The 144,179-nt window shown below is 37.5% G+C and overlaps 1 long non-coding RNA gene across 3 annotated transcripts; it reads left to right on the forward strand.

Annotated features, from left to right (window-relative positions):
- The first annotated feature begins 50,353 nt into the window (after positions 1-50,353).
- Positions 50,354-100,048, forward strand: LOC124103598 (uncharacterized). Of its 3 annotated transcripts, none has more exons than XR_009228284.1 (4): positions 50,354-50,430; positions 88,541-88,584; positions 93,990-94,144; positions 97,335-100,048. It is a non-coding gene; the product is annotated as an uncharacterized LOC124103598 (long non-coding RNA). The 3 variants fall into 3 exon arrangements; XR_006855235.2 differs by lacking the exon at positions 50,354-50,430 and adding an exon at positions 58,584-58,898; XR_006855234.2 differs by lacking the exon at positions 50,354-50,430 and adding an exon at positions 84,516-84,662.
- Positions 100,049-144,179: the final 44,131 nt, after the last annotated feature.

Here is a 144,179-nt window from a genome sequence, read left to right on the forward strand (position 1 = left end):
GATTGGGTCAGGCACAGATTAAGGAATGAGGAAGTGGTAATTCTAAAAATAAAGATAATGGATATACCTACAAAGAATATTAAAAAAAGAATTATTTTCTCTCATTCATTCAACTACAGAGTCTCATGGTGCTGTAATTTATTTATTTCGGACATTTGGATAACACAGTACATTGTTCATTGGAACTAGAAGATTTTGCTGCCTTAAAGGATTATAAGTCTTTTTATTTTATTGTTGAGTCCACAAAGGCAGTGCATTGTCATAAGAGTAGAAAAATGTTTTAACAACTGTTAGACAATTCCCATTTGACTCTCCTTAATTCAACTCAATTCAGCTCACTGCAATAAATCAATGGAATTCAATTTAATTAAACACTGATCAACTCTTCAGAGGTGGTACAAAAAGAAGTCATTTGTATTTGGGGACCACATCTGTATGCACCCAAGGGACACATATAAGAGACTATGTCTAAATGTCAAGGCTTTTTCCACATGACGTCATTATATCTGCATCAAAGGGTTTGCTTTACTCATAATTGGATTTGTGGGGAGGAGTTCCCGAAACACCCTCAGGATGGAGCCTCCCAGCTGGTATGGATACATCTATTCCTTCCAGAAGGTGAAAATCCAAAGATAATTTCTTAGAGAATTAAGTCAGTATGACATCAAAATTTTACGTATACATGTAGAATATTGTGTATAAATTAATGTTAATGGTGTTTGTCACTGGGTAGGGGCTTTCCATGCTTTTATTTCGTGTCATGCTTTTCTATACTATTGGAATTATTCACAATGACTATATGTTATCTACCGTAAAACTATAAGTGCAATGGATGACATTTTTATCATCATTAAAAAAATCTGGTTTTCAATTAATGACATCTTTTTAAAAATTTTTAATTAATTAATTAATTAATTTTAATTAGGTATACATGACAGAAGAATGCATTTTGATTCACTGTACACAATTATAGCACAACTTTCCATTTCTTTTTCTTTTTTTATACTTTGTTTTATTTATTTATTTTTATATGGAGCTGAGGATCGAACCCAGTGCCTCACATGTGCTAGGCAAGTGCTGTACCACTGAGCCATAACCCCATCCCCAACTTTTCATTTCTCTGTTTGTATACAATGTAGCCATACGTGCAGTCATACAGGCACCTAGGGTAATGCTGTCCATCTCATTCCACCATCTTTTCTGTCCCCATGTCCCCTCCCCATACCTCTCTCCCCTTTGCCCAATCAAAGTTCCTCCATTTTCCTCATGACCCCTCTCCCCATTATGGATCAGCATCCACTTATCAGAAAGAACATTCGGCCTTCGATTTTTTGGAATTGGCTTACTTCACTTAGCATGGTATTCTCCAACTCCATTTATTTACCTACAAATGTCATAATTTTATTCTTTTTTAATGCTGAGTAATATTCCATTGCATATATATACCACAGTTTCTTTATTCATTCAGCTATTGAAGGGCATCTAGGTTGCTTCTACAGATAGCTGGGTCAAACAAATGGTTGTTCCAAATTAATGACATTTTAGAAGTTGCTCATGACCACCACTTCTTGTTTTGCCTTTTTTTTTTTTTAACTTGCCTTGTTCGTTCTTTTTTCTACTCAGTGTCCTTAAAAATTGAAAGAAGAGGGGCTGGGGATGCAGCACAGTGATCGAGCACTTGGTAGCACATGTGAAGCACTGGGTTTGATCCTCAGCATCACAGTAAAAAAATAAATAAACTAAAGTTATTGTGTCAATCTATAACTAAAACAATTCTTAAAAATTAAAAAAAAATTGAAAGAGGAAGGCATGTTAAGCTAAGTAGAAAGCAATAAAATTTGGATTTCACTTTTTTTTAAAATAACTTTTCAGTTGTAGGTGGACACAATACCTTTTTTAAAATTTTTATTTATGTGGTGCTGAGGATGGAACCCAGTGCCTCACACATGCTAGACGAGTGCTCTATAGGTGAACCCCAGCCCCAGCCCATGGATTTCACTCTTTCACTTTATTTTTAAATTCCTCCTGCTGAATATCTTGTAATCTTTGCACATAGTAAGTATAAGTACATGTGGTGAATTGACTGAGATGTAAGAGAAGATGTTAGGTTGTTTATAACCTCTTGATAAGAGTGTCAACAGTATCTAAGTTTTTAGTGCTAAATGCCAAAAAGAAGCACCATTAACATGGTTAGTTTAGGATTGATACTAGTTACACTGTGGCCTATACTCTTATCCCACTGGTGAAGTTGCATGATTCATGACTTTGGTTACATTATTCCCTGAATCTCTTTATGCATGTTTTAATTGCTATTATTATTAAAAATTTTAATTAAATTTATAAAACCAATATAATATAAATTTTTTAAAACCTTGGTATTTTAATGAAAACTAAGTTAAAAATGTTAGAAACATGAGATACATGGAGTTTCTCAAAAGCCTGAGGTATGGTGGAAACAACTATGAGTACAGGTGAAGGGGACTCTAGAAATCTAGAAATACTTTGCTTTCAGATAGCTTCATGAATGTATTTAAGTTTATTCTGCAGAAAAGAAAATTGATGACATATTTTGGGTGTGACTTATGTAAGAAAGTCAGTGTTTTGGGCTGAGTGCATAGCACAGTAGTAGATTGCTTGCCTAGCTTGTGTAAGGTCCCAAGTTCAATCCCTTGCAACACACACACACACAACACTAATATATATACACACACATGCACATACAACACTGTATATATATATAGTTGTATGTGCGTATGTGTGTGTGTATAGGGGGGTGCTGGTAGAGGGAAAGTCAGTGTGGTGCTCTTTTATCTCAGTTTGTTATTTTTTTTAAGGCAAATGAGTATTAAAAGATTTGAGATAAATATATATATATTTAAATTTTAATTTGTTATATATAATAGCAGAATGCATTACAATTCATATTACACACATAGAACACAAATTTTCATATCTCTGGTTGTATAAAAAATATATTCACACCATTCATATCTTCATACATATACTTAGGATAATGATGTCCATCTCATTCCACCATCTTTTTCACCCCCATTCCCCTCTCTTCCCCTTCCATCCCTCTGCCCTATCTAGAGTTCATCTATTCCTCCCATGCTCCCCATCCCAACCCCACTATGAATGAGCCTTCTTATATCAGAGAAAACATTTGGCATTTGTTTTTTGGGATTGGCTAACTTTACTTAGCATTATATTCTCCAACTCCATCCATGTACCTGCAAATGCCATGATTTTATTCTCTTTTATTGCTGGGTAATATCCCACTGTGTGTATATACCACATTTTCTTTAAGATAAGTTAAAGTATTTTTTTTTTTGTATAATTTCTGTTCTAATTTTTAAAGTTGTAGCTCACTCATGACCTGACCCTGATACACCTAATTAGAGGACTCCTCTTTTACCTGAGGTTCCTCTGGGACTTCTTGCTCTTGTGTCTGCAGGGCTTTGCTCCTTGGCTCCCTCCTCCTGAGGGTCCCCCTTCAATTTCCACCTTTGTGATGCTCACTCCTACTTCAAGTCTCAGGAAAAATTACTGATTCTTTTAGAATGGATTCTGCTTCCATATCAGGGGATATTTATGTAGAGGAATCAGTGATACTTCCTGGATTTTACTATCCATAGCACAGCACACCAAGATCTGTCTGTCTCAGGACTTCTCAACGGCTTGCTGTTCCCTCTGCTTGACTTTTCCTTAGAGTGTTAGTCCAGTTTGCTCCAGATTTTTATGACTTTGTACATGAACAAGGGAAAATAGACCACAAGTAAACATGCCACAATGATAGGAAATAATAAATCTTACAGAGAAGAGTGAAGCAGAGTAAGGTCATGAGGGTGTTGTGGCGTTGCTCATTTATAAAGATTGGTGGAAAGAGTGCACCTGGTAAGCTGACATTTCAGTAGAGACTGCATTGAGAGAGGAGGACACTGTATAGATATCTGGGCAGGAGCTTCTAGGAAAAAGGACCACACGTTGGTGGTTCCTTAGAGGTTGGCCTTGGTCTATTGAGGAACAGGAGGCTCGCATGGGAATCACAATGGTAGGTGAGGAAGGCAGAGATATTGAGGGCACCCAATCTTCTAGGGATTTAGGGCCAGAAAAAGACATTTGCTCTTTCCTTAGAAGGTTTGGAGCGCAGGAGGGAAATTCCTGCCTTATGTTTTAGTAAACTTCCTCTGGGTGCTATATGGAGATAAGCTAGTAGGGGGATAGAATAAGAATAAGGAAGTTTACTTTTTTTTTTTTAACTTGTAAGTATATTTTTGAGTGGTGCATGGTTGATGTCTCTTACTCTTCCTCTACAAGTAAATATTAACAACATGAGGGTAAGGATCATGTTTGCTTTGTTAAGCAGACTATTCCCAGCACCTAGCTAGTACCTGGTACTTAGGAAGTATTTAATAAATATTTGTGAATGACAGGAAACAGAGTCAGACTATTGTCATGTGGGGGTTGAGTCTGCGTGTGAAGAGAATGAGTGTCAGCAAACCACTGGGTTGAGAAAGAGGAAGTTGAGAATTCTGGAGAGCCTCACTGTCCACACTAGCTCACCCCCTGCTGAGGACCCCAACTGCAGTGACTGGCTCCTTGTGAACATTATCCTTACATAAAGCCCTCGATTCAAGTGACAGAAATAAATCCAAAGACATTTTGGTATTTTTCCAGAGATCTGTAAAAACGCCAGTACTTGATGGAAATTCTCAGTGTCTGGCACCATTTAGACATGGTCTGTTCCAGTATTCTGGCATGTAACACTGGGGGTTTCCCTAATTTCAACACTGCAAGCTCTTGGGGAAGAGAAAAAAAATGTTAAAGGAAGAGTTATTTGGCTTAGGAAATGGATGGAGTATACCTTGAACTATATTGGTTGTATGGGCCACTTTGCTATTAACACAGATACTGTGAAAACTTTCATTTCTGATAAGAACAAAATAAAAAGTTGCTTACAGTGCCACTTCCCCCTCATTGCCTCAAAATGTCCCAAGTTTCTCTTATAAATTTTTTATGTGTGTTAGCTATAAAATTTGAGAAATGAAACTGAGAACCCCTGCAACTGCTTCTTGATTGGTCTCATACCGTGTGTATTGCAGGGTCTCTAGACGTAGCTACCACTGGGGCTGTTCCCTCAGTTGTGTTTTCCTGAGGGTAGCTCAAGTCACAGTATTGGTGATGTCATTCCTGCCACCTCTGCTGAGATCCACGGGGTACCATAAGGAATGAAATTTGTAGCAAATGCATATGGTAGCAATTTGTAGCATGTTGTGCCCTCCAAAACTTCTGTAATATGCACTTTTTGTAGCAGTTTGATTCTAAAGTCCAGCAACCTCCCCCAGTCCCCCCCCACCCCGCCAGGCCTGTCTCACTCACAGGAAAGAAGAATGCACTCATGGTTCAAAATTCCCTGATTATTTTGGCTCCAGCTCTTTATTTGGAAAGGGGTTTGGTATATTTGCTAATAAAGAGCTCCAACCTAACAGAAAAGTCCTCATGACTGTTCACATCCACTATACCCACAAAAGTCCAATTGTCCGACACACTGAATATTTATCAGAACTGTAAACTTTAGAGTTCAACTTTCTTTATGTCACTCTTATTCCTGAGAAATCACCAGTGACTTTTACAAAATGGTGGCTTTAATGAATTTTAATACCCAGGAAGAACAACTTAGAAGGAGAAAAGCTTATTTTCACTCACAGTTTCAGAGGTTCAGTCCCTGGTTGGCCAACTCTCTGGTTCCAAGGTGAGGCAGAATATCATGGCAGAAAGGCATGGTGAAGAGAAAGTGGCTCTGCTTATGGAGGCTGAGAATTAGAAAGAGTGAAAGGCATCAAGGAAGACTAACCCTTCCAATAACCCAACTTCTTCCAGCCATATCCCACCTGCCTACAATTACTACCCAGTTAGTTCATTCAAACTAGGGCTGGACTTGTTGGGTCATAGCTCTCATAGTATGTTCATTTCACCTCTCCAAATTCCTACATTAACACAGGAGCTTTTGGGGGGATACCTTTTATGCAAACAGTATCAATGTGTTTATGTAGTTTTCCCCTTTGAAACATATCCAGACTTCCCTATTCACAGACTGAAAGGCTGAACAAAGTGCTGGTTAGCAAATATTTTAGTAATGGTAGCTTTTCCATGGTTTGACAAAAACTTGTTGAAACTATGCTTTTGAAGTTACATGTGAAATCAGCGATATTGCTTTATCTAACATAAGGCCATGCTCTGTAGGAGTGTGGGAAACATTCAGTGATAATCACGATGACAATGACTATTTTAAGGGGACACTAGTCAAGATTCAAATCATTAACTGAAATTTGATAAAATATCAGAAATTTGAAGGCAAAAATAATAATACTGAATGGAGTAAGAAACTCACTGGAGATGTTTTTAAGTAATAGAATTTGCTATATCCAAGTTAATGATTTGAATCCTCCCAGGATCCCCAAGTTCATCAGGTTCATCCTCATAATTGTGATAATCATTGAATTTCTCTCTGAGCATGGTAGGGTAGAAGGTGCTCTGGTGCTTCCTATTGCTCTAAATCCTGGCTTTTAGTTAGAGCTTGTTAACAGTGGGTTTTAATTCGTTAGCTGTCAAAAACTTGGAAAATACTGACTCATCTCCTTGAGCACAATCAGTACTTTTTGGCTTCCAACTTCAGTGTACAGTTGGAAATGAGACAGAGGTGTGTCCGATTGGGAGGGAGTGGGGCTGAGACAAGTCAAAGGCCTCCTCAATTTGCTCACAGTTCCTCATCTCATCACAGTTCCTCGTCTCATCAGGAGGATTCTCTTGTCACTGTCCATATTGTGCCTGAGGCAAAGGGTTAGGGCTGCTGGGGGTGACATACTCCACAGCTGTGGCTGCAGCAATTACCTGGGAGTCACATTATACTTGCAGTTTATTTGGATGGGTACGTGGAAGAGACTGCAGAACAACATTAAATTTTTTTTTGTTTAGACTTGGCAAATACAGGGATAAAAGTAAGATCACAACAGTCATTTACTTCTGAGCAATTGTACTTTTCTGTCTAGGCACCTGTGAGCATCTCCTTCTGTTTCTGAAGTTCTCGCTGTAGAATGACTTGTGATTTTTCAATCCACAACAGCCTTACCTCTAGGCAAAGCACGCTTTGCTTAAGCCTTACAGAGACAGGGAGAAGGAAGGAGGGTATTGTAAAGGAAACACAAGAAAAGCCACAAGGGACAGTGATTTAAGGATGAATATTTAAAATTGAACTCAAATAATAGGATAAAAGCAAATGTGACAAGATAAAAGTGGAAAGGTGAGCTGAAAGCCTCAATGTAAAGAGAAAATACAAAGAAAAATGGGGATAGCAGCAAAGCATGCAGAAACTGTTAATATAGGTCAGAGAAGAAAAGGGAACAAAGGCAGGATGGCTCTGTCCTTTGCCTTCTACCTTAGGATCCAGTAATTCCACTCCTAGTGTGCACCCAAGAGAGCTTCAAACGTGTCCTCACAAAAACCTGTACACACGGGTTTATAGCAGATTTATTCATAACATCCCCCAAGCAGAAATGACCCCAAAAGTCTGACAACTGAGGAAGCTAATGATTAACAAAATGTGGTGTGTCCTTATAATGGAACACCATTCAATGATAAGAGGGAGTGCAATGGCCATGCAGGGAAAGGTATGAATGGACAGGAAAATGCACCGAGTGATGAAGTGGCTTCATATTGTATTTATAGTATTATATACACTTTATATCCAGAGACACACGTACCTGCCCCATACATATGAAAAGTCCAGAATAGACAACTCCAGAGAGACAGAAAATAGATGAGTGGGCTTCCTGGGAGAAAGGCCAGGAAGGAATGAGGAATGACTGTGAGTGGGTACCAGCTTTCTTTTTGGGAAACTGAAAATGTTCCAAAATCTGGGAGTCATGATGACTGTAGACTCCACGAATAAATCACTGAACCATGTACTTTCAATTGCTGAGTGTTACTGTATGTGAATTATGTCTCAATAAAACTACTATTTTTAAAAATAACAATACTGTATTATTTTTCAATTTTGGAGGGGGGTCTTCTTTAGAGATGAGCCCTAACAGTGAACCTAGACATAGGCTCAGGGGGAAGGAAAAGGAAAATAGAAGAGAAACTCAGAAAGACAAGAAACATCAGAAGAAGATAGATACAGGAAAAATGAACAGAGAAGACAGCTTCAATCAGGTAAGACAAACTTTGGGAAACAGAGATCCACTCTAGTTAACCCAACCAAAGGGCCCGCAGGTAAATAAACACACGAAGAGAACTGGAAATGGCCTCAGCAGCAAGGGCAGCTCTTGAAAGCGGCTCTGTACCTCCCAGGTCCTAGGATCTCATGTGATGGACACGCTCCTCAGACTATATCTGACCCATTTTTTCTCTTTACCTTTAAAACTTCAGCTTGCATGTGACTTTGGTTTATGTGACTCCTCCCAACTTGACTCCACCTCATGGCAGTCTTAGTGCAATTTCTGCCCCTTCTTCGTGAGCACATTATTTATTCCATTTCCTGATTCTCATTTTCTGAGATAGGAGCTCAATTAGTTCTGCTCATGTTTGCAGTTCAAAACCTTCAGGCCACATGCGACTAGCCAGTCAGCAGACCCTCCTCGGATTAGTTGCCTATCTCTACAAAAATCAGCATTAGCTGAGAACAGAATAGTAGGATTATCTGGTTCATAATGGGTACAGTGGATTGGAAGGAGGAAAGAAGAGAGAAAGGGAAGTGGATGGCAGTGAAAGACCTTCCCAGAGCAGGGAGAAAAGAGACATACAGGGTCTGGAGGGGCAACACTTATCACTTCTCCCTCCTAATGATAATTCTTAAGAAATGTAGAACTGGGGATGCAGCCCAGTGGGAGGGTTGTAGTGTGAGACGCTGGTTCAATTCTCAGTACTATATATATGTAATAGTCCTGCTTTATCCATTACTCAGGGGAAGATAGTCATTGCCCATGTTAGTACTTTAGTATGGATCTAAATTATATATTTGCTATGAGAAAATTCTAAGGAGAATAGATTTAGTTTCTTTTCCCATTTCCTAGTTTCAAAATCTTCTTATAAACATTCAAATAATTCAATGACAAAGAACAGCAAAAAAAATGAGGGAATGGAACGCAAGCACACTAATATCCAATGTTTGCTAAGTCAAACTTTATCTATCTATCTATCTATCTATCTATCTATCTATCTAGTACTAGGGATTAAACCCAGGGATGCTTAACCAATGAGCTGTATCTCTAGCCCTTAAAAAAAAAAAATGTTTTTTGAGACAAGGTCTTATTAAATTTGTGAGATTATTGCTAAATTACTGAGACTGACCCTCAAACTGTGATCCTCCTGTTTCAGCCTCCTGAATCACTGGGATTATAGGCATGCAGCACTATGCCTGACCATTTTTTTTCTATGTTTTGCCTTACATTTGATAACACTTTAGCTAACATAGTTATTGTACATAAAAACTATATATATTTTATAATTCTATTTCTAGGTATATACCCCAAATAATTGAACATAGGACTCAGAAACTTGCAAAACCAGTGGTCACAGCAGCATTATTCATAGGAATCAAAATGTGGAAAAAACTCAAATATTCACCAGTGGATAAACAGGTAAACAAAATGTGGTACACACAATACAATAAAATATATTCAGCTTTAAAAAAAGAATGTGATTCTGATGCCTGCTATAACATGACTGAATCTTGAGAACATTATGCTAACTGAAATGGGCCAGACACAAAAGGATACAGTATGATTTCATTTATCTGAGGCACCTAGAGCAGTAACTCTATAGAGATACAAAGTAGAATAGAGATTACCAGAGCCAGGGAAAGGGCTCACAGAGTTACTGGGATGCTGAAAATACTCTGCAGATGGATAATTGGGGGTAGTTATGCAATCATATGAATTAAAGCCACTAAACCATACACTTAAATGGTAAAGTGGTAAGTTTTTGTTATGTAGATTTTTTTTTTTTTTTTTGTACCAGGTATTTGGCTTTACCACTGAGCCACATCTCCAGTCCTTTTATTTTTTTTTTTTTATTCTGAAACAAGGTCTTATTAAATTGCTTAGGGACTCCCTTAGTTGCTGAGGCTGGCCTTGAACTTGCAATTCTGCTTCAGCCTCCTGAGTTGCTGGGATTACAGGTGTGCACCAGCATACATGGCTTGTTATGTAGATTCTAATACATACCCACACATATACACACACATCACTCCAAGAAGAACAACAAAACTATACACTTAGCAATAGTGTTTTTTGGTGAAAATTATTTCATTTTTCATAAAATCATCAGAAAGTTGTAGACTCCTCTGGGTCTTCATATAGAGGCGTTGCTATAGAAATAAGAGAAGCTCTGTCCCATCCCTAGTGGTAGTTACTCTGCATTTTAGAGAAAATAGGGTAAAGCTACACAGGGCCTCTTCTGTACACCATAGTAACACAGGTCATTTTTGTTGAAGATTGGGTTCTGTGCCGTGTCTTGGTAATTACATTACTCTTAAAACATTTGAGCTTTTGTTGTGGGAACACATTTCATTAAGACAAAATATATATATATATATATATATATATATATATATATATATATATATATATATCTCATTCCAGGTTTTTTTCTTTGTTTTCACGTGTAATAAAGGTTGGTTGGCTTATATGAAATTGTACAAGTTATTAAAACCAGGAGCCATGAATATCAGGCAGAAGCAACATTTCCTGCACCCATCCTGGCACCGCGGTAATTTTCTGCTATTACTTTCCTTTGAAAGACGAGGTTTTCTTGTAATAAAAATGAAATGTAACTCTCTTAGGCTTGCCTTTTAAGATATGATGTCTGGCTTATGACTAAAGAGGCTGTTTATGACCACAAAGAGTAGCAGCTCAGAAATTTTAAAGGAGAAGAAGGGCATATATTGAACCTTTCCATACAAAGTTTGAGTCCCCATCCTGAGTGCCAGCCGGCAGGGGCTCCAGTCACTGAGCATACATACAAACGTGTAACTTCTCTAGAAAATGATAGATCAGCAAAGATCTAAATGCTTCCAAGTCCAGAGCTTAAATACTTTAAATTTGCTTTTAATTTTTTATGATGTTTTTATTATCTTTACCCTTAGATTTTTGTTTTATCATTTTATTCTTCTGATGGGAACCACTGAAAAGTTTCAGTGATCCAACATTCTTATCTTTTTCTTTCTCTCTTGCTTCCCTTTTTTCTTTCCATCACGACCAAAGCCAGATAATACTTTCCTGCTGAAAAAAAATTTAAAGTCACCACACAACCTTAGCAAATAAGGGCGGTCATAGTTTTGGGATGAGAAAAATCTACTGCAGCTCATGCAGATCTAGAGTTGATAATGGTTAATTGACAGCCCGAAGGACTTCCTCTCCTGGCAGAGTTAGGGGGGGGGGGTGAGCCCTGTGGGCTTCATTTGGGCAGAGATAAAACAGGTTTTCATTCCATACTCATGGAGAGAGCATAATTAACCTTTTAGAAGTTTAAGGATGATCAAATTGTTATTCATTTTGCAAATGAGAAGAGAGAGCTTCCCTTCCTGCCAACAAAATGCCAGTGCAGATTTCAAGGTCACTCGTTGATCTCTTTGAGGGAAAAGAAAGCAGTATAACACACACACACACACACACACACACAGAGATTGAGAAATGTCACCATGAAAACATTCAGGAATGAAAAGGAACAAATGTTCTTTTCTGCCATGCTCCACAATAAAAATTGGCGCTAATGTTTGCTGCACATTCAGTTGGGCCTATTGGATTATAATGGTGTTGCCCTTGTCAGAGAAAACACAATATATGACTCCAGCTGGAAACTCCTGTGCTCTGCTATGTTCTGATGTTTTCTAGAGGAGAGAGGAAAGAGCTTCTTGAGGTCTAAGCATGTTTTAAAGATGGCGTGCATAACATTGCTACCACATGAGAACTCTGTGGTGTGAATAATAAACTTTAGTACTTAAAAAAAATGTTTGTAAAGGATTTAGCCAAGTCTACACATGAAAGGAAGTGGTTTTCACTAGGCATCATACTTTAAAGATGACTATTCTTGTTATGTGAATGACTTTATTTTGCAGCTATGCGCTTTGCCACATCACAAACAAAACTTCATCTACTCTAGCTTAGGGAAGGGATACTCTGTGGCTATTTCCATTAATTTTTTTTTTGTGTGTGTGATAATTTCAAGCATACAAAAATTTGCAGTAATAGTACAAAAACTACTGTGTACTCCTCACCAGATTAAACAATTTTTAACCTTTTTGCATCATTTTAAAAAACATTTTGCTTTAAAATTCTGCTCTCTCCCTCTCTCCATCCATTTATCCATCCACACATCCTATCAGTGTTTACTCTGCTGCATACTGAACATGGGATAAACATATATTTGTATCCCTATCTATCTGTATATGATTATATGATTGTATTTTCTTTTTAAATATTTTTTTTAGTTGTAGATGAATTCAATACCTTTATTTTATTTACTTATTTATTTCATGTGTTGCTGAGAATCGGACCCAGTGCCTCACACGTGCTAGGCAAGCACTCTACCAGGGAGCCCCAGCCCCTATTATTGTATTTTCCTGAACCATTTAAGAGTAAAATGTAAGCAAGTTCCTTTCTACTTCCTAAATAGTTCTGTGTGTGTGTCCATAGAACTTGAACAGTCACTTACAACATGGTACAATGATCAGAAGGAGGAGGTTGAAATTAATACAATCCATTATGAAACTTTATTCAAATTGTGCCAATGGTCCCAATAATGTCCTTTATAGTAATTTTTCCCTGGTTCCAAGTCTAATCTTGGATTTTACATTATATTTAGACTGTTTAGTCTCCTTAGAGAGAATAAAGGTTAAGAATCTTAGCCTTAAACTTTGTCTTTTATTACATTGTTTTGAAGGGGATAGGCCATTTGTTCTGTAGAATATTCCCAACTTTGGTTTATCTAATGTTTCATTATCATTACATTCAGGATGTACTTTCATTTTTAGAACACAAGATAAGTGGTATCTATTTCCTTTTCTCCATGTCATATTAGGAGGCACATGGTACCTGTTCTTCCTACCATTAATGACACTAAACTGGGCAAGGTGGTGGCCACCAGAGATCTTCACTGTAAAGCTGCTGTTTTCTCCTTTATACTTAGTAAGTAAATTGCAAGGGAAGTCTTCTCTTTCTTTATTGGTTTGTGATCAGCATGATGAACAGCAAGCTGTTGGAAGTATGTTCTAGGAGGTGATCTGTCTGTCTTCTTTCCTCCCTCCTTTTTTTCCCTTCCTTTTCTGTGCAGGGAATAGAACCCAGAGCCTTGCACGTGCTAGACAACTGTTCTACCACTGAGCTACAATTTTAGGCCCAAGATTTCTTGAGTAGTTTAGCCAGACATTTTGACTAAATGTATTTGAGGTCTAATTTTTCCACACTCTGGGGTGTACAGCTTTGTGCAGAATCTATCATGTCTTTTTTCCTTCCACACTTTATCCAGGACCAGCTAATCATTCATTGACAAAATAATCAAGGAATAACTCTCACACAGGCCTTTTTGTGGGGGAAGGTGACAGGTATGGAAAGGAGAATAGAAATGATATGAGAATGAGGAGAAAATGGAAATTCTAAGAGCATAATAATGATAGTTTACAAAGTATTTCCTAATAAATTTAGATGAGCACCAATTGTGTTTTGCTCTTTCAACGGGTACAGACCTTAGGTCATTAGTTTCTCCTCTCATATTTATTCCTACTTCCTTGTATTGTTTTTCCATTTTAGTGTGAACAGTAGTATCTTCCTGGAGGAAACATGCTTAAGTAGATTGACTCAAAGTTTATCATCAGTTTCCTTAAATTGTCTTGGTCATATCCAAACATTATTATGGAAATGTTGGAAGATGAAAAAGTAATGCGCAGGCAGGTTCTGAGAATCTCCAAAAGGAGGACATGCCTGTGTGTGTGATTTACACTGTCCATCAGATCACACCCAGTGTTCAGGAGAAACACAACTCTCCCAGCACTGTGACCCGAGACAAATTTCTCCAGCACAAAGAAGATACTTTGTAATGAAGTAAATAATGTCCCTGACAACATCCTTACCGGAAAACAGCAAGTGAGATACAAGGGTTGTTTCTTACCAGGTCTCTCAATGTGGCTCATGGCCTCATGCCAAGACACAGAGGAATGAAAGAAATCTGTCAGGGAGTGACAATGCTCTCTGATAATTTGTCTTATTCCAAGGTTTACTTGTGGAGTATTTACAGCAGCATTTCCAAATGTGCATGATCTCTCCCAGCCACGTCCTCAGATGTGTCAGATTGGGATGAGAAAGCTTCTGTGGGCACTGTGGCGAGGTTTGTCTGAGGCAAACCCATGGAATGAGTCCAGAGCCAGCAATGTTGTAGGAAGAAATGTACAAATGGAAGTTATTACAATTTTTGTTTTTCAGGGAAAAAAATAGAAATAAATGTTCAATCAAAGCCCAAATATAGCAGGTCTAAAATAATTCAGGTGGGAAAAATTTTAAGCAGTTTCACCAATCTGTGATCTATGTCATTAGAAATGATTTTTGTATTTCACCTAGTGAATGTGTAGTTTTGTGTATTTTTTTTTTTTTTTTTTTGGTATGTAAGTATGTCTTTCTAGTAAATCAGGGAAAGCAGGATATGAAATATGCCCCTGGGTGACTTAGCGAATTTGCCATTTAGGGTTGTTAGCTATAACCCAGTTAATTGTTGGCTCTGGTGCTGGAAAAACACACTTTTTCAGTGGTTGCCAAAGTATAGAAAAAGCAGCATGGGTACCATCTGGGAACTTGTTAGAAATGCAAATTCTCGGATCTATCCTAGATCTACTCAATCAGAAACTCTGGGGATGAGACCTTGCAATTGCAATCTGTGTATTCCCAAGTCCTGCAGGTGATTCTAATGCTTGCTAAAGCTTGAGAACTGCTGCTCTTGTGTCACAGTGAAACACAGGGCTTATGATTTGTTAAGACCCCCTCAGGATATAACAAACAAACATATTCACATAGAAAGATGATTATTTTTTCCTTTTCTTCAGAGAAGTGTCCAGTTTACTGGGCCAAAGTGATATCACATTACTAAAATATAAATGAAGATGAAAGGATCAGACTGCTTACATCCCTAAGTTATTCCAATGGAAAATATTGCATTTGGCCAACACTATACCTCTCACTCTGCTTCTTGGGTCAGTTTAGCCTAAAACATTTTTCTACCTACAGAGTTAAAGACTAAGGGAGGATCAATAAAAGTTACAAATGATTCTCTGAAATTAGCCTTCCTCTGTACAAAGCCAGAAGTACTGGACCAACTTTCTCTTGTCCGTTGCACACAATGAAGGCGCTGTGAGGTAGTATGTGCTTACAGGAGCAAAAGTGAATTGGGGTACTGGGGTGTCCTTCCCAGCATTTGAGTTGTAACAGTTCCTTTCTCTTTCAATTAGCAAAACACTGAAACAGTATTGCATTTGGTGAGTGTGAATATTATAGGGAAATTGTTGAAATGCCTGCCATCTCATTTATCCTGACCCCCACCCCCACCCCCCACTGTACTGGGGAATATCCCAGGGTCTTATGCCCTAAACTACATTCTTAGTCCTTTTTATTTTTTACCTTGAGATAGGGTCTCACTAAATTGCCCAGGCTGGCCTTGATGGTGAGTCAGCCTCCCAAGTAAGCTAGAAATATGGGTGTGGGCCACTACACCTGGCTTCATTTACATTTTTATTAATTTATTCCTTGCAACCTTTGGAACTTCATAAAGAATAACAAATTTCTAGTATCATCCCTATAACTGACATCATCCTTTGGAGTTATACTAGTGCATTCAACAGTACTTACGCAAAAATGGTGTTTGAATATTAACCTTAAAACCCTATTATGCATATAATCCAGCTATACTACTCTTGGATATAGAAGGAAATTAAGTCAGCATACTAGAGAGTCCAGTATACCCATATTGATTGCAGCAAAATTCACAATTGCCAACATACGGAATCAGCCCAGGTGCCTGTCAAGTGATGAGTCGATAAAGAAAATATGGTATATCTCTGTCTTTATCTACCTATCTATCCATCCATCTACACACACACACACACACACACACACACACAGGAGTATTATTCAGCCATAAAAAAGAATAAAATTAAGTTGCAGGAAAATGGATGGAACTGGAGTTCATAATGTTAAAGGAAAAAAAAATAGACACAGAAAGATAAGTGTGTTTTCTCATTTGAGGAAACCAAAACAAAAACCTGAAAGTAGATGAAGCACTAAAAAGGAAGAGGAAGGGGAGGAGGAAGGGAAAGAGGGGAGAGAGGGCACTAGGGATGAATGATTCAAAGGAAACACGATATATGGCTATATGGAAATGTAATAGAGAAACCCATTAATCTATACAATTAATATAACTTAATAATTAGAGCTTAAAAGTTTTATCCATAAAAATTAAAATGAAATGAAATCACTATTAATGAAGAGACTGTTCTGAATGAAGCATGATTATGTATTTATTTATTTTTGTTTGTACAGTGCTCATTCTTGACGTCTGTGCTCAATCTGACAAAGAATTCAGATTTCCAAGTAGAGGTAACAGAAGAAACTCAGTGTGGACCCCTTACCTAGTAAAATATTTAAAAAGAAGAGAAAGCCAACCAAAGAGAAGAACAAAACAGAAGAAAGCAAAAGGGGGGAAAGTAGTTTTGATTTTCACTGTGGCCACTATTTTGATTCTTTTCACACTGGAAAGCACTAAATTGGCCCTACCAACCACACTCGGAGCCTGAACTCTGCCTCAGTCAGACTGTTTAGAGTCAAGAATGAAAACTGATGACAGTGACTCTGCATCTTCCTTACAGACAAATCTTTAATCACAGTCTCATGCAATGTGGGGAGAAGTGGGGGACTCTGTAGCTATAACTGATTTTCAATTTAGGCTAAACATTTAATAGTAAATTTTAGAAAAAAAAACAGATGACCTCTAATTCTAAATTTGGCCCATTTAGTTAAATGTCATATCTATTTCAAAAAGAAAGAATGAATGCATTGGTATCTTCAAACTTGCAGTAGGCTTTTAGGTTTTCCATTTTTAAAAAACTTACTTAGTTTTTACAATACAAAAATTATAGACAGAGTGACATTTAAACCTTTGCTTTTCATAGCATTTCACACTTACACCATTTTAAAAGACAGCTATTAACATTTACAAAAATCTTTCAGAAACCAAATGTTCTAACATGCAGAATTCCAATTATACTGTGTAAGAGGGTTATCAACCATTCTTCTACAAGAATACTTTGAAGTGTCTGGTATTAAACCAAGAGCTAAAATGTCAGTTGCACATAGACAATAAATTAGGGTTTATAAAATCTTGTAAGATTTATTTAATATTACAATTTTGACCTTTAGGCTGTCTTCACCATAGCTTACTTAAAGTTTTTCTCTCTTTCTCTCCCTCTCTCTGTAATCTTATTGAATATTAAACAAAGGCTGTGTTGCAAGTTACACAAAGTTATGTGACCCATTCATGCTCTGAGTTAATGCTGCCCAAGCCTCGCTGGCTCCCGGGTTCCTGCTGCTGAGGGTAATGGTACCCTACCAGGCATTGCCTATTTCCCCGCAGAGTCACCAGCAGAATGGCTGACCCTTGGCGGCCTGCTTCAGGAGCAGGAAGTCTGCAGACTTCCTTTAGGACTGACCCCTGAAGAAGAAGCAGAGGCTGGCTATAAAGACCTTTTTCAGACCCCCCACCTATTGAGTAAGAGAGATAAAAGAAGACGCTTCCGCATTTATTGTGTTTGCAATTTAGGATGAAAAAATTACTACAACTAGCAGAGAAAAATTATCTAAAGAAATTTTGACTGTTCCTACTGAGAAAAAAAAAATCAGGGAATTTCCCTTAAAGAATGGGCTCCAGACCAGGTACCTTCCCTTTCACATCTCATGGGAGGCTACTGCAAACAAATTGTTCTCATTATTGGGCACTATTCCCAGAAATGTGGGAAACGTGGAGGGGAGAGAGGAAATACTAGAATGGAAAAGCGAATAGCCAGTCATCTTGGTCTCCTCCAGCTGCTGGCAAGGTTGAGGGCTGCTCTCTCTCTTGGAAAGTCTCCAGAACCAGTGTAGTTTGTAGGAATGCTTTTTTTTTTCAACCGATAAATATATCTTAATAATATCAGCAAATGCTTATATAGACCAGACTTCATTCTAAGTGCTTTACAATCTCATTCTTCATAAGGACTCTGGGATTTACTGGTGAATAACCAAGACCAGGAGAGGTTTAAGTAATTTGCTCAGGATCACTTAGGAGATGATGGAGCCATAATTTGTGCACAGGCAGTCTGGCTCTGGAGCCCTTGTATTATGGATGTTCTCCTTTTGAGAACCACCCTATTCAGATGGGTTAAAAAAACTATTGCAAGCCTATTAAGGCTCTTTTTGAAGCATATATATTTTTTTAAAACTAACAATCTGTGAAGTTACAAATGACCTGAAATAAGGTCATATACTTGAGCCTTTATAGAAGTCACTTTGTCACCTGCTTTTGAAAGCAGCTTTGCGCTGAAGCCAAGAGCAACAAGCAAAATCTCATAGTGAGGAATTGCTTAAGTAAGTGGTTCTCTTTAGCCAACTGCCAAGTCAGAAGCCTGTGAATAACTTGCAGCTGATACATTAATGACACTTCTCATTTGTGGCAGATATGACTTTTTTCTATATTTTTGTTAAACAACATATTGTGACATATTGTATGAGCACATTTCTGAATGTTGGTTTCTAAGATAAATCTGTATTTAAAAAATCAGTATTCATGAACTCATAGAAGGGTATCTTGCACTGCTAGACTACATTTTATGATTGTGGTACAAATCAAACCCCATTTCAATGAAATAGCTACAGGACTCAAAGATTTCTTATTTTCAGCTGGTGGCCCACTTATTTTAAACAAAATTTCATATAATGAAATTCTAGTATAACTACAGAATTGGGTCACTTCCTTGGAGTCCACTGAAAGGCGTTTGATATGCAGCCTTATGGTGATAAGCACTATAAACATAATCACCCATCCATCCATTCACATTGATTGAGATCTATTTAGAATACTATTGGATAAAAAGTGATTTTAATCCCTCATTCAGGTCAACCAGAATCTCCTATGCATTTCAGACACTGGGTAACAAATACTTCATGTATAAACCAGTCACCTCTTTGAAAACCACCCAGTCTATAGTGCTTTGGTCATGGCAGCTGAGGGGGATCAGATCTGCCACCTCAACATATGTATTTTTGGCATAAGGATTTTTTTGAACTGAAGGCAATTGAGAAATAGCAGCTAACACAGGAGAATTTCTCTGCTCTCCCCGGCTCTGCCTAAAAGCAGGGCATAACTTTTCCTTTGGTAAAGGCAATCTACATATGTACAGTAAATTTTCATTTTTGTAAAGATGTTCTCTCCCACACTAGGAAGAGAAGGACTCTGGAGATCACACTTAATCACCTAAAAAGACTTGAGTCTCTGTAACAAACCTGACTAAATAACCTTTGTTTAACCATGTTTCCTGACCTCCTCCCCACAACTTAGCCTCCTCAGAAGTCCCAATCTCCCTCTCCTTCTTCTAGTTTTGTCTCCTCATTTTATTACCATTTGTTAAAATGGTACATAAGCTCTAACCGACTTTTTGGTGTTTTCACTTTTTTCCTTAACCCAGAGCCTGAATGCATATAGAATGATCCTTTTCTCTTGTTAATCTGTCATTTGTCAGTTTAGTTGATAGTTTTCAGTCACTGAATTTAGCAGAAGGAAAGCTTCTTTCTCTACAGCCTCTTTAAGGATAAATTCTATCATGTACTAGACATTTACCTCTACTGCCTAATACCAACTTAGGATAGTAAGCGTAGAAATCATTCATTGTATTTTGAAACTTTTGTTTCAAGAAGCCATTATAAAGAAAGAAATGATGACTTACAATTTTTTTAAAAGGTAAATTCATTAGCCTTACAGATATAAATATGGACACAAGTCTTATTTAATTCATTAGTGAGGAAACTGGTATATTTTTCAACCAGTTCGAGGGAGATTTTTCTTTTTTTTACAGGCTACATTTATATTGAAATGAATGTGCAAATGAAGGCAAAACTGGCCTCTTCCACAATGGGGAAGAAACTCGACTGAACCTCACTAGGCAGAATTTACATGCTTATATGCAAGAATTATTTGCATTGCTTTCTCGTTGTCTATATTTTGTAGAACTATTAAATAGCTCAAAGACAATGAAACATTAGAAGCAGGTAACCTTGGAAGGTGTGATCTACACAATGTGTTTTTTTTCGAAGCACAATTTCCCCCTAACTAGACCAAGTTCCTATAGAAAAATCAGAAAAGGAATTAGAAATAGATCTCTTCCTGTTTGCATACAACCTGAGTAGTTATCAATTTCCTAGCTCAGTCCTCCATTACTGCATTACTTCTCACCTGTATAGCTGCAAAAGCTTCCTACCTGATCTCTTTTCTTCCAGAGTCATCTTCTACAAGTTTGTGCTACAAACCATTGTCATTGATCTTCCTAGAACACTTCAGTGATTTATTATAATAACCCTAAAAATCATAAATGTTTCCTGCTGTCTACAGATAACTGTTTGGAAGTTCTAATCTGATCTGCGAGGATTTAGGACTCCAATTGCACATTACAAAAAACAACTGTTGTTGATTGAAGCAAAAACGTTTTAAAAATGATACTGGACAAATCACAAACATACTAGGAGGTCAGGATAACAGACTTAGACGTTTATGCTGCTAGGATGAATTCTCAAAATCATGCCATGAAACTGGCTGGATGAGAGTATCACTGCCACTGCTGCTGAGTGGTAGCCAAGACAGTTGTCATCATTGAGGTGCTCACTGGGGCAGTGCTTTCTGGAACAACAACCTTGCTAATGCCCCAAGTACTTGATTCTGTCACCAATATCACAGTTAACTTCTTTTTTTTTTTTTCTGTATTTGTGTCTTGCATCACTGTTTTTTTATTCAAAACCTGGGGTGGGGGTGGGGGTGGGGTCAGTGTATCTGATCATTGGAACTAAGGTCACATGCCCATACCCAGATGCAAGAGGGGTTGGGAAAGATCATTTGGCGGATAGGCCATCTTTACTGGTAGGTGAGATTTGCCTCCTTCCAGGACTTCAGTGAAAGCAACCTGGGAATTCCTCAAAGAAAAAGGGAGGTGATTTAGATGCTGGGCAAAGGATAGTCACTAGGATTCACTCTATCTTACTGATTTAATGTCCTGTTACCCCAACTCCTTTATCCTATATACCAACAAAACTCAACAAGCCGTCCAATCACTATCTCATTTAGCAAACATTTAATGATACCTATATACTAAATACTGTCTAGGTAATCAAAGTAGATAAATAATTGATACTTAAATGAAATTATAGTCTAGGCAGGGGACATATGCAAGGAAGCAGCAATTGCAAGCCTGTGCTATAAGAGCAACCTAATTGGTTTGCTTAGAGGTTTCCCACAAAGTGCATTTACCTGGTGGTGGTGATTTCCTCCCTCAATCTAGAGCTGTAGGAACAAATTAAGATTTCTGGTGCCTTTCCTCTTTTCCTGATGACACACAAAGCCATGCTGACTATACTTCTATACCACATAGCATTACTTAGGTCCTGCTACTAGTATAGTTACTGGCTCCTCAGTTTGTATGTCTTGGGTAAAGACTTTGCCAATAGCATCTCTCTGTAAGCTGAAATGTCTTGTGACTGTAGAAATGGTCATTCTTGTACTTACAATTCTCTTCACTATCTGAGCCTCTGCTGATTTACTGCCCTGTTGAAGCTCAGCTTGTTCACAGAGGAGCTGCCTGTACTCATCAATCTGATCACCAATGCTTGGCTCTGGTTACCTATGGACTGGCATAACCTTGACCCTGATTTTTTTTTTAAGAGAGAGAGAGAATTTTTTTAATATTTATTTTTTAGTTTTTGGTGGACACAACATCTTTATTTTTATGTGGTGCTGAGGATCGAACCCAGCGCCCCGCGCATGCCAGGCGAGCACGCTACCGCTTGAGCCACAACCCAGCCCTTGACCCTGAATTTTAACTGCACTGTGATTTCCCATCTTGGCACTCTGGCATTTTTGATCAGATGCCTCTGGATCAGTGGATGACTTTCATTGTTTCCAGTTACATGTTAGCTAATATTTCTGAATATGATTTTTTGAAAAGTATGTGTGTGCCATATATGTATGAGAATGTGCCATTTCATATTCTTAAAGCATGGTTTGGGGACACCTAAACTATAGGTGTCCTGTTGTGAGCCCGCTCAGCAACTGATTGCTAGCCAGGAAATGTTGGCATTTTTTTTCTTTATTGCTTCTGAACTTTGCTGCCAGTGGGAGATCAAGAAAGAGACGGGCTGTTTCAGCTGTGTTATTGTGAAATTTGTATTGTGTGGTAAAGAACATTCCAGCCCCGTGTTAGCCCTTGTGTCTATCTTCCCAGAGACCGTAGTTCCCTGGTGAACAGTGTCTCTGATTCATTTTGGTAAAATTCAAAATCTCTATGAAACTGCCTCGAACTCAAGAAACCCATGTCAATTACGTGAATAATTGAATAAACAGTCTTACTAATAAAGAAATTGGCAGCCTGCATTTCACAGGAGGACTTGACCTACTTAATATTTTCAAACAACCTGCCGTGTCTCTACAACCTGTAATTGGTCTGAATCCCTTCCAAGGACTGGGGTGGATGGCAGTCCCTGGGCCCAGAGGTTGGTTGCTTACTGGCTTTCTGAGCAGGTGAGGAATGAAATATGCTGGTTATGAGCAAAGTGACTGGAAAGAGCACATTGTATTCCATTCCTTCTTTTTTTTGGCTTTCATGACACTGCATACCTCCTGAGGTGGGGAGGAAATGACTTTATAATTGCCCGTTCTTGAAACTATACTATTTTTGTATAGGTCTTTATAAAAATATTATTTCTCTATTTGCCAGCTGTCTAAATATTAAATATTTAGTACCTTTCACATCAGTGCATACAGCAAGCAAATTAGTTCAAATAGAAAAATCTTAAGTTGTCCTCCCTCAGTACCCACAGGGGATTGGCTCCAGAAATCTCAGATACCAAAATTCAAGGTTGCTCAAATGCCTTATGTAAAATGTGGTTGCATTTGCATATAACCTATGCATATCCTCCTGTCTACTTTAAATCATCTGCAGATTACTTAAAATAGCTAATATAATGCAAGTGCTATTTACATAGTTGTTTTATTGTTTAAGGACTAATGACAAGAGAAAAATCTACACACATTTGGTACAGATAACTCTTTCCCCAGTGTTTTCAAGGTGATGGTGGGGAACCCGCAGAGGGCAGTACTGAAAGGGGACAAAAGGAATTGCAGAGGCAGAAGCACAGAGGGTGACTGTATTTACCAACAGCCAAAATAGCGGCTGGCATGTTATCGTGCTATGTATGCATGTTTTGACAGCTCACACTTTACCTCAGCAAAGCTTCCCCTGAATTTTTTGGCCTTTGCTTAGTATGACAGTTTTCTGCTTCCTTCTGAGGTAAAATCTTGTACCTTAAGACTATCATCGTTTTCTTGTTTAATTTTTTTCTTATTAGTCCTTAGTGAATCCTCAATACCAACATAACCTAAAACATAGAAAGTATTCAATAAATATTTATTCAATTAATCAACCAAGTAATTGGTGCCATCATAAATTCAGAAGTTGGATGGTCCCTCAGTTCTGCTCTGTAGTCCTTTCTTCTATCTAGCCCCAGACGCTTCCTTTCTACTTAACTATGCACAAGTTATTTTTAAACTTCTCTTTTTTGTACCTATTCCTATCCCAGCAGCTCATGCACAAGACAAACCCACTTCTTCGATAAGGAAGCTTTAAAAATTTTTTCTGTTTGTTGTTGTTGTTTACCCTCCGTTTCTCTTGCTCTCATACATAAAAGCCAGTCTCCCACATGAGATCTGGAGTCCATATTTTCTTGTCTCCCAATAACATTGCTTCTGTTATTATCTATTCTGCAGATACTGCAGTTTCTAGCAAACCCATGTGTTGCTTCAGTATAGGACCTTCTGTCTCCTTCCTTTCACTGTCACATTCTTTGATGAATTGCTACAGTCTCTTTCCTTATGTTCACTTGTAAACTTCTGTACTATGCTTGAATCTGCTTTTACCAATGTGGCCAGACAGCCCATTGTATGAAACCAGTAGACATCTTCTCATCCTTATCTTGTTTCCCTTCTCTGACAAATTTGACACTGTCTGTAACTAACTCCTGTCTATAAATCCTTGGTTCTCACCACCAGTTTCTCCCTTAGTCTCTCTGTCACCACTTTTTCCAACTCTTCAAATTTCTCACTCTCTGTTCCAACTTTCTCTTTCTGCACCTGTCTACTGGTTAGTGTCCCTCATCTGTCCATGTCTTCTCTTTCCATATGACGTATTCTCCCAGGGCAGTCATATCTACCATGGCAAGTAAGTTCACCTGCACTGAAACTCCTTCAGATAATTCTTGTGGCAATTTATCCAGCTCACGTCTCTCTTCTGAGATTCAGCACTGTTCCACCAGACCAACATGTGCTTTGCAAATATACCATCTCCCAAACCATACTCATTGTTTCTCTCCCCAGACTATTTCCCTGCCTGTATTATCAGCTTCCCTGAGTAGGACAACTCTCATTCAACAAAGCCAGAGTGATCTCAGACTCCTTCCTCTCCTTCATGCCTCACATCCAATCAATGACATAATTCTATCAATTCTACTTCAAAAGTATCTCTTAAATGTGTTCCTTTCCCTCCAGGCATTAGCAACCTTTGAATAGAAATTAATTTATTTGTGTTTTCAGCTAGATTACTCTTCTAGTATGGTTCTTCCAGTTTCCCCCTCTAACTTAGCTTCCACACAGCTGCCCAATAGTTCTTAAACATGAGACTTGTGCTATGAACATCTTGTTCAATACATGTGGAATAAAACACAGCGTCTGGAGGTCAGAACGTGGCACACTTCAACTTTCAGACTCATCTTTTATTGTATCCACTAAGACTCATGCTGGTCTGCTAAAGGCTGTTTCTTTAAGCTCTGGATTTCTTGAATTTGAGCAAATTCTCTCTTCCTGAAACGTTCTTGTGGATCATCTTCTCAATCTTATCTTTCCTTACTCAGTTAAAGAGCCCTCTCTTCTTGGCATAGCCACCGACTAAAGTGATGACTCATTTTTAAGTTCCTGGTCTGGGGAAGATGCCCTTTTCTGTTCCCCAGGAATGTACTTATTGCATGGACTTGTAACCTATTTACTTCTTTTTTCCCCAAAGAGAAAAAGAAGTCATGCCCTTTGTCAGTTCTTACCCCTAATCCTTATCAAAGTGTCCAACATATAGCACATTTGCTGAAAAATTGAAGATCTCATCAAACTTCTGCTGGTAGACACCAAGTTCTGTTGATTCAGCCTTTGTGCTATTAATTTGAGCATCTGGTTGTTCTCCTCCATCCCACTGCTTCCATTCTAGCTGAGGCATGTAGACCTATGGTTTCTTTCCAGCTGTTCATCCTGATGTTTACTCTACCATTCATCACTATATATATGTTTATTTTTCACTAATTACATCATAGTGAGGCATAAAGTTTTTTCTTTTAATATATTCTACTGCTCAGAAATTTTTCTGTGATGAATACAATATGAATAACCCCCTTAGAGATGTGCATGGTCTCATTTGCTAAACCAAAATGGTAGTTGTAGTAGTTAGACCCTAAGATGGACCCTAAGAGTCCCACCTCCTGGCATTCATGCCCTATGTTCCCCCATATATTGCAAGAGGGTTGATCTGTGTGACCAATATGATGTGGCAGAACTGATGACATATCATTTCCAAGACCATGTTACAAGGAAAATTGCAGCTTCTCTTCTCTCCCTCTCTCTGTCTTCTGTCTCCTGGCTCTCAGGGAAGCGAGCTGCCTTGCAAAGGCCCACCTGGAAGTGATCTGAGGTCTTTGGTTAACAGCTGCAGTCCAACTAAGTTACTCCAGGATTCCTGACCCTCAGAAACTATAAAGTAAGAATTTTTGCCCTAAGCTGTTAGGTTATGGGTAAATGGTTTTGCTGCAACAAACAGAAAATACAGAAGTCCTGATGTTTGCTTCCCACATATCTTTCCCCATTCCCTCGTATCATTCATGATACGTGTTTAATCTACAGCCAAACCACAGTAGTGCTCTTTTCTCAATCAGGGCCAAAAAACCCAGACTCTGGCTTTCATACCTTTTCCTCAGGATACTCTCCCATCCAAACTACCCTTTCCTCCTATGTTCACCTGCCAACATCCTCACCTTGGTCAAGGTCCGGCTCATGCCAAGCCTCCCCCTGAAAGCCTTTCTGATCACACCTGCTAAGTGGAGAGTGCTCTTTCCTTCTAATTCTTTTAAAATTACTTTTGTGCCTTCGGTGTCATTTAGCTATTTCTATTATGTATCCATCTGAATGTTTTTCTTGCTTCATGAGCTTTTTTTTTTTTTCAGAGTAGGGAATGTATAAATGTCTGTTGAATGAGAAAATTTTCAGAAACTGAAATGCAAACTCTTTTGGCAGGTTGGCTTCAGTAGATTTTATTTGAATAGTGTCTTCTAGCTCATGCTGAACATGTGAGACATCTGGGCTCCACCATGCCTGGATTGGTCTTTTCATCTACTTCAGAGACATGTCTTGGGCGATGAGGCTTTCAAAGACAACATTGTTTCCTGGACAATAATGGTTTCCACAGCTCTTTGATTTCCTTGAACACCCTAAACAAGCAGGAGATCTTGTAATTCCATATGTCTAATCATTTCTGCAGGCACACCTGGAAAACAGAGCTTTGACACTGAGCATTCGACTTAGCTTTAATTTTTCAAACTATTTGAAAAGCTAAATAAATATCTCCATGCAAACGCCTTCTCCACCAACTTTCTTGAATCCTTTGTTAATAAATAAGGTGTTAATACTTGAAAATGATTATATGAATGAGCAAATGAATTTTCTTTGCTGCTGGCTATAGCACTGTATTCCATGTGAAAGCAACTGTATCTAATTCCCTCTCCCCCCTTGGTTGTGAAATTAAGGTACACATTTTACTTTATAGCTCTGCAGGGAATAGGGTAACTGCTAGAGCAAGTGGGAAACTGTTTGAAGAAAAGGAAATTAAAAAAAAGAATATAAGGTGGATAAAAGTGAAGATATTTCCTCAGAGTTTATATCAGAAATTCAAGGTTCAAAGGGCAACGTATAATTGGCTTGTTCTTATATGAAAAATCTAGTTACCCAGACTCTAAGTAAAATTACTCTAGGCAGTTTAAGGACCTAAGCTTGGGAGACTGGATGGAGACTGGGACTAGCAAGACTTGAATGAATACCTAAGGGGGGAAATGAGATTTTATGGTAAAAATTTTAAATTTTCTAATTCCAATAACACTTCAGTGAACCAATTGTCTTAAACTCAGATGACCAAAAGGCACAAAGAAAATGAGAAAACAAAGCACAGACTAAGAGAATATATTTACAAGACATATCTTAAAAGGACCATTATCCTAAATGTATTTAGACCTCTTATAACTCAACAATAAGAAAAACAGGTCTAAAAAAACAGGCAACAGATCCAAACAGATATATCACCAAGCAATACATACAATTGGCAATAAGCATATGAATATATGTTCAATGTCATGTGTCAGTAGGGAATTATAAATTAAAATAATAATGAGATATCACCACATTTCTGTGAGAATGGCCAAAATCCAAAATACTGACAACACCAAATATTGATGAGGATGTGTAGCAATAAGAACTGTCATTCGTTGCTGGTGGGAATGATATATCACTTTGGAAAAGAGCTTGCCTATTTTGTACAAAATTAAACCTACTTTTACTATAGAATCCAGTAATCATGTTCTTTGATATTTACCCAAATGCATTGAAAACTTAAGTCCATGCAAAAACCTGCACATAGATATTTAGCAGATTTATCATTATTGTCAAAACTTGAAAACAACCAAGATACCCTTGGGAAGGTGAATGATAAGTTGTGGTATTTTCATATAATGAAGTATTACTTAGCACTTAAAAGAAATGGGTTGTAAAGCTATGAAAAGATACAGAGAAACATTAATTATGTATTATCATGTGAAAGAAGCCAATCTGAAAAGGCTACACATTATGTTTCCACCTATATTACATTCTGGAAAAGGCAAAACTATTGAAACAATTAAAAAGATCAATAAGGTTGGGCTGGGGATGTAGCTCAGGGGAAGAGCATTTGCTTAGCATGCTCAAGGCACTGAGGTTGGTCTCTAGTATTATAAAGAAAAAAAGGGAAAAAAAAGGTGTTATGGTTTAGATCTGAGGTGTCTCCCCCAAAATTAATGTTTGAGACAATGCAAAAATGTTCAGAGGTGAAATGATTAGATGGTAATTGTAACCTAATTTGTGGATTAATTCACTTGAATAGATTGGGTGGTAACTGAAGGCATATAGGGTGTGGTTGGAGAAGTAGATCATTGGGGGCATGCTTTGGGGTTTATATTTTGTCCTTGAAGAGCAGAACTCTCTCTCTGCTTCATGGTTGCCGTGTCTTGAGCAGCTTTCCTTCACTATGCCATTCTGCCATGATGTTCTGCCTCACTCTGGGTCCAGAGCCATGGAGTTGGCCGACTGAAGGTCTGCAACTGTGAGCCAAACTAAACTTTTCCTCCTCTAAGTTGTTCTTCTCAGGTTGTTTTTGGTCACATTGAAGAAAAGTTGACTACAACAAAAGGTGAAGAGACCTATAATTCACCAGCCATCTGTAACGGTGTAAAGAACTGAATTTATCATTAGGTTGGAAACTATCAGAGCAGACTTTGGCCATATGAATAAAATCTGACATGTTTTATATTCTTTGCTTGGCCTAATTCTATTCAATGATTATTTTCCTGTAAGTTGTGAGACAAATGAGTTTTTATAAATATTCATCTTCTTAGTACATTGGAAAATTCTGTAACATTCTTGCATTTTTGTGTTATTAAATATCCTTTAATACATAACACTTGAATATATGTTTATTAAAAGATGAGTAAGTATAATACATAAACTTGTTAAAAGTGGTTATTCTTTTTAGGGGAAGAGAAAGACTAATATTTTGCCTTATATGTTTTTACATTGCATAAACTTTAAAAAACATATATTACTTTTATAATTTGTAAAGCATGAATTTTAAAAAGTGCTCTAAAATGACATTATTTTCAGGAATTTTGTAGTGATTGAGTTTTCTCTAAGTTTGGTGTAACTGTATTGATTTTATTTGATTATGCCATAATTTTTTTTTTTTTTTTTTTTTTTTTTGCTGCAATTTGTTATTTTAATGTTATCTTTTCTCCAGTCTTTTATCCTAATCCTAACTATGGGAAGTATCTAAGTAAATGTTGACTCCATATTTTGAGTGGTTTAGGTTGAAAACCTCTGGAGTCTTCTGACTCACCTTTATTTCTGTCTAGATTATTGAAGTAGCTTCTTAATTAGTCTCATTGCTTCCTCTCTTGCCCACCTATAACTTGTTCTTAACATAGCCAAAGGTATGATCTTTTTAAATAGAAATTATAGCTGGTCAGTTCTTTGCACTTGCCCCTCTAAAGGCTCATCCCAAATAAAACAAAGTGCATATGATGGTCTGTTTACATCTAGGATCAGACCATTCAGCTCATAGAAAGGCCTTCCCTGTGCCCTGTGTCATATGACATCTCCCAGGGCCTTCTCTTGTCAGATTCCAATCTTATATTTGTGTTTATGGCACTTGTCCTCACCTGACATACTATTACCCAACTAGAAGGTAAACACCACGAAAATGGAAACTTTGCTTGTATAGCTCACTATTAAAAACAAAAATCTCTATTGTGATGCTGATGTAGCTCATACATTATACAACTTTCTCATTTAAAATGTGTTATTCAATAAATTTTAGTTATCCATAGAGTTGTGAAACTCTTATCACAATATAATTTTGGGACATTGTCATTGCCTCTCACTCCCAAAACACCTCTTCTCCTCTTGGCCATCATCTCCCATTCTCACTGTTCTCTGGTGTCTTAGGAAATGCTAACTACTTTCTATTTTTATAGGTTTACCTATCCTGAGCACTTCATATAAATGGAATCACATAGCATGTAATCCTTCGTGACTTTATTTTTTTCACTTAGCATAGTGGTTTCAAGGTTCATCAGTGACATAACGTATGTTAGTATTTTATTTCTTTTTGCTGCAGAATAAAAATTGACCACAAGTAAAAACCTCACTGTTTTTTCATCGGTTGAAGGGCGTTGGCTGTTTCTCCTTTTCGCCTACTATAAATAGTGTTGCTATGGACATTCGTGTATAAGTTTTGTGTGGGCTTTATTTGTCTATTTATTATTCAGTTGTAAGAGTCCTTCACATATTCTAGATATACCACTTTTTAGATAAATGATGTGTAAATATTTTCTTCTCATTCTGTGGGTTATCTTTACACATTCTTCACACTTCATATTTCTGGTCTTTGATGCACATGTGTTTTTAATTTTGATGATGTTCAGGGTTATCTGTTCTTTTTTCTCTTGTTTATGCTTTTTGTTGTCATACATTAAAAAAAAAACTATCAACTGACCCAAGATTAGGAAGATTCACATCTGTTTCCTATTAAGAGTTTTATAACTTGGCCTTAATATTTAAGTCTTTGATTTTTTTTTTTTTTTTTTTTTGAGATGAGGTTTCACTATATTGCCCATGCTGGTCTCAAATTCCTGGGCTCAAGAGATCTTCCTGCTTCAGCCTTTTGAGTAGCTGGAAATACAAATGCATGCCACCAAGTATTCTGGTTCTTTAATCTATTTTGAATTAATTTTTATATGTGATATATTTTTTTTTTTTTTTTGTGGTGCTGAGGATCGAACCCAGTGCCTCACACCTGCTCGGCGAGCGCTCTACCACTGAGCCACAACCCCAGCCCCGTATATGTGATATAAAATGTGAGTAAAGGTACAACTCATTCTTCTGCATGTGCGTATGCAATTGTCCCAACACCATTTGTTGAAAAGACAAGGCTTTCCTCATTGAATTATCTTGGTACTTTATTGAAACTAATTGACCATAGTTATGAGGGTTTATTTCTGGATCTCGCTTCTGTTCCATTTATCTATGTGTCTGTCCTCATGTCAGTAAGTCTTGGTAACTATAGCTTTGTAGTTGGTTTTCACATTTAGAAGCGGGAATCCTCCAATTTTGTTCTTCTTTTTCAAGATTCTTTTGCCTACTCTAAGTCTGCTAAGTTTCCTTGTGAATTTTGTGACTATATGTCCATTCTGGAAGAAATCAACTTGGATTTTATATAGCTCATTTTTATAACTTTCATGGGTGCTCAATAAATATTTGTTGTTAAGTAAGTGAATTTTACTTTGAGGTGATGGGTTAGGTGTTTTATATTCACATTTATTTAGATTGAGAATTTTAAAATGGTTTTTGCTCCCAAGAATCTCATAGATAACCAATATAAGTTTATATTCCTAAGAGGGAAACACTTAAATATGCTAGTAAAACCTAACACTACAACCAAGCTTTTTGTTTAGAGAATATTGCAGACCTTTTGTTGAAATACCATCCTGGTTTGGTTAAGGCAACAATTGTTTGAAATCTCTTCTGTGATTTGGGGTATAAAGGAAAAGAAAAGTAATATTTGAAACTGAAATTCAATCAGTAATATTTCCAGTGTCTTGTCAAATGGAAATCTGGTTAAAAATGAACCAGTCAGCACTAATATGCACCAGAATGTCAAGATTCTTAGATTTAGATATTATAATAAGATAAATGATCTAAGGAAAGTCTGAAGAAATAAATGGTATATCAATATCTTGACTAATGCCCAATATCTTGGGCATTCCACTTTTGTTTCCTTGGTAAAGTTCCTCAATTAGCATACCTTAGAGGCAAGAGATAGTCTGATAGAACAGTTAAGAGGGTAGGCTATGGGCTGAGATGCCCTGGGTTCAAGGTCTAACTCTGTTGCTTACCAATTCTGTAAAGTTTTGTGATCCAGTCCATTACCTTTAACAGGAAAATAGTGATAGTATTCATTTCATAAAGTGCCTACAATAATGATGAACACTATACACACTATCCATGCATTTCTTTCTTTCCTTTTTTTTTTTTCTTTCTTCCTTTTTTGCAGCACTGGAGATTGAATCCAAGGTCTACACATGCTAGGTAAGCACTCTACCACTGAGTTCCATCTTCAGCCCATTCTATTTCATATTTTTGAATTTTTGAAACAGTTTCTTACTAGTTGTGAGGTTGGCCTCAAACTCATGGCCCTCCTGCCTCAGACTACCCAGTAGCTATGATTGCACCATCATGCTCAGGCTATATTTTTGTCTGATATGAAATAAAATAAACAAAATTAAATAAAAACTTGTAAATCATGCCATTGTCAAACATTCAACTTATCTGGCTTCATTTGCCTTTTGCATCAGTTATCTCCTCCTGGTCTCATCCAGTTACAGTTACTCATGGTTCTATCACTCCTCCCTAGAGGTCTATCTTAGTCAGTTTTCTGTTGCTACAACAAAACATCTAAGGCTAGGTAACACCTAAATAAAAAAGATTTATTTATCTCACAGTTTTGGAGGTTCAAGAGCATGTCACCAGCATCTGCTCAGCTCTGGGGAAGATTCCCTTGGCTGCATCACATGTTGTATGGCTTCATGGTAGGATTGCATGTGGGAGGGAGCAATTATGTGGTAGACAGGAAGCAGGAGTGGGTTAGGCTTGCTCTTTTATAACAACCTGCTCTCTGGAGAACAACTGGAATATGGCAAGGAATGCCTTAATCCCTTCCACATACAGTGCTCCCGATGACCTACCTACCAGTCTTCCTCTAGGCCCCACATTTTAAACATCTCATCACAAGGTTAACATAACCACCCTGGGGACCACACTTCCAATACATGAACCCTTGGAGGACAAAGCACATCCAAACCATAGCATAAGTACCAATTAGATACTATGGAAATATTGACCAATAATAGCATATGTATGTATTTTGCAGAACACCTACTATGTGAGACAAACATTTGTAAACAACCCAGCCTTAAGTGTGTTTCAGTTTGGTGCCATTGACTTTGAATATGAAAAATAAGCCCCCTCCCCCACCGAAAATGGCACTTTGTTTTAATTTACAGACTCTCTGGTGAATCAGTCCATTTAATGATACATAGCTGACAGCAAATATGCAGGGAATATCAAGTACTGAGATTTTGGAGGATTTGATATTTTTTTCAGTCCAGTAACCAAAAGCATTTGGTCTTTTATTAACTGAATATGGTTGCTGTAAAAACAAATGAAATGTCCTAAGTATTCAGGGTTGAATAACTACAAATGCTTTCTATTTTCAAATGCCCTTAACTTGATGCTGTGTATAATAATATGGTAGTTTATTCAGGCTTTAAAGTAAATAAATATATATGCATATATGTGTGTAGTTTGCTTACTGTATTAAAATGGTCCCTTTGAAGTGTGTATTTCAAAGGAATGACATTCTCTCAATGCCATAGTTACTTTTTATTAACAGCCATCTTTCCAGATTTTGCTTCTGTTTAACCTAGGTAGAATAAGTAAAAACAAAGTAGCATACAGGGACGTTTCTTACTGAAAGAGTAGAAAATATGGTTTTCTTCCAAATTATGAGTTCCTTTGATAACTGTGCTGTAACCAGATCCTGGAGCTATGGAAATCACCCTCAGGAGCAGCACACAGCCAGGGCCTGGCAGATCTTCCTTGGAGGCCCTGGAAGCCATCCCATTGGGCTGGCATGGAAGCTCCATTATTCAGCACAAGTCTATCACCCTACTTATTAGCATAGTTTGGAGGTTAAACAATGGTGTCTCCTCCTATTTATTCATAATCAAATTACTTCATGATGTTTATTTAGACTACTATCACTAAATTAAGGGCACCAAGTTAGAAAAACAGGATTTCCTTAGAAGTAAGTCTTCATTAAAAAGAACACTCTAGGATAGGGACACAGTAAACACTGCTTTACATTCAAGAAAATCAATTCCAATTTAACTTCCAAATATCTCAAAATCACTACATAAGAGTTGTGAGTTACCTTTATTTAAAAAAAAAAATTAATGCTTCTTAGAATACTGACATTTAAATATTGATATAACTAATTCCACATCATGGTTAATTGAAAATAACTCTGACACTTGCAAGTAATAAGTTAATAATCAATAGAAGAATACATTTAGTTGCCAATGTATGAAAATATAATGCTCATTTTCAATATGGCAGGCAAAAAATATAAAAGCAATCCAAGATATGTTTGTCAGTTTTTAGTGGGTAAAGCTGTACTGGTTTCATTTAAGTTTACATTGGGAAACAATATTTATTTAATTAAAAAAATCAATGTGAATGATTCAAAAGAGGAAAAAAGTCTTTGGAAAAAAATATTGGCATTCAGAACAGAGAATCTGCTTTTTACCTTTAGTCACTGAGAAACTGATCACAACGTGTTGAATCTTTTACTAGGAAAATGTCCACTGATTAGGTAACTTGGAAACATGTTTATATTTCTTAGCCGCTAAGATGATCTGCCAGGTCAATTTATATGTTAAGTCATGGAAGTGGAAACAGTTCCTATGGATATGGATCCACCTAGAAGTCTTTGGTGTAGAGCCTCATGTCCTTGGCCTTCAGACTCTGTTTCCCTAGAGGAAGCAGCATTCTTGGGAGGGGAGTGGGTAGGGGTGATGACAGAGCTCCCTGGCCCAGCACACACTGGGAGTGAGACAGCATGGGACTCTTTAATAATGAAGGAAGCCCTGGGCCTGGCTCACGTTCTGAGCAAATTCTGTTTGAAAGGCAATAAGTTCTGCAGTCTTATACCTAGTCCTAGTAGAAAATAACCTTAAAATATATATATATTTGCAGTGTTCAGGATCAAACCCAGTGCCTCCTGCATGCTAAGGAAGTGCTCTACCACTGAGCTACATCTCTAGCCCCTCAAAAGCAAATTAATCTCTCTATCCTTAGAGCAGAGAAGCCAATATTTAGTATAGCAGTATGATTCTCTCTGTCCATCCTTATCTATCAGCTCTATACAGATATGGTTTTATATATACATATACGTAAAGGCTGACATTTTGAAAGAGTTGAAGTCACCTTTTTGGAATATTTTCATTTTTACAATTGGCTCTTGGTGCCAAATTGGATTACAAAATGTTCCACTACTTTAGGGAAGATAAGATTTTGTGCCAATTGCAAATCAAACCCATCAACATTTCAGTTGCTGATTACAATGAAAAATGCCCTTGGGTTTGTTTTGTTTTGTTCTTTTTTAGATCCTTGATTTTTACCATCTTCCAACTATCCACCTTCTCAGTGATAAATTCTAAGGCAATTTCAAATTCAGGAAGACAATAGTCAGTCCCCAAATTTAGGAAGAGAATCACTTCTTTATATGCTTACTTCGCATTTCAAGTCAGCCAGAAAGGAAGCTCTAGTACATTTGGAACTGTCTCGGGAGTTCCGCAAATGCATGCAAGGCATCTCAGATTTATCTTTGGCATCTCTGCCATCTATTTAGAAGCTGCACACAAACAGAATCTGTCTCATCCCATGCAGTCCTTCCTTCGCACTAGGAATACATTATCGTGCTTCTGTTTAAAATGCAGGCTTAGTGGAAGTACAAATTTGATACAGTTATACTTTTATAACCTCCAGTTTACAGTTGAGCACTATGCCTTTTTAGTGCTGACTAGGAAATCATATTGGATGAATGTGGGAATACAGCTTCACAATGTGCATAATCCTGGCTCTGCAACTGAGGAAAATCAATGAGGGGAAGCATTGATCTCCTTGCAGAGTGCAAATGCAGTTAGCTCAGAAACACTCTGCTGGGGATTTTGTTATTCAAGTCACTCGGTTACACAACATGTTTTCAAACCAAGCTCTTATCATGTAGCGGCTCTCTAGATTCAGCTTAGCTCTACTTACACATGCATAAAAACCATGTCTTCTAGAAAGAAAAAGAACTCTGTATATCCACAGTTTAGCCTCTATGTTTGCTCAAGGCTAAGTGAAATAGCCTTCACTTCAGTGACATTTCACTGTGTCACTGGGTGGAGAAAATTCCTGCAGGAAGGTGCAAGTATGAATCACTTCAGGAAAATATTATCTTCAGCTGTGATAAATTTGATGTTGTCTGAGCTGCTTGGCCAATTTGTTTTCCTTTCTTTCTTCTCCTTTTTTTTTTATTAAGGAAGAAAATGTGACCAAGAAATTACCTGGAGGGCCCACTATAGATATGTGCTTATGTGCAAATACTCACAAAAATGAAATATATTACATAGCCAAATGTAGTATGTATAAAAATATATATATTGCAATATTTCATACTTGTTAGTGAAAATATTTTTACAACATGTTGTCTCCCAAGTGCAGGAAATAAATCAAGCCTTTTAAAAGAGATTGCAGATGATTCATTTAGTGCTGTCATAATATAGTGTTTTCTTTAATGAGAATTTATATCATTTTCCTGGACTCAGAGGAATAAATTTATACTAAAAGATAGAAGGGACTGATATGTTCAGTATTAAACATACCCAACACTTGACATTAAACAGGAGCTTGAGTAAGTTAGGCATGGAGTGATATCACATTTTCTAAGATATTTTTCATGTTAAAACCATCATAAATGTAGCACAAGTGAAACTGATGGCATTTGCAAAAAGACATGGCAATTTCATATCAACCTTATGTAATATACCAAACTCATTCTGATTCAAATAATAGATTTGTGTTTAAAGCAACCTGCAACCATGAACATCAGGAGGAGAGAAATAGAGCTAGCAGCTCCAGCTCCTCAGAGCTTTTAAAATACAGACATCTGTAAGAAATAATATTAGGAAAGGAGGGCCCATATACAGTCACAAATAAACGGAAATAAAATGAAAAATAATATGCATTTATTTATATATGCATATATATTTTTATGTTTATAAGATACATGTATAAATGTACACATGCATATATATAGATATAACTTCATAGTTCTGGAATATGAAGCAAGAACTCATGATGAACAGAGGATGGGAGTACAAATTAGGATTAAGAAAAAAAAAGAATTCTTTCTGGCATAGTCAAAATAATCACAGAGATGAATGAAGTTCAGAAGACAACAGACTTTCTAGCTTTTAAAGACTCTTTTACTATGGGAGTGAGACAGCTGGGGAATTATGTGCGGGTGTGTGGGTCAGAGGTAGGTGGAATGAACTGTCAGAACTGGAGTCTAATCTCACGGTTTTGGGAACATCAGTTTCTTTTTTTTAAATTTTTTTTATTATTAGTTGTTTAAAACATTACAAGGCTTTTGACATAACATATTTCATACATTTGATTCAAGCGGATTATGAACTCCCATTTTTACCCCGTATACATATTGCAGATTCACATCGGTTACACATCCACTTTTTTACATACTGCCATACTAGTATATGTTGTATTCTGCTGCCTTTCCTATCCTCTACTATCCCCCCTCCCCTCCCCTCCCCTCCCCTCGGGAACATCAGTTTCACAAACACTTTGAACCATGGACTGTGCTATAGAGTATAGGAAAGTTAATCAAAGAATCTGTGATCCTATGTTAACATTCTTCACAATTATAAGTGTGGGAGGAAAGTGGCTTTTTATTGCCCTCAAAAAGAAAAATAGTGATGTCATAATGATTCTTGCCTTTATAAATTGAAGCATGAAACAAAACTTTGAGAGAGGCTATTCAGTAGTATATCAGGGTCCAATTAGGAGAAAGAAGCCATGGTCATTGGAACAGAGAAAGATTAATATTAAAGAATTATTAATTATAGAAGAAATGGTACTAACAAGGTATGGGTAGTAGGAATTAAAAAGACCTCTAAAGAAAGTAGGAATAGCATATATAATATTATATTGTTTGATATAATAAATATAATAATAGTCACTACATCTAAGACAGGGAAGATTGTCAGGCCTGAGCTGAGATCTAGACTTATCGGAGAAGGAAAAACCATGAGTTGCCAAATGACAGAAAAATGTCTAGTGGAACTTGCTGGAAATCTGCCCTCTAGGATGCCAAAGCCAGCTGTCTCCCTGGAAGCATTAGGATGTCTCACTGGAAACATTCCAGTACAAGATCTCCTGAAGTGAGTGCGGGGCAAGTGGCATGGACTGTGCACTGGAGACCTGTCAGCACTGGTGCTAGAGAAGCCACCATGTTGCAGTTGACAGATGCTGGAGAAAGTACCCATGGCCAGGAGCAAGAGGAGCAAGGACACTTGAACTAGGATGCAAAACCCTTTTCCTTTGCAATGAACTCCAGTACCCTCTCCTGACAAAGCTTTACTCATACCTGTTGGCAAAGGGAAAATATTTAAAGGGCTCAGATCCATTGTCAAAGAGCAGGCAAAATGGTTGAGTTTGGAGTAGAAAGGGGATAAATCAGTAACGGGCAGAAGATTAGATTTAGAATCATTACAATCCTTTAAGATGAAAATTTAAACATGTGAGTCATTTTTTGTTCTCCTGTATCTTCATGAGATAATTATTTAGAGAAACAGTTCAAATGGCAGCTGTGTAGGAAATACCCACCACTTGACTTAAAATTCTAAATCAGTCCTCTTGTATCATTTACATGATGTTCTAGCAATGATGTTAAACCATGGACAATGAATAAACAGAGCTTTCTTTTTAGATTTTTGTATATTGCAGAATTATAAACACTTATATAAGAGACCTGGAGTAAAGCCAATTCATTCTTCATTTTAATAAAATTTGCTGTTACACCAATGTTCTTCATTTCTTTTCTGCTACCCTAGCAGGTCAGTACTGTTAGTCTGCTAGGGCTGCCATAACAAACTACTATAAACTAGGTGGCTTATTAAATAAACTTATTTTCTCACAGTTTGGGGGGTCAGAAGTTTGAGATTAAGGTACTGCCAACATTGGTTTCTTCTGAGGCTTCTCTCTGTGACTGATAGATAATGGATGTGATCTTCCTGTGTCTTCCCACTGGGTGTATTTTCCTCCAAATTTCCTCTTCTTATAAGGATACTAGTCATATCTGATAAGAGCTCACTCTAAGGACCTTATTTTAACTTAATTACTTCTTTTTGAAAATCATATTTCCAATACAATTACATTCTGAGGTCCTGGGGACTTTAGAATATGAATTTGGTGTGCTGGGGTCAGAAGGTGATTCAATCTTAACAAGTGGCTAACTATGGAGGTGGTTAACTGTGGAGGCAGGTAGCTTCCAGAGTACCTGAGTTCAAATTCCAGATCAGCCAGCTAAATATATCAGCTGTATAACCCTGCACGATTTACTTACCCATCTTGACCCTCAATTTCCTAATCTACCTCATAAGGCTGTTGTGAGAATTAAATCTGCTAACATAGGCAAAGCACTTAAAATATTTTTCTGGAGTGTATTGAGAGCAATAGATGCTAGCCGTTGATAATGATGATATTGTTATCACTTATTTATTTATAAACATATAATTGCTACTCTGAAACAATATCATACCTTTCCTTCTAATATTGGTAGATAGGGCCCAGAAACCTATAATTACAAAATAAAACTTGTGCTTATGTTAGCTTTTCATTACTGTGACCAAAATACCTTATATCTCAGAGAAGGAAAAGTTTATTTGAGGCTTACAGTTTCAGAGGTCTCAGCCTGTGGTTGGCTGACTCCATGGCTATGGGGCCCTCTGAGGTAAGGGAGACATCACGGCAGAAGGGCGTGGTGGAGGAAGTGCTTACCTCATGGCACTGGGAAAGCAAAGGGAAAGGAACTTGGACAAATATAATCCAAGTCATGCCCTCAGTGACCTACTTCCTCCAGGCACACAGCACCTGCCTATTGCTATCACTCAGTAGTCTATTAAATTATTAATCTGAATTATTAATCAAATGGAATTTTTCACAGACTAGGTTACTGTTCTCATAATAATTTTACCTCTGAATGTTCCCTGCATTGCCTAACATGTGAACTTTGGGGGAGACATTAAAAACCCAAACCATAACAGTGCTTTTGTCAAGTTCTTGCTGTTACTTTTACCTGAATGTCTGCATTGCTGGCTTCCTTAGGCCTCTGCCCAAATGGTGCCCACTCGGAAAGGCCTTCCATGGCCACCATATGTGAAGCAAATGTTCATGTTTTCTATTTATCCCATTGATTTGTCTTATTTTTTTCCATAGTCCTGAGTGCATGCTGAAATTCTCATTCATTTTCTTACTTGTTCTGTCTCCTTAGCATAAAGTATCTTACTCATTGCTCCATCTCAAGTTCCTAGCATAATGAACCTGGCACACAGAAGGCATTCAATAACTTAATGAATAAATGAATAAAATTCAAACCCCTGGGCAGCATGGTATGTTAAGTACAGTGTGCACAAGAATAGAGGGCCATGTGCTCAGGAACATAAACAGATCTTGAAAAGGAGAAAGGGATATATTAAGTACATTTTGAAATAATTATATTTGTATAATTCAATGATACAATTATTTTTAATGCCGGAAAACCTTTTTACTCCCTTTCAGGGTGCTAGCGTCCATGTTCCTACAGCAATAAGTTGACATCTTAAATATTAACTTTTAAATCTGTGAATGGAGCCCTAAAACTCTTTTAGTAATCATTGTAATCCACTGAAAATGGTATGAAAATGTGAACACATAATGAGCTCTCTTCTCTTTTCTTGCCCAACTCACTCCAATGCATCTGATCTGACCCAGGGTAATCACAGACTTCAAAAGAGGTTAAGGTCAGCTCTGCAGGACCTGGAGAAAGGAGAGGAAAAGCCCCAATAAACACAAAGGCCATCAAGTCTGAATACACATTTCTTTGACTGAGTCCACAAAGCGTGAGTATTGCGACAATGATTAGTTTTGGCTGAGGATTGTTTTTTTCAGGCCTATATGGTCAGGCAGGCATTTAAATGGCCATATTTTATTTTGCTTGCAGCAAAGAGCAATCACGAAAAATACATTGTATGTATGCACCTTTTTCCCATGAAAGTTTGAATGTAATTCTTATGCAAAATTCTAGTTATCAGATGATTTGGCATAGTTTCTGATTACGTTTACATAAACTTGTCTGCCACGAGCATCTTGTCTATTATAGTTTTATTATCACTATTTTAATCACACTGATGGAAATTTAATCCCATCCATATTTGAGACCACATCTTTTTTAGTGCTTTTCACATGGAATGTGAGATAATCAGATGAATATAGTGGTGAAAACCCTGATTCTTTAAAGTGAACTTTAAAGAAAGTGATAGTAATTCTCTGTATTTATCATGCCAGTCCTGGTAAAGCAAAGTTGACAGTCTAGCATGGATTGGTATGGGGCTTAGGTCAGTACAGGAGCCATAAGGGGTCAGTGAGTACCCAAAAACAGGGTGATTTCATCCCTTAACAATATCTGAAGAAAGCTTTTACCGTTTTGCAAGTGAAGTATTGAAAATAACACTATAACCATCTAGGATCACTAAGATAAAAGCAGAGTTAGCCACATTTAGTTCATTTCACATCTTGAATTTAATTCTTCTCAATTTCTCAGTTTGATGACCTTTAAGAGAAGTTTGTAAAGATCAACTTTATAGGCATGGTAAGGATCTAGTCCTTGAGTGGGTGTACTCAGATGATGACCACAACCCTAATGGTGTCCAGAAAGAGGAGTCCAATATTATAGTCCCTGAATAATCAGATTGGCAAGAGGTAGAGTTTTTGTAGCTAGTGACTCAGAAAGAGTAGAGATTATTGATGTGGAAAGGATTAGCAATACTAAAATGAGACCATTTGCTTGCCTACAGTATAGAAGAAAAATGTCTAAAAGTGTGGTGCCATATGCACACATTTTGCTATTATGCAATGCACGTGTCCTTGGAAAACTTCATATTTTGAAAAATGTGTACTAAATATAATAGGGACTGTTGGGAAAATAGGATTGGGTCACACATTCAGACTTATGCAACTTTGCAATCAGAGAACTGAGGACTCAAAAATAATCCTAAAAAATAGGTGAAGGGTATTCAGTAGAAGAGAATCTAAGAAAGAACTGAGGCTGCTGAGTTATAGAGATAAGGGTGAAATGCACAAAGATTGGGGAAGAAGGAAGCCATATGCAGCAACATGAAGTTCACGACAAAGCAGAGCCAACAGGAAGAGTGTGCAGCCAACGGGCATCATGTCAAGAACGCCTCAGTGGCTTGCTGTGTTCAGCTCCTGTTACCTGGGGATATGAGACATTGATGTGCTGGGGAAAATCACACAAGAGCCAACTTCTATATTATACTAGCATCATTTTCGTATTTCCAATCATGGATGATCTTATTCCCTTCAGAGAAACACATGTAGTGGAAAGAACTACATTTCACTTCTAAGTGTATGTACTTATTTATACACTCACTTATTGATTTGAATTACTGCCTTTCAAATAAATTTTATACTCAATGCATTGAAAAATTTACAATTTTTATTAGATATTGAGATTACTGTAACCTCAATTCCCCCTCCCCTTTTTTTCTTGGCTACATTTTTGTCTCAGCTTCTGTAGTTTGTTCTAGGCTGGAGTTCTCAGGTAAATTTTCTTTTTCTCCTTTCCCCCTTTATATTATTGCTTTGCTTTTGGTTTTATTCTGTTAATCAAGAAACATGTTGTAAGTGATCAGTGTAAAAACAAGAAATAATATATGTTTAAAGAGGCTGATGCTTGTGGATCCCCCTCACAACATATTATCAATTCACATTCTTTTCACTAGCTTGGTCTCTCCTCTTTGCACACAAAGATAATGCTCTTGGTTATGTGTTTTAGTTTTCCAGAACTGCTGTAACAAATTACCACAAAACTGGTTGATTTAAAACAGCAGAAATGCATTTGTTTATAGTTTGGGAAAACAGAAGTCCAAAATCAAGCTTTGGGAGAGTTGATTTCTTTTGGAAATATTGAGGGATTATCCCTTCCCTGCCTCTCTCCCAGATTCTGGGGGTTCCTGGGGCTGTAGCAGTCACTGGCATTCCTTACACATCACTCCAGTCTCTGCATCTGTCTCCACATTAAATTCTCCTTTGTCCATGTGTCTTCTCCCCTTTTCTTCTCTATAAGGACACACCTTAACCCATATGACCTCATCTCAAGACACTTAATTGAAGAAGATACAAAGATCCTCTTTTCCAAATAAGGCCACATTTACAAGTTCCAGGAAACAATTTACAGATTTAAATTGTGATAAAAAGATGTCATGCAAGATATGCTCTCTTAACATGCTTTTAAGTGCACAATGTAGTACACTGACCACAGGCACAATGAACAGCAGATCTTCAGAATTACTCATCTTGTATAACTGAAACTGTGCCCATTGAAAAGCAAATTCTCACTTCCTTCTGCTCTCTGGAGACATACATTTTTGAGGGCGTTATGCAACATACAATAGTATGGTTTGAGTAATTTTTGCTGTTTGTCAGAGAACAATGATGATGGTTTTACTTTTACTTAATTGCTGATACTCTCCTGTTGAGTGGCTGATTGGGTTAAGACTCTGGTCAGTGGCTGAGAGAGTTTTGCTCTGCTTAAAATTAATTTATTCTCCTGGAATCTTTTATCTTGGTTGTATTAGTTGCATATTCCATGAGAAAAGTGCTTTGATTGGACAAGCCAGCTTACTAGGAAAAAAAAAAAATAATCTAACTTAAGTGCTCAACAGTATTAACTTTGGCTTTTCCTGGTAGGCAATGTAATAAGTCAACACCTTTACAGTAACCAGAGTGTGGATCTATTCATAAATGATACATGACACAAGTTTTCATAGTGGGAAGGTAAAATGTATCATAGGGAAATATTCACATACACATATATAATTATTCCTCTCTTCTATTTTTGTCTTTTGGTGTTGGGGATTGAACCTAGAGTAGGGTGCATGCTAAACACGTGCTCTATCATTATAATTTTTTTTGTCTACAAACAAATTTCTATTTGTAGCAAAAGAAAATGATTGTCCCCACCTTTTCCCTGTCAGTATACCATATACCAACACATACACACCATATTTTGAACACCAAAGATGATTTTTGAGTAACTTACAATGCCTACCTTTAGTACACAGTAATGAGAATCAATGAACTTATTTCCTTTATTTCTCCCTTTTAGTACATTCCAGACTCTGTTTTAACATTCCTCAGCAAATGGAAGAGGCTCTTGGCATACAAGGGTATTTATTTTCTTTTTGCTGATCTTTCTCCCCTGAATGAAACAACATGAATCCCAATTATTTTATCCACAGAGAAAGGAGAAGTTGAAGTCAGTATCTTTATGCATAGGACTACATGTGTCTTGTAGATCATTAACTGAAACTGAATATGTTTCTTAAATAACTGAGTTTATAGACATTGCCAGACATTTTATTCTATTTCATTTTTTTAGTAATAACAGAGGTTTTAGTGAAGCAAAGATGACCCTTGTCAGACCCAAGTCAATGTCAGATTTCTAGGTTTCTCCAGAGCTTCTTGTGTGGTCACCTGTAATTGCTATTCAAAGAGCCACAGGGCAGACTTCCAAGTCCAAAATGTATGCCTTTTACAGTTTGACCCTTCAAGGTGCTCTAAAAACATAAATACGTTTCTTTGGGAAAAACTCTGCTACAGCATGGTCCCTTGAAACCATCCAATTTGATCTGTGATTCCTGCTGAGATATGCATTACATCATGGTCTATTTTCAGCTTGTTACATTAATCAAAACCTATCCCATTTATTAAACAGCTTCCTGCAGCTCAGACATTTGAAATGCAGAGTGCCAGCAAGCAGCTGCCAAACACCATGAAGGAAAGAGGTGGGCTCGATGTGAGGAATGTACAAATTGAATTTCAAGTGACTGAGCAGCCTCTTTATCTCTTGGTAACACAACCAGGGACTGGAGCCGTGTTCTTAAGGAAATGAAACCCAGAGCCATGGTTCAGCCTTAGGGTGGTTACCATGGCCCTGCCCAGCAGTCTTTCCGGAACTGCTGATGAGTGTGACCTTTGCAAAAATGCACAAAGCCTTGATTTCTGCACGGTTAACCTTTACAAGCTGGAACCCCTCTGTGAAACCTACCCACAGCAGAGGGAAGCATCAGAATCAAAACAGACACATACACATTTTATGAAAGAGTGACTACAAGTACGCACATGCACATACGTATTCTCGGAGGATGAAGACATTGAACCCATTTTCAATTATTCTCTCGACTGGGTTTTTTCAGGCATTTACATTCATCTTCCTCTGGAGCAGGAAAAGTGGGAGTCTTCTGTGCAGTGTCAACCCTGTACTTAAATTCATTTGCTACACTTCAGAACAGCCTTGATCGAAATTGGTGGTGGGAATGGAAATTACACATGTTCAGGATTTGCTAAGAGTCACTGAGACCATTTGCTCACAGTTAAATAATGACCAAGTGCTCATGTTGAGGAGAAGGGGTGGGTGTTCTATCAGTAGCCTCAAATCCTACCACCAATCACAAAGGAAAACCATTTTGATTTGGTAGTATCCCCAATATGTCCTTTAGTCTGTATGTTCTGAATATTCACTGAAAAGGTCAGGAGCTCAGGGCATTATGAAAGCAACTGGAGCAATATTCATAATCTATTATAGCAATTCATTAAACTTTCTTTCTATGGTTCCTTCTTGGTTTAAATAGCATTTTGTTTTTAAGCAAATCGAATTTTTCTCATTATAAATACATTGACTCAGTGTTAATTGCTAAGAAAAGTAGGTTATGCTAGCTAATCTTGTCCTCTTTTAATATCTAGGTATAGTCATAGTAGTGATTTTTTAAATATACTACTTTTCTCTTGTGTAAGTTCTTTATACACCTTTTCTCACATGATGGGCCTAGCAACCTATGCAGTAATTAGAATGGGTTCACTTATTATAATTGATGAGAACACTGAAGTCCAAAGAGGTTAAAGAGCATGTCAAAGGTCAACATAGCAAATCACTAGTAATCCTGGAATGTTAACCTCTGTTTTCTGTGATTTCTATGTACAATGAAGGATGCAGCTATAGGGATATACGGAAACCAGTGACTTCAAAAGGTGATTCGATTCATCTTTATAGAGGCTCAACCTGGAGCTTCCTGTTTGCCATATTGCTTTAGAACACTTGTCAAAGTGCAGGAAACCCCTGATCTGCAAACACCCAGCTTAGAAAAGATCCAGCCATTTAAACACCTGCCTCCGGCCTTTTCACTGTCAACTGATCAACCGTGGGGAAATGGTGAGGAGGGGTTTGAAGTGAGTGGGAAAAAGGGAGAGAAGACACACTACAGAAGATTAAAGGAAGAGCAGGTGACCTCCAAAGTCATTCATCATTTGCTCACCCACCATGTTAGGCACAAAAACTGCTGTAAGAATTAGTAAAATTCCAAATCCCTTTTTAGTCCTTGTGTTTGGGGTACTGCACTAAGTACTGTGAACATAGATCCAAGATCTGTCTACAAATAACTCTAAGCAGAGGCTGGGTGTGAAGAATGGTATGAGAAATGTACAAGGCAAGCTAGAATATCAGGTCTGGAAGGATTATTTCTGACTGAGGCAACCAGGGAAGGCTTTCTATTTAATGCTGGGGGCATGATGGATGAACTGGACTCAGTAAAAATTCCAGTGCTCAGAAGCCAGACCAATGTGCTATCACTCCCATTTAGGCTCAAAAGTTTTCTAGGATTCTAGTCACTTAATGATTAAATGATGTCAAATACACAAAGCTATGGACATAATGTAAAACAAATTCATATATCCTAAGCCTTTCTATAAGCCAGGTTTATATGATCACTAATTTTGACACACCAATAGATACTACAAGATCATTTTACATATGAGGAAACCGAGGTTCAGGAAAACAAAGTCACCTGCCTTCACTAATGGGTGGAAAACTGGGAGTTCTCTTCAACAAGCAAAGTGCCAGACAAATGAGTAATGTTCTGAGAAATCATAATGTACATAGATAACTTAATCCTCTCAGTCATGGAGTCTCCCACCAAAAGAAAATATTTTGAGAAGGTGCACTATTGTCTGTGTATCTGACTGCCTTTTAAAGCTTTTGTATGTAATGAAAACGTTTTCAAATATATATATATTTCTTTTAAGTGTGGTTTGTTTCTCTCCTTCTATGTTCAGTATGGGGGCAGCTAGCCCCAAAGATAGGATTTGACTTCAGTTAAAAACAAAAAAGAGGAAAAGGGTATATATAAAATGTGAAGGTTGATCCTGAATGAGAATGAATTTTCCTAAGGAATAGAAGTGATTCTTACCTTTCTTGTTTTACCCTGTCAATGCTGACCCATCTCTTCAGAGGGACCTGAGTCCATCCAGTATTAATTGTTCAGACTTTTGATTCCAAAGGGAGCTTACTCTTAAAGGCTGGCCCATTGCTTTGGCTGTGCTGCTTTAAATGTGGGTCTCTAAGAAATCAGTATGAGCAACTTTCTTTGAGCCTTCAAAGTAAAGCCAAATGCTTGGTCCTCAGCGGGAAAGTGCCTTTAATTAATTCTAGACGACCTTTCCATTGAAAAGCAAAACACTGCCCCTAGGCTTTTTAGAAAGGTTAGGTTGTACCTTTTCCCTCTTATTGTTAGGAGGCAGATTTTAGTGTTTCTCACACAAGTCTGCCTCCTGTGTTTTTGTGGATGAGTGCACTTTTTAATAAAGGAAAAGCAAAATAAAACAAGCAAGCAAAAAAACCCCGTTTGTAGCCAATTAACTTCTTGATTCTAATAAGATCTAAACCAGAGCGTAAAATCTTCCTTCACAATAAAATATGACTAAAGACCTCATCAATACTCATTTAGCAAACGCTTTGCAGTAGACCATCTTTTTCTAATACTTAGGAATTCCATTATTTCTTATTTCAGTGAACATGCTAGAAAAAAAAATTAAGCGGAATGGGATTAGGTTTGCCATTTGTCATTTACTCAGAGTAGAAGTCTGGTCTGTCATGTGGGCACTCATACCCAGGGCTTAATGCTTTTAGTAATTATCAGGATCATGTAGAGTATGTTGATTGGTGGGAGAAAAAAAAATCTTTATTAACTGCTCAGAAATAGTTAATTCTTCATTAGTCAGAGCACTGCACTAGAGGCTGCTGCTGTGAACCATGGATTAGAGTTTATGATAGTAATAACCTCCCTGAAAAAACATTTGTTACTATACTTAATGACCAGATTTTAGTGCATTAACCTTCCTTGGGAGGTCAACTAACAAAATGGATGTTAACTGCTTGTAACAACCAATTCCTCTGAAATTAATATTTAGATGCCTTTGGTGTCAAAAAACCTTCCTTCCATATCAGGGCATTAAAAACACTTCTAAATTATTAATAGCAGGCAGAATTCAATGCCTGAAAGATTTCCATTCCAATGCTCTTTATCCTCAGCCTCTTCCTATCTTCTCCAGCAGCTTTCTCTTCTGCAGGAACAAGGAAGGCATTCAGGGAAATTAGGTCTCAAAAATGCATGTGGCTCAACAATGCACTGCAGTTTTGAAAAGGTCACTCTTTAAGTTCAACAGAAATAAACATAATAGGAGTGTGAAGGGCAGCGCGCTGAGAGCGCACTGGGAACCTGACAGGGACAAACTCCCCGCCAGGCCTCCGGCTGCAGAGCCACAGCCCTATCACCACCTGTCAGGAACTCCTTAACGACATTTTTGCATCCCTTCTGCAACTGACCTCCTGGCTTGTCTCTCCAGCCCCTCCCCCTCCTTGCAAATTGGAAACAAACCACACTTACGTCAAAACGACTTCTGAACTATTTCCTTCCCAAGCAATCCCAGAATATAAAACATGTTCTGAAAAGCTGCACTATTCCCTGGAGAAATTTTATGATTTGGTTACTGCTGCGCAGCATGCGCTTGCTCCTTGGCCGAAGTAGCCTTGAGTCCATGCCAAACAATGAAGCAATACTATTATTAGCCTTCCCATTCAATGGTGACAAAACAGCCCATGTTTCTATTTTCAGACTGTTCTCTTCTGGTGCAATAGATATGCAGAAACCTAAACCTTGGGGCCAGGACTGGAACAGTAGGGCTAAGTAGCCATCTATTGCCAAAATATGCACAGTGGCATGAATGGGAAAATGTCTTAATGGTGGTATTTTTAGGACGAGGTCAAGTACAGATAGTTAGCCAAAGCCCTGCCTGTCAAGATCTCTACTGGTTTTAAGAGAGATTTAACTTTGGGGTTGGGAATGCACCCATGAAGCTGCCATATTTAATATTTTCCTCAAATCATGATTCTGTGGTAAGATTTGTTCCTCCATCATTTGAACTAGCCCATGTGTAAGCACAAAATGATAGGTCAGTATTGCAAAGTGATAACTTTGATATAAGAGTGGCTTTTCAAAATGCATGAGAGGAGCTGGCTTCCAGATGGCATGCTCAGTCACAAGCATACTGCAGTGTTTCCTAGAGGAGCCACGAAACTGGTAGACATTTTTGATTGTTATTTTTTAATGGGTACTTTTGTAATATTGGAAGTTTCATGTACACAGAGTTCCATGAAAATTTATGGCTTGTTTCCATTTGTAAATAAAATTTGCTATCTGACCATTCCACCAGGGTGAAGTCTGTATAATAATGATTTTAATTTAATAGTCAGATTTTCCATTATTTGGGAATACTTACAATTCAAAGTTCACCATATCATTATCTATATATTATTATTCTCTCTTAATTGTGGTTGTTTTTCCTCCTTATTTACATTATTGTAAAAAGAAAGCTTTTTTATATTTTGTATCAATATCTTTATACTGTGATACGTTATTGCTAATTTAATGATCAAAATGTCAGATAATGCTATTTCTCTGTGTTAGAGTTTGATGATTTTGCATCAAAAATAAAAACAAGATAACTAGGCTAAATTCATAAAGTAAAGGAAATAATGGAATATGTTAGTTTTTCAAATGCTATTTTCCAGGAATATTTTTTAGGAGAGGCGCTTAGAGAAAGATCTCTTCACAAGTATAAAACTGAAATATGAACTGTTGACATTGCCCTAACTCCCTCCACCTCTATTCTGTATAGAAATATCAATTATAGGCTGCTGGGAGCCAGCTTTAGGACATAATGTTTTCAATGGTAGGAATGATTAAAATACAGTTATTGCCTTGGTCTGCTTTATCTCTACACTGATAAGGTTTCTGAAGGCTATTTAACTGTTATGTGAATCATTAACTTCATTATGTTTACAGAGAACACGTTATCTCCTCCGCTTCTTGGGAACACAGATCCTTCATCAGTGACCCGGAATCGTTGCTGAGTATGATACAGGTAATGTACCTGCTCAATTTATTAGTGGCAGGTAGAGTTTTAAATCAGGATGTGGACCGTAGTGTTGTTCACTTAATGAACTTCCATGCACTGCTTCCTGAGAACCCTTTTATGGCTTCTGTTGGCTCCATATGGCATTCTGATGAGCTTACACTTCTCCTTAAGTGCTTCTATATCAGAAAACAAGAGCAAAGCTGAAACAAAGTGAGTCATCTGGTTTTGTCTTTGCTTTCACTGCATGAGATAATGTGGAGGTGTTAATTACAAGACTTCACTGAGTCTTGACTAATAACAGTGTGCAAACAAACGCATGTCAGGCTCAGCCACAGAAAAGCTTCTACTAATAAGGTAAAACTAGCAATTAGAGCTGACAATGAAGTAATACTTTCCGTTGAATATTCATTAATGAAGTTCTTGTTTGGGAGAAGGGAGGCTTCTGATTGTCCAGATGGAAACCTAGAATAGGAACCCTGGCCATTCCTTCTAAATGAATTAAACTCCCTTTGGTGAGCCGGCACACTGGATTAATTCCCTTTTGTACTAGTGCACTGACCCTTTGCTTCAAAGGCAGAGCCTTGATGGCCACTAAGATTCCTCAATCCGTGACCGTGGCATTATAGGGATAAATTGAATTCCCAGAAGGAGAAAGATGATAGTGACCATAGAACGTTACCAACAGTGTGCTGGAAATACTGCATGTTTTATTTAAATTCTTCTCTACAGCTTCTAGGGTTTCAAGAAGGAAGTGTGATTAGCTCATTAACCTGACTGAGCCATATCACTTAGCTTACAGTTCCTCTTCCCCTTCCCTTCTCTCTTTCTCTCTCTCTCTCTCTCTCTCTCTCTTTTTTTTCAGAAAGCAGTCTGACCTGTGTGGTATATGTAATATGAGCTGTGTTTGGTTTTTGTCCTTATTTCCTGTTGCAGAGCTCCTGGAATTTCCTGAGTATTAGAAGCATCTTTTGTTATTCATAATGCACATCTTTGATAGTTCCTGAGTTTATGCTAATGAGGAGACTCAGGGTGGGTGCCCTGAACCTCAGGATGGGGCTGACCACCAGAAAGACCAGTGCCTGACAACATTATAGGGTTGGAACTTTTAGCCTCCTTTATCCATGATGGGAAGAGGAAAGGGAGCTAGAGACTATGCTCTGAAAACAAACAAAACAAAACAAAAAAGTCTTGTTGAATAACAATATTTGATGAGTTTCTGGGTTGCTAAACACATAGAGAGCTGGGAGAGTGGCTCACCCAGAGAGGTCACAAGAGCCAGCTTCCTTCACCCAAGCCTCACCCCATCTATCTCTTTATCTGTTTTTTCATCTGTATCCTTTATGATATCTTTTATAATAAGTGACAAATGTAAATAAGCGTTTTCTCAAGCTCTGTGAGCCATTCTAGTAAATCAATTGTAAATTAATTGAATTCAGGGGTGGGGGTTGTTGTGATTGTAATCGGTCAGTCAGAAGCACAGATAGCTGGGGTTGGGGTGTAACTCAGCCATAGAGTGCCTGATTAACATGTGCTGGGTCCTGGGTTCAAGCTCCCACACTGAAACTAAACAAAACAACAGCAAAATCTCCAAACAAAACGAAACAATTAGAGGTAGCCTGGACTTGGAATTGGCATCAGAATTGGGTACAGTCAAATAGAATTAAGTCTTTAACCTGTGGGATCTGACACTGTCTCCGAGCAGTGTTAGAACTGATGAATTCCAGGATACCTAGCTGGTGTCCCCGGAGAATTGCTCTGTGTGTGGAAATAGCCTCATGTATTTTTCACAAACGTGTTCTGGGTTGAGTATGAGAGTAGGATTGTTCAGAAACACGTTGTGTGTTTTCCTTCAGTGACATCCTTCCTTGAGCATATGAGAGTCCCTGCTTTCACAAAGGAAAGAAGCCTCCCCCAAAGCCAACCTTGGTAGTCTAAGGCTCTTCTACACATGGTATTATTATTTCTGAAACATGTTCCCAAGTTATACTACCTGGGTAATGTATGACCGTTTTTAGACTTTCTTAGTAAAGATGCCCAAATGAAAAACTTTATTGATAAAAAGTATTCTATTTAAGTGTACTTTAATAGCTCTATGCACATATGAGAAAATACACAGGGAATGTAGTTTTTGGATTGTAGAATCAAAAAAAATCTTCTATAGGGATAAATCCTTAGGATATCAGAATTTTAGAATGGATCATGGCCTGTGTAAAATAAAACGCTCTGCTTTGATGTCTTGACTGCTAAAATCCTGATTTGGTGGATGTAGTTCTGGGCTCAAATTCAAAAGTTACAGTCCCAAACTTCGTTGCAATTAGAGATGGTCACATAACACACATTTGGTCAATGATGTATTAAGGAAGTTACTTAAAGCTACTAAAAATAGGACAGAAGCAGCTAGCCTTTGTATGTTCTGTAGTAGCTGGAACCTACTAGCTGTTTTGTAGTGGACCATGAGTTAAGGGTGAAGACCACCATAGAGCTAGCAATAATGGTCTAGACCTCTCTTTATATGAGCTCCAACAACCTTGAGCATGCTCTTTCTCTCTCTCGCTCTTTCTCTCTCTCTCTCTCTCTCTCTCTCTCTCTCTCTCACACACACACACACACACACACTGTTCAAACCATTAACTTTCAGTTATTTTGCACAGCCAAATGTAATTCCTAATTGAAATAGGATATGGTATCAGAACTGGTAGGAGGAATTTGTGGAGGGATGTTTTAAGTAACAAAATATTAAATGCTAATTTACTTAAAAGAGGAGGTGGGATAGTGAAGATAGACATTACAGACCGGTATAGGCAGGTGATCTGTATTGAATGGGGCTTATCATTTTTGTAGCCTCTAAGAAAGAAATCTACTGACTTTCTGATATAGGACGTTGGCATTTGCTGGACCCTCTTGCTGCTTTTAGTAAAGCTCTAAGGAAGAGAAGAACCCACTTAAGAGACACCCAATTTACAGACAGATCTGGAAGAAAATATAGTGCTGCCATAAGAGATACTTCTTTTACCCTAAACTTGTAATCCAGGTTGTTTGAGAATTCCAAAATCTGGGCTTTTTTTTTTTTTTTTTTTTTTTTTTTAAGCTGGAACTTATGTTTGAGAACTGGAACAGAAACCCAAAATACAATGTAATGTAAAGTAGGAAAATAGAAACCGTGTTCTGTCTTAAGTAATGTTCAGGTATAAGATGGATGAGCCTAGTATGTGGCTCCAGGTTGCCTTTTTGTCTGTCTGCTTCTCAGTCTCACTCCTTGTGGAAGTCACCCCAGATGACTTTCAGGCACCTAGACATTTGGCAGGCAGGATAAGAAAGAGGGAAGGAGAGCGTGCTCTTCCCTTTACATGTGATATATTCTGGAAGTCACACACATTATTTCTACATTTCATTAGACAGAATTTCATTTTATGGCCGTCGTGAACTACAAAGTCTTTCATTTGGGCCACTATGTTCTTGGCTAAAGGTCATGGATTCTAGTATGATGGAAAGTGGGGCAAAACTGAGATTGCCTCTTGTGTTGTAAAGTTCTCCCCTGAGATATAAACCAGTTAGGATTACGATATCACAAAGTTAAGACACTTTGACATATTGAGTACTTTAAACTAAAGAAGCAGTTACAAAATCAAGATATCTCTGACCTTCTTACACCCTTCTGCTCCTTGCCACTCTGTCTTTCCCAAAGTACCCAGAGAAGGCTTTTGAGGAAGATTCCTCATCTCATCCAGAGAAATTTTTGCAGAAGTAATGCAATCGTCAAGAGCACACTCCCTATAAAGTCATCAAACAGGGAAGATTATCTCACAGGAAAGATGACCAGAGCTGACACCACACCCAGAACCCAGATGGTTTTATCACAGTCTAAGGTCTGTTCTTAGGCAAATTCATCTTCTGTAAAAGTAATTCACTCTTGCTGGGCAGGTGGTGCATACCTGTAATCTCAGCAGCTTGGGGGGCTGAGGCAGGAGGATTGCAAGCACAAAGCCAGCCTCAGCAATTTAGCAAGGTCCTGAGCAATTTAGGGAGACCTTGTCTCAAAATAAAAAATAAAAACAGGCTAGTGATGTGGCTTAGTGGTTAAAAGCCCTTGAGTTCAATCCCTGGTATCAACAACAACAATAACAAAGATTTACTCTTCCTCTATTTCCACTACTAAGAGGGTATATAAGCTTCTAATCTCTTTGGGTTTGAGGGAACTCACTTTCATTTTTGTGATGTTCCCATGCTTACGGTGCAATGAACTCACGTGCCTTTTCTCCTGTTAGAATGTCCATTGCCAGTTTATTCCAAAAGACTCAATTATTAAACCTTTAGAAGGTGGAGGGGAAGTTTCTTTTGCCCCATACATACCTTTTCTGTTCTTCTAAAAATCCTTCCTTGAGAAGCTCTTCATATCATTCTTGAGTTGCCTTTGACTTCACATGTAAAAAATATTGTCATGAACCCGATGATAAAATACTGTTTATATTTTGTTTTTCAGTTAAGGAAAAGAGTGTTGGTGTTGGGGTGTTCCTTGGCAATACCAACCAAGAAAAATAACAACAACAACAAAAGCCTAAAACTCTTTTGAGGAAATCTGGAATAGCAGATGCTCTGGTTTGGATGTGCTGGAGTTCATCCCCCTAACACTTCATGTATAAGAAGCTTGGACTCTGGTGTGGCAGTGTTGGAAGGTGGTAGCCCCTTAAAGAGGTGGGGTGTAGTGGGAGGTGATTAGATCATCGGGAGTGCTGCCTTCAGAATGGATTACTGTAGCTTTTATGGGACCCCATTTAGTTCCTGTGAGAGGGGGCTATTAGAAAAGAATAGGTCCTGGTCACTAGCTTCTACATCATGAGGCTATCTGCCACGGGACCTTCACCCGAGCCAAGCAGATTCTGCACCATGCTCTTGGACCTTCAGAATTGTGAGCTAAATAAACCTCTTTATAAAGTACCCAGTCTCAGGTATTTTGTTATGGCAAGAGTAAAAGGACTAAGACAGTGGAAATGTCTCAATGATTGTTCCTAACTAGTGTTTAAAGCTATTTTCCTGAGCTGAGTGTGGCGGCACATGCCTGTAGTCCCAGTGACTCCAGAGTCTGAAGCAGGAGGATTACAGGTTAGAGGCCAATCTCAGCAACTTAGTTATATTTAATCTCAAAAAAAAAAAAAAAAAATTAAAAGGACTGGGGATGTACCTCAGTAGTAAAGTGTCCCTGAATTTAATCCCCAGCACAAAAAAACAAAACAAACAAACAAAAATGCTCAAAAACACAAAAACAGTGCCCCCCAATTCTCTTCCTGGGGACTCTATTACATTGACTGAGTTCAGACCAAACATTCTCCAACATTTCATTCGGCCTTGAAAAAGTTGCATTACTAATTCTCTAATCAGTAGTGAATACGGCATTGGTAAAATGGCATAACTGCCATTAAATGATTGTAATTCATCACTAATTATTACAAAAGAATAATTCACTCTGATTTGACTAGCAGTTATTTCTTGAATTATGGAAGCACCCTACTAAATAGTGGATAGACCTTTTTCAAATCTACAGTTTGAGAAAAAAATTAGACAATGTCCATTTTTAGAGAACACATTGTACAAATCAGTCAAGCAAACATGGACATTCTCTATGTTCATTAAGGCATTATTGACAATTCAAAAAATTACAAGCAACTCGAATGTCTATCAGTAGGGGAATAGTTAAATGTAATATGGTACTCTGTGTGTATGTGTGTGTGTACATACATAGATATATGTACACACATACATATATATGAGTATGTATTTGTGTATCTGTATTTCTGTCTACTATGTAACCTTTAAAATGAGATAGATCTATGTGTCCAAGATACAATGTTAAATTTTTGAAATTATAAAACAATAGTTTGGTACAATTTTATATGTGTAAAACAAAATAAAATAGGAAGCAATATCATATAATTGCATGAAATTATATGGATATAATACATGGAAGCTTCTGGAAGCTATTAATAGTATTTACAACTAGATAGTGGGATTCATTGTATTGGTATGAGGAACAAAAAATGCTTAACTTTTATTTTATAGCCTTCCATACTCATTGGACTGTTCATCTTTTTTTTTTTATTATATTTCTTTCTTTTTTGGTGCTGGTGATTGTATATAGGACCTTATGTGCACTCTACCTCTGTGCTACACTTCCAACTCTGTACTTTAAAATTCTTAAATTTTAGTTTTAAATATAAAAAGAGTTACTAAAGTTTACAAAAATAATTTAATTTCAATGTATATTGTCTTTAAACATTGTCATTACACAAGGAGTACATAGCATAAGGAATTAAAATGAATTCTGCTTCCTTTTGCTTTTTACTGATTAAGAGCCAACTGGAGAAAAATATAATTTATTTGCTTAAACAACACACAACTTGATACTGATTTATGAAATATATATTCTTGCCCTGGAAGCAAACTCACAACAAAAGAACACTGTAAAATCTCTTAGTAATGCATTTACTATTTCACAAATTGTGTTTCTTTTTTTTCTAAATTTTACCTGCAAAAAGGTTTCAAACTTATTGAAGTCTGTCCTACTCAGCAGTTTTGGAACTTGCTGGAGAAAATGACAAGTGTTTCTTCTCTCAAATCAAGTCTAATTCTATTTCTTATAATGGTGCAGCCTCAGCCAGAACCTCCCACAGAAGAACTCATCGGTAATTCCCTACCTCTACAAAGTGAGGAGAAGATTAAGGGGCCAGATGTTCATTTTGGCAACCTAGAAATTTACTTTTAATTTTCCCCATTTTATCAAAGGAAAAGTTCTAAGCCGACTGGAATTTTCAATTTGGGGTAAGAATATGGTAAATAAGATTTCTGCTAATTTTAAGAAAGAAAGAGTTTATTACTTTTATAAGATCATGTGACCATCAGGTGAAGAAGCATGAAATTGGAAGATGCTGTATAGAGAGAAGGCCCAACTTCTGTAACCTCTGTGTGTTTCAGTGTCATTGGGCATGTTATGGTTTGGACATGGAATGTCTGTCCCCCAAAGTCTCCTGTGTTGAAGGTTTGGTCCCCAATGCAGCAGTATTCAGAGGTGGGGCTTTGGAGACATATTAATCAAGAGTGCTTTGGCCTTATCATGGATGCATTATTGGGTAGTGATGGAAACTGTAGGCAGTGGGACTTAACTTGGAGAAATTAGGTCACTAGAGGAATACCCTTGTCGACTATATTTTTGTCTATGGTCCCTTCCTCTCTTTCTCTCTGCTTTCTGGCTGTCATGAGCCTAAAGCAATGGAGCCAGCTGATCACGACTGCAATCTCTGAATCATAAGCCAAAATAAATTTTTCCTCCTAAACTGTTTTTCCTCAGGTACTTCATCCTAGGGGCAAAAAACAGGGCACAATAGAAATGTTTCACAAGAGGTTAGGTAATAACCATGCTTAATATGGTAAACAAAATCAACTACCAAGCACCCACCGTGTCCTGGGGCTACTGCAGATAAAAGAGAAGACACAAACCAGGCTGCCTCAGATTTTATAATCCAGCTGGGGGAGAGAGGTCTTTATCTATGAAACTCATTCGTAAGGAAAAAGTTTTGTGATGGTGTAACACCGCGTTATTAATTTTTTGTTCTTCAAAAATTCTGCATTCGTTGTTGTTATAGAAAGACCCTTCCATACTAATGTAATAAAATGATTTTTAAATCTAATTTGTGAACAGAGAAGAGCAAGATTTGCTGAGTAGTAATAGTATTCACTATTGATTAAGAACCCACTATGAGCCAGGCGTGGTGGCTTATGTCTGTAAGTTTGTAATTCCAGCAGCTCAGGAAACTGAGGTAAGAGGATCAAAAGTTCAAGGGCAGCCTGGACAATTTATGGAGACCCTATCTCCAAATAAAAATAAATAAATAAATAAAGTGCTGGTGATGTCGCTGGATTATAAAGCCTTGCCCAACATAAGCAAGGTCCTGGGTTTGATCTGCAGTATTGGAAAACAAAACAAAACCAAAACCCACTATGAATTCCTCATTTTACAGACATTCTCTGTGCACTGCATGTCGACTTTCACCAATGGATATTATTATTTTAATTTTGCAGAGGAAGAAACGGAGGCTGCATAAAGTTAGCGATTGAGCCAGAAATCAAGCTGGTGTCTGCCAGAACCCAGTCCTTTGAACCACTGAGCTGTAAGGCTTTGCAATCCTAATGAAGGGAAATGGAGATGGGGTGGGGGTGGGGAAATCTTCAAATTCTTCCCCCCAACAACACTTTAAAAAAAGACAGGACAAAAGAAGAATGCGGTTCTATATGCACATTTCTTTGTAGCCCTCTGACGAAGTACCTCAAAAGCTAAGCTCCCATCAATCCTGGAGAGATAGGATCGGCAGAGCATAGTAGCTGAATGAATGGTTTAAAAGGAACAGCAGCGACCAAAGAACTTTTTATGCAAAGACACCCCAAATCTGGGGCAAAGACCTCCTGTTCATTTTATCTCATAGAAGGTAGGTAGTGCTGCCTGTCAAGGTAATACATTACTACACTATTTGGAAAAACTACAGTTCTAATTAGATGAGCAAATAAATGTTCATTTCAATTTATTAATATAGCTGTAGGCCTTGTTACAATTTATCTCTCGATTCTGAGACCAATCCATCTCGAGCTGGGAATCATTGTGGTGAAGTAACGGGTTTTAATAATGGATAAAGGCAGTGAATTATTCAGGCAGAAGGGAGCGAGCTTTGATGCCTTCACTCACTTCTTTAATTAACTGTGAGATGCTGGGCTGTCTCAAGCCTTCCAAGTTTATCTCCATCAGAACTGTGAATTTTTCTTGGACCAAGGATATGCTGTGTTCAGGCCTGCCGTGATCCAAGAAAAAGAAAGGCTGGCTATCACATTCACATTTTGTTCCCTTCCATGCTGAATGCTGTCTGCTTCAATGTTATTTTGATGGCACTTCTTGAGCAATGAACATTTTTCTTGATAAAATCAATACCTGTGTTCTGTGGCATCCCTGGATAAGATTTCAGCACATGAAAATCCAAAATATTTCAATTCTAATTGAAGTTTGGGAATTAATCAGTTAGCAAAAAATCCAGTTTTGTCATGTCAGCTTATTAGCTTGGTTTAAAGTCATTCATTTTAGTGGCTTAGACATAAATGAACTGCTAGAAAAGAATTTTTAGGTTCTCCATGTGATACAGCATGAAACAAAAACTGAAACTCTTACCAAATGTAGCTTCTGTTATTTGTGTGGTACAGGTATATTTTAAATCTTTGCGTAGAAAAAAAAAATGTTCCTTGGATGACTAGATATCCACAAGAAAAAAAAAGTATTTGGATACATACCTCATATCATATACAAAAATAAAATTAAAAAAAAAAAGGAAAAAAAAAATCTTTGCAATGTGCCCAAAGGGCTTCCTGTAAATGAAAGCCTTAAAGTCCTCTGCACTTAAGCAAGGTGTCCAGGTCCAGGGAATTCTCTCTTTTGTCCAGCATATATCTTCTGAGAAGAAAATGCACCTGGATTGTAGAACTTACCTCAGTAGAAATCAATGATTTTGCTGTGAACATATTAACAACATGCTTAGATAATTGATTATTATCCTTCACTGGATGATCTATTTTGTTATTATCTGTTACCATGAAAATTTGGTGGGGAAAAGTGCACACAAACTGTTATAAAGCAATTTATTTAAGCTGTGACATGAGAATTTCTCTTTCAATTTGGTCACATCAGAGAGAAAGTAAGAATCTGGGGGAGGTCTGGGCTTACCACTTCTTGGTAGAAATTGAATCACTATTTCTATAAATCAAAAGTCATGTTAAAAGCTCTGTGAAGTAAACAATGATGTATATGAATTAGCAGCACAACTGTAGTCGATACAAATCAAAGTGGCTTTATGAAGGTATTGATGTTTTCAGCTCTTCCTAAGGTTGAATACATTTAAGCTTTTATCCCCCAGGGCATTGTTGATCCAAATGAATCTATTCACTTTGAAACTAGACCATAGTTGTGGCTAGAGATAAAACTACACGCAGTGACCTAAACAGGGTTCTTCCCCAAACTCAGTGACGGCAGCTGTGGCCAGCATGCTCACAGTGAACTGAAATGACACAAATGACACTTGGGTTGGCCACTGGTTTAAAAGAGGCTACATTTTTACTTGGTTTTCTTATGTATTAATTTTTTAAAGCTTGGAATCGCTCAGAATTTGACCCAGTAGAACTTGTCTGGCTGTGTTAACCTGACTTTCTATACTATGATAATTTAAAGGACTCCTCAGTGACTGATTCTGTTATCTTCAAGTTGCATCCTGTTACTGCATATGGACTAATTTACTTCGTGCTTGAGGGATAACTTGCATATTTAAAAAATTAGAAAATTCAGCCCTCATGTTAGAATTTCCTAGATTAGCTAAAGTGCAGGAAATATCAGATTGTGATTGGATGACTACAGAGAAAAAATGAACACAGGGTGATTCTTTCCACAAAATATTGGCATCATTTAAAAAGAAGGCAACCCATTTATATTGGCCCCTCTGATGTTCAGAGAAGGGTTCTTTGTACCTTGAATCCATATTGGAATTTATCTTCCTTTTCCTCTTAGAATATTAGAGCATTTAACTATGTCTTCAAAAGGACTAACCTCAAATGATCTGGCCAAGGGCACATACATAGAGACCAGTACTTACCAGAAAGAACACTGAGAAATGAAACCTAAATTGATAAGTGGGTGGAAGTCATTCATCTTTTAAAGCCCATAAAAGAGAGTATTGTAAATTAAATTGTCTACAATAGATTCAACACCTCTCTCTTGGCCCCTCCCCTCCCTTTGTCATGGTATAGCATTCAAGTGTGGGAATGTTTCTCCTAAACATGTGTAAATCACACATTTAGTCATGCTGCACACCAAGAGGATCAGGGAGAGAGAGGCAGAGGATATTAAAATACTGGTCCAGCAGTTTGTTAATGAAACATTTACACAAGCAGTTTATATGGTTGCAATAAAAAGGGGGGGGGCTTTTTCATCGCACCCCTTTCATTACTTAGTAGGGCCTGTAAGAGGATTAATGGGGGGAGGTGCTTATCAGTTGAGTCTCAGGATTGGTAATGCTGAGTTCTTAATAGATTGCCTCTGGATTTAGGATTACTGTGGTGCAAATTCTTCCAGGTTTTCAATAGAATAGAAAGCAGTTTGCTTTGCCCCCTCCAAGGAGAAGGGCTATTGACTTGGTGGTGAAAGGACCTAGGACTCTGGGTTTATTCGAACTTCTCCCTCCTGCTCTGTCACTTCAAATACGGATGGATTATTTATTTATTTTTTATTTACTGGGGCTACTAGTAGTCACTGCATCAAAATATTGCACTAATCTCTCCACTCCTGTGATTAAGAAACAGCTAACCATGCACGTTTTGTGTAGCAACCAACTGACTTTTTAAGATGTTCCTATTAAGGATGTGGTTCATTCATAGGAAGTGACCCAGAAGATAGATCTATATTTTATCAGCTTCCATTCTCTGTTGCTCATTTTTCTGAAAGGTTTCCTAACAGTTCAAATAAACTACATATTTTGGAGGGCACTGAAGTGAATGAGTGGCCCTTTTATTTTTCTGGGGAGTTAGAGGCAGCTTTTGTTGGCAGTCTTGTGAAAGAGTACAGTACTGGTGGATCATGCTGCTTGGGGTCCCGTGACTTCACACTATTTTTAGCACAAGGAAGATGTTAGTTGTAACAGTGTACAATGGGCTAATCAGCCATAATAGAACTCACACTGTTTTTTACTTCACATTGCACTTATTATGTGCCTTGAATGTAAACAGCTCTTCGCTTCTGACAAAGATGGCACTTTGCCATGGTGGGATTCAGCCTTCTCTAAAGCTCAGCAAACATTGAATAGAAACAAGCCTGAGGACTCTGAAAAAGCAATTGTTTGAATTTATGTCACTGGCAGCCTTAGACAAAATTATTTTTTTTGTTACTTCCATCTTTTCCTTCCTATCTCCCTACTCAAATTAGCAAGCATTCACATATGCCAGTTATCTGTGTATGAAAAATTATTTCCATTATTTTCCGCCCACATTTAAAGAATCAATAAATCACATTTTATGTACAGTCTTGAATAATGACATCCCTGTACATTTGATACCCATTGTGAAATATGTGGAACTTGATGTAATAATATAATGCTTGATCACAGAAATAGATTGAAGTCACTTTACAGCATGATAGAAGATATTCTATTTGAAATTATACCCAATTCCAAGAAGAAGTTCATTGTTTTGTACCATCTGTAAGTACCATTAGCAGATTCAATAATTTGTTCTCAAAACAGATTTAGAGCAATTTACTATAAAGCAAATTATTGTTGGCTAGGTTTTCTGCATTGTTATCATCCTATGATTTCCAGCCACTGTGACTTATTTAGAAGTTTTGTTTTTGAATTTTTATCAGAGTAATACATGCACACAGTAAAAGCAATCAAACAGTACAAGAGGGTCTATAAAGAAAAGCAATCCTCCCCAAAGGACTCCTCCATGCCCAGGTCCATTCCGAGCAGCATCTTTTAGGTTTTTTTTTAAAAATTTTTTTTTTTTATTCTTCTTCTAGAGATTACCTTCCAAGCTTTAAGTAATAGGCTTTTAATAGTATTTCTTGATTGATTAGTTTATTGATCCAACAGATATTTACTGAGTGCCAAATATTTGCCATACACTGTTCAAAGACTGAAATACAACAGTAACCCAAACAGACAAAATCCCTGCCCCGGAGCTTACTTACTAATGGGGTGGTGCTGAGGGGTAGATGATAAATACCATTAAGGAGCACTTGACCTATCACATTAAAAAGTGAAAGCTACTGTAGAATAAAATAAATGCAAGAGGTGGGCAAAGGAGTCCCAAAGATGGGGAGGTGGTTTGCAATTTAAGATGGTCAGAGATGCCCTACGAATGTTGTATTTGATCCAGGACATGAAGGAGCAGTATAGAGACCCATGAGAATATCTCAAGGGCTAATGGTTCAGAGGGTAGGAGGAGGGAACACAAAGGCCTTGGGCAGGAAGCTTCTGGCTGGATTAAGAAACAGCAAGGAGTAGTCTAATGTGGCTGAAGAAGAATGAGCACAGGAAAGAATAGTAGGAGATGGGGCAGGGGCAGGCAAAATCATAGGATTCGGAGGCTGATCATATATGCCCTTTTAAAATGTAATTCATCGTGAGATGAGAGTGAGTGATAGAAAGGATTGGGGCAGATAATTAAATCATATTTAAGATTTGCTGTATTGAAGCAAGGATATACAAGGGCAAGAATGGAAGCAGGAAATTTCGAATCTCTGTGGTGATCCAAGTGAGAGAAGAGGAAATTTGAAATAATCTAATTGTCTTGGAGGAAGTAAAAAAGACGTGGTCAGATTCTGAGTGGATAGTGATGCTTACATGAATTTATAGAATGTGATGGTTAATCTGAATTGTTCACTTGATTGAATTATAAAATGCATAAGATTAAGAGACTTCTGAGTGTCTCAATGAGGGTGTTTCTGTGAATGATTGGCAGTGGGACAGCCAACTGAAGCAGAGACCTACCCTAAGTGTAGCAGCACAGTCTAACAGTTTGGGGGCTGGGATGGAACAAAAGTTGGGAAAACAAGGAATTAGCAGCAGACACAAGCTACATTTTTCTTGAGTGGGTTCTTTTTTTTTTTTTTTTTTTTTTTTAAGATAGAGTGAGAGAGGGAGGGAGGGAGAGAGAGAGAGAGAGAATTTTTAATATTTATTTTTTAGTTTTCGGCGGACACAACATCTTTGTTTGTATGTGGTGCTGAGGATCGAACCCGGGCCGCACGCATGCCAGGCGAGCGCGCTACCGCTTGAGCCACATCCCCAGCCCCTTGAGTGGGTTCTTGACTGCTGCAGAAGACACCAGACTCTAGCTCCTTCCCTCTTCCAGAGTTGACTCTGACCAGTGACTCTCCAGGGAGTTTCTAGGCTTTCTGTCCTGTACTGGGGAGGCATCATTGATCCCTCTTGTTCTGAGATCTCAGCCTCTTGGACTGAGCAGTTTCTGGTTCCTTCAGCTCTCCAGCCTGTAGATGGCCACTGTGGGATTATCCACTTCTGATTGTGTAAGCCAACCCAATAAATCTCCTTTATATAAATACATATAAATAGAGAATAATGGATGAAAAAGAGAAAGAAAACAGGCTATGAAATATTTGTAAGCACTCTGCTACTGAGTTATATCCCCAGCCCTTTTTATTTTATTTTTGAGACAGGGTCTTACTAAATTTCCCAGACTGGCCTTGAACGTGGCCATCTTTCTGCCTCAACCTTCCAAGTAGCTGAAATTATAGGTATGCACCAGTGGGAAGAAATATCATGTTTTAGTTATTCTATGGATGGGGTGGCACCTAATAGTAATAAGATGGACTTGGATGAGTGTGAATTTAGAAGAAAGATTCTCGTTATGGACACGTTACATATGAGATCATTTTAAGACACAGAAGACCAGCAGATAGTAAGAAGCTGGAGAAGTATAGACTCCGTGTTCACATTTTAGTCATTAGTATATAGTCCATGGTATTTTAATGTTGTGATTAGGTAAACTCACTAAAGGAATGAGGTTAAAAGGAGAAATCCAAACACTTAAACCTGAGGCATTTTTATATTAGAAAATTGGATAAAAGAGGAGAAACCTGCAAAGGGAACTAAAGAGAAGTGAAGTAGAAGGGTACTATGAAAATAATGGATGAAGAGAAGAAGAAAAAAGCAGGCTATGAAATGTTTGCAGTCTTACATGATTCACAGTAATATATCCATGTTAGAGAAAGGATTATAAAGAGAATTGAGATCCTATAGCAAAGTAAAAGATAATAATGCTAATACTAAAAATAAAAAATAATGAATCATTAGAAATATTTCCTTTAGAGTTTAGGGTCAGTATTTTGAAAATGTTCAGAATAAAAGAAAATACATGTAAAATACCATTGCTATATACAGGTAAAGTCATTTTTAAGTATTAGAAAACTCAAAATCAACAGAATCTTTATAAACCAATAAATAGCTTGAACAAAATATTTGATAGACATGTATGGATAATTGTACGGACACAATGCTGTTCTGATGGGTAAAAAAAAATACTTAATAGATTTAATAAAAATATATATTGCAGATATAATCCCAGAATACTAAGTGTGAGAGAAGAAAACTTTTCACTTGTTTAAGCAAATAAGCAACAAGCAAAGTAAATGAGTAAAACTGTAAGTGGTGGTTGCTCTTTTGGGGAATGAATTAGTTATCTCTGCTGCATAACAAATTACACCACAATGTAGTAGCTGAAAACTACAAACATGTATCACAATATCACAGTTTCTTTGAATCATGAATTTAGGGAACAGCTTAAAAAGATACCTTTTGCTCAAGACCTTTTATGAGGGTGCACTCCAGCTGTCAAACAGCCCTAACAAGTCATCTTCAAGACTCAACAGGGCTGTTGTATCTGCTCCCACACTCAGGCCTATGGTTGCTAGGATTCAGTTTCTTGTAGGCTGCTGTCTTGACAGTCCCAGTTCCTCTTGTGGTATCAGACTGAAAACCTTGGATCCTTGCTCTCTTAATATACCACATGTTTTTTTTTTTTTTTTTTTTTGTACTGGGAATTGAGCCCAGGGGCATGCTACCACTGAGCCACAACTACAGCCATTTTTGTTTTTTATTTTGAGACAGATTCTCTCTATGTTACTGAGGGCCTTACTAAGTTGCTGAAGCTGGCTTCAATCATGTCATGATCCTCCTGTCACAGCCTCCTGAGTAGCTGGGATTCCAGGGATGTGCCACCCAGCTACCACACGCTTCTATCTATAGCACTGCTAACAAGAAAGTAAATGTGATTTTTTTTTTTAAGGATCAGAATGAAAAGCTTAAAACAGCTGGACTCGCTGGTGCAAGTCTGTAATCTCAGCGGCTCAGAAGGCTGAGACAAGAGGATCACAAGTTAAAAGCGCATCTCGGCAATGGCAAGGTGCTAGGCAACTCAGTGAGACCCTGTCTCTAAAATACAAAATAGATCTGGGGATGCAGCTTAGTGGTCAAGTGCCCCTGAGTTCAATCCATAGTACCAGAAAAAAAAAAAAAAGAAAGAAAAGAAAAGCTTAAAACAATAGAAACCTTCTGTCATAGGAAGCAGACACTAAAGTAGTGTTAGATTGTGAAAGGTTTATTAGTAAATAATACCTAAAAAAAAAAAGAAAAGAAAAAGGAGGAAGCAGGTTGGGGCAGGGGAATGGGAAATTGAAAAAGTCCTAGAGGAGCTCTAGAACAAAGACTTCCCATTAGTAGAATCTCAGGTTGAAAGTAATAGCTGGTCTCTTAAACAAGCTCCTTGCTCAGTAAGTGGCTAAAGCCTGCCCTAAGAATTAGAGCAACCTTAGTATGAAAACTGAGGAGAACCCTGAAAAGACTGGTATCTGGAGGTTGTCTTCTATCTGCACTGTTTATCTGGGCAGCAAGTCCATTTTTTTTAAAGCACTTTTTAGTTGTAGATGGACGCAATAACTTTATTTTATTTATTTTTATGTGTTGCTGAGGATTGAACCCCGTGCCTCATATGTGCTAGGCAAGTGCTCTACCACTGAGCTACAGCTCCCGCCCAGCCCAAGTCTTTTTTTAAAGATGGACCTGAACAGGTTGTATTATGGTTCAGATGATGTGAAGTGTCCTCTAAAAGCTCATATGTGAGACAATGCAGGAAAGTTTTGAGGTGAAATGATTGGGTTATGAAAGCCTTAATCCAATTAGTGCATATCAGTGCATAATTCCACTTGAATGGATTAACTGGTTGGTAACCCTGGGCAGTCAGGGTGTGGCTGGAAGAGGTGGGTCTCTGAGGGCGTGCCTTTGGGGTATCCTTTGGGGTATATATTTTGTCCTTGATAAGCAGAGCTCTCTCTCTCTCTCTCTCTCTGCTTCCTGGTGGTAATTTTCTAATCTCCTTTTCTCTTTTACCATGATATTCTGCCTCACCTTGGGTTCAGATAAATGGAGCTAGATATTGGTGGACTGAGACCTCTGGAACTGTGAGCACCAAATAAACTTTTCCTTCTCTAAAATTGTTCTTGTTCAGGTCTTTTGGTCGCAGCAAAGAGAAAGCTAACTGAATTTCCATCTCTGCTTGTCTACTCCTTGCATCATACAGATCTACTTTTCTATGCAGATGTGGACAGCAGCTCCTCCACAGCTCTGATTGGCCTCTTCCTGAGGAGAACTTAGAAGCAAGAAGTTACTGGGAAGAACTACATTCCCATTAGGGCAGTAGCTCTCCTTCATTATCCACTCTCAAATCCCTGCTCCTTAAGATACCACTTCTGCTGGACTTAGTGGCTTAGCTGAGGTCAGGCTCAAACCCTCAGCTGAAGGTTCTGAATCTTTGGCAATCATACTTAGAACAGGCTTTAGCACCTGCCTACTTAGACAAGGAAATACCAAGAGACAAGTCAATCTGTTACTTGAGTTCCATATAATCTGCAACAGCACAACCTCCTCCAGCTGATCACAGATGACAAGCCCGAGACTCTCTTCTTGCCTATTCTCTAGTGAAAGGAACCCAAAATTCCTGGGAGGAACCCATAGCTATTGACCTGGGAGCCTGTTTCTCCTGGAGATATATGTCCCTTTTAGAGGTCAGAAGCTCTGACTCTCTAGAGAATAGAGTTGTGGAGATAGGAGGTAGAGGCTTTCACAGAGTGACACTGATGCTAATGATACGTAGAGTCATTACGGCTTGGGACAAGGCATTATATAATTATCTCTAATTCAATGCATATTCCACATCTTGGAGGATATCATCCTCATGAAGTCATGTGTCAGATGTGGCAATTCACTAGGCTATTCCAATGCTCTATCAGGTTGGAAGCTTCTGAGTAGTGTTACATGCTGTACAACTTGTACAACTTATGGACATGGGTTTATTCCACACCTTTTCTGCCATAAGATGGGTTTTCCAGTTGGATAATAGCTGTGTGAGAATCCCTGTGAATTAAACATTCTATTAACCCCAGAAGAGCAGTGCTGACTGAGGCCTTGTGGTAGGAGAAAGCAAATCCTTGTCTAGAAAAGGTATTCTTGTGGAAACACACAGTTGTCCTTTTGGAGTGAAATGGGTCCATGGTAGTCAACAGGCCCTCAGATCACCAGTGCTCTGGAAGAATGTCAAATTGGAGAATCCTTATTGTTGTCTCCTTTTGGCCCAACAGTACATTCAGAGGTGGCAGTAGCTGGAGAGGTTTGGTGAGGGGGAGTGCATGCTGTTCTAAACACGTAGAGCCTTCCACTCTGACACTGTAGCCACTTCATTTAAGTGAGCATGGTGCCCACTCTGGCTAAATCAAGGTTGACTCCCATTAACTAACAGAGTCATTTTGTCTACCTATGAAGTTGGTTAGTGTGTCTTCTACAGTGGGAGCTCTCATTGGGCATTTACTTTTACATTTTGCGCTCACTTTATGTCCATACACATACCATTACCTCCATCCTCATCCATGATCTTTCAGTTTTTCCTTCTAGGTCTCTGACCAGCCATCCAGGTCATTCCTATTTTTCTATTTTAAGTTCATGATGTGGGATCACTACACAGCTATAGTGAGCCACAGTGAGCTTACAGTCATGAGCTGACAGAGGAGAGCAGGTACATTTGTTGAGAGTAACAGAGGGCAGGCCTACCTACTTCTATAGCTGCTTTTGCCTTCATGTCTTGTTCACACTTGACCAGGATGTACCTTACCTAGGTTATGGTGAACTGCTGCTGGGCCCATCCAATTTGCAACTTAAGAGTATTCTAGAGGACCCATTTCTGATCTGATATGTAGTCACTTAGTGTTCCATGGTCAAGTATTTTTGTCTTTAATAGGAAATAGTAGTAGGTCAGAAACTGTTTTGCAAAGAAAATGTTGTTTTTAGTAGCAGATAACTTGGGTTTGTTTTAGAACTCCAGGAACTTGCCATATGATTTTGCCATTGAGGTTGACTAGAAACTCTACGACATACTTTTCTATCACTGACACTGCTGATACTTATGTTCTGTCAGATTGGGAGGCCCACGTGACAAGACTAATGCACCATCATGGAACTGGTATACAGGCTTTTTCTGCTTGGGGTATCCCTCAAAGCTGTAAATCTGATTTATTTGGTATATGGGCTAGAAAAGTATTTCTAGATGTTATGCAAATTGAAGATCAGTAAAATGTCATCAATGTAATTGATCAGTTTGGTGTTCTTTAGGATATCAGAGCACTCCATATCTCTTCAGAGATAATGTATTCTGAGAGAGGGCAGAAGAGATTACAACTCACAGCAATAATTTACATGTGTATTGTCCTTTCTCTGTGAATGTAAATTCCTTTGGTCTTAAATCTTAATTAGGATAGAAAGTAATGTGTTCTCCACATCAATGACCATATACGACATATATGAATCTATGTTCATTGCCTTTAGCAATGAAACCACGTATGGCACAACAATTGTGATTGAGCAGCATCTTCATGGAGATTACTGTATTTAATAGGTTTATTTAATTCATCAATCTAATTCCTATAGACTTTGAATTGGTACTCAAGATTGATGAATTAAATAAACCTATTAAATACCTAGATTCTTCATTCTTTAAGGACACTAATTCTTGACACTCATTTCTTGAGATTGGATAATGTTTTTGATTTACTATCCTGATGTGGGTTGGTGGTGTATGGTTTAAGAAGCTCCTATTTGGCCTTTCCTATCAATATTTCTTACCTCCGAATAGGGCAATAGTACACTGTGTGTGGTTTAATAACTGCCAAGAGTATTAAGTCCAATTATACATCCAGAGTCCCAGGAATTGACCACTAGGTGGGTTTGCAAACTAGGGTATCTCTTACTAAGCTGTGCTTTGGACAAAACTAATCTTCCTTTCCTTCTTCCTCTCTCCTCTCTTCTCTCTCTCTCTCTCTCTCTGTTCTGAGGATTGAACCCATAGGCACTCTACCACTGAACCGCATCCCCAGTCCTTCATATTTTTTTTTGTTTTAATTTTGAGAAAAGGGCTTCCTAAATTGCCCAGGCTTGCCTCCAACTTGTGAGCCTCCTGCCACAACCTCCTGAGTTGCTGAAATTACAAGTGCCTGACCATTATTTCTTGATTCCTAAATGACCTCACTCTAACAAGAAGAGTCACAATGATCCTCTGTGTCTCAAGCATCAGTGATCACTTAGACTTTTTGTCCATTAGTCCTCGAGAGGTCTGGAAATTCCTCTGCCACAGTGTGTATTCACTGGACTGAATGGCCATAGATCTCCTCAGGGAGGACTAGGGGAGTCAATGCTGTACATATTTGCCATAGTATTATAATGTCTTTCCCCTTTGGAACACAGCTTCTTTTTGCTTATTGGGTTCCAAGCTTGAACAACGGCTCAGGTTCAGGAACTGGGTAAATGATCATGTCATTTTTAATGGGGCAAATCCTATCAGAGTCTTAGGCTAGAAAAAAAAAAGGCCCACTTGGAGGGTTTCTGTGTTGGGTGGGAATGGCTGAGCCCTTATAGTACTGCCTTGCTGAATCATTAGCTGAGGGGTATCATCAAAATAAAGTCTCTCAGCTCAAAAGCTAAGAACAACCTGAAGGAACTAATAGCTAGAAGCTGTCAGCTAAGCATACTCCTAGGCCCTGGACAGAAGTCCCTTCCAGAAGGGCAATCTGAGCAGCTTGCCTCAATGTCTGTCATGCAATAACAGACAACATCATTTTTTAAAAAATCATAAGAATAAAACCTCAAAACTTAAAAATTTTAAAATAAAATGTTAGAGAAATATGAAGGTTAACTTCTTAATTTTATAGTTAACACTTTTTAACATCACAATGTCAGTCTTTAATAAAAATCTACAGTACATGTGCTATATTATATATTTAATAAATAAAGTAAAATGTTCAAGATCCCAATGGATACTTGGAATAAATATTAAAACAGAAAAAAGACAGTTAACTAATGGACATGAAAAAATACTTAACCAGCCTCATAAGTAGTCAAAGAAATACATTTTAAAACAATAAATAATTGTGAGTTGCATCAAATTTCCAAATTTTTAAAGTAAACATGTTAATTTAGGCAAGTGAATATTGTTAGAAATTCACACATACATTACAGGAATACAAATTCATATTTTTATGAACAAATTGGCATTAGATTTCAGTGGGTCTAAAAAGAAAATCCACTGGGTATGGTAACGTATGTCTGTGATCCCAGGGGCTTGGGAAGCTGAGACAGGAGGATTGCAAGTTCAAAGCCAGCCTCAGCAACAGAGAGGCACTAAGCAACTCAGTGAGACACTGTCTCTAAATAAAATGCAAAATAGGGCTGGAGATGTGGCTCAGTCATTGAGTGTCCCTGAGTTCAATCCCTGGTACCCTTTCCTTAAAAAAAGAAGCAAATCCTTTTACATGAAAACTCTGCCTCAGGAGTGTATCCTAACAAAGTGATCAGAAATATGAACAAAGATATATGGGTAAATATATTCCCTTTAGCTTCATTTGTTATATCAAGACAGAAGCAGTCTAATGCCCCAAATTATGAAAAGGATTATATAAACTACATTGTGTCTGTATAACATTACAGTATGCAGTCATTCAATGAAAATATGTGAGATCTTTAATGTCAAGAGATAATGCTTATGACATGTTGAATGAAAGTGAGTACGTACATGAAATATTACCTCAAATTTATAAAAATTCATAGAAAGATATGCAAAAGAAAATATGCCAAAATATAAAGATTAATTTGGTTATCTTCATATTTTCTTCTTTTATTTTCAAACATTAACAAGTAAACATTCTTAGGATTATTTCAGATGACAATTGCTAAAAGCTTTCCCTGACTGCTGTGCAGATACTGGATTATGTGCTTCTGTCTGTCTGCCCGCTACACTTTCTTAGTGCTTGCTAATCTCTTAGCATTTACTACATTGTACTTAAGCTTGTGTGTGTGTATACAATAAGATTCTGACAAGAACTACCCAGAGTCAGTCAGATTTCACAGGTTTCCATAAGATTCTCTCACTCTAGACCTCAGCTCATGCTCTGGGAGGTTTCCAGCCACCTGCCTCTCAAACCAACTGGCTACAAATTTAAGGATCCCCAGTATCTTCTCAGGTTTTCTAATTTCTTAGAATGACTTACAGAATTCCAAAAAAAAAAGCACTGTATTTAGAATTATAATTTTATTATAAAGAAATTGATAAGGACTAGCCAAATGAAGAGACATGTAGGTTGTGCTCTGAGAGATTTCCCAGCACAACCTTCCATGTGCTCAGGATGCATCACCTCCAGCACATTGTTGTGTATCACTAACTTGGAAGCTCACTGGAGCTTTGGGTGTCCAGAGGTTTTAGTGAAATTTCATTCCATAGCTTGATTGGTTGAATTGGCCATTGATTGAACTCAATCCCTAGCTCCTTCTCCCCTCCTCAGAGGTAGGGAAGTCAGGATGGGCTCAAAGCCCAAATCCTAATCACATAGTTGGTCTCTTCAGTAGAGCCAGCTCCAGTCCTGAAACTACAAGGGGCTCACTATGGGTCACCTCATTAATATAAACTTAGGTGTGATCAGAGGAGCACACCATCAATATCAAACACTTCACTAAATTGGGTGAGTTTAGAGGCTCTGTCTCAGGAACTAGGGACAAAAGTCAGACAAATTATTTACTGTATAATGATATCTGTCTCATTAATTGGCTCTGGCCTCCAATATGAAGAGACTATGCCTGGGTCTGTCATCCAGCAGTATTTTTTTTCCCCCAAGTAAATTTGGCAGCATAGGAAAGTTTGCCTAAGATCCACTGGTGTGTTAGAGCAGACCTTCACTCTGAATTCTAGCTTGGCACTTTCTTAGCCTCAGTAGTCTCTCTAGAAGGTCACTTTGCTAAAAATCAGCAATGAACTGGTCTTTTGGTTTGTTGTAAGTTAGTCCATCATTGAGAAGAAAAGTAACACAAAAGCAACAAAAACTATTTTTTTATTGTTTTATCATCTTTTGCTTTGGCGATATCTAACTACAGAAACATGTTAACTGATTTTGGATTAACTAGGAAACTGATAGAAAATGCATGAGATTTTTGAAACAAAAGGCAACAAATACACGTTCAGGACTGGCAATTGTATGGCTGTGTTTATGAGTTTCTAATCCCATCAATATTAAGTAAGTTATAGAATGTGCTGATATTTTTATTTTCAACTCAGGATGAGCTTCAATGTGATGTCTGGTAAATCTGACAAATTAGTTTCTTGTATTTATGCTTACTCTTTCATTCCAAAAGCTAATTGCTTCTGGTAGGTGATATGGTTAATGCTTAGGATTGAATATTTAACCTAGTACTTTTAAGTCTTTGACAATTTTGATTTATTAGTTTAAAAAAAGGACTATTGCCCAGAGTCTTTTTTTTTTAAATTTTCACAGTCTATGTAGTGAATCTCAGTGACTCAGAATTAAGTCAATTTTATCTTAAGACTATATAATTTTTTTCTTTTTCTTTTCAGATGATTAGATCAGTTAATAGATGAAATTCTTGAGCATTATTATTCCCTGGGTTTTGTTTCTAGACACATGGTGATGCCTCCCTGGTAGTTCTAAGGTGACTTTCCTGAACAGTGTCTTCAACTTTCTTTAAGTCTTAGAGACTGCTGTGACCTGGGGACTAGTTGGAATCATTGCCTTCTCTTTTTCTCTCTCAGAAGGCTGGGCCCTGGGCTTTTGGGAGAAGATAGCATTTTCTATATTCATGCTGAACTGAAAGCCTTGTTGTTCATGGTTTCTCTGTTCTGATTCTTATCTGAAGGTGAGGGTCTCCTGCAACCATGTCTGCAATAATTCCAGGTTACCATTGAACGGAACACATTTAAATTTTTCTATTAAATTCAAAGGTTTATTTTGTTTTATTTAAATCTGGAAAGAATAACAGCATACTCATGTGTAAGAGGAAGATGCAGTTGTGAAGGAAAAGTTGATATTTCAGGATGGTGTACAGAAATTTGCAGGAGAAGCATTCTTGGATGGAGTCCTGCACCAAGCTTCATATAAGATGGTTTCCCAGAGAGACCATTACATGGGCATCTATGTAAAAGAGTCATGGGTTATTTGGGCTTGTCTGTATAGGATAAAGGGGGTCAGAATTGAATGAATTAGCATCTCCCTGAAATGGTATGATTATTTTAAACTGAAAATATTCAAACAGCAGATGCAGAAAAACACATTACCCAAACTCAGGTAGAACCTTCCCCAAATATAGCTGCTATTGACCTCCATCTGACAACTTATTCTTCAAAAAAAATTGACCATTAGCACCAAGGAGTGTGAATTTAGCTGCCATAACTGCACCCCTTCAATGAGGAAATTGCCAGCCAGGAAAGAGAGAGACTATCCATTCCCATTAGCATCAAAAAAGTCCAGTATAATTTTCTTACCTTACCATTGGTCCCCCTTGTGAAGTTATTATATAAGGCTTTATCTCTGGCTATTCAGTGAATTACTCCTACGGAGCAACTCCGCATGCACATGGAATACACCTTGTCTTTTCTCCAGTTAATTTATTGTCAGTTAATTTACAGTCTCCCATTTTTCCAGACCTAAGTTGGTAGAGGATTCTGGGGATCTGGCCTTAGGTATGAGCATGGGGATTTCATCCACAGAAACATAACGGAAGGCAGAGAGACTTATTCAATATCTCTTTCATTCTTAGACTTTCTCAAGGTGTTTTCCACTTTCCTTGACTCATATTCACACTACTCATTCACTCGTCAACCTATTTCAACATGGCTTCCAGGTACAATAGACATCAATCATTTACTCATCAAATGTTTCTTTAATCCTACTATATGATCTAGGCCCTGGGGATTATATCATCAAGCAAAATGCAAAAATTCATGTCTTCCTAGAGCTGGCTTTCTAGCTGAAGAAAACATATAAAACCAATAAATTACACAGTACATTTGGTCATAGTATATGTGATGAATAAAAAGGAAAAAATATTATAAAAAGTGAGAAAGAGAGTATCTTAGTCCATTCAGGCTACTATAACAAAATACCCTACACTGGATAATTTATACACAACAAATTTATTGCTTCCAGTTCTGTTGGATGAGAAATCCAAGAACAAAGCAACGCACTAGGTAATTTGGTGTCTGGAAAGGATCTGTTTCTCACAAATGGTGCCTCCTACATGTCTCATAGAGTGGAGGGGGAAACAAACTCCCTCAAGCCTCTTTTAAAAGGGCACTGATTCCCCTCAGGAGCTAATGGCTTCTTAAAAGTCCTACTTCTTAATATGTTTATATGCCCTCTTTCTGTCCCTCTACTTGTGTTATAACTATCTATGTTACTCACTACACCACTAAGTTGGTTCTTCCTGAAGGCAGAAAATGTGTGTTATGTGCATCTCTACCCATGATATAGAACATAGTACATATTAAGCATTCATAACATGCTTTTGAGTAAAAATGTGAATGAACAAATACCAATTTTATGGTTATTCCCGCTTTCTATCATCTGATTTCTCTCCTTTGATTAATTCTGTTTGTAACTCATCTGGTTCTCCCAGAATCACATGTAAATCAGATTTTGACATGTAAAATATAAAAAGACACAATGTTTTGTGCTGCAATGTTCAGTGGACAGCATATATTAAAGAAACTACTCTGTAGTAACATGGAGCAAGATATTTGCCTCTACAGGGCAAAATAATTCTGAGGAAGAAATAGGTGTAAATGAAATATTTAAAAAGCCACCTGCACCATTTACTTTAAAGATGCAACAGTCTGAATGAGGCTGTCCAAGACTAGGAATGATGTGAATACAAGAGATCAGTATGCAGACTTTTGGGCTAAGCATGAGTTGTTGATAGAAGACAAATGATGCTGCTTGAAATTGTGACTCGAAAAGCAAGTAAACCATGAATCATCCCAATGTATAAGCTTGTAATCAGAACAATGGAGAACTGATATGTGAATAGTTGTCATTTACTCTGTTCTTGGCAAAACATAGACCAATTCATGTCTATGCATGCTAAATGTTGTAACATGAACACAATTTATGTTATCTAGAAGAGTCAACACTTCTGTTTCCAATTCACTTGATTTTCCCCCCTACAATATGTTTAGAAAAAAAAAGATAGGAAAGAACATTGTGCTTTCATATAGAAACCCCCACATTAATAATGGCAGGACCAAGTATGTGTAAGCTTATATAGTACTTCAAGACAGACAGAATGCATTCTCGTCTTTTAAAGTAATTAAAACATTCTTGTCAGTGTAGTGTTATGTTTGTCCTATATTTTACAAATGAGGAATTATCCTTGGTAAGATGAAAAGAGTTGCTTTTGGATCTATTCATATGTCAGGGAGCCAGCAGCAAACTTGTCTTCACCTTCAAACTTTGTATGGTCACTATGAAAATGTTAGGCAGAGCACCAGTAAGTAAAGGTACTCTATTTCATGATGATGATAAGATTTAAAAAAATAGTAAATCTATTTATTTGTTTGCCCAATTAGAATGTAAGCTTTATGAGGACAGATATTTTGTTTTGTCTCTTCTGTCTTCCGGTGCCTTGAATAGTAAGTGCCTGGCACATAATGGGTTCTCAAGATTTCTTTATAACTCAAAGAATAATATGTTACATTTTCAAAGACATTTAACAAATATTATTTTATTAGTTGTCATAGCAATCTCCAGGTTTTCTGATGCAGACTTCAGTATTCTTTTTATTATTCCACATTGTATAAGACTTAAAAGATGACTTTGAAAATTTGTGCTGAGAAACTAAAAGTAGGATTTCTTAGTTCGTTAAGACCAGTCCCCTAATAAGGTCCCAGTAGATCTTGCCTCATAGATGGCAAGTACTGACTTGTGTAGGTTGGAAGGATGGTGTTGAAAGGCATGTAGAGAAATTCATCTTTGAGGAACACACATACCTGACAAGATTAAAAAATAAAAAAATTAATCTAATCAAATTCTGTCTTTCCTTCATAAGAAATGACATATGAAGGTCATCTTACATCAAGGCCACTTAAGTGTCTTTCTTTACTTTTATCTTTTTTTTACACTTATTAAGAAGAATCAAAAAGTGTTTGAATTTAAAAAATTAGCAAGCATTTCAGTTTGGTGTAAGGCTGTGTGGGTTCTCCTCTCACAGCCTGATGTTTTGGGGAGAAGGAGCTGTTGAATAAATGGGAGAGAACTTCCACTTCAATTTCCTGCTGTCAAAATCAGCTCAAAAACCCTTCTATTTAAATTGTAATGCCAAAATTTTACATAATTTAGAAGGGTCTTATTTCTCATTCTCTGTCCTGAAGCAACAGCCCTTCAAAGGTGCATTACAGTGTGTTTCAGGCAGAGGTTGCTCACCTATCTGGCTATCTCAACCCTCTGCAACTCAGGTAAGAAGTGGGAAGGAGGGAAAGAGGAGCACTCGCCCCAGGCATGGGTCTCACAAATACCACAAGGTCATCTTGTGTTTAAACTGTTTGTTCACAGACAGGTCCTCACTCTCATCAAACTCAGCTTCCTCCTTAATTTACTCTGGAAGGTTCTATGGCTTCCCAGCCTGTAGCAGTGGGTCAATGTTTCTCTGGTTTGAATGTTTGTCTCTTCCAATATTCGAATAGAAATTTAATTGTCATGACAGTGGTATTAAGAGATGGTACTTTGAAGAGGCGGCTTGGCCAATGTGGGCTCTACTTTCAAGAGTGAAATTCATGTGATCAAAACAGGCTGAGTTTGGGCCCCTGTTGTTCACTCTCTCTGCCCTTCTGCCATTTGATAATGCAGCTAGAAGGGCCTTGCCAGAGGCTAATATCTATTTATTTATTTATTTTTGTGGTAATGGGATTGTGGACTGTGGTACAAGGCCTCACATACACATGTTAGGCAAGCACTCTATCACTGAGCTCATCCCTAGCTCTGTATGCCAGCATCTTGATCTTGGATTTCCCAGTCTCTAGAATTATAATATATTTCCCTTCTTTACAAATTACCCAATATCAGGGTGCTTGCCTTGCATGCAGAAGGCCCTGGGCTTGATCCCAAAAACTAAAAGCAAATATTACCTAGTTTCAGGTATATGTTATAACTGCATGCGCGCGCGCACACACACACACACACACACACACAATTAACATTAAGATGCAAGGAAGGCACCAGAAAGTATCATGATAACTGTTAGAAATAAGTCTAATGGCAGCAAAATGTAGCCAAGTGAGATTGGTTAGGTGAACATAACTACTGCTCACTACCCTCTAGAGGCACTTGTGTAGACTGATTGATTCTAGGGCTAAATAACTTCATAAGCCTTTCATGAGTCACAAGACTTGTGCATAGAAAGTCAGTGATGCTTGTAACAATGGTGTGAATATTTTAAAAACTCTTATAAATTAAGCATTATCATTATCCTTTTTCCACATTTACAAATGAAGCATTCAATTATGTTTAAAAGATTGAATTATGTTTAATATCATTATTAATATGTAATACTGGGGATTGAACCCAGAGCTACTCTACCACTAAACTATGTCCTCAGTCCTCTCTTATTTTGAGACAGCATCTCTCTTCAGGCTGGCCCAGAACTTGTGGTCCTCCTGTTTAAGTCTCCCAAGTCATCATGATTATTGGTGTGTATCACAACATCCGGCTTAATATCATTATTTAACAGGGATGCATGTGGTACAATTTTAAAGTGTTTGAAAAATCTCTGTAGATGAAAGTAAAAAGCCTCCAGTTACCTAGTAAAATCCTGCTATGTGGAACAGTGAATCCCTCAGTGATGTCCAATAAAAAGATGTTACTTTTCTTGGATGTAGCAGTCTGTTTAATTATGGGAAGAAGAATTTGTGTGAAATCTATAAAATAGCCACAGTTTTCTTTCACAATGCATGATGATACTATGGTATTTTGTCATCTTTTCTTTGAGATATAAATTATTTTAAATAATGCTTTTAAAACCAAGGTATTGGGGCTGAGGTTGTGGCTCAGTGGTAGTGTGCTTGCCTTGCACGTGTGGGGCACTGGGTTTGATCCTCAGCACCACATAAATAAATAAAATAAAGGTATTGTGTCCTACAACTAAAAAAAATTAAAAAATAAAGTATTAACAGTAAACTTTTTCTTGAAGCTCAACATTCTACAAAGTATGACATTACTTCCAAAAATAAGTTTATGTGGTCACTCGGGAAGTACTTATCTAGCATGTATGAGACCCTGTGTTCTAATCCCAACATTGGGAAAAAAAAAAAAAAAAAGAAGTGTTCTTTTTTTTTTTTTAATTTAGTTTTTTTTTTTTTCTTTTTAGTGTGGTACTGGGGATGAACCCAGTGCCTCATACATGCTAAGCAAGTGCCAGAAAATTAATGGTAGAAGTACTATTTTGTAAAGGATTATATACGAATGTTATTATATAAAATTTTGCAAAGAAACCATTATATATAAAATTGTTCTGCCTTAAAAATAGTGCTTAGGGTTTTAGGTAACTACCGTATTGCAGTGTTTCATTGTCATTGATATTACTAGTGATCCTAATTGACCTTAAAACTTGTGATCTCTATTCACTGGATAATATTCACCCAATAAAATGAGTGAACAGAACTAACTTTGTATATACAGGCACATGTCCACATCCTCCCATGAAACCATATAAAACCCATAGCAACTAAGATGCTAGCCCAGAAATAGCAATGGTTATTGAGAAACAAAATTGGAAAATGTTCTTTTGAAGAAATATTTCTTTTGCTCCCATCCTACCTTTCTCAAAACAAAAACCAAACACCTCTTCCTTGTAATAAATGAAATCAAATGAGGTATCCTTAAAAAACTCAAGCCTCAGTACACTCCATATGCAGGAACTAAGTCAGAACTCACAAAAAAGGCTAGATATGCAATGATATAAAGCAATAGGAAGAAGAATTACCCTTTTCTCCACTTTTTTGATGGAGAATTCCATGAAAGAGTGTGGCGGCAAGAACAAGTTCCTCTAAGTGACATTTCATTTCTCCGCAGCTGGATAGATTAATGCTGCTTCTTGCAGCTCATGCATTACTAGCTCTAGTGCTCTAGAAATGAAAAATCATGTACTCAATTCATTCTTTATTGCGTAAATGTTATACAAAGAGAATGGAAATTTGCATTTGGGTGTTCATTCCTGTTAAAATACTGCCGACTTGGTAACAGGTTAAGAAATACTATAGTGCCACTGCCCTTTCATATTTAGCCTCCATAAAACAGCTTAATGGATTAAATATATAAGGTGAGAAGTGAAAGAGTAGAGTTATGTTAAATTGTGTGGCTTCTAAATAGAATACAAAAACTTGATCACCTTTTCAGGGCATGACTAAAGAGACCCACCTATAAATCTATTTAATGGCCAAATCATAGGGAACTAGAGACATCCTCAAATTTTCAGCAACACAACTCAACCAAAAGGCCATTGGTGTGCAAAATTCAAAAGAAAGTCCAAGTCTAAAGGAATACACAGTGAAAGAGAGAGATTACTGAACAAAGTGCCTGACAGCAGATTTAAGACTTACATCTGGTCTCTTCCCATCAGGACAAAAGAAAGCAAATTTCACACAAGCAAGTCAAAGAAGCAAACTTGGGTTTTCATTTGTTAAAAGAACAATTTCTCCCCCTACCCTCCACCCCCACCCTTTTATAATGTCCCTGAACCATGAGGTTTAGGCCTAACTAGTAAGGTTAGTGCTTTGGTGAAAGTATGTGTATGTGGGTCTCTTTAGTCATGCCCTGAAAAGGTGATGAGGTTCTTGTAATCTATTTAGAAGCCACACAATTTAATATAAGTCTTGATTTGAATCTTGAGAGTTTGAGTTGGGGTAGAAGGAGACAATTGAGTGGAGAGAAGGGGAGGTAAAGATGTTAAACTTCTGTTGCTTAAACTTCTATAACTGTGGAGGTCCCTTTTAGTGATGTTAGCCCCAAGTAATCATAAATTCTTTGTAGAAACATTGTTTGAAAAAATTAAGTCGAATTTAAATAATCATAACTGGAAGACTTGTCTGCCCGTGCAAGGATCACAAAATTATACCACTCAAAATTTATTTGGAAGATGAAATAAATTCTGGGACAGAAAAAACATTTCCAACTTTGTGGTCAGCACAGGAGTCTGTGTTTATGAGTTGTTTCTTTAGAATATTTGATATCATCAAGGTTTTATCTTCAGATCAATTTTTGGATAGTAATTTCACATGCCTGCCCAAATTTTTTACCAACCACGTAGAACTTTGGAAAAGAGTTCTCTGTTCCCTACAAACTTCAGGATGCACCCTCAACCCCTTCTCTCTCTACAAACACTCTGGCCACCAAGTTATCTGCTCCACACTGAACTGCACCCTGGGAACTCAGTGAGGTCTGAGTGGAACACACACAACAGGCGAGAGTTTGAATTTCTGTCCTCTGTGGCCTTGGAGGCTGCTTTTGGAAGCTCACAGAATTAGACTGGATCTAATACTCAGAGGAAGGAATTGTTTGTGGTGATAACAAAAGAAAAAGGGAAGCACTTGAGGGTTTAATTGAAAGTCATTATGGCCTTGGACTCCTGCCAATGGAAAATTTTCAGAAAGCCCACATCTTGAAAGGAAGTAAACCCCCATAAAGTTAGAGGAGGAAAATGCTAAGACACTAAAATCTGAGTTATTGTGTTAGCAACTTTCCCACCCGCTGTCATGAGTAAGAATTTTGCATTTTCCAAAACTTCCCTAAAATACAATGTAGAGGAATAATGATATACAAAGAAATACAATAAAACTAAAAAAAAAAAAAAAAAGTCTCTGTCTTAGAGAAGTCAGCCAGTTATCTAGTTCCATGGGTCTCTGACCTGAAGAAAACCATAGCATTGTAACAAAAGCCTGAGGGAAGCGGAATATATTCTGTTTCCTTTCTTTCTGTTTCTGTTGACGTTTCCAGGAATTCGGATAGTCAGACAGAGAAACTGAATACTCCATTTCTTGTAGATATCTTAGTGTCAGCAGAGGAGCACTAAAACAAAGTTGGCGTGTGTCAAGTTACCAATGCGTTGGTCAGAGGAGCGAGGGGGAGTTTAAGATGTATCTAGAAACATTTGTAAAAAAACAAAAAAAGTACAAGCCTCTTTTGCACATCGGGGACATAAAGACGCCCAAAGGCAAATTAATTTCTAATAACTGTTATTAAGTACATTGTTGGAAAGAAGAAGTTGAGTCTTTAGAGAGCCTGGGCAGACAGGTTGGGTCAGGTCTGCACAGTGGGGTTGTTGCTGCCGTTGCTGTTTATTTGTGATTGTGTTGCTGTGTTTGTGTTTGAATGCTGCTCGCAAGTTATGTATTTCCCAGTTGGCCACAAGCCCAACAGCTCCCCATTGTTTCATACATAATCAGATTCCTATATTTATCCTTGTAAATCTTTAAGTTAGTAGTTTCAGAGGAAGCATGATGTTGTCAGATAATAAGAGCAGAAGCCATCTTTTTATGAATGCCTTACAGAGTGTAAGGCACTCGACACATTCACTTTACAGCAATCCCACTAGTAGATATTAATCATCCCACTTTAAAATACTAAGAGCGTACTGAGTACTAACACTGGAATTTGAACCCAGGTAAGCTAGGCTCCAACACTGACTTTCCACTAAGCCTTGACTTCTTTGTGATTGGAAGTGACATTATACTGTATTCCAACTTTGAATATATTCCTCTTCAAAGAATAGGCAGGAAAAATAATATCTATACCTTGTTAAGTTCTGATACAAAAGACTTCAAGAACCTTATACCTCCACTAAGATTCATAATAGAAAGAATGAAGCATTTTTTTTTCTGCATTAAGATCAGCAACTACAAAAACCAGATTTTTTTTCTTTATACTGATAATATTGCCCCAGGGCCCAAAGTGGTCAACTGTTGTCATAATTCATTTGGCAGATCTGTCAAAGATAGCTCAGTCATTTGGTCTAACAAAATATTTTTTAACAGTCAGGATACACACTTGATTTGGATCCAGGGACAAATGACTCTCCAAAGGCTTCCTGGCAGGTTGATGACGCGATGCATCAACTGGATGTATCAGGACTTAATAGTAGTGAACCATGGAGTACATTTAAAATGCTCACATACATTCTCAGATATCATAGTATGTAACAAATTTCATTGCCTTCAGCTCAATGATATTTAGAATATGTGATACATCAGTCTTTCTGCTCTGGGATTTAGTAATGGTCCAAGGTTGTTGTCTTCTTTTCTAATGTAAAAAGCTTAACTTGAAATATGGGTCATTTATCTTGGGCATACTTTGAAGTGGCATATATTCAATCATGTCATAATACATAATAGCTTATAATTTAACCATGAAGCTACAGCCACACGTCATTTACCCAGAATCACTGAGAATAGAGATGTTCCTGTAAGTACATTTTCCTGAATACCTTAAGAGTATCTCCAAAATTATAAAACCTATACTTATTTTTATTCATCTAGATTTGATTTAATCAGGCTTAGTAGTGAAATTCAACTACCGAATAACTCAAAGTTTTTGTGTTATTATCTCTCCCACCCACCCCTCCACCACCACCCCCCAGTGCTACTAAAAAGACAAAAAAAAAAAAAAAAAAAAAAAAAAAAAAAAAACGCACTGCAGGATGTTGCTTGGATTTTTGGCTCAACCCACATTCAACCTGCAGCACTTCAGAGACTGAGGATGTTTTCTCTGCTTTCCTTTCAGGGCCTATGCTTTCTTCTATTTTTCTGTTCAGTTTAATTTTATATTAGAAATACATGCTAAGCTCTTTAAATCTGGAGTTCAACTAGCCAGAACACAGATCCCATGTATTCTCTTGTCTCATGTATTACACTTCTGTGTGGAGATGATGTAGATGGAGAGGTGACCACTCTTGTCCACCCTCCCAAAAGATGTCACTTCCCAACCCTGAGGATTGCAGACATTACCTTATTTAGAAAAAGAATCTTTTCAGACCTTCTTAAGTTTCCTGAAAGGAAGAGCTTATTCTGGATTGTTCAGCTGTCCTTAAATCCAATGACAGGTCTTTATGAGATACATAGAGGATGTGAACACAGGAAAAAGTTCTGTGGAAACAGAGGCAAAGGTCAGAGGGCTTCAGTCACAGGGAAGGGATGGCAGCAGTCCCCATGAACAGAAAAGGCAGGAGATAGAATCTTCTCTGCAGCCTCAACTGAAACCTTGATTTATATTTCTGGACTCCAGAATTGTGAGTAAATAAATTTCTTCAATTTTAAGCCATCCAGTTTGTGCTTATTTGTTACACAGCCATAGGAAACTAATATAAGGAGTTTTCATTTAAAAAATAAAATAAATAAATTCGGACTGTGTAGAAGGGCTTTAGCTCTTTTAGTTTTTTTTTTTTTTTTTAACTAACAAATGTACATGTTTTTGATTTCACTCTGATTTCCTGTCAATAGCAGTGTTCACTAGTGCCTACGTACACTGACACTATGTGTGTGTGTATTGGATTAGAAGCAAAGGTAATTGCCATAGCCAGAAAGCATTCTGGGTAAAAGTCTTTCCTTCTCTCATAAAGTCCATCTTAAAATTATGTCTTCAAACTCTGTATGACAACAAAACAGCTCCTGATTTAATTTACATTGTCTGTCTCTTTCCATACCACTTTTTTTTCTCACTTCATGCATTTTCTTAACATTTTTTAGTGAATAACTTTGCAAGTTTTAACTGATGGAACTAGCTCATCTATCCTATGTAGCACATGAAAGATGTGTCCTCTTAAAATAGGCATGGATATGTGTCTTTCTATGGGCAATTACATATGAGCATCTCTTCAGGGTAATGCATTTACTTGCTCATACTCAACCCTCAAGTTCTTTCTTCCTCTACCCTGATGGTCATGGAGGCTCCTGATGCTGTAGAGGGAAAATGGGATTTAAGTGACCTGGAATGTTAAGCTGATATATGGAGGTCAACACCCTCAAAAAATGTCTCACTTGGTAGGCACAGGCCTACTAAGTAAACAGTAAACTTTTCCTGTTATAAACTGCTGAGATTTGGGAGTTGTTTGCCATTGTTGCATAGTCTAGCTGATTCTGAGCCTATGGTAAGCAATGTAATTTCCTAGTCAATTTTAAATTTCATAATTAATTTTAAATTCTGACATCATGCTTCCATTTTTAGAATTATTTCAAACACAAAAGTATTTTATGAGCTATATTACACCTTGCAAAGAGTTGGCTTTATTTGAGTCTGTAGTTCAGTATTATATGACAGCCTTTGTCTTATGACAGGACTATAAAGTACTAAACACAGATTCATCTATTTTTTGTTATTGTGAAAAACTAGTTATTAATTTGAAAATGACTGTAGAATCTTCTAAGATATTTTAAATGTTTGTTAGAGAATCATAAAACCAATTTGTTTTATGACTGAAAGAGACTAGCACTCATTAAACCAAATATTTTCACTTCCTTTGGCAAAATGGCTTATTTTTGGGGGTAAAAAGTACAATATGTACCAGAAACATCTTGACATATCAAGAAATCAAGATGGTTTTCAAAAACTAGTGGGTTATGTCAAAAGTTCTGACGAACATGACTAAAGAGGCTCCTACTATCCAAGTTGGGAAAATTTCAACACCAGATTATCAATCTATAGACTAATTATATTAAATATTTTTTAAAATCAGGAGTTCCTAAGAATAGTAGTGACAGAGGGAAACAGAGAGAGAGAAAGAGAGTGAAAAGAGAAGAGAGGAGAGGAGAAGGGAAGGGAGGGGAAAGATACTTTCTTTTGGAAACACATCAACATATCTTGAGATAAAATGATATAAAAACAGGGATTTGCTTAAATTAATCCAGTGGAAAGAAATGGGGTGGTGGGTAAGAAGTAGGTGTGAACATGGACAAAGAAAATTCACCTGAGGTTATCATTGTCGAAATTGAGTTACACATAAACAGCAATAGATCTTATTGTCATTTTCCTTGCTTTTGTATCTGTTCACATTTTTAATAATGCAAATTCTAAAAATTCTCATTTTGAGTATATAAAAGGCAGAACTACTTGGAAAAATGACTAATCGTAGGTTTTGTGAAATGGACAAGATTTTAATATACCAAAGACCAAGAAAGTTATTAAAGACTTTTGGGATTATGTTGCAAGGACTTCATAGTCTAATTGAAGAAGAACCCACTTGCCAATTTGGGCAGAAATAAGAATAAAAGCCAATATGTTTGAACCCAGTAATATGTAATGATTTTAAACAAACAAGACCTCACCATTTTCCTTTGGAGGAAGCTGGAGAAATAATTCATTATTTTTAGAAATTTGTAAAAACAGAGAAAGATTTAAGTATGTATCTCATCTTTCTATATAGCTATAACTCAGGGTAACAGGGTAACCAAATATTTCCCAAGGCGAAGTTTGTTCTTAGAAGTACCCAGCTAGTAAAGGTAGAAGGCATGAAATTAGCCTTCTATCTTTAGAAGGAATTAGCATATCAATATTTTGCAACCCTTAATAAAATAAGGGATCTAGACAGGAAGTTCAAGAGACAGAGAAGCATATTAAATATCATCATAACCATGCAATTAGCAAAGTCCGGATTGAGTAACCCTATTGGCAGATGATCTTCTCTCCCTTTCTCCAAATAAAGAAGGACAGAGAGGGAGACAATCTATAGTTTACAAGACATTTCAACAATTAAATTTTATGGACAGCATGTGGATCCTATTCCCAAAGTATTTTTTCATGAGTTTGACAATTAAAAGCAAGGGGCAGTGATGCATGCCACCTGTAATCCCAGCTCAGGCGGCTGAGGCTGGAGGATCAGGAGTTTGAGATCAGCTTGGGCAATTGAGTGGACCCTGTCTCAAAACAAAGTAAAACAAAACAGAAATCAAAACAAAAATTTGACAGAGATATTTGAACACTGAATATTTGGAAAAATTGTTGCTAAGTTTTTTAGTATTAGAATTTTTTTAAAAAACAAAGTAATCTTCATCTTTTAAAGATATATATATATATATATATATATATATATATATATATATATATACCAAAGTATTTATTTATATCATGATATGAGTCTGGGATTTGTTTGATAATAACCCAGAAGATGAGGTAGGATATGAATGAATAAAAATTGATCCCAAGTTGATAACTATTGAAACCAGATGATAGATGCATGGGGATCATGATTTTTTTCTTTCTATTTTTGTCTATGTTTAAAACTCACATCATAATGTTAACAATGACAGCAGCAACAACAACAACAAAACCCAAAGATAAGGCCCAGAGACCACACAAGTAATTAGGGACAGTCAGACCTGAGCCTGGACTCTGGACTTCCAATCAAATACTCTTTCCCTTATAACAAGCTGTTTTGCTGAGAAGCCAAACTTCTGGGGTACCAGATACGTGCCCAAAGCTTGACAAGCCAACGAGTGCACTAGGGAACACACTGTGGTGCGATCAAATACTCATACAAGCAGCTCATCAGCAAGCAGCCAAGTGGCAAATTGGGATTGACTAGGAGTGCAGAGCAGCTGTTGACTTTTGAAGTATTGCCCAGAACTCTTGGCTTGTCCTCACTTGGTCTTTAAGGGAGCCATTTCAAAAGCAACCCAGACTTCAGAATGCCCAAACAGAGTTGAAAGTCAGCTTCATCTGTTGCTAGATTTTTCTTGATCACATCACAAGAATTAGTTGTTGCTGAGATCCATACAGTCTGACTGGCACGGGGGTCTCATGGTGGTAGCTGAGGTCACAATGCCTGGGCACCAAAGATTAGAGAATAGTTAGTTTGAAGTGTCATTTCCATATTGTTCCAGGCAGCTGTATGACTAGACACTAAAACTAAGACACTACGGCTGTGGCTCTGGCATTGTTGGGATACCTGGGCTGGTGAGTAGGTCTGTGGGCATCTGAAAACCAAATGAAGATCATACTGAAACTCAGAAAGGTGATAAAGTAGCAGTGGCAGCTGCATGAAACCAGGAAAGGGGCACAGAAATCTTTCCAAGAAGAGAGACACTGGACCAATATGTAAATACAGCTAGCTAGGCAGATGGTCGCTGCTTTTTTGAAGTATCCTGATTTCTGGGTTTTGTTTTATGTTCACAGGTTGAAGATCTCCTCGAAGGTCATTTGTGGCACAGAAAACCAGGGTGAAATTTTTTTATTCTCAGTACGAATACTCTGATTCCTCCATAACCAACATTCAAGTCTATCTTAAGCAGTTGCTCCTATTTCAATTGCTTTTTTCCTTTCCAGTGTTCATTCCCATTTTTCTTTTTTTTCCTTTTTTTTTATTGGTTGTTCAAAACATTACAAAGCTCTTGACATATCATATTTCATACATTTGATTCAAGTGGGTTATGAACTCCCATTTTTACCCTGTATACAGATTGCAGAATCACATTGGTTACACATCCACATTTTTACATATTGCCATACTAGTGACTGTTGTATTCTGCTATCTTTCTAACAGCACCCTATACCGCTTTTAAAAATGATCATTCCCCCATGTGCAGCGTTGGTGGAATTATTAATCAAATGGGCATGGTTTGACCCATGTTTGCTAATCGGACTTCCTAGTAGGATATTGCAGTTGTGATTTATCACAATAGTGACCTCAGAGTGTCCATGGGGTCAAGCTCTTTAGAGCTCTAAAACTTTCCTCCTCAGAAGCCTGTCCTTTCAAAGGCCAGAATCTTTTCTTCATTCCTGTGACTTGTCTATTTTCTGTAAGATTCTCTTTTTGCTTAAGTTGGAATTGGTTTATGTTGCGTGCAATGGGACCTAGATGCCATTTTGTCCATGAGTCTCATCTAGGTTCTAAAAGAGAACAAATCAAGGATATTAAATATTCATTTACTTTGGGGGACAACAATTTTCAGTGCTACCTAACTGAAGTTATTTGCATACGTATACATAGCATTCTTCTATGCTCTTTAACTCGTTCCTTTGTCTCGGTATTTTTTTTTATTAGTGCATTTTAATTGTATGGAATGGTGGGATTCATCATTACATATTTATACATGTACTTGGTATAATGTGACCAATATCATTCCCCATTGACTTGTTCTTAACAAAAAGCCATTTGGTACGAAATGTTGGTGTGTTTTTGGTTTTCCTTTTTCCTTTGGGGGGAAAAATCATAAAATATTGTATTTTTTTTAAAAAATATTTTTTTTTAGTTGTAGGTGGACACAATACCTTTATTTTATTTATGTGGTGCTGAGAATGGAACCCAGGGTCTCACACATGTGAGACAAGCACTCTACCACTGAGCCCCAGCCCAAGCCCCAGCCCCATATTGTTTTATTTTTAAAGGGCACGATACAACATACTAATATGACATTCATATCTTTCCTCCTATGTCTTCTGAAGTACTAGACAAACTTAGCAATAGTATTAATAGCATGAATCTGAAGTAGGATGAATATTCCTTAAAGTCCAAGAAAGTTCACAATGCTCAGAATTCATATGCTCCTCAATTCTTTTCATCTATACTTTCAAAAAGAGATTTCTTCAAAATTTTTTCCATGAAAAGAAATTATAGTCTGTATAAATTGAGTATAAGTTTATGTGATGCACACTTTTTTTTGTTTTGTTTTGTTTAGATACTCACTAGACCATAAGATGAGTTAAGATACTTCTTGGGCATGGAGAGAGGGGAATGGGCTTCTTACTGGGGCAATGAGCCTTCTTATTCACAGGTAATGCTTGAACCCTGGAAGGTAGAGGGCCACCTTAGCCTTCAGGGAGGAATGAAGTAGAACTCTGGAACTTTTCCTTTTCTTAGGTTCATTCACAAAGGTCCATTCTGGCTTTCTGACTGCCTGTTATGGACTGGATTGTGTCCCCCAAAACTTCTGTGTTGAAGTCTTAATTGCTAGAGTGACTGATAAGGCCTTTAGGAAAGTATTTAATAACAAATGAGGTTATAAGGTAGGACCTTCACCCATATGAGAAGAGGAAGAGACACCAGAGGTCGGTCTCTCTCTCTCTTTCTCTCTCTCTCTCTTCACACAGAGGAATGATTATGTGAGGTCAAGACCTGAGGGTGACCAAAGTCTGCTAGCCAGGAAGAAAGGCCTCATCAGAAACTAACTCTGACAGTATCTTCATCTTGAACTGTGAGAAAATACATTTCTGCTGTTTCAGGCACCTGGTCTCTGGTATTTTGTTATGGCAGCTTGAGCAGACAGTACTCTCCCTGCATATGTTCTACAGTGCCATCATATATGGCTTCACTTTTCAGTTTCAGTTACCTCAGTCAATTGTGATCCAAAAATATTTATAGAAAATTCCAAAAATAAATAATTTATAAGTTTTAAATTGTCCACCATTCTGGGTAGCATAATGAAATCTCAGATGACCCAGCTCTATCCTACCCAGGACACAAATCATTCCTTTGTTTAAGATGTCCAGGCTATATTTATGACTCACCCATGGCAGTTAGAGAGGGAGAAAGACCACATTCATTTAACCTTTATTACAGTGTATTGCTATAATTGTTCTGTCTTTTTTTTTTACTAGTTATTATTATTAATTTTTTACTGTATCTAATATATAAGTTTAGTTTTATCATAGGTATTTATGTATAGGAAGAATATATAAGATCTGGTACTGTTTGCAGTTTTAGGCACACACTGAGGATCTGGAATGTACCTACCATGGATATATAGGGGGACTACTATACACGGTATTTCCACATATACCTCTCATGGGCTCCAACAGCCTGTAAGATCTATTTAACATTTCTGTCAATACCCCAAATTGACAGACTCTCAACTCCCTTTCTCCTTTACATCATTTATTCCTCCCTTCCTGCATGCCATGACTAGCCCCAAGCTGCGCCTATGCTCTGTGACTACATACAGTGTGGTCCCCGTGATGCTTCTGCTACAGTCCCAGGCAATCACCATTGCCGTCTTCTGGCACTTGAATGGTGGTGCTTACCTGCTCTTCATGTCCAAGACTTTAGGAACAGTCTTTGTGATTTACCATCAGCGTCTCTTTGTCATTCTTGTATAATTTTATGACAGTAGCCTCTATCCTATTAGTATACCTTCCTGCTCTCTCTCTCTCTCTCTCTCTCTCTCTCTCTCTCTCTCTCTCTCTCTCTCTCTCTCTCTTTCTCTTTAAATCCCACAACTACACATAGCCTTTTTTTTTTTTGCCCAGCATACATACGGGACTTCTGAGGGTTAGGTCAGGATGGATTCAAGTCCAGCTTCACTCTGTGCTTGGGCCCACTGGGCCATTCTTTCTGGGTTTTTAAAATTTTTTTTTTCAGTACTGGGGGCGGAACCCAGGGACATTCTACCATTGAGCTACATCCCCAGACCTTTAAAATATTTTCTTTTAAATTTTGAGACAAGTCCTCTCTCAGTTGCCCAGGCTGGCCTCAAACTTGCAATTCTCCTGCCTCAATCTCCTGAGTCACTAAGATTATAGGTGTGCCCCACAAGCCTGGCTTTTGGATTTCTTTTCTTAGACCTGTTTTTGTGCTTAGCACATGATAGGGGATTTCATTGTCTATTCTGCAGTTTAACCACCACTGTCCTTATTCATACCCTTTCAGTATGTATCAGAACCTAGATTTTAAAAAGCGTTCTACATCTTTCCCTTGAGTTTGCTATGACCCATGAAAATTAGTGGATGATATGTTTCCCCAAATCCATGTGTTGAAACCTAATCCTCAGTGTGATGGTACTGGGAGACGAGGCCTTTAGGAGGAGACTAAATCATGGTTAGTGACCTTATAAAAGAGACCCCAGAAAGCTCCAGCCCTGCTTCTGGCAGGCTGAGTGAGGAGCTAAGGAGGAAGCATGTGAGAAAGTGGGCCCACAGAAGCACTGAATCTGCTGGGGCCTTGATTCTGGATGCCCAGCCTCCAAAAGTATGAGAAATATATTTCTGTTGTTTAAAAGCCACCCGATTTGTGGTATTCTGTTACAGCTCCCTGAACAGATACCAAGACAATATATCTCTATAGTAGCTGAAGGCTTGTCTAAGTTTACATGCTATCACATCCAAGACTCTTTCTCCAGCCAAGTGGTTAGCTCAATCCCTGTGGGAGTCTTGCCAGTTGGATTTTTTTTTTTAATCCCATTTTAGCTGAGCTCCTAAGATACAGAGGTGAATAATGCATTCAAATGAGTGAGGAAGACAGCACTGTTATAGCTCAAAGAATTCCAGAGAGGATGCACCCTCCTCATGCTCTTTGTGTATTCTTGCCTGCTACTAGTCCTGCAGTGTCTTGCCTGGACAAATCCAAACTTGTTTGGACTTCACTCTCACCCCAAATTTCCTTCATTGCAGAACATTTTCCTTTTTTTGTCCTCCAATATCAGATGGATGTGTTTAGAGTCTCTTATAAACATCCCTTTCCTCTCTTGTTTTTGAATAACTTCTGGAGCGTTGCTGGCAAGAGTGACAATCTATGTCTCCATATTCCTTGCTTTCCTTACACCAGATACCACTGAGGAGTATAGTCCTGGCCCATCTTTACTTTGTCTGGATACCAGATGTTGGTTACAATGGCACAGTTCTACCAGTCTTCCAGAGGGTCTTGGTTGGTTTTTCCAGAGGAAAAGTGCTGTATACTATTGCATGCTTTATTCTGGTGGAATTCTTTTGATTAAAACCTAGAGGAGGGTATAGAGTTATAGCTCAGTGGTAGAGCACTTGCCTAGCTTCTGTGAAGCCCTGGGATCAGTCCACAGCACTCCAAAAAGGGAAAACAAGGGGCTGGAATTGTGGCTCAGTGGTAGAGTACTTGCCTGGCATGTGTGAGGCACTGGGTTTGATTCTCAACACTGCATATAAATAAATAAATAAAGGTCCATTAACAACTCAAAATAAATAAATAAATAAAACAAACAAAGCCATTACAGGTAATGGTTATGTAACAACTATCATTCATCACCTGACTTTCCATCTCTTTTTGGAAAATATAGTGCTGAAAAATGTTGATGGTGCAGGCGAATAAAAACATCTTTCCCCCCTTCTCCTGGGTTCTCAAGCTAGGGTCCCATAAATCAGACTAGCATAATAGAGATTAACATGAACAAAGCCTTAGAATGATTTTTTATGCAATATAAGTTTGCTGTTTATAGGAGGCTTCATAAAGAAATGAAGACCCAAGAAATAATTAAGCCTGAATATTTTTGTGCTAGGATTGTGGAGAGTGGAAAGTCATGGGGAAATGTGATAAAACAGAAGGGATGAGCAAAGGACAGCAAGCTGGAGGTGACACAGCAAGGCCTTTTTACTCAGAGTCCTCTTGGTGTTCCTCCGCCTTCAGACACAGGGTATTCCAGTTTTCTGGCCTTAGTGGAGGAGAGGGAAGTCACAGTCCTCTTAGTGCCAGATTTTTTTTACTAATTATTATTATTAATTTTTTACTGTGTCTAATATATAAATTATTCCTTATTCCTCAGCTTTCAATATCTGACATGTTTAGATATTTTCTTAACTTGTTCCACATTTTAGGGTACCATGTTCTGAACCCTGTCAACAGGTAAAGCAGTGGTGACTCACAGTGACTTTTGCACTTTAGGTTGGCTCTGTCTGCAGAATCCAAGATGTCATCAAGCCAGAAAGGGAGTATCTGTCAACTTTCAAAGAAGTTTGAGCAAGAGGAAATAATACTTGGGGTGTTCCCTGAATGAACAAGAAACCCCCATTTGCCCAATTTGGTACAGATTCCTTAAGGTGAGAAATTTCAAGGTACAAAACAACTTACCAATGTTTCCTGCTCATCATTATGTCTGTTACTACAGGAAATGGCACGTTATTGTTAATTCGTTAACGTCAAGTCAGTACTCATCTGTAACTTGTTAACATTCAACAATTATCATGTAGGATCTTAGATTATTGTTATTTGAACTCTGTAAGCTCAGGAATAGTTGGTCTTAGACTGTGGTCCTATTAAGGTGTCTACTCTTGGTATGGTTTGGTTTTCGCGCTTTGGCCACTTAAGGCACTTGCATAAATAAATTTATAAAATTGAAATAGTGCTTTCCAAAGTCAATTATTCTAGATTTTTCCATATTAATAGTTATACAACTCTTGAGATTTATTTGTCAAAAGTATAGATTCATAAAAGAACACCAGGAGTTCATTTTGGGGGACAAGCCACATCAAGACCTCTCTCCTGAAGGTAATCATTATTATTCCATATAATTCCCACAGTAATATGCCATGTAAAATCATCTTGATTATTTTTGCCTTAGGGTTTCAAGATAAATTTATATTTTGTGGCTATGGGGAGAGTTAACATCCCATCCATCTGTCCCCCCACAGTAGCCTGCCCCCACGGTAGCCTGGTTTTTAACAGGCATTAATCCAAATGCTTAAATTTGTGGATAAAACTGATTTGCAGAAACAGTGATGGCATCAAAAATGATGGTTGAACCACATAAAGTCGACCTTCTTAACTCTGCCTAGGTAGGTTATCAGCAAATTCATCTTGCCAAAGAGATTAAATCTGATTGACACGTCTTAAACTAGGATGGTGTTGGTGGGTGGCAAACTGACATCGAGGGAGAACATAAAAGTGTCATATTAGTGCTGTGAAGATAATTAATTGGGAGGTCATTATGCTAAGACAGCTCCAGTGCCTTGGGCTCTTATGGACGCAAACCCAAACCCAAATCAATATAAACAGTAAAACAGAGCCCAAGCTTAGCCCTTCAGAAACTGCCAACTAACCTCTAAACAGAGAGTTTCCACAGGATCACACCAAATAAGGCAAATATCTAGCCTTAGCCTTGCTTTTCTTTTGCTTCTGAGTTCAGTCTGTAAAGCCCTCTGCTCATGCTGCTAACCCAGGGCTCTTTGAACCTTGCTCTTCCAGTTTTGAGTGGTGCCCAATTCATGAATCCTTGAATGAACAAGTAAACACTGTTGAATTGACTTTGCATAAAGTTATTCTTTTAACAGTGCTAAAATTTTTTCACCCTCAAGTGAGGATGATGGGAAATCACTTGGGGGTTGAGGAACTTTGTCAGATCTTGAGGATGATGAGATATTGAAAATGAGAGATTCTGGCTGAACTGACCTGATAGGATTCTTGCTAACACTGGGCTCTTGAGGATATGCCCAAGGACAGGATGGAATTGAAAAATAAAGCTTAGCAGTGCCAGACTTGATCAAGGAGAGAGCCTTCCTCATTAGTTCATTCAAAAGTTCCAATCTGCATATTATATTCATGAAGAATGTGGGCTTTTTTTTTTTTCCTTCAAAAACCAAATAAATATATAAAGAACCATAAGTGATTTTATTCTTTTAAAAATCAGTACTGGAATTTTCCTTGTTTTGATAAATGAAACACATATTACTCTCACAATAAGCAGATGTTCAGAAAAATCTTCAACAGCAAAATAAATTTAAGTACAGCAATAACCACCCAAGAAAAGCTTTAATTCAGTCTTTAATTTTTCTCAAATAGTTTCTCCTGCTTTCTAAACAAAATTCTAGACATTAGGAGAGTTTCTGAATCATCCTTAAAACTCCCCCTTAACTCTCCTTAAAGTCTTGTCTGGAATATGAACTCACACTCGATTCATGAGGCTCAGCCTGTCCTGCACATCAGTAAAAGAGATGGTCCCCTGTGAACACATCAGGCTCTCTCTATCCTATGCTATTTATTTATTTATCTATTATTTATTTATTTATTGGTACTGGGAATGAAACCCAGGACTTTGGGCATGCTAGGCAAGTGTTCTACCACTGAGCTTCATCCCCAAACCACCATCCCATACTTTTTTTTTTTTTCTGAAAAAGAAAATACTTATTTTGTTTTTTGAGTCTTACATCCCTGTCAACTTTCTTATGCTATCTCAACTTTCAAAATTTTTTCACATCAATGTTCAAATATTGTAATACCTTAACCTGGTAACCTGCTTGCTATTTTTGTAATGTAAATGATGCTAGTAGTAAAGTGAAAAGCTGACACCCTCTTGCAGGACAGATCAAGTCAGGTGATTATTTTTTATATTCATTTACACAAGAAAGCAAACATTTGATTCTTAGCTCTTGACATCAACTCACCATAGTCTCTTGGTACACCCGCTGGGGATGAGGGAATGGAAAGTGAAGGCTTAAAAAGTGAAGGACTGAGTAGCGCACATTGACAATCCCTGTTTTGCCTTTGGGCTCCAGAGGAAACGTGCCAGGAGACACAACCAGAAGGAAGAGTTGGTTGGTCTCACTAGGCCCTGGGAACTTCTGTATCCCTAAATTATTATTCCAAAATTATTTCACCTTCCATTTACTCACAAGGATTTGACCCACAAGGTACTTAGTTTTTAAATGAAGGCACAAATAATTCTAAAATAAAACAAACTAAACAAGAACAAAATCATGCACCCCTTGGCCCCCACCTTATTTAAAATTCTCAGATGCTTTCGAGGTAAATGAGACCTGCTGTGGAAAATCAAGACAAAATGTGGATTTATTTATTTTTTTTTAAGGTAGACATTTTTTTTTCCAAGAGAATGTGTGAACCATGCTTTTTAAGGAAATTACATCTTTTCCCATTTTTCATCTCTTCCACTTACTGGCCATGGCAAGCAGGTTGAACAGATGTGATGGAAGAATTAATACCAGTCTTGGGAACATGTAAACAAAATATTTCTTTGGAAATGCTCACTTTTAAATTCCATCAGTTCAATCGGATACTGCGAGAACCTGGATTAGGGAAATGATTTACACCTCTCAGGCTGTTTGTCCGAACTTGGAGCCCTTTTGTAATTCGAAAAACGTGAAGATGAATGTAATTTTTCTCCCACGAACTGGCACAGTGTTTTAAGATCTTGGTTTGAGGGAGACAACTGCGTTTGTTTTAGTGTTAATAAATTCACCTTAGTAAGAATTGTTCTTTCTTTTCTTTTCCTTCTAGACACATTCATCTCCAACTCTCCCCTGTGAAAGAGCTGCATAACCAGTCAAAGAACAAGTATATAGGATTAGCACATTATGAAGAATAAAGAGAAGCTTTCAGCTCTCTGTCATGGATGATATTTATCACATTCTTCACGACTGGCTCTAATAACAGTGCAGAGATAAAATAGGTTTGATGCATCTCTCCTGTACGAGAATTTTACAACTGCAACTATAAGAAATCCAGGAGATGAAACACGTACTTCTCCCCTCTTGCAGATTTTATTAGTCTTAAAAATGAGAGGTGTGTGTGGTGGGGAGACTATTTCTACAAAAGTGGGCTTGGATTTGCTGTCTGTTATGCTAATGTATTCATAGGAAAAGCTGGTGCTGAGGGCGGTTCTCCAATTAAGACAAATGAGGCACATTGAATTTCTCCCCCAGGGCACAGCAGGGGTGCTGGCAAAATCTACTTTATTCTTTTCTGTCAGGACTGAACTGGAAACAAAAGCATGAAAATTCAACACATCCACTTACAGAATAATAAAGGCTGTTGTTTAAAGCGTGAAGAGTTTTGGCACCCTTCTGGGGCCTTATGCAAATCGCTCTTCCTCTCAACTGCTACCACACCATCGTTCTTGGAAATTAAAGATGTACTTGGTCGGTTAACAGCTGAAAGGAGAAGAGCAGCCTGAAACTCAATTAGATTTGTATTAAGCAAATAAATCAGGACTGACTGATATTGGCTAAACTAAAATGCATTATGGGCTGACAGTAATTCTAATTTGATTGACAAATACATGTTGTATGTTATTAACCTAAGTGAAAGATAAGAATCTTTTTTTTTTTTTTAAGGATTTTGTTCTGGTAAACAATCCTGTTTCTCCTTAAACTTGCTCAAAACATTAAAGAGAGAATACTAACTCGGTACTCTTTAAAATCCGTGCTCTAGAACACAGGAAATCTATTTTGTTACATGCTAAGAGTTTAAGACAAAATTAATCTGTTGAAAGACATTTGTTTTCATGGATTTATTTGGTGTCTTGTGACATCTCAACACATCATTTGTCTGCGGAATGGAGCGCACCAAGCACTATTATTAAGGTAGCCAATGCCAAACCACAGACCTGCATGTGGCCCATTACTTATCTGGAGCTCTGCGGTACTTGATGCTTTTCTGCACTAAGACATTGTGAGGTTCAAAGTCATGAATGAAGGTTTTAATCAAACCCTCCAGTGCTTTGCAGGGGGTGAAAAGTAAACTATTTACATAGAGCATGAATGTGTTAGTGTGTGCTTAGATGAACAGGAGCTTTTGCCTTGAGAAAAGAATTCTGGGAGTTTTCTTTGTAACTTATTTCCTTGTCTTTGTTGTTTACACTTTTCAACCTTAAAAAGATATAGGTGATTCCATTTAACATCTTGATAAATTATAAGGAAGTACTAACTTAATACTTCTGCTTTGACAGTACCATCTTCTGTTTTCTTCCTGGCTTGCTTTTCTGACTGGCTACCAGATTAAAGAGTCATTGTTATCTTTCAGTTATCTTTTCTTCTATCTTTTCCTTCCAGGCTCTGTTTGCCAAATCATGCTGCACTTTATACCATGTAGGTGCCAGGAACTATCTTCCCTCAGAAACCTGTCCCAACACTGTCCCTTGTGTGGGCTGCCTCCTGCTGCTGCTCTTGTCAACACCTGCTCTTCAGTCTTCTCTTTCTCCTCTCTGAGCAAATCTAAGATACTTAGCCAAAATAGTTTTCCTGGACACCCAATGCCAATTAGTCCTCCCTGTCATGATCAATAGTACTCCTCATTGATACTAAGAGAGACGGAAGAACATCACAGAATGAGATTTTATGAATTGCCGAGATTCACAAGGAATTATGTCCATTCTCAGAATAAATTCTGCATTTTAAACTTTCCAAACATTTGCCCTCTCAGACCTTCCAGCTCTGTTCTCACTTACTTCTTCTTCTTCCTTGGCACAGCTGGCCACTGGCCATCAGGTGGACTCCTTTTTCTGTCTCATCTTGCATCTAGTTTTTGTTTTCTTGCCTCCATCTCTTAAAAGTAATCTGATGTTAGTTTTTTAAACTTCAATATTCCATCCAAACACTCCTATATAATTTACTAACAACAATCGCTACTACTTGTTGTAGGTTTAGAATAACTTTGTTCCATAATGTTGATATGGCACCTTAGTTTATTGAATATTTTAAGATGAAGGAATTTCAAGAAGTAACACATGCAGGAAGGGCTTCCTGACCTTCCTTAAAATGGGTCCTAAGACCCTTCATTCGAGAGGTGCCCTTCCTTATCTCCAAAAACACATTTAAGGAAATCCTTATCTATAAAGACAAAGGGGAGAGCCCTAATATCCAGAGTATACAAAGAACTCAAAAAATTAAACAATAAGAAAACAAATAACCCAATCAACAAATGGGCCAAAGACCTGAACAGACACTTCTCAGAGGAGGACATACAATCAATCAATAAGTACATGAAAAAATGCTCACCATCTCTAGCAGTCAGAGAAATGCAAATCAAAACCACCCTAAGATACCATCTCACTCCAGTAAGATTGGCAGCCATTATGAAGTCAAACAACAACAAGTGCTGGAGAGGATGTGGGGAAGAGGGTACTCTTGTACATTGCTGGTGGGACTGCAAACTGGTGCGGCCAATCTGGAAAGCAGTATGGAGATTCCTGGGAAAGCTGGGAATGGAACCACCATTTGACCCAGCTATTGCCCTTCTTGGACTTTTCCCTGAAGACCTTAAAAGAGCGTACTACAGGGATACTGCTACATCGATGTTCATAGCAGCACAATTCACAATTGCTAGACTGTGGAACCAACCCAGATGCCCTTCAATAGATGAATGGATAAAAAAAATGTGGCATTTATACACCATGGAGTATTACGCAGCACTAAAAAATGACAAAATCATAGAATTTGCAGGGAAATGGATGGCACTAGAGCAGATTATGCTTAGTGAAGCTAGCCAATCCCTAAAAAACAAATACCAAATGTCTTCTTTGATATAATGAGAGCAACTAAGAACAGAGCAGGGAGGAAGAGCAGGAAGAAAAGATTAACATTAAACAGATACATGAGGTGGGATGGAAAGGGAGAGAAAAGGGAAATTGCATGGTAATGGAGGGAGACCCTCATTGTTATACAAAATTACATATAAGAGGTTGTGAGGGGAATGGGAAAATAAACAAGGAGAGATGATATGAATTACAGTGGATGGGGTAGAGAGAGAAGATGGGAGGGGAGGGAGGGGGATGGTAGAGGATAGGAAAGGTAGCAGAATACAACAGTTACTAATAGGGCATTATGTAAAAATGTGGATGTGTAACCGATGTGATTCTGCAATCTGTATTTGGGGTAAAATTGGGAGTTCATAACCAACTTGAATCTAATGTATGAAATATGATATGTCAAGAGCTTTATAATGTTTTGAACAACCAATAAAAAAAAAAAAAGACAAAGGGGTGTTAAGAGCAATCTGAGGGGTGGAAGTGTAGCTCAGTGGTAGAATTTAGCATTGAGGCCCTGGGTTCCATTTCCAACACCAAATAAAAAGAAAAGAAAAAGAACAGGCCTTACTATTTCTGTATTTCCCCCACTTTATTACACTGAACTCACGCTTCTTTTGACCTATGATATTTCTCTGGACTCCATTCTTCACTAAACCTATCATAAGCACCCAGTTTAACCACTTATTTTGGTCTTTATTGAAATTTTTCTTATTATACAATACCTTGCCTTTCCTCCTCTCCCCAGTCTTAGGTAATCACTGCTCTGCTTTCTGTCTCTATGAATTTACTACTCTAGGTGTCTCATATAGACACAATCATATAATATAGGTTCTTTTGTGACTGTCCGATTTCATGTTGCACAATGATAATGTCTTCAAGGTTCATCCTTGTCTGTAGCATGTCTGAGAATTTCAGTCCTTTTGGAGATGCAAGTACACACGCGTACACACACACATTACACTTTGTTTAGCCACTCATCTGTTGGTGGTCCCTACCTTTTGGTTGTTGAGAATGTTACTGCTTTCAATAGTGGGGTACAAGAATCTCTTCTGTTCCCTGACTTCAGTTCATTTAGGTATTGAATCTCAAGATTTGACAAAAACAACATGATTCTTCTTATAAACTTTTTATTTTCCTTCTTAGACCCTTTCATGTCTTCCTCCCAACCATAGCTCTTACAGTAGCTCATTTTCTTCCTGGAGTCATTTTCTGCCTAGAAATAAATACAACTTTATATCTAATGACAGGGCAAAGGTAAGTCAAATCAGCAAGGTGATATTGTCACTTCTCCCAATCACTCTATAAATGTGCAGCTAGTTTGGAGGAAGGAACTTTGCCAGATCCTAGATCTGTGATCAGCTTCCCAACTAAAACCAAATTATATCCAGAAGGATATAAATTTCACACCACAAATTCATATCCACAGTATCTCTCTGCTTCCTAGAGTGCCAGAACAGGAGTGGAAAAAAGTATACTTGAAAGGGGTAGATTGACACCTGGGTAAGGGGAAGGCTCTGTTCAAACCCAATTAAATAGATGGTGCTATTACTACCAACAGGGACAGTATTTTACTGCATTGCTACAGATCAACTGCTAAATACTGTTAGGATGTCTTAGAGGCAATGATGTGTAAGAACTCACAATTGTTTGAAGGCAGTGTGATAAAGATTTTATTTATTTATTTATTGTACTGGGATGGGACCCGTGGATGCTTTATCACCAAACTACACTCTAATCCCTTTTTATTTTGAGACAGTGTCTCACTAAATTGCCCAAGGTGACCTTGAACTTGCAATTCTCCTGCCTCAGCCTCCTATGTTGCTGGGTATTACAGATATGTGCCACTGTGCCTGACTGTGGTTGAGATTTTTAAAAATCCCAGAGGCAGAGTACTTTTAACTCACAGCCATTTGGCAATATTATTTCCACTCTCCATTCTGCCCTACTCCCCTCTCCTGCAACACTTAGAGCAAATCTTCTTTCTGGATTTAGTGTTGAAATTAGAGTCTGTAATCTCTTGAAGTAAAGTTCCATCCTTTATTTTGTTGACTTCACTATGTTTTAAAATATAAGTGTGCCAAAGAGCATATTGAATTCTGAATTATGAGATTGCACATGTACTTGCTGTGGAAGATTTCAATCCACTAGTAAACGTTTAACTTGCCTCCAAAGCAGGTGGTCTTGACCTCTAAGGCAGTAATGTATAAGGAGGTAGAGATAGAGATGGAGATAGACATTGGGAGCTTGTGATTATTTTTTTTGAGGGGGTAATTTAACTACACCTCCTGTTTATCCTGCAGATACATAGAAGGAGGGAGATGAATGGAAGGTCTTTAGGGCCTACTTGGTAGTCACAGTGATGAGACTCCATATAGAATTCCACATAGCTTGCAGGTGTATGGCCAATTCTTGAAGTATCCTTAAGTGGAAGTGTCCATGAAATAGTTATTATTCATGCTGATCTTCTCAAAACCTTTCTTCATTCAATAAGACCTGGCCCTGAGTTCATGTAGTAATAACTAGATGCTTTGCTAAAAAGTCAAAGTTCTCTGCCTTCTGCTCATGTGTTCCTCTTGTTTCTCTACACTTCATGGGACAGCCCTCCCAGCTTCCCTGTGTTCTGAGGCTCTGTCCTGACATTGTTTTTTATCAACAGCATATTTCTTTATTTCAGTTCCCAAGATACACTTCAAATATAGACATTTTAAAAAGTTAATGCCCTCTCTGTGCATCTTAAGGGGCTAGAAGAGGTGTGCTTATATTCTCTCTATATGTTCAATCTATTGATCTATCACCTATAACCTATCATCAGTCATCTAGCTGTCGTTTATATCTACTTTTTTATAGACAGAATTGGTACCAGTACTGAGACAGTGGTCAGTTAATCAGATAGCTTGTCAAGATAGGAAAACATGAAAAATGATATATTTTAAACATCCATCTAGCAATCTTTTTTATGAAGTGATGAGGGATTTTCCACCTATTGGGAAATTTTATATGGTTTTTCTTGCACATATACATACTGCATAGTCTATCGGTTCCAATTTTCATTTTACTCAAGTGATATGAGGGTTGATGGAAAGTGATGTCCAAGTAGAATTATTCCAAATACATGGTACTCAGATGTTGGCATCTGACTCACTTGGAGAACTTGTAAAAGCATAGCTTGTTGCTCCATCCCCAGAGTTTTGGACTCAGTAAATCCAGGGTGGTGCCAGAGAATTTGCACTTATTGAAAGTTTTCAGATGTTGATGCTGTGATCCAGGTAACACTCTTTGAGAATTACTGTTGTATATTTTCATTATACTTGATAGAAAGTAAATATGTTTTAAATGAAGAAGGAAGAATGTTGATTACAAGGAGAGATGGTAAACAGAAAGTAGGTTGAAAATTAATATAATTATACCCCTCTTTTATATACTTGATATACAGCAATCCATATTCACAGTCATTTTTCCAGAGAACTCTTCATCTGATTTAGGATGTTGATAATGTGCTATGAATAGTTGAGTTTGCAAAGCATAAGAGGGAATCCTTGTGGAAGATATGAATGTCCTTTCAAATTCTTGTCCTCCACAATTGAGAAAGTTAACTTCTGAGTTTCTTTACTTGTTTACTTGTAAATTGGGCATGAACACAACTACATTGCACTCTCCAGAAGATGAAAGGAGATAACATAGAGTAGTTTTTCTCAAAATTTTCACTACTATCGTTCATGGAAAATAGAACAAGAATTTGGAAAAACCCCAAAGAAAACATTGGAGAGCTGTTTTATTGAGGTGTCCTCTTTCGTATCTGATAATGAATACACATTTTGCTTTTTTCATCCATAATAGATACATTTATTTTCATATAAAAATTTTTACATAATATGACATTTCACCAGAACTATGTTTTGATTTCAAGTATGTTGTGTTTAAGATATTTGAAGAACAAGCACTTTGAGAAACTTAGAAAAATGCTTTGTAAGTGGTAATGTGTTACATGAAGTTTCCTTATTATTAGATTTTATTTTGGCAAACATCTGAGACATTCATTAGCAGAGTCACTGGCTTTGATGTTTCATTTACAGATTCCTTATGCTGATGTTTGGATTTAAAATGATCAGACACCTAATAAAGTCTCTCCACCCCCAAATGTTGTCTACCACTTAAAAATTTATTTTCAGATTGAGTTTCAGAGATGCACCAAAGTCAAAGCCATTTTAGGGATGCTATTGGATCATGAGTATAGTTCATCTACCCCTTAATAAACTAATAAATTTGGGAACAGTGAATGAGTATAATAGTTATCTAATGATGTATGGATGTATGTGTGTTACTTCACTGTGCAATCACTACCATATTCAAATATTTAAAATTTTATATTTATTCATAAGTATTTAAAAATGTCATTTCTAACTAGAAAATAAACTGAATGAATATATTTCAATTAATTCATGACTCATTTAACCATTATTTTTTGAATACCTACAATACTAACATCAAGTTAGTCTCTGAAGAATGCAGAGATAAATAAGATACAATCTTCAAGTCTTGAGAATCTTTGAAATTTTCTGTTCTAGCAATTGACCAGAATGCCAGAAGACTTATAGGTAATAATCTACTTGCAGCTAATAATCTTTAACAGCATAGCAAAACTATTAGCTGGCAGTTAGGGCAACAGACAGAGCTTTATGTGAATTCCTGTTCAGCTACTCTTTAGGCATGTAATATTGAAAAGGTTATATAAGTCTTTTTGCTTGTCAATCTTCAATCTATAAGAAAGAGATAATTGTATCTACTATGTGGAGTTTTCTGAGTAGTGGGAGTTATACATTTAAAGCATGAAAAACAGTGACCAGCAGTTGGGGTCCCTTGTGCTGCTTGCTTATCTGCTAGCCTGAATTCATATGCTTGTCTGATATAAAGAGTGCTAGACATGAAGGGATGTTTTCCTTGGTTCAGGTCCAGATCTTGGTTCAGGGAGCTGTGACTGAGAAGGCAGGGGTCACAGTGAGTTAGAAATGAAAAAGTGCCTGTCTGCTCTTGTTCAAACAGGGAAATGGACCTAGTCCCCATTCAGTGCCATATCCTGCCCTGCCCACCAGTGAAAGCTGAGAAGGGAAGAAAGAGTCCTTCTGCAACTGGACAGACTCTAAGTCACTTTATGGTTTAGGTAGTGGTACACCTTAGTTTTACATTCAGTGGGAAATACAAAGTTAGTTCTTTGTTTCTTCATAAAATTTTTACTTTGGATGTTAGAAACATTTCTCTGAAAGAGGAACAAAAGCATTAAACTGAATTCCATTTCTCTTAGATTTTTGAATGACTTCAAAAGGTGAATGGATAATTGGTGCATGCTCAGAAAGATTATATATATATTTCCCTAAAATAAATTTTAGGGAAAAATGTCAACCTGGAAGTACTAATACTAAAAGACATGTAAATTATGCATTGATCCATAAAAATTATAGTAATGTAAGCTCCTCAGAATATCATAGCTAAACAAAGGCTCATGGATATTTCAACCATATACTTTGATTGTGATCATAGTTCTTTCTTACTCTTCAAAGACAAATTAAAAGCTTTAAGTTTAACTGCATGGTTTGGTGTTGATGTCTCTATCTAAATAGAAATAGTTATGAATAGAATTTAAAGACACAGTTTGTACATGTGTGTGTACAAAATAGATACTACATGGGTCTAATAATAGATACACTAATTCAATACTTCCTCTCTTTTGAATTATTGACATCAAAAATATCACCAAGAAACCTTCATAATTTACTGATGTGTAAAAGTAGGATGAGTGCCTAGATATGCATCTTCATATATTGCTTTCACTTCAACTTCTTTCCAATTTGAAAGCCTAACATGCATAATTGCAATAGATTTTGACTTGCTGCCATTCACACCCAAAGTCCTTTGCCTCAAGTGTCCTGTGTAATTATTTATGGAACTGAAAGCAGGCAGGTCACAAATTACATTTCTCAGTCTACCTTCCTCTTGTGTGTGGCATATAAAATCATTTCTCCATTCTGTCTTCTCCATTTTCCTTTTTGATATTTTTGACTATGGACTCAGACACAATTCCTGTTCTAAGATCTCTTTGTTTTCTTTTATCCTTTTTACAATAGTAATTTTAACAGATGAGAAGTGATATTTCATTGTTGTTTTAATTTGCATTTGCTGATGATTTGTGATATTGAGTGTTTTTAAAAATAGTTACTGGCCATTTTTATGTCGTCTTTTGAGAAATATTTATTCTGGTCCTGTGCCCATTTTAAAATCAGTTTTTTCTTTTCTTTTAAAAAGAGTTTTGGATATTAACTTTTTATCAGATGTGTAGCTTGCAAATATTTTCTCTTATTCTGTGGGTTCTTTACTCTGTCGATTCAATGTAATCATATTTATCTACTTTTGCTTTTGTTTCTTAGGCTTTTGGGGTCATATAATAAATACAATTTCCCAGACCTATGTCGAGAAACTCTTTCATTATATTTTCTTCTACTAATTTTACTGGATCAGGTCTCACACTTTACTCCTTAATCCTTTTTTTTTTTTTTTTGGTATTGGGTATTGAACCCAGGGGTGCTTTACCACTGAGCCATAGCCCACTGATAGTGCATATAGGTTTCCTTTTCTCCACCTCCTCACCAAAACTTGTTTTCTTTTATTTGTTTGTTTGTTTATTTATTTATTTAGAGACAGGGTCTTGCCAAGTAGCTGAGGATCTTGCTAAATTGTGGAGGCTAGTCTAGAACATGAGATCCTGCTGCCTCAGTTTCCCAGCTTGCTGGGACTAAAGGCATTAGCTACCATGCTCATTAATCCATTTTAGTTGATTTTTAAATATGGTGTGAGATAGGGGGTCTTGGCTTCTCAAGTACACAGATCTCACTAGAAATTTTAGAACATACAATTAAGTGTATGTTCTCCATGTCCCTCCCCCTCCACCCCGCCCCCACACACACTGTATTGCTGTAGATTCTTTAATGGGCTTGAACCGTCTCTGGGCTATTTTGTTTGTAGATGGCTGTCTATATTTGCATGTATGTGATGGAGGGGGTGAGGCTGGTACTTCCTACTCCACCATCTTGGCAATGTCTCCTGTCATAAAGGTCTTGACGAAACAATATTACATTACCTCCATGGAAAAAATCAGGTCTGATCACAAATTGTGACTTACCAATGCAAATTTAGTTAAGAATTATGTGTGTTGGCTAGAAATTAAGTCATTTCTGACACTTTCCAAAACCAGTATTCAAAGGTAAATCTAAAAACATATAAATATTTTTTCATGATATTCTGAAAAATTTTAAAGCAATGTTACTAAAGGTGATACTTTACAAATAAGGAGAAGTTATTTGTTAAGTGTACAGTTCCCCATATAAGAATGTTATATATATGCACCAAAAATAGGTCTCCATATTGATTCTGCATCAAATTTGCCAGTTTATTACTGAGACATACATTTGGATATAAATTTAAAAATAAATAATTAAAATCTAAGTTAAAAATAAAGACCCAAAACACTCATTTTATAAGTGAGCTTTCTTCCATCCATTCCTCTTTGGTAAGAAAAGTGTCTCAGACAAGCTTCCTAGAAGCAACAAAGTGCTCATCTTGTTTATTGTTTACAGTCATAATTCAGCTTTTTATCAAATGCAAGACTCATTCAGTTGTTCCATAAAATGAACCACCAGGAGAGCTGGTTAAAATGGTAGGTTTTTTAGGGGCTGAGGTTGTGGCTCAACGGTAGAGTGCTTGCCTAGCATGTGCGAGGCCCTGGGTTTGATCCTCAGCAACACATAAAAATAAATAAATAAAATAAAGGTATTGTGTCCAACTACACCTAAAAAATAAATATTAAAAAAATGATGGGTTTTTAGTCTTTCATACAAGAAGAGGAGAGAGAGCACACTTACACATATAAACAAATATCATGGATTTCAGGATAAGGAATGCCTAAATCTCAGAAGCTATTTCTAAGATTAAAAACATATCCCACAAATAATACTGTCAATTTCTTCAAATAGAATATTTTGAATTATTGATGTCTACTCAGATTCAGCTTAAATACTTTCCATGTCCTTGCAAAATGAAGTATTTACACAAAAATGGGAAATTCCTATTATCTTCCGGATGGAACAAAAATTGTTCACCTGTTACAGCTAAGAGAAATGAGTAAATATCCCAACTGACTACTTTTTAAAAATTTCTCAGCTGGACATTGCACATGTCTACAGAATGAATCTGTGCAAACAGTACATTCTTCTGTTCAGGAAGTGACATTTCAGAACCAGCTTTTGCAAAACAATACTCCATTTTCTGTAGTTTGGGGCGAAGCCAAAGCAAAATTTAGATTTTTTTTCTATTTCACAAAAGAGCTCTATAATAAGTAAAACTAAGTCTCTAAAGTCAATTTACAATGTGATCACTGTATGGGATTCAACATGATGGCAAAATATTACATTTGACAAAATTAACGCTGCTGAAAATACTTGCTGCCAGCAGCTCTTATAATTAAAGGAAAGGCAATTGGTAATGAATTCTTTTAACTTGGAATTTATATCTCAGGACTGAATGTTGCCCATTATTGGAGTTCAAAGGCAACTATCTCTAGAATTGTTCTTTTAATGCTTGCTGGATGGTTTTAGTTGTTCTTTTCTTGTAGGCACACAATTGTTGTCTTGATCTTGTGATAAAAAGAGCTTCACTGGGTCTTTGTAGTGAACCCAGTTGGCTTGGTAACATGCCTGTAGTCAGAATTCCAAAGTGGAGAAACAAAGGCTTAGAAATTATTGGCTGAGAACTGTTTGTTCAGGACTGTGGGAATCTGATGCTGGCCTGTGGAACCAATGGACTCTCTTCATTAGATCTACATTCATCCAGAAACTCCCCCAATTCCATGCCCTTTTGTCTTTTTCCAAACTAGAGCTTTAACCACAATAAAAACAAATGTGGCAACTTCTTTTGTAAATCAATTCCTACCAAAATTCCCAGCGTGCTATAATTCTTCCTCTTCATGTCATAATTCCAAAAGAATGGCATTAGCTTATTCAACATTACATTTATTTCCATAAAGAGGATGTGTCAAGGGGCAAGACTTAAGAAAAAAAAAGAAAGAAAGAAAGAAAGAAAAAAGGAGAAAAGGAGAAACGCCTGCCTTTAGCCTAATTGAATGGTGATGAGGTGGCTTCCCTTGTCCACTTATGTTCATTTTCCCAACTTAATTAAATAAACAAATACAGTCCAGCATGGCTATTTTAGGCTGCTTCCTTTAAAACACTCAGTCCAAGCCGAGTGAAATTAATTTCATTGAAGAACGCCATATAATGGAAAAGGAAAACAACAGTTTTACATATTTTTTTTTTCCCCACTAGCTAGAAAGGTATTCTTAAACCAGCCAATGGCTCTGTCATCTGATTACACAATTGTGACTTGAAAATGCCAGGAATTTTCCTTTGTGTGTCTAAATAATGCAGGTTGAATTCAGCAGTGTTCATATAAATACTTTAATTACACTGAAGCTTTATCAGCAGGGAGCCATGGGAAGTATGTGGAGCCCTGGATAAACATTTTTAAAAGCAAGAACCATTCAAGTTACACAAAAGGCAGGACAGTCATAACAACAGCAGCAACCACAACCACAACAAACCAGGGAAACTGGTGGCTTAGTGCTTTTTATGTGCACAGGACTGAATGCTTTTTCTTTTCTCTTTCCCACCATTGTTTATTTTGGAGGGGAGGGAATACCAAAAAACTGGAAAAGATGGACCCCTGAGGAACCAAGGGACTGAAGAATTCCAAGTAGCGTTCTGTGAGAAAAACATAAAAAGCAACTCAAGGAATATTGGTTCAGACACTTTGGAACTCAGAATATTTAGGCCTGGCTGTTAGATATGATGAAAGCTAATAATGGCCAAACAGATTCCTTTTAGGGAAGTTTTGTGAGTCTTCCCTCAGATCTGATGGGCTGCCTTACCCATGTGGTGGTGCACACCCACAGCTCCAGGTCACAGTTTTCCATAATCTTAATCACCTTCCAAGTTTCCTCCTGAAATTCAAAGGCCCTTAAGCATTCTGGAATTAAGTTTAATGTGGGGTTGTCTCCAGTGTTACAGGTTACAGCCATTAATTATTGACAGAGCAATTCATGGCTTAATGCAAAAAGGAAAATAGATAATGAGAAAGAAGTCATGCCACACACCTTTAGTGAAGGTTCTGGTCTAATTCTCTCTGCCCTGATTGTCAAGCAGCTCAGCACCCCATCTAGATTTCAACACTGAGAAGTTGACAAAAGATCTTTGTCATATTTTCCTTCTCTTTTCTTTGGTCTTTTCCCTCCCATCCTTCCTTCTGTTTGCTTACTTTCTTTCTTTATGTCTTTGTTAAGTGCTCCTTGGATTACTTCCTGAAAACAGGTAAAAAGGAATACATCATCATAGTAAGAAAAAGACATTATGTGTTAAAAATATTCAAACAATGTTCAGATGTAAGGCCGGCAGTGGAGGAGAGAAATATGTAGAACTGGGCTCTTGGTGGGTTCTGGTCAGTTTCCAGGACTCATTTGTTTCATCTGTTTGATTTCTTTTGAACTTTTTATCTTCGTTGAGCACTTGACTTCTTTGACTCAATAAAAGAGGTAACACTGTATCCTCTAAATAAGCAGACAAAACTTCATCTCCAGATTCTGTCTTTGAGCAGGTAAATTTAATTTTTTTTTTCCGGTGCAGATTGTGCCTTAAGTCTGAAGTCCCACAGTGGCCCATTGTCAAAATTCTTGCATACTTATCAAGTACCAAATTCTGGATGTCAGTCTGAATGTATTAAACCAGAACATTTTGCAGTGTGTTCTGGAAATTTGTTTTGAACAAAAATTCATCTGTTCAATTTATTAATTGATTAATTTTTAAAATTTACCCTGTCTTACATGGAAACATACTTCTCTCTGAAGGCACTCAAGATTTGCCACCTCCAAATATGTAGCTTTGAAAAATCATTTGAACTGAAGGCATTTGGGTTCCTGAAGTCACTTATTTGCCTAAAAGCAGAGCTTCCCCCAAAGAACTCAAAACAACCAAATCATTATAAATTCCCCCTTTTTAAGGGAAGGAAACAACTCCTAAGCCCCAAACCTACTTACTTCCCATAAAACTTGGAGATGCAAATCCTTCACCATGGCTTGTGAAGCCCCCACCATCCTGCCCTCGCCTGCTTCCCCACTCCCCTTCTCCTGGCCCCAAGCTCACCCTGCCCAGTATGCTGGCTTCCTTGCTGGCTCTCACACACAGGCTTGCTGCTTTGTTAGAATTTGGCACTTGCTCTTTTCTCTGTCTAGAAAGGTCTTCTTCCATTTCACCCCAGGTCCCATTTTCTGTAGTTTGGGAAGAAGCCAAGAAAAATTTAGATTTCTTCTTCTATCTCATGAGTTACTCCTACAATAAACAAAATTGTTGGTGAATTGTAAATTCTGCCTCTCATTTCCTTCAAGTCACAAGCTCAAACAGCTCCATGTCAGTGAAAGCTTTCCTAAACATGTTTTTAAATATAATATCCTTCCTGACCTCAGCCTCCTTTAACCTGCTTTTATTTTGTTTTCTTTCCTAGCACTAAACATCATCTGACATACATTCATAATTCATTTCTTCAATTATTCACTTTCTCCCTGTCCCATTAGAATATAAGACCAAGAGTTTTCTGTTTTGTTAACTGGACTACTTCTCCCACTGAAAACATGGTTAGTAGGTACAGTAGGTAAGAAATAATATTTGTTGAATGAATGAATAATTAATCTTAAATACAAAGAGAAGTTTAATCAAGGGTATTCATTCATTTGTTGAATCAAGGAAATTCAATAAGTCTCTTTGATTTTGTCTCCAGCAAAGAATGGAGCCTCCAGAGTTGACTTGACCCTATACTTGAATCCTATTACCAAAATTGTAATATGCCATTTTACAATTTTGTAAATTAAAAAGTAATTTGTAGAAAACTTATATAATGGAACAAATGATTTTTCTCTTAGTTATGCAAACAATTCTATCCTGTGAAGTTTCAACTTGCCCGCCCACCGTACAGAAATCAGTTTTGCATACATTTGAAAATATGTTTCACTATTTTTATCATATATATGATAAATCACATATATCTCATATATGATAAATCACATATATCTCATATATATGATAGATCATATATATATATATATATATATATATATATATATTTTTTTTTTTTTTTGGATTCTCCTTTGAACCAGTAACATCTTACTAGTTCCTTCATTCAGTTAAAGAGTTAATATAATTGCTGACGTGTTCATTTTATATTTGTATGAGAATGATGATTTTATGTGTTTTTGAGATTTATTCTTTAGCAAATTTGGAAATATACTTTGTGACTGAATGTGACCTATTACTTCAAAACATGTCTTTGGTGTGGCCCTTGCTCACCTTTGATATCTAAATGAAGTTGTATCTGAGAAATATAAAGCATATTATTAAAGGACACACAGAGAAAATAGGCTAGTAAAAGCAGGGGGAGATGCTAGTTAAACTCTAAAAATTTGAGGGGAGATATCCTTTAGAAGAAGATGTTTCTTTGTTGGTTATGAAATAATATCCTAAAACCCTCTCAGTTTTCACAGGCCAGAGCTCATTAGGTCTGATAGTGAATCAAACTCTTGAAGTCAGGAAAATTTGATACATATCATTGAAAGAGATCATTCAAGTACTAGAATTAATTAAAGAAAGATTGAATCATATTTTAAAGAAAATGAAATATAAAATTAAAAATATGGGTAAGGAAAGATATTTCATAGAGCAAACAGGTTTTGAATAATAAGAGGCAGGTGTGTACTGTTCATGCTTTGCTGATGGGAAGGGGCGGGAGTCTGACTGTTCATAAGAATAATGCTGACACAATCCAAGGAAACCTTCACCTTCTCTAAGATTCCTGACATCACAAATGCCCGAATGCGGCAGGAACTCATGAAAGGGCAGAGCAACTCCTGAGGAAATATTAAGAACATAGAGTGTCAGCAAAGAAAGGGATAAGGTTAGACATGAGTAAATCAACCACATTCCTTGGCATTGGTCATAGTAGCCTCTGGTGCTAAATAGATTTTAACCATCCACAGCAACCATAAAGGACAAAAACAACCAGTGGTGTCCAGCAAAGAGCACAACTGCAAGGGCTGGTGCCACAGCAGGGCCTTACACCAATAAAAGCTGCATCGTGGCCCCTTGGTCTCTTGGTCATTGTCCCTCTAGGTACTTTTTGTTCTCTGGTGAGAAGGAACTGGCTAACATGAATTTTGAGAAGGGAGCAGATTCTTTTCTTGTTGCTTTGAGAAAGTGCTGTGGGCACAGCTGCTGTTTCTAGACATGAAGTTGATAGAAGAATCAAGGGGCCACATATAATAATTTAGGAATAATTGGCAAGCGGATTCTTATAGCCTGGAAAGATGAAAAATATTTTGTTAATGAAAAAATAAATCAAAGCCTTTTGCAGGAACACATGATATATTTTCTTAGTATGTTTCTTGACAGAGCTCTTTATTCTGAGACTTAAGTTACAAATTCCAAGTTGATGTAGACCCACACTTGGCAACAAAAAATATTCTTGTTGAGTAACAATTCAGCTCCCACATTACTATTATAAGTTTCATTTGCTTGGTAGAAGCCGTATAAGCCAGAGGTCTGGGATGTGTGCTTATTCCAAGTGCCTGGAGTGAAGAAGATGTAGAAGAGGAAGGATGCAGATGGGAATTGAATGGATTTGAGTATATTAGTTGTAGGGTATGATTGTTAATTATTGTGAAACCCAGAAATACATACTGTTTGCAAATCCTATAGTAGTTAACTGTTAACAATCACATCAGTTTGGCTGTTAGGTATTTGCTTATATAACACACGTGTAGCACATTTCATAGTTTATTTATCATGCAACCCTTAATACAGAATCTATTAAGTCATTTTAGAGTTAACGTCATTTAGTTTATTGATTTTTTCTAGTTTAACCTGACATTCTAACCTGACATCCTTCTCTGCTAGATGCTTTATAAAATGTTAATACATACAAGTGACAACTATCACAATGGGAAGAAAATAAAAGGTAAATAAAAGTCTATCATGCAAAATGTTCTCAAGAAGGTCACCTCCAAATCTAGCTACTTTTACTAGAAGTAAGCACCAAGATCAAAGGCAAGTTTGTTACAGGTGTGGTTCTGGTGATCAAACTCAGGGATACTCTACAACTAAGCCACATCTCCAGCCCTTTTTATCTTTCATTTTGAGACAGGGTCTTAGTTGATGAGGCTGGCCTTGAATTTGCAAACCTCCTGTTCTCAGCCTCCCAAATGTAGCACTGCACCCAGCTGATTCACTGCTTTTTATCTGCATGATTTATTAGTCACATAAAATATCTCATAATTGTACTATAGTGTGTTTGACAGATTTGTCCACATATCTTACATAATACTTCAATCAGTTCTGTCTATTTAAATTTAAATATGTTATTTGCAAAGTTTCTGGGTTGGATGTACATATTGCACTGTATTCGCAGATGGTTAAACCCAACTGAAACTTAACTATCATATTTCTAAGAAATGTGCTTTTCTTCTTATATTTTCTTTGAATAATCAGGAAAAAATGCATCAGTACTTATATTTAGGCACATATCAAGCTTCATGTTTTACATTCAGAATTGGAGTGTAAATGAATCCCTTCTTTCTTTTATATAAATGCACATATTTCTACACTGAAATCCCTCTGCTAATTCATGACACTTGACATTAATCACATACACAGATCAACAAAGACTTTGCTTTCATATAGAAAATAATTTAGAACATATTTCTAAATTACTGCTTGTTATTGCAATCAGTTTAATTAGCTAGCTAATGACAATATCTGTTCATAATCAAAGTAGTAAAAAATACCAAGTTTAGTAATTAGACCATATAATTTTTTAACAACTCAATTTTATATGGAAAAGTACAATGCTTTTAGTCAATTTTCTTCAAATACTCGTCTATATTAAAAATTAGGAATTCCACAGTGTATTCTTTTGACATTTAAAGCTTGAGATGGAGTGTTTAGGTTAGAAAGCACAGTTCCCTCCCGTATTCTGTGTGAAATTGCTTGTAAGTCACATTACATTCTAAATCCATTTCCCCTCAAACCATTCTAAGGGTCCAACATTTACTCTTTGTCACTAATGTTCCTTTCTGTAAGAGATACCCGTATGAATTGCAACACAATGAAACAATTAATCTTTGTTGGGCAATTTTCATGATTCTATAATTATAGAAAACTATAGAAAATCATGTTTTCTTCTTTATCATCAGCTCATTCAGTGGCATTTTAATGCTAAGACAAAAAAAACAGGCAAGTATCTCTGTATTTTCATTTTGAAAATATAATATTAACAGAAATCTATAAACCAAACATAGATAGTGTCACAAATGTGAACTGACACATGGTATAACCAGTGGCTGTGCAAAAATCCAGCCGGAAAAGCACTAAAATAGGCTAATTTCATTTCTCCCAGCTGCCTGCCTTTCAATTCTTTATCTCAGCTATCAGGTTTGAATAAATTTCATCTCCCACACTACAAGTAATGAGCAGGCAATGACTTATGAAGCACAGAGACCAAGTTAAGACAGAATTAGAATACAATTTTAATGAGACGGAGCTGAGAAAGTGGAAGTGTTACTCATTTGACAGACTTGGCAAAATATCCAATATTATTTCAAATGCTCTTTCCTTTCTACAAAGAAACTGTCAAATATTAAAATATAAGTGAAAAAATAGGGCTCTGAAGAATTCTTTAGGGGCAGATTGTTAATGTGATTATAAGCTAAAAAATAGTTATTAGAGAAGTCATTTAAGGAGGAGAGCAAATGTGACTTAAAATGTAAATGTGTTAAGTATAAATACTCCTGTGAAAAAAACAGCATGCTTTGGTTTCTCTGGAAAAAACGAAAGCACATTAACATTCAGGTTAACATGCATCCCTTTGAAACGAAGTCCAGAAATTGTTTGGAAAATGGGGAGTAGACAAATATTTTCTTTGTTACTACTTAGTTGGAAGTGTATAAAATAATGTTATTATTTTTGCTTTGAAATTCACCGAAAATGAGTTGGCCTAAAAATGAGATAAACTCAGGCATGATTGTTTTTAAGGGTTAATATCCAACACTGAAGACACAAAGTGAGTTTAGATGAGGTGGTGGGAGTAATCCCCTGCAAGTATAAAGAGAAGTGGTTTTAGGTTAATAAGAAAGGTTTGCACAAAAATACAAACATTTATTTTCATGCTTAAAAAATCCAAGGGGTACTGTGTTCTATGAAAAGAACAACTAGAAAAGCTAAGGAGTCCAACCCAGACAAAACAATGTCAAGGGATTTTCAAACATGATGTCCCCACTCAACTTATGTCAGGCGACATCCTGTCCTCTTTAGATGCCTGTGTGTTTTCAGTCAAGATGAGATCGAATCTGGGTCAAATTGAGCCGCCCAACAAAGCTACTTATATTCTGCACTTTAAGCCCATTCCTCCAAACATCCCCCAACCATAAAGGGAGTCTTTTTTTCCTCTGCCTGCCCACTCTTACCTACCCCTTACTGTTTCTGTCTTTCTTTTAGTGATTACTTCCTGTCGGGTTTTTTAGTGCATAAAACATCCGTGATTTGCTGCAGGCACTCAGTATTTATAGGGAGCCTCACAGCAGGTGCCACTTACAAAAAAAAAAAAAAAAAAAAAAAGCCCCTGTGAGCATGAGTGCACAAGTGTTATCCCATGACCCAAGGGTCACATTGCTGTTCTTGCACAATGGTTAGCAGAGGAAGGTTCCTTCCATCAACAACTGATAAATAGTGTTTCATCTGGCAGGCCAAACCTTGTGTGAAATGATAAGCGAGTGTACATATCTGTTCATCTTTAAAAAGATTTATGTATTCCTTTAAAATTATATGCAGATATCTAACTCTGTGGCAAAGAAATTACACACACACACAAAATCTTAGTATTTTCTAAGCTGATGAGGAGGCTCACTCAGTGCCCCCAGGCTGCCAAGACCCAAATTCACTTCCTTGACTTTGAAGTGTGGGCTCCCTAAAGCTGCAGAATCTTCTGAATAACAAACAATACTGGGGAAATTTATTTTGAGAAAATAAATTTGATAGCCATCGGACCTGTAATTGTGGTTTACTTTTAACACCCAATAACAGTGACCAAAGAGCGGTGTATTACATTTTGTCATAAATGTCCTTATTCTTTAAGCAACATGTAGAAATTCAGTTAAAGGGATTTAATGGAACTAATTATAGTTTGTGAACCTCTCATCTTTCTTCTGCTTTTCCTTTTCCTAAGAATTTTTAAGCAGCAGCATTCCCTGGGATACCAGGGTCTGTGAAGCCCAGATCTCTATAGTCTCTACAGTTGATAGTCTATATTCCACTCACCCGCTTCAGCCTATGTATAGTAACTTATTGTGAAAATTAGACCCAAGAAATTTGAAGAAGTTCAAGACTGTTGGGAATTTCAAAACTGTTTTCTCAAGCATGGCAAAAACTCACATTTTGGTGTGTTTAAGGCAATCTTTTTTTTTTGTGGGTCAATTAAATTGGTAGAAAAGTTATGTAATTTATGTAATACATGTTATATAACATATATATGTTATATATGATTTAAAACTGGAATGAATTTATAATTCATGAAAGAACGGTGAAGGAGGGTGAAAGAATGCAGCTTTAATAGTCTGCTGTGCTATGCATTTACTAAATGATGGGGGGAAGGGGACACTGTTGGATAATGTCCATTCAAGATTATTTAAGCCATTTATGTATGATGTATTAAAATGAATTCTACTGTCATGTATAACTAATTAGAACAAATAAAAATATAATAAATAAAGATTATTTAAGGTTGGGCACAGTGGCACATGTCCGTAATCCTAGCAATTTGGGAGACTGAGGCAGGAGGATTACAAATTCGAGACTAGCCTCAACAACGTAGTGAGACACTATTTCAAAAAAGAAAAAAAAATTACTTAATACATTTGTATTCCATTAGCTTCCTCCTATTCTTCACTCCAACCTTCCTAATTCCAAATTAAGGATATTATTTAATCCTCAATAATAGACTAATAAATAAATAGTCTTGACCTATTTCTTGGTCAGTTGCAAATAGTAAACAGGCAAAATTTAATATGCTAGGAACTGTTTAACTCCCCTAAAATTTTAGGAATCTTGTGACAACAGCCAGACATGGTCTTGGGCTTAGAGGATCCAGCACCCCCTTGTGATTCTCATTGCCCTTGGTCATGGGTACTTTGTCCCATTAATTCATACTTTGGTGTTTTATTTTTTGCCCAAGGGAACCTATGCAAACCTCTGTTGTGGCAGGTAGCCTGGTAAACATACCTACCTGTCAGCTTTCACACTAGCCTGTGAGCTTCTTTTCTATGCTTCAGGATTAGTTTGTCCATGGTCAGTTATTAAAAGGATGGATACCGATACAGTGACTAATGCAGCTCAGTGGTGGGTTGACAGATGGTCACTTAAGTAGGCCAACATGGAGTCTTGGGGCCAGAGACTGTAGAGGGTCCTGGTATGTGAGAAGCATTACAAGTATGAGTGTTGAAGAAGGACTAGGTATACCTCACTCCTTCAACTTCATTTCTGATTTTTCAAAATAGTGTAGCAAAGAATTTAGGTTGGACCGAATCAGACCATCTCTCGAGTTTCACTCCAGAGAAGTTTTCTGGGTAAAAATAAGACAGGCTTCTTAATCTCTTAGACCCTATTTCCCCTTTTGGATGTAGTGGGACCATACCTACCTCACAGGTTAGATTAAACCTCATGGGTAAAGCTAACAGGGCAAGTACAACAAAACTTACTCCTTTCTCCTCTCCTTTCATCCTAGCAATATCTTTTGCCTGTTGTCCTTCTGATTTACAGAAACTTGGCCTTGTCAATGTCTAAGCAATGACGTGTTGAGGATCAATAAGCTTTGTTTGGGAAGAGTGTTTTTCAGTGTGGCTGTTTTTCCCAGCAACATTTCTCATGATAAGAGGCTTTTCTGAGAGGTGATTTCTGGTATTCTACACGAATCAAAATTATTCAAGGAGACAATGTCATTGATCATCTTCTCTTTGCTTCTTGTTTTCCATGACCCTTCTGGAAGCTTTACCAGCATTTTCTATAAATGCTTCCTATAACTTAAAGTTGGCTTTGGCAAGTAGACAATGTATTCCACCTAGCTCATTTTCCTAGTTCCACAGAAGAATATGCCACATAATTATATTTTAACCATTTTTTTTGAAATTTTAAATTATGGTACAAACACCTAACCTAAGATTTAACATCTTAAGCATTTTTAAAGTGTACGGTTCAGTAGTGCTAAATACATTCACATTGTTGTGCAACAGATTTTCAGAGTTTTTCATTTTGTAATGCTGAAATGCCATTCCTATCAAATTTTCCACTCCCTCAATATCTCTGATTCGATTTTTGATTGTTGGTTTCAGTCTAGTTTCAGATGTGGTGATATAGAAATGTGCATGGTAATTATCAGAGTCTCTTTATAAAACAGCTATTTTTCATTGGAAAACACCTGGGTTCACAAGTGTGGTATATGAAATGCTCATTTTCTGCTACACATAACATTAATAGTGAGTAATTACCCAAGAATTATTACCAAGAGAGTTTAAAGCTCATCCTCACCCATCAGATGCTGGGTGAGTATGTTTTTAACCTTGGGCTCTGATTTGGTAGCAAATGGAAGATGTTGTAATGTATAAAGATGGTTTTCCTAGAAGATGGTGATTATGTTAGAGACAACTAGATTACACGCTCTTTAGCCATGCAAAGTGATTCTTGAAATACTATCTGGATAATTGAGGTCAAAGTGATTTTTTTGGTATCTAATCTACTGCTTCTCTGGCTCATTTGGTGTATTTAGACTCAGCCTGCACTAGTATTTGAGGGAGGTTTATTTTACTTGAATGCGTTACAGCTCAGACCATTCATTGTTAAACAAGTTCCATAATGAAGCCACGAAATGAGGATAAGGGAGAGAGAGGGAGAGAGGGAGAGAGGGAGGGGGGAGGGAGAGAGATAGAGATAGAGATAGAGATAGAGAGAGATAGAGATAGAGATATTGGTTAAAAACAAAGGAACATTTACTTCAAATCCTTCAGTGGTAAGAGTGCCTGCTTAGCATGTCTGAAGCCTTGGATTTGATCCAAGAAAAAGAAAAAACCCACTGAAGCCAAATTCTTGATTCATATTACCTATGATCATATTCCATTTCAGTTTTCTCACTCATTTGCTTATTTTCTTTTTTTTTGGTATTACAATTCTTAATACACATATATACCACAATTTTTCATATCTTTGTTTGTATGCATAGTATGTTGACACCCAATTCAAGTCTTCATACATGTATTTTGTATAATGATGTCCATCACATTCCATTGTTGCTTTCAGCTAGAAATATAAATACTACAATCACATCTGTCTGGTGTGGCCAATGCCCTTTCTTCCTAACTAGTCACTAAATGTATTTCTTCTGTCTTCATTTTCCATATAAAGATAAAATAATTAAAAAAATATTATCTTGGAGCTAGAAGGTACAACTCAGTGATAGAGTAGTTGCCTACCATGCACGAGTCTTTGGGTTCAATCCTCCGCAACCACAACAACAAAAATGGTAAAATATTATCTTAAACAGGTTTTATTATAATGTACTCCTGAGAATGATTAATGACAGAATACTATGCCATATATTGGGAAAAAAATATCTTTTTCATTACATGTTCTTATTTCTTAAAAAAAAACCAACAACCTTAATTTATATATTCTCATTGCACATTTTGTCATGATAAACGTAATCAAAATATTCCTAAATTGATTACTATGCCAGATTCTAAAGCCACAATAGAAAATGGGATTCACTGTTGCGTTTCTTAAAGTCAAATCATTTTGACAAGCTAAGGTCACTTCAGTTCAAACCCCAAAATGTTCTCATCCCTGAGGAGACGGGGACATTATTAATATTTTTGTCAAGAAGGACTTGTGAATGATGCAGCCTTTCTCAGGGATGGAATGAAAGGTGTATTGCACTGTGTGCCGTGAAAGAGATTATATATCTTCTGCAGAGTTGGTTGGGGATCAACTGCCAGCTTCTTCACGGTGTGAGCTCTTGATTGAAGCACCAGCTGTGATCCAGGGTTTGAAAGAGACCTTGAAAATGGCAAAGCAAGACCCTGCGTTCAGAACTGACAAAACCCAGCTGACGAGAGAAGCAATTGCTATTCTTTTGGAATGCTTGTCGTGGGGAATGTCATTGACAAAAAGAAAAGAGTGGGGTGGGGTGGAGGAGGAAGCTTTTGTGTGATATGTGATATGACCTGACAGACCTGAAATCAAATGATAATGCCACAGAAATAGGGATTTTCTTTCCTATGCGTTGCATCACAGACAAGTAATATCATTATAGGCAAAATAAGTAGTTGGAAAAATATTTCTTTCTAAAGTCAGCCTCATCAATATTATTTGGCTTGTCATTTTAATTAGAAATACCTTTGTAGCATTTCTGGACCTGATAGGCCAAAGCAGATTCCAGAGAGTTCTAAATTATATACAAACTGTTGCTCTATAGAGCTTCAAATTATACTTAAAATGCCTCGGTTAACTACCCAGGAATCAAAGGCAGTTCTTTCTCCCCTGGGAGAGTTGCTTGTTTCCTTTATTATTCTTAGCACTAAACACTTAAACATACTTTCCTCTCTTTCCAAATCTCAACCATTAAGAAAAATGTATGTAAGGCAGTTTTTTTTTTTTTTTTGGTTTTGCAGCGAATCTGCTGTTATGTCCATCAGAGTCCTTCGGAGACATTCACTCTAAGATGTGACCACAGCGATGGTGCCAGAATTGATGCTTAGAAATCAGATAATGCTCTAACGGCTGACCACGAGATAGCTGTCTGCTACGCACAGGCTCCCTGTGCCCTGAGGCACTAGATCAGTGTTGTGAAGAGTGCCACGCAGTGCCAGGCCATTAACAGAACAGCACTGCTCCTTCTCCACCAGAGGACCACATGGAGCGCAGCACATTATCCTCAGCCATTAAGCACAGTCACAAAGACATGGCCCCCAGTGGACTCCAAGACTAGCTAGGAAGCCTTTGCTGAAGGCAAACCGGCTGCGTTTGAAAATTTGTCTTCCTAACTTCAGAGCACTTGGACCTTCCTTTTAACCTCAGAGTTACCTCCCTAGATGCTGGTCAGCCAGACAGTGTTTATTTAGTGACATAATGCTGGGAAGATGAATTTCCAAACACTCAGTTGTTTAAATAGAGATAAGTAGTAAAGCTTGTGATGTTATAATCAGGTGCCTGTCTACAAGATAATCTTGAAGGAGTGGTGGTATTAAAATCAATCTGTTTATTCTAGTTTCTATGCTTTCTGGACACTGATTTGTGTCTATACTGAATAGGTTAATTAATATTTTTGCTGATGTACGCGGTAAGTACTTTTAGTGGAACGAGTCTTGCAGGAAACTGGATGTCATCATATGCTTTCTCTGCACTTGAGCCTCTGAAGATTCCAGTCCTCTCAGAAAGATAGGGCTCTGCCCTCTTGCTTCTGATTTGCTGGCAATAGACCTTCAGGTAACAGTGTATCTGCTCAACCGAAGATGGAGTGCTAATCTAGAGGGACTCGAAATGGCTCTGTCATTTTCTAGATGACAGCTCCTATTTTCCACTGGCTTCTGGCACATGTGCTATCATCCATCTATGTCAAGAAGACACTTGCTTATCTGGTTGCTAGAAATGCTTTTGTTAAAACGACGTCACTGCAGTTCATCAGTCTTGTGAGGAAGTTGTTGATTTTGCTAAACTAAGTTTAAAACCTGCTGTGGTTTTCTGATACGACATCTATTTTTATTAGGTATTGTCATGGTTATTTATAATGCTTTAGAAGCGCACTAAACTTTTTTTAAAAAGGTAAGTTAATCAGCTGATTGAATGGGGGTAAAACAAAAGAATCAGGACTATGGCGTGCACATATTAACCCCACTCTTCGTTTTTTGGTAACATTTAATTAAGAAATTATTTGTTAGAAAAGAGAAGCTGAATCAGGACCACAAAAAACAAAACTCAATGCAAATAAAATATGTTTCACAACAAATGATGGCAAGAATTTTAAAAATTATAAAGCCAGTCATATATTTACAGCTTATGAAATACTATAAAAATACCAAAGAATATCATCTGAAAATGTCCTTTATTCCCCCCCACTCCACCCCCTGTGGTGCTAGGGATCAAATCCAGGGCCTCACACATGCAAGGCAAATGCTCTACCACTGAGCCACATCCCCAGCCCCTGAAAATCTCCATAATTAATTTGTAAGAATAAATTTTTTTCTATGAACTACAAAAATTTAATTTTTTCTAATATTATTTTGGTTTTGACTCTTTTGTTCTCAGCCTTGTGATCCAATTAGGACTTGAACCCTCAGAATTCTTTTGCAGTGTTGGGGATTAAACCTGGGACCTGCATATACTAGGCAAGAGCTCTACCAACTGAGCTGCACCCCAGTCCAGTGTGAACTCTGACTGGTCCACACTCACCCTAGCCATTCATTTAGAAAGCATCTGGAGAGTTCATAGTCCATATCCACTGCAGTCAGCGAAGACTGGTTCAGATCATTTTGTCATTTATTAACTCATGGCAAAAAAGGTTAACAGTGCCTAAGGCAAGGACATCAAGTCTTTTTTTTTTTTTTTTTTTTTTTTTCTGGCACTGGGGGTTGAACTCAGGAGCATGGGACCACAGAGCCATATCCCCAGTCCTATTTTGTGTTTTATTTAGAGACAGGGTCTCACTGAATTTTTTAGCACCTCACTATCGCTGAGTCTAGCTTTGAACTCTTGATCCTCCTCCTGTCTTAGCCTCCAGATTCCCGGGATTACAGGCATGCACCACTGTGCCCAGCAGGACATCTAATCCTTAAAGACTGGTACCTGGATTTTGAAACCAAGTTCTGTTCTAGCTGGTTTTTCTCATACTTGCCATTGTGAATCACATCCTCCCATTTTCTTCTTCCTCCTCCAGCACAGATTCATAACTCTTCCTACCAGCAGCTGGGCATCTACTATGTAACCCTATTTATGAGCATGGATAGTGGGGTGGGGGTCTGGGCCATGAAGGGATGCCTCGTAGCAGCTGCTTACTTTCTTTCAGCCTTTAAAAACTGAATGGCTATGACAGACCCCAGAGACAAGGTTGGTAGGCGCTGTTTTGAGATTTGCTGCCCATCAAAAGACCTGCCTTATGGAGGAGAAATGATGCCAGGGGCTGAAGCTGGTCCTGTAAAGCTTTCCTGAGAGGCTGCAATTGTGGAGGGGAAGTTAGGAAGTGGCTCTTGGGCGTGGAAACAGTCCCAGAGCTCTGCTCACAGGTCCATTTCCTTCCATTTTCATACAGTCAAACCAGGGAAATGGACACTGAAGAAAGGATATGGGCTGGAACATTATTAGTATCAGAAAATAGATGTATAAAATTAGATTTGTAATAAAATCAGAAAAGTGAGCACAATGGCTAAATTGAAAAAATGCGTAGGCATCTCTCATAAACAGAAGCCCTCTATTTCTTGAAAGGAAAAATATATATACCAAAAAATGGAGACAGAAAAAAACAGAAAATTTGCAGATTATTTCTTTTTCACAAAATGGACACTTTTTGGAATAAATGTGACATTGCTGTGAAGGGTGATGGTATCAATTTTATGAAAAGAAATTGTATTTCTAAAAAGAAAAAAGAAATAATTTTGATAAAGGGCTTCCAATTGATTGTATTGGGATCCACGTACCTATAAATTAAGGAAAAATTTTGACAATAAGAATTTATTTATGTTTTAAAGAAACTCACAAATAAATGCTTACTTTTGAAAACCAAATTTCATGTTGATTATTTTGCAACCTTATGAGCAAACATGCACACAAATCTTTTTTTTTAAATAGCAAGCATCTCTTTTTCTCCCTGATCTCCAACGTTTTTTAAAAAAATTGATGAATAAATTTAAATAAAGCAAAAAAACAAATAAAATACATATAAACTGTAGCTCAACTAATTTGAATATGACTTTTTCAAACACAGTGTTTTGTTGATTTTATACCATCCCATATGACTATTTTTTAAATCAGTATGTCAGTGACATTCTTTAATAGTTTGACAGTTACGACTTAGATTTTCAGAGTTGTGTAGGTTAATAATTTCAATTTAAAAAAATCACTGTGGGCTAGGGTCGTAGCTCAGTGGTAGAGCGCTCAACTACCTCGTGAGAGACCTGGGTTCGATCTTCAGCACCACATAAAAATAAATAAATAAAATAAAAAGGTATTGTGTAAAAACAAACAAAAAATCACTTGCAATATCTGCCTTTCCAAGGGAATTATAGCAATGTTTATCCCACACTCCTTTAATATATTAGAGGAAGAAAGAGCATTATACTCTCCAGATGAGGAATAATCCTCAGGCTATGTCAAATGCCGTAGGAATAGTATTCAAATTGTATTCTGACAACAGCATCAGAAGAGGTGTAAGTAGGCCAAAGGAGAAGGATTTGGGGGTAAAGAACAATGTTCTTAACAGCAAGTTAAGAAACACTGATTATTAAGGCTTTTTTTTTTCCTGACCACCACCATGAGATCAGAGAAGCTTGACACTTTTGCCTACACAGATGGAAGTAAACCAGACCACAGACCACATGTGTTTCTGGATGTAGAGAGGACGACTCTGAGCAGGAAGGGGTTAAGTCTATAGAGAAGGAAACTGACACCTCTCTGGTATCTAAAGCCAGGTGATAAGTTCACCGAGAGGCTGAACTGGCCCTGGCTCTACTAACTCTTAGCTGCCTACAGGTCAAGGAGATCCATTATTATTTAGAAAAAACAAAAACAAAACCAAAAAAAATCTTTTTTTTTTGATAGAAGGAAATAGTAGGCCATACAAAATCCAATACTTCCTACTTGGAATATGTAGGATTATTTGAAAAATCTACAAGAATTAAATAATGAAAAAGAAATAGGAAAATATTTTGACTGTGGTCTTTCATGTAAAATACAAGTTGAAGTGTTCTACCTAGAAATGAAAAGCCCAGGGGAAATATATAAACAAAACCCAGATAAATGTAGATTGCCGCAGTCCAGCTGCAGCAAAGTAACCCGGGGGTGACGAGCAACTTGTGTAGATTGATACAGCAGGAGTGGGAGCCGTTTATTGTAGGGCCGGAGCGGTATATATACATTCCACACAGTTTATCTTAATTAACATAAACTAGATATAGCAGTCAACCAATAAGGAATCTCCACACTTAATGGCTCACTGGCGTTACTTCACAAACCACTCCCTCTGACAAAATGCCACCACTCCCTCTGACAAAATGCCAGGCGCCATCCAGACTTGTTTACAGACTCTAACATTTGCCAGGCGCCATCCTGACTTGTTTACAGACCCTAACAGTAGATGAGAAAGGGAGAATAAATTGTGTGTGTTTTCATTATTTTGAGTTATACTTGCCAATTAAGATGGGGTATAGACAGCAAACTAAAGTGTCATTGGATGTCAGTTGTCACATTGCTAGAAAGCTATCATTGATATTGTCTTATTATAGATATGAATAATCAGCGATTGCTTCTAGATAAAATGTCTTTGAGCAACTAACAAATGCTCTGAACTCCACTTTACCTCTCTGGGAGACCCTAGTCATGCTTACCTCCCAGAGCTGTTGTGAAGATTGCACCTAGGTGTAATGGTTAAATCTGAAGTGTCAACTTGATTGGATTAAGCGATGCCTAAGATTAAGAGACTTCTGGGTATGTCAATGAGGAGGTGTCTAGGAACGATTGGATATGGGACATCAAACTCCCTATGTGTGGACAACACCATTCAATAGGTTGGAGGCTTGAATGGAATGAAAGTGGGAAGAACAAGGAAAAAACTTGATTCTTCTTGAATAGGTTCTTGATTGCTGCAGTGATTGCCTAGGATCATCAGACTCCTTCATTCTTCCAAAGAAGACTCTGCCAGTGATTCTCCAGTGAGTTTCTAGGTCTTAATTCCTGGAATTGGGTATCATTGTTGATCCCTATTGTTCTGAGGCTTCAGCATCTTGGACTGAGCAGCTGTTGGTTCCTCCAGCTCTCCAGCCTGCAGACAGTCATTGTGGACTTTCCAGCTTCAGGTTGTGTAAGCCAATCTAATAAATCCCCTGTTTATAAAGCACACACACACACACACACACACACACACCCTGTTGGTTCTGTTCCTCTAGAAAACTTTGACTTGTACACTAGGTGACTCAGCCAAAGGCTGTGACTACAGCCAGTGCCTCTAAGCTTCCACAACAATTTGTGGCCATGCTTTTGCCCACCCTAGAAGGGCTACCATCATTCAGAAACAAAACAAGACAAAACAAAACAAATCCACAGGAAACATCTTATTTTAGGAATATTACATGTTCATTTACTATATTATCACTGAACCATGAAACTACTAATAACCTTAATTTTTAAAAGCTTCATCAAATATTCTCCTTGAGTTCATCCTATGATTTTATTTACCTGAATTCTTGTTCCTTCCTCTTTATATAGGAGGTGACCTCATTGGGTTGGGTTGTATTGTCTCTTCCTCTATATGAAGGAGATACCAAATACCTATTGTGGATTTTAGAATTTGCTAGCCCCTTTTTAAGATGATATAAGTAGGGGGTTGTTGAAAGTAATGGGAGAGGAATATGCAGTTGGAATTATTTTTGTGGGGTAAAGTAACTCAGATTTTAAAGTTTTGAAGATTAGGGTGAGTTCCAGTTTTTGTTGATGTTTTAGATTGATCTTAGCCAATGACAGATATTTAGTAGCCTTTGGTAAAGACTAGCTAGTATTTTAATTACTATTACTTTCATTAGCAAGACTTTATTTCCTACTTGGTTTAAGCCTGCTTGGGGAAGTGGGGCTGCTGATCCTCCAAGGAAAATTCACATCCAGCAAGATATTGCTAATATTCTGTTTCATCCACACACAAAGATTCCGCCCTCAGTAGACCCCTTCCTGCAGCAGTCGGCTACATACTCTTCCCTGTGAAATTCTCAGCACACATTTCCTATGTATACATTTTCTCATTTGCATATGCCTGAAATACATGGTCCTAGGTCTTTAAAACTTTCTCAGTATACACCTCTGGCTCTGTTTATCACCAAAGTTGAAGAAGTAATTATCCTTCCTAAGCAAGTGTGGCTATAATTCAGGCTCCAAGTCAACATCAGGCCTAATGCAAGTTGCTACTTTGTTCACTGCCATTCAGTGCCCAATTTAGCAAATTTCCCAAGTTCACTAATTTACAAAAAGTTACTTCTGGTATCTATGCATAAAGTTTTAGGCAATTGTCATCAAAAGGAATAATTTTAATTTTTGATGATTTCTGTGAATTTATATTTGGCCATTGTGAAGTTCTAGTGTGGTTTAATTTGGTTTTGGTGGCAAACGTTTTACTATGGCTGGGAAAAGCTTATTAATGTTTGGATTTTCCTCTACTTTTGATCTCAAGCTTTTAGAAACACTCATTTGTACAGTGTTTTGAATTACAAGTATTGTACATACCTTGATGTCAAGGATCTTATAAATAATTGAGGTTTCATTAAGACATATACAATAAAGTCAATTGCTCTTTGTACTTCTCAGAATTCATTTCTTAGATATGTTCATCTGGCTCAATTCTAAGAATACTGTATATGTGTTTAAAAGATTTGAGAAGTGTTCCACATGTGAGATGTGAATCATATACAGAGTTGACATTGAGCTTTGGGGGACTAATGAATTTATTATTTAACCAGTGGAATGAAATGGCTACAACAAAATAAAAACCTTATGCTAAATCTAAATCTTAGTAAAAAATAAGCTAAAACTTCAAAACAAAGTTTTAAAGGTTATTTAAATTTCCCAAGCAAATTGGCTATAAATTTTAAGTTGATAACAGAAAAATTATTTGGGAAATTTGTAATTTGGTTATTTATTTATTGATTTATTTTGGTGAATAGTATTTTAGCAAAATAGTCTAGAACAAATTGACTTTTGGTAAATTGGTTCCTGAAAAATAAGCTTTTGGTAAATGAGTAAATTTGGCAAGTTGGTCAATTAGCTTTCAGGAAGTTGATTTTCAGGGAATTAGGCTTTCTCACGATTTCCCAGAAAATGCGGAATGGAACAAGAATGAGACAATAGATGGTAATACCAATTAGTAATACAATACAACATAAAGTGTGACCGTGTGACCGTAGACTAAGGTTGAACTCAAAAGCATCAAATAATTCTTTTTTAAAGAAATACCAGACATTGAGCTTATTGGAGAGCGTAACAAACTCAGAACTGACCCTATCAGCTATTGCTAACATCCTCTCTCTTACTCTTCCATATGCCAAGACTAGTTGGCTATCATCTTGAGGTTTATTGAAGTGCAATGTTCCTGGGGAAAGGTTTTCTCTAGGGAAGAGAAAGAGGACTCTAACAGAATTGCACTTAAATATTGGGGTTGTGCACAAGAATAGACTACTGACATTTGTTATCCCTTTGGATGTCTCTTGGTCATTGAACTTGCTGACCCAATCCTGTGCTACTTGGTCATGGGAAAAGATAATTAAAGCTAGTATGGAGGAGACTTCCAGGAGGATATAGGTTGGAGTCGGTCTAACACATTCACATTTCCTAGGTAATAATGATGGGTCCCAGCCAGATGTAGTAGTGTATTCCTGCAGTCCCAAATACTGAGGCAGGAGGATTACAAACTCAAGGAAAACCTCCAAAACTCAGCAACTTACCGAGAACCTGTCTTAAAACTTAAAAAAAAAAAATACTGGGGATTTAACACACTGGTAAAGTGCCCCTGGGTTCAATATCCAGTACTTAAAAAAAAAAGTAGAATGATGGGTTCTACATAGGCTAGCAGGTCCTAGAGTTTGTCTGTGTTGTAAAGGATAAGCCATTGTCTGTTGGGCTTACTGACATGCAGGGAGCAAAGTTGTAGTGGAGGGATGTAATAAGTAAAGCACTTGCTTGGGGCCCACCAGAAGGGCTGGATGAATCTCACAGAGGTTTATTTCTGCCCAGCACTGTGCCCATAGTCCATTCTCATTGGCTCTGTAGACAGGATATCTATCAAGTACCTCTCCGCTGCACTCTTGCACCACTTAGTAAGGAGATGTTCATGCCTTTCCACGTTCTTCCTCCTGGCCTTAGCACACACCAAAAGCTTGAGTCTAAAAGGATAGATGTGGGTGAAGAGCAGATGCCTTGCATCTCCCACCCGCTCTCCAAGCTGCAAAAATCACAGTTCTGTGTAACAATTAAGATGGGCAGGTGAAGAACTCTGCATGGAACCAGAAATAAAGAGTTTTAAGAATAAACAGTATTGAACTTTAGATGGGAAATGGCACTCTTTTTGTAATGAGAAGTCATGAAAGTTATAGAAAATGGTGTACAAAGAAGATTTACAGTGTACCACAGTTGGGACCAGTTGCTAGAAGAAATAAGCCCCTTTCAGGTTTTAACTCTAATGATTGGACTCCCCCAAATCAGACTGTGGAAGTCCATGAAATGAATCAGCCCAAAATTTGTAGAACCAGAATTAAAGCCTTTTCAAAGGAGATAGAGAAGAGAACTGGGTTCAAGAGAAATTGGGAGGGCAGGATTTGCAAGATTTGGCAACAGAATGATATGTAAAGCAACAGAGTGGGAAGACTTGCAGGTTTCTGGCTTGGGTGTCCGGTGTGTCTAGTGCTAACTGAGAAATGGGGATCTCTAGTGGATAGAAGCAGAAAAGACATTTAGTATTGGAGTTTGAAGTATATGTAGAGAGTTCTGGAAGAGATGTCCAGAAGACACAGTGAAGGAATATTTTTCCACAATTCCACATTTAAAGAATTGAAGGTATAATTAGAAAGTCACATGTACACATATGTAACTGTGTGCATGTATATGTAATATATGTGTGACAACATGAAAATTTAAAAAATGTGTTAATGCCTGTCAATCATACGGTACAAAATGAGTATGTAGGTATTGAAAAGAAGTACCAGGAAGGACTAGTAGGAGTGGGATGTGCCTAATCAGGGAATATCTTAAAAACCATGCTTTAATTTTGAACATTTTTTTAAAATATTTATTTTTTAGATATAGTTGGACACAATACTTTTATTTTATTTATTTATTTTTATGTGGTGCTGAGGGTTGAACCCAGGGCCTCGCATGTGCTAGACGAGCATTCTACTACTAAGCCACAACACCAGCCCTTGAACATCTTTTTTTACATTGTTGAAATTCTCTCTTTTATCGCTCTTCCCCCTCAATTTAAAGACAAGAAATTTATATAATTTTATTTTAAGAAATGTGTCACTTTTTTGTTTGGAAGAATAATAACTACTCAGAAGATTTGGAAAATATAGATGAAAATAAAGATATTGCTTTCTATTAAATAGGCATTTTATGGTGTCTGAGTAAAAATGTCACTTTATATCCAGATGGTAAGATTAAAAACTGGTTGAAATGAGTCAGGGAAATTGCAGAGTTTTGCTGCACATTCAAGTACAGGCTCATATGAATTTGTAAGTGTGAGGCACGTGTGTCCACGTGTGGTGTTGGTGGCAGTTATATCAAGTTAACAATGACAGTTTTTGTGCTGTTAATATGAAAATAGAAAGTGTGAGAATGTCCCAGATACATGACAGCATATTATTTTTGTTCAATAGAAACAGATGTTATGAAGAAATTGAATCAGAAGTAATCTTGATGGAAATATTTTCACAATGCTATACACTCTGTAAATATGCAAATTCCTTTTCTCTTTTTAGCTGAAAACTCACCTCCTTTGGGAAAACAGAGATGAAATACACACACACACACATATTTCAAAGCAATCAATAATCTAAAGAAAAGAAAATAAAATTTAGATATAAAAATTTGGTACCCACCTATATAAGTAGAGTGGACTGATCTTTATCAGAGGAGCAAGGCAACATACTGAGTGAATGACAGTTAAAAAATTTTTTTAAACAAATGCTACTGGAAAAAATGAATTTAGATAAAAAGTTTTACATCCTTCGTAAAAATTAACTCAAAATTGATCCTAGACCAAAATATAAAGCAATAAATTATAAAAATCCTGGAAGGTAATATTGGGGCAAACCTAAATAAGCTTGGGCATGATGATAACTTTTCAGATAAAACACCAAAGGTGTGATCTGCGAGAGAAACATTTGATAAGATGGACTTCATGAAAACTTCTGCTCTAGAAAAGACAATGTCAAGAGGATAAAAACACAAACCACAGACTATGAAAAATATTTGCAAGAGACGTATCCAATGAAGTTACTGTTTATCCAACAAAAATAAAATAAAATAAACCTTTTTTTTTTTTTGGTGCTAGAGATAGAACCTAGGGTCTTAAATGCTAGGTAAGCACTGTACCACTGAGATATACCCTCAGCCCAAGAACTCTTAACTCAATGATAAACAAAGTAACAATCCAATTTAAAAAGTGGGCCAAATACCCTAACAGACTACCTTACCAAAGCAAATAGGCAGATGGCCAATAAACAAGAAAAGATCCTATGCGTCACATGTCACAGGAAAATGCAAATTAAAACAAGTGATATATCACTGCACACCTATTAGTATGGCTCAAATCCAGCACTGACAATGTCTGATAAGAATATGAAAGATTAGAAATTCCCACTTATTGCTGGTGGGAATGCAAAATGGTACACCCACTTTGGGAGTCAGTTTGGTAGTTTTTTAAATCAACTAAACTTATCATATAAAAACCTATGATACATACTTCCAGGCATTTACCCAAAGGAATCAAAAATTTATAGTCATACAACAACCTACATATGAGTTGTGATAGTGACTTTAGTCATAATTGTCCAAATTTAAAGGAAATTAAGATATTTTTCACTGGGTAAATGAATAACTGTTGTACATTCAGACAATGAAATATTTTTCAGTTCTCAAAAGGAGTATGTGATCAGATATTGAAAAGATCTGAGGGAAACTTAAATGCATTACTAAATGACAGAAGCCAGTCTGAAAGGGCTATATATGATTCCAATGACATAGCATTATGAAAAAAGCAAATCTATGGAGTGGAGACACTAAGAAGAACAGAAGTTACCAGAAATTAGAAGTGGGTAGGGATAAGTAGGTGGAGCACAGAAGACTTTTAGGGCAGTATGATACTGTAATGACAGACACATCCCATTATACATTTTTTTCTAAGCACATGGGATGTACAACATTCAAGAGTGATTCCTGATGTAAACTATGGATTTGGGTGATAGTGACATGTCAGTATGGACTCATCAATATGGCAATAAGAAGCTGTGCTTGTGTTAGGGGAGGGAGTGTCTGCGGAATCTCTGATCTCTGTATCTTACTCTCAATTTTGCCGTGAACTTAAAATGTCTAGGAAAAAAATAAAGTCTTTAAAAAAAAACAACTGGCATCTTGGCTGCTTTCTGTAGAAGCTATCTTACCCCAACAAAATTGATTCTCTCTTCATTCACTGTCTGGAACACAAAAATAAAGAATCAGTCAAGATCAACTAAAGAAGCAGTAGAACCATAAGTTATTATAAAACAGAATGTGTCTTTTCAGTACTTCTAATATCTTCTGTAAAATTTCCAGGGGAGTTGCTACTTTCATCTTTCTTACTTAGGGGTATTTAGGCAAATGCAAGCTCTATCAATAATGTTTTCTCACTCATATTAAATTATTAATTTTTCAAAATTTTTAAGTCTTAATCCTTCATGCTCAGCATTTCAATGTAGTTAAAATCAATTCAATAATGCATCAGTCACAGCTCAGTCAGGGAAGCCAAACCACTATGACAAATGGACATATAGGGATATTTGCATATTTAAGATTTGTTGTTTAAATATTTAATTTATTTGCAGTGCATTTTGGTGTTGGCAGTGATGAAGACAGAGATCTGTTTAAAAACATTAAGTTTTTAAATACTTAGATTTCCATTCCCTCTTTCTCCTATTATAAGATTCTATAGTTTGAGGGCATCCTGCCAACTGCATTTTGAATCAGAACATTGTGGCTTTATAATAATCTGTGATAATCTCTCACAGTTGTAGCCTCACCCTCACTTCTTTTTACATGCAAAGACTCATGTTATTCATCTTCTCTTAATGTCTTTTCTCTTTTGCTTGTCTTAAATCATGTTCTTGGAAAACACTGAGGTGAAGAATTGCATGTATAAGATTTACTGGGGAGTGCTTTTATGAAAGTTGTCGTTAATGAAGTGAGTAAAAGAGCTTTGGGCACAGAGAAAACAGTTGTAATTGGGGTCTCGGGCATTCTTTCAAGGAGTCCTAGAATTGTGATAATGCTTCAAGACTTGTTCAAATCAAGGTGAGGAGACTGGTCCTTTATAATCCACATCAGCCTGTCTTATTCCTGGAGGGGTGGGGTGTAACCTTGAGTGAGACAGTTCCCTGTGAAGAGGCAATGTCCTGTAAGGGTCCGAGTTTTGATTCATCAGGGAAAGATGTTCCCAATATCTGCGGGACTTATGGTTAGCATTGAAGATGCTAAGGGCCGTGGGTGGATCATCCTGAATCCACCACCACACTGCCACACAGTTTTTAGCCGATTTTATTGTCATTCTTACTCTTTCCCTGATGTGGTTTCAGTCTGGAACTTCCACTCAGTTGGATTTCAAGAGTACAGTAGGAATTTATGCAGCTATTTGTTATTTTTTGGCTAGGTTAAGGTTTGCTGTCAGTTTCAAAGTTGTTTCTTCGTCTGTTTGTCTATGAATAAAGAAACTTAAAAATTTGAGTATTCAGTTTCCTCTTTCCACAGATGAATATATCTCCAAGAAATTATTCTAGAATGAAGATCTAAGAGAAGAATCTAGAAAATTGTCACATATTGATGCAAGATAAATTTATGAGCATACTGAATATCTTCCATGAACACATCAGGTAGTGCTCAAGTGGTGTGATGCAAGGGCCTTCTCCCACGGGAACTTAACATTTTATTAGAAAGTAGAATAGAACTTATCTAGCTGTAAGAGAACAAACAAACAACAGCAACAAAACCTAAAACCACACAATAAACCATGTTGGTCGGGCAAAATGTGAATTTACTGACTAATAAAACTGAAAAATCTATGGCTGGCTGGATCTAGAGAGTCAAATGATGTCAGCTGGAGCCAGTCTCTCTCCATCTCCCCACTTGGCTTTTATCTGCGGCAGCTCTGACTTCAGACAAGCCCTCCCATGATGACTGAGGTTTCTGCTAGGCCTGCTGCTTTAACCATGAAAAACTCAAGGTGCTGGGCTCCTTTTCACCAACAAGTTCTAGAAAGCATCTGGGCCTGATGCTCATTGACTAAAGGGTAGAATAAAATGATTAATCGCCTCAGGACTCATGTTCACCACTGAAGCATGTAATGCACCTACAGGGCCTGAGAGTACGGGGGAAAAAAAAAGGTTGAATTTTAGATTGCAAATGGGGCATGACTGGCAAAAATTGAGCAGATAAATGCCAAGTAACAAAAAGAACAAATGACTTCCAAAAGGATCCAGGCTGTCTAGTTATATTTTCCTTTAATCAGTATTTATTGAATATTTGCTACATCCTGGGAACTATAGTAGGTGCTGAGACACCAGGGTGAATATGATCAATTCTCTTCTCTCATACAGCTTTTATTCTAGGGGAATAGAAACAAAAACCAAAGAGATGACTATATGAAGTGTTGAGCCAATGACAAATTTATTGCTTCTCTAAATCTTTTCTTTACCCTGTTTAAATACAGAAGTCAAACCCTGCGAACATCTCCCCCTTGTCATCTGGCAGAATGTTGAAGTTATAGAAGCAGGAGGACAGTCCTTTAAGAGCCCAGCTCTACATTTTTAAAATTCAGTGAGAAAGCTCAGCAGACTGTAGGCAAGCTCTAGCTGTACCCATTAGGCCATGCTATCCACACAAGGGCTACCTCCCACCAGTTCTGAAGAGCCTACATCCTCCAGCAAAAGCAGGCTGGACTGGCCATGTCTTCTCACAATGATGGCTTTTTCTAGAGACCTGCTCCAACTGTCCACATTCTCTGGTAAAAGCAAACTGTTTCTGGAGACCAGTGGTAAGTGACATCCTTTGTCAAGTCTTGTTTGCCACAGTCAGACTGCTTGTTCCTGTAGCCATGCCCTCTTTGAAAAGGCCTCAAGCTCAGCCTTGGGAAGAAAGGGCTCTCTCAGTCCTTGTGTCTTCCTTGCATGTTCTTCTTTAGGACAGAGTAGTTGTCCTTATTCACATGCTACCCTTAGATCCCTTAAATTCCTCTTCTATTTTTTTTTTTAATTGTTTAGGAAGATGGCGGCGAAGGGAGTGCATCAGCCCCGTGTACCGCGGCACTGTGCGGGAGAATGATGAGTTAGAACGGCTAAAAGCTATCTTGTTAGGAATTTCCAGCAAAATTGGGGTGCTCCAAAACCTAGAGGAAGGATTTCCATTGCACGAGGATCAGCTACGGGGGCTCAAACGCGAGAGATTTGTCCGCACGGAAGGTCACGCTGCTTATTCAGCAAATCGCACCGCGGCTAGAGTCTGTGGCGCGCACGGGGAAACGACAAGATAGCAATGCAAAGATACAGCACTGCAGATTCTGCGGGCTCCTGCCAGCTGTGCAATCACAGTGCTCAGGGCTGAATTCTGGGTTTGAGACGGGGGAAGGAAGCGGTCCAATTTGGTTCTCCACACTGGTCAGACCACAGAGGAAGCCAGCAGCCACCATGTTGGAAAGCTGACGTCACCATCCCTGTTTTCGACTGATTGCAGCTCATTCAGCCATAGAACAGGTAATTTCAGGCTGCCATTCGCCTGCGTCTCACAGACAAATTACTCAGGCTCAGTACTAAAGAACCTGCGGAAACTGCTTCTTGGAGCCTGCTCCTATCAGAACATACACCGAGCCCGGAGCGGCAGAATTCCGGCTCCCGGAACTGCTCTGGCCCAGGGCTAAAGAACCCTCGGAAACTGCTTCTCGGTCCGGGTCCTGCTGAATACTGTGGAGGTAAATACCAACCGAGCCTTCATAGGCAGTGGCAACAGGATTGAGACGGGGCTTGTGAGGGCCGGTCAGGACTCACCCATTGCTTTGGTCACCCGGCAAAGGGAACGAAATGCTGCCATTCGCATGGGATATCAACATGGCAGAGATCTGATGTCATCAGAAAGCGGTGGAGGAGAGAACTTCATTGATACCAGTGGCGACAGAAACAGTTGGTCTCCTGGTAAAGAAAGTGAGTCACAAACACCCGAGTCTCTCTCACTTTGTCATCAAGCCAGAGGGACAGAGCAGAGCTGCCGCCCCCGCCCGGAACAGGCCCAGCGGCCCGCCGGCGCGGTAGTCATGTCACCCTAATTGGAGTAGGGGCAGAGCAGAGCCGCCACCTGTTCGCGCAAGGTAGGCAGACCTGCGACCAACCAGCATAACAGGCCCAGCGGTACACATGCGTGGTAGGAGGGGCAGAGCAGAGCCGCTGCCCGCGCCTGCAAGGTAGGCAGTCCTGCGACCGACCAGCGGATCAGGCCCAGTGGTCTGCCGGCGTGGTAGACACGTCACCCCAATTGGAGTAAGGGCAGAGCAGAGCTGCCGCCAGCGCCTGCAAGGTAGGAAGACCTGCGACCGACCGGCATAACAGGCCCAGCGGCCCGTCAGCATGGTAGACAGATTACCCCAATTGGAGGAGGAGCACAGCCGCCGCCCGCCCCTGCAAGGGAGACTTTTCAACTATACAAGAGCAATATAAATATATAGGGGGAAATTTTCAAAAACACAACAGTTTCACCAAGCAGAAAGAAACGCGAGCAGTATGAAAAGACAAGGAAAAAATGGATCACAAGCAATGCAGTTCAACTCAACTTTAGAAGAGGTAATAGCTGCAGCAGATGGAATGTCAGATAAAGAATTCAGGATATACATGCTTCAGATGATCTGGAGTCTCAAGGAAGACATTAGACAGCAAAATCAGACAATGAAAGATCACTTCGACAATGAATTACATAAACAAATCCAGGAAGCAAAAGATCAACTATACAGGGAGATAGAGGTTATAAAAAACAAACAAACAGAAATCCTAAAAATGCAGGAAGCAATAAACCAACTTAAAAACTCAATTGAGAATACTACCAGCAGAGTAGAACACTTAGAAGATAGAACATCAGACAATGAAGACAAAGTATTTCAACTTGAAAAGAACATAGACAGCTCAGCCAGACTGTTAAGAAACCATGAGCAGAACATCCAAGAAATATGGGATAACATAAAGAGACCAAACTTAAGAGTCACTGGGATACAGGAAGGTATAGAGGTCCAAACCAAAGGAATGAGCAATCTGTTCAATGAAATAATAAGAGAAAACTTCCCAGACTTGAAGAATGAGACAGAATCCCCAATCCTAGAAGCCTACAGGATGCCAAATGTGCAAAATCATAAGAGATCCACACCTAGACACATTATAATGAAGATGCCCAACATACAGAATAAGGAGAGAATTTTAAAAGCTACAAGAGAAAGGAAGCAGATTACATTTAGGGGTAAACCAATCAGGATAACAGCTGATCTTTCAACACAGACTCTGAAAGCTAGAAGATCCTGGAATAACATATTTCAAACACTGAAAGAAAATGGATTCCAACCAAGAATTGTGTATCCAGCAAAATTAAGCTTCAGGATGGAAGATGAAATTAAAACTTTCCACGATAAACAAAAGTTAAAAGAATTTGCAGCTAGAAAACCATCTCTTCAAAACATCCTCGGCAAAACATTACGGGAAGAGGAAATGGAAAATAACAATGAAAACCAACAGTGGGAGGTAGGACAGTAAAGGGGGGGAAAATAATCAAAGAGGAAAACAAACCATGTTTAGTAACAGAAATAAACAAATATGGCTGGAAGAACAACCCATATCTCAATAATAACCCTAAATGTTAATGGCTTAAACTCACCAATTAAGAGACATAGGCTAGTAGAATGGATCACAAAACAAGACCCAACAATATGCTGCCTACAGGAGACGCATTTGATAGGAAAAGACATACATAGGCTGAAGGTGAAAGATTGGGAAAAATCATATCACTCATATGGACTTCGGAAACAAGAAGGAGTGTCCATACTCATATCAAATAAAATAGATTTCAAGCCAAAGTTAATCAAAAGGGATAAAGAGGGACACTACATACTGCTTAAGGGAACCATACACCAACAAGACATAACAATCATAAATATTTATGCCCCAAACAATGGTGCAGCTATGTTCATCAAACAAACTCTTCTCAAGTTCAAGAGTCTAATAGACCACAATACAATAATCATGGGAGACTTCAACACACCTCTCTCGCCACTGGGCAGATCTTGCAAACAAAAGTTGAATAAGGAAACTATAGAACTCAATAACACAATTAATAACCTAGACCTAATTGACATATATAGAATATACCACCCAACATCAAGCAGTTACACTTTTTTCTCAGCAGCACATGGATCCTTCTCAAAAATAGATCATATATTATGTCACAGGGCAACTCTTAGACAATATAAAGGAGTAGAGATAATACCATGCATCTTATCTGATCATAATGGAACGAAACTGAAAATCAACGATAAAAGAAGGAAGGAAAAATCATGCATCACTTGGAGAATGAACAATAGGTTACTGAATGATCAATGGGTTATAGAAGATATCAAGGAGGAAATTAAAAAAATTCTTAGAGATAAATGAAAACACAGACACAACATATCGGAATCTATGGGACACATTGAAAGCAGTTTTAAGAGGAAAATTCATTGCTTGGAGTTCATTCCTTAAAAAAAGAAAAAAACAGCAAATAAATGATCTCATACTTCATCTCAAAATCCTAGAAAAAGAAGAGCAAAGCAACAGCAAAAGAAGTAGAAGGCAAGAAATAATTAAAATCAGAGCTGAAATTAATGAAATTGAAACAAAAGAAACAATTGAAAAAATTGACAAAACTAAAAGTTGGTTCTTTGAAAAAATAAACAAAATCGACAGACCCTTAGCCATGCTAATGAAGAGAAGAAGAGAGAGAACTCAAATTACTAGCATACGGGATGAAAAAGGCAATATCACAACAGACACTTCAGAAATACAGAAGATAATCAGAAATTATTTTGAATCCTTATACTCTAATAAAATAGAAGATAGTGAAGGCATCGATAAATTTCTTAAGTCATATGATCTGCCCAGATTGAGTCAGGAAGACACACACAATTTAAACAGACCAATAACAAAGGAAGAAATAGGAGAAGCCATCAAAAGACTACCAACCAAGAAAAGCCCAGGACCGGATGGGTATACAGCAGAGTTTTACAAAACCTTCAAAGAAGAATTAATACCAATATTTTTCAAGCTATTTCAAGAAATAGAAAAAGAAGGAGCTCTTCCAAATTCATTCTATGAGACCAACATCACCCTGATCCCGAAACCAGACAAAGACACTTCAAAGAAAGAAAACTACCTACCAATATCTCTAATGAACATAGATGCAAAAATTCTCAATAAAATCCTGGCGAATTGAATACAAAAGCATATCAAAAAAATTGTGCACCATGATCAAGTAGGATTCATCCCTGGGATGCAAGGCTGGTTCAATATACAGAAATCAATGAATGTTATTCACCACATCAATAGACTTAAAAATAAGTCTATTGATGTGGTGAATAAAAATGGGAGCTCATAACCCACTTGAATCAAAGTGTGAAATATGATATATCAAGAACTATGTAATGTTTTGAACAGCCAACAATAAAAAATTAAAAAAAATAAGAACCATATGATCATCTCGATAGATGCGGAAAAAGCATTCGACAAAGTACAGCATCCCTTTATGTTCAAAACTCTAGAAAAACTAGGGATAACAGGAACATACCTCAATATTGTAAAAGCAATCTATGCTAAGCCTCAGGCTAGCATCATTCTGAATGGAGAAAAATTGAAGGCATTCCCTCTAAAATCTGGAACAAGACAGGGATGCCCTCTCTCACCACTTCTGTTCAACATAGTTCTCGAAACACTGGCCAGAGCAATTAGACAGACGAAAGAAATTAAAGGCATAAAAATAGGAAAAGAAGAACTTAAATTATCACTATTTGCAGATGATATGATTCTATACCTAGCAGACCCAAAAGGCTCTACAAAGAAACTATTAGAGCTAATAAATGAATTCAGCAAAGTGGCAGGATATAAAATCAACACGCATAAATCAAAGGCATTCCTGTATATCAGCGACAAATCCTCTGAAATGGAAATGAGGATAACCACTCCATTCACAATATCCTCAAAAAAAAAAAACTTGGGAATCAATCTAACAAAAGAGGTGAAAGACTTATACAATGAAAACTACAGAACCCTAAAGAGAGAAATAGAAGAAGATCTTAGAAGATGGAAAAATATACCCTGTTCATGGATAGGCAGAACTAACATCATCAAAATGGCGATATTACCAAAAGTTTTCTATAGGTTTAATGCAATGCCAATCAAAATCCCAACGGCATTTCTTGTAGAAATAGAGAAAGCAATCATGAAGTTCATATGGAAAAATAAAAGACCCAGAATAGCAAAAACAATGCTAAGCAGGAAGTGTGAATCAGGCGGTATAGCGATACCAGACTTCAAACTATACTACAGAGCAATAGTAACAAAAACAGCATGGTACTGGTACCAAAACAGGCGGGTGGACCAATGGTACAGAATAGAGGACACAGAAACCAATCCACAAAACTACAACTATCTTATATTTGATAAAGGGGCTAAAAGCATGCAATGGAGGAAGGATAGCATCTTCAACAAATGGTGCTGGGAAAACTGGAAATCCATATGCAACAAAATGAAGCTGAACCCCTTTCTCTCGCCATGCACAAAAGTTAACTCAAAATGGATCAAGGAGCTTAATATCAAATCAGAGATGCGCCGTCTGATAGAAGAAAAAGTTGGCTACGATCTACACATTGTGGGGTCGGGCTCCAAATTCCTCAATAGGGCACCCATAGCACAAGAGTTAATAACTAGAATCAACAAATGGGACTTACTCAAACTAAAAAGTTTTTTCTCAGCAAAAGAAACAATAAGAGAGGTAAATAGGGAGCCTACACCCTGGGAACAAATCTTTACTCCTCACACTTCAGATAGAGCCCTAATATCCAGAGTATACAAAGAACTCAAAAAATTAGACAATAAGATAACAAATAACCCAATCAACAAATGGGCCAAGGACCTGAACAGACACTTCTCAGAGGAGGACATACAATCAATCAACAAGTACATGAAAAAATGCTCACCATCTCTAGCAGTCAGAGAAATGCAAATCAAAACCACCCTAAGATACCATCTCACTCCAGTAAGATTGGCAGCCATTATGAAGTCAAACAACAACAAGTGCTGGCGAGGATGTCGGGAAAAGGGTACACTTGTACATTGCTGGTGGGACTGCAAATTGGTGCAGCCAATTTGGAAAGCAGTATGGAGATTTCTTGGAAAGCTGGGAATGGAACCACCATTTGACCCAGCTATTCCCCTTCTCGGTCTATTCCCTAAAGACCTAAAAAGAGCATGCTACAGGGACACTGCTACATCGATGTTCATAGCAGCACAGTTCACAATAGCAAGACTGTGGAACCAACCTAGATGCCCTTCAATAGACGAATGGATAAAAAAAAATGTGGCATTTATACACAATGGAGTATTACTCTGCATTAAAAAATGACAAAATCATAGAATATGCAGGGAAATGGATGGCATTAGAGCAGATTATGCTAAGTGAAGCTAGCCAATCCCTAAAAAACAAATGCCAAATGTCTTCTTTGATATAAGGAGAGTAACTAAGAACAGAGTAGGGACAAAGAGCAGGAGAAGAAGATTAACATTAAACAGGGATGAGAGGTGGGAGGGAAAGGGAGAGAGAAAGGAAATTGCATGGAAATGGAAGGAGACCCTCAGGGTTATACAAAATTACATACAAGAGGAAGTGAGGGGAAAGGGAAAAATAATACAAGGGGGAGAAATGAATGACAGTAGAGGGGGTAGAGTGAGAAGAGGGGAAGGGAGGGGAGGGTGGATAGTAGAGGATGGGAAAGGCAGCAGAACACAACAGACACTAGTATGGCGATATGTAAATCAATGGATGTGTAACTGATGTAATTCTGCAATCTGTATAAGGGGTAAAAATGGGAGTTCATAACCCACTTGAATCAAAGTGTGAAATATGATATATCAAGAACTATGTAATGTTTTGAACAACCAACAATAAAAATTAAAAAAAAAAGAAAACTAAAAAAAAAAATAAAAAATAAAAAAAAATAAAAAAAAAAACAACATTGGTTAACAACTTCCCACCAATTAATGGCTCTTTATATTAAAATATCCCTAATCAAGGGTTGGTGTTGTGGCTCAGAGGTAGAGTGCTTGGCGAGCATGCGTGAGGCACTGGATTCCATCCTCAGCACCACATAAAGTAAAATAAAGATATTGTCTCCACCATATCTAAAAAATAAATATTAAAAAAATCCCTAATCAAATACCTGGTGTTGCTGCTGTCTCCTGACTGTACACTGCCTTATGCATATCATGTACTGGCTAAGTGCTAAAAAGAAAAATAAATAAATAAAACCTGCAAAGGAAAAAAAAAAGGAATTGTTTTATATAGGGTGGGCAGGGAAAATTTTGATGCCCAAGTAGAGTGGGA

This window comes from Marmota monax, unplaced genomic scaffold (assembly GCF_021218885.2).
Source record: "Marmota monax isolate L192 unplaced genomic scaffold, Marmota_monax_Labrador192_F-V1.1 WCK01_AAM20220418_F8-fsc00006, whole genome shotgun sequence".
NCBI classification, from domain to species: Eukaryota; Metazoa; Chordata; class Mammalia; order Rodentia; family Sciuridae; genus Marmota; species Marmota monax.